General features: G+C 32.9%; 6 protein-coding genes across 7 annotated transcripts; 3 read left to right on the top strand and 3 right to left on the bottom strand.

Moving 5' to 3' along the window:
• Positions 1-29354: 29354 nt before the first annotated feature.
• Positions 29355-54452, bottom strand: LOC130901564 (peptidyl-alpha-hydroxyglycine alpha-amidating lyase 2-like). Of its 2 annotated transcripts, none has more exons than XM_057813035.1 (7): positions 54206-54452; positions 44194-44375; positions 41606-41804; positions 40293-40494; positions 36787-36978; positions 33985-34091; positions 29355-31464 (listed from the first exon to the last, which is right to left on the bottom strand). In XM_057813035.1, the coding sequence occupies exons 1-7, from the start codon at positions 54356-54358 to the stop codon at positions 31351-31353; spliced, it is 1149 nt and encodes a 382-aa protein (XP_057669018.1). In that variant the 5' UTR covers positions 54359-54452; the 3' UTR covers positions 29355-31350. The 2 variants fall into 2 exon arrangements, with proteins under 2 accessions (XP_057669018.1, XP_057669019.1); XM_057813036.1 differs by lacking the exon at positions 54206-54452 and adding an exon at positions 45733-46089.
• A 3398-nt stretch (positions 54453-57850) lies between these two features.
• Positions 57851-61651, bottom strand: LOC130901563 (uncharacterized). The gene is made up of 3 exons (XM_057813034.1): positions 60938-61651; positions 60791-60883; positions 57851-58710 (listed from the first exon to the last, which is right to left on the bottom strand). The coding sequence occupies exons 1-3, from the start codon at positions 60956-60958 to the stop codon at positions 58528-58530; spliced, it is 297 nt and encodes a 98-aa protein (XP_057669017.1). The 5' UTR covers positions 60959-61651; the 3' UTR covers positions 57851-58527.
• A 4440-nt stretch (positions 61652-66091) lies between these two features.
• On the bottom strand, positions 66092-72430 carry LOC130901562 (zinc transporter ZIP3-like). Its single transcript, XM_057813033.1, has 2 exons — positions 70748-72430; positions 66092-67135 (listed from the first exon to the last, which is right to left on the bottom strand). The coding sequence occupies exons 1-2, from the start codon at positions 70985-70987 to the stop codon at positions 66215-66217; spliced, it is 1161 nt and encodes a 386-aa protein (XP_057669016.1). The 5' UTR covers positions 70988-72430; the 3' UTR covers positions 66092-66214.
• A 1643-nt stretch (positions 72431-74073) lies between these two features.
• Positions 74074-87732, top strand: LOC130901560 (cilia- and flagella-associated protein 53-like). Its single transcript, XM_057813032.1, has 10 exons — positions 74074-74323; positions 75470-75666; positions 77826-78058; positions 78472-78648; positions 78759-78921; positions 79117-79297; positions 80601-80771; positions 81450-81634; positions 82874-83086; positions 87485-87732. The coding sequence occupies exons 2-10, from the start codon at positions 75565-75567 to the stop codon at positions 87659-87661; spliced, it is 1602 nt and encodes a 533-aa protein (XP_057669015.1). The 5' UTR covers positions 74074-74323; positions 75470-75564; the 3' UTR covers positions 87662-87732.
• Positions 87733-90392: 2660 nt separating this feature from the next.
• LOC130900568 (uncharacterized) lies at positions 90393-91023 on the top strand. The gene is made up of 3 exons (XM_057811266.1): positions 90393-90519; positions 90701-90875; positions 90931-91023. Exons 1-3 carry the CDS (start codon positions 90443-90445, stop codon positions 91021-91023), a joined length of 345 nt encoding a protein of 114 aa, XP_057667249.1. The 5' UTR covers positions 90393-90442.
• Positions 91024-105860: 14837 nt separating this feature from the next.
• LOC130901127 (uncharacterized) lies at positions 105861-139107 on the top strand. Its single transcript, XM_057812232.1, has 11 exons — positions 105861-106008; positions 109294-109654; positions 113093-113930; positions 114732-115177; positions 118565-120209; positions 123984-125890; positions 127361-127685; positions 130915-131213; positions 132232-132729; positions 135356-135453; positions 136988-139107. The coding sequence occupies exons 1-11, from the start codon at positions 105910-105912 to the stop codon at positions 137954-137956; spliced, it is 7485 nt and encodes a 2494-aa protein (XP_057668215.1). The 5' UTR covers positions 105861-105909; the 3' UTR covers positions 137957-139107.
• Positions 139108-144179: the final 5072 nt, after the last annotated feature.

Genomic DNA, 144179 nt, shown 5'->3' with positions numbered 1-144179 from the left:
TTGATGATGAATATTTGAAAAAGTAACTGCTCAAATTTCTCGCTCTCTCTCTTCCAATATTTACCGTAGCGACATATCAAAAAATTGTAGAAAAACAGGAAAAGCGGTAAGCTTTAAACAAAATGGCGATCTGGAGTTTTTCTGTTAGATGCATTCAGAAATTATCTATCAAGTGTTGAGATAGAAAATTTGAGAATTAAGCCGGTTTCTCTAAATCTAACCTTTTCGTGGTTTATTATAGTTCATGATCTATAATTGTCTTTAATCGTGCTAGCAATTTACTCCTTAGTCTCTTTCCTTCAATCTTCTGGGATTTTCAATGTACTTGTCTTTAATATTCGCCTCTGATCTATTTAAAAAAAATGTTTTAATACAGTCGGAAACGGCGGATATTTCCAGTGATTTGTTAATTAAGTATAAAAAGGACAAAGAAAATTTTTTGGCAAGGTTCTTGCAAACCGTATTCTGCAAAAAAGTAACAATTACAAGTGTTTATTATGCCAATTTAGCCTCAAATTACCTCTGATGATGACATTAAATTATTTACTGATATTTAATTTCAAAATTATCCTGATGGCTACTATGAGATCAAATTATTTACTGACGTGAATGCTAAGCTATCCATATCTCCAGAATAAAAATAATTAAAACATTTTAGTAATTTTCAATATAAAAGTAGTCACAACATAATGTTGCCACATAAGAAACTATAAATAAAATATCTAAAAAGTGAGTCAAAGTTATAATACAGCGTGTGGTTTAGAATACTAGAAAGGAAAAATTCCCATCGCCTTTTTTAATCGTTTTGGATCTATTATAATGTTTTTATTATTTATGTATACTATTTCTATCGGTGTCAATTTATTTAAACACTTACACTAGACTTACAAACAACTAAGGCGCCGCGAACTCACCCAATTCTAGAATTCTTTTATAACTAGAGAAGATCGGCTTCACTGTCTATGTCATGGACGAGCTCTAAACAATAAAAGCAAAGTTTCCTGAAAAAATTTTATTGCAGTTGTGAAAATGCATTAAAACGTCGTCAATAATATAAAAAAACAACAATATATTAATAATTGATTGAAAAATTTGCTGCGCCACTGACATCAATACTGCTAATCGTTTTTTTCATACAAGGATACTTTTTTAGAAACAATGTTTTCGGTTCAAATTTTGTAAAAATAATTCTAGTTGAAATATATTTAAAATAAATAAGAACCTTTTCATAAATTCTGCACAATCCGGGACAAAAAACACGAATCCGGTACAAATATTGAGTCTGGAAGAATCCATGACTGTCCCGGCCAATTCGGAAACTTATAATAACCAAATATCAAGATAAACATGTATTCAAAGATAATGGAATAGAATAGAATAACATTTTTTTAAATGATATTGAAATTAAAAATTTCGTTAATGATCAAAAAGATCTAAAAACTGAACCGGAATAATTTTGGTTAGGTTAGGTAATATCTGTAGTCACTACCATCTCTCATACCCGCAATATTTTAATTCGAAACAGATGCCAACATACCTCAAGTAATTGTGAAAGATGATGAATTCAACATTTTACACATATTGGGGGCTTCCAAGTGTGAAAAGCAAACTTCAAAAGTATGATTTGGTTTGAAAATTTCATGTATGTATTTTCGCCAGAGAGAAATATTTTATGAGCTTAACTGAAAGTAGAAAAAACACTTTATTATAATATTTGGAGCAACCTATATTACTATATTTCTTTATAAAATTTTTCACCACCCAAAAAAGTGATTAGTCTTCAGTTAATATATGAGATGCAATAGAATTGAGAATTAAAAGCTACTCCTCTGCAGAGCTGGGGCTGTGGGGTTGTGCTTGAAGCCCTGGCTGGAAAGGAAGAAAAGCGAACGCCCATTGTCCAGATGAAAACGAAAAGAGAACTTTTTTTTAAATTCTTTGTTAATTTGAATGAGGGCCAAGCTGGTTCAGTTGCGGCATTATTCCCTGTCGTCAGCCATTTGGCTGAAAAAACGGCTCATCAGGTTACAGGGAAACCGCAGAAGACCTGAAATAGAATAAACTCTACCCTTATATTTATACCTAAACCTAACAGGGTAGAATTATATATCATTCCGACGCATTTGGCTGTGTCAGTGCATTTTGAGCCATGAAACAATTTGTGTTATAAAGTGTTTTTTTAAAATAGCAGCCAAACAACGAAAATGTTTACAGGTTGAGGCAAAGATGATAGTTGGAAGGATAATGCATCCTGTTATGGTCGCCAAAAGAATGAAATACCTGGTGGCAGTAATAGAAAAAGTGAAATACAAGAATTTTTGTGCATATAACAATTTCCATGAGCGTTATAATGTTGAACATTTGTTAGAAACTGTAAAAAATTATAAGAAAGCAGGTGGCTTCCATCTACTTTAAACTGTAGTGTGATCCAATAAGACGGATGTTAAAAATGCAGCCGCTGAAAACTGGAGATACTGTATTCAACACGTGACAAAAATTGAGAACGCTCCGACCCAACCATTTACATCAAATCGCTCAAAATGATGGTATCGAAATTAGTACAGATGTGTTGATGGTTGCATTTCGATTCTAACAAGTGTGCAATATTTAAATATATTCAAAGTAGGTTAAAATCGAGACCACAAATTCATTTACAAACACAATTACTCTTTGGCACAATAATAGACAGATTATCTGTTAGAAAATATCACAAAACTTATTATTAATTGACTTGTCTACTTAAAATAAACGATTCAAGGTAATGAATAATTGATTAAGATAACCAAAGAAGTAAAAATGAATATCAATGAGTGCACGTGCTGTTAGTTGCGGGATAATCAGACATGATGTGAATCGAATTAGAAAGATATTTTGAAAGCTTATTATTTGGTTTGACATTAGCGTGACATTTTATAAAAGCAGTAATAGAATAAAATGAAAAAAAAAAGAAATATTGCTACAAATTGGTTTAGATAAATATTAAAATTCGTACTGATCTGAGCGCTTAAAATTGCTCAAATGAGTGTAATGACTAGGGGACTTTACCATTCTTCATTATACAAGTAAAGACATAATTTCCATTTCTTGTAACCCTAAGTCAAATTTACTGCATAAATCTGGACTCAGATGTGTTCGAAATGTATTATTAGTATCCGAAATTACAAAAACGGTGAAAAAACTATTTTTTCCTTTGCCCTGATGTGGTGGAAGCTTATGTCTTCCTCATAGCGGGCTGTGCGATGCTATGAGCTCGTGATTCTCACCTCACTAAACCACCCTCCTCTGTTAACATAGGAGGGAGTCGGAATGAGGTTTTGCCCTTGTATATTTGTTATCCCCTACTGCTTTCTCAACTACTTACTTCCTTCCGCATTTCTTATCCTCTTAACTCTTTCTCTTCATTAAATTTTTTTTTCAAAAGGTTCTGTGTTTTCCCAAATTTCCTACAGTCAATGTTCCTAACCTTTTCCTTATTTTCCTCCTTCCTTCCTTCCATCGGGCGCATTCATATTGCATAGTTCGTGAATGTCATCTGGTATTTTCTTTATTTTTTTTAGTAAACGTACGAAATGAGACATTTATGTCCTATTTTATAAAGGAAACACCTTTCTGCCACAATTAAATCAATTGGCGGGGCTCATACGATTAATTACAGCGCTTGCGCTGATACCGTTCGGTATGCCGACGCCATTTTTGTTGTATCGATATCAGTTCTTATAATTTTTCAATTCCTCCCTCCGTATGGCTGCTGTATAAAGTAGTATGCTATGTACTAATTATTATTTTTATGTTTTTGAATGCATTTTGAGAACTCGAACTATCTTAACCTAATCCGACTCAACCCAACCCAACCTCTTCCAACTTAACCTAACCTAAAATCTAATATTGATCCAACTGAACCTAATCTTAACCTAATTATAACCTAACCTCACCTAATCTATATCTGACCTATCCTAACCTAACCTATTATTGAGTGTTGTTGAGGTTTATTATGAGAGTTTCAATATTACCGTATCCAACAAGATCAGATATAGGATATTTGAATATTGGATATTCGGCACAAAAATTTTCTGGGAAAATTACGTGAGTTTATGACAGAAAAAGAAAGTTTTATGCAATAGGTTTATCGATTTTACCATTAAACCCAGTGTTATGTCAATTTCTGAGTCTATAATGCCATTTTGCAATATAAATAGGTCATCACTAAATTAAATCTCTTTCAGTTGACAGCTGCATACCCTCGACCATCTGCCAAATTGGCATGGAACTTTTTTCACAATAAGGTAATGAGGTCAGTGGCAGAGCAAGATATTTGAAAATCGTAACGCCCTTTTAATTTGAAAGTCGTATTTACAAAGTAAAAATAATTAAAATAGTCAAATTCTTGAGAAAAAAAATAAACAAATGCAGTAGTTTTTTCACTCATCTAAACGTTTGTATATTTGTAACGAAGAAATTATATTCGACATCGAATCTAGAGAATCAGATACTTCCTATAATTCCATTTATATTATTCCATTTATTATACTTCCCAAAATTTCCATTTATACTTTTCAACTTTTCAATGAAGTTGCTTATAAAAATAAAATTGTCCTTCAGCGCGCCTATTTTCGTCTGAATACAATCAGTGCTGTTGTAGATAGGTAGGAGGGGTTAACGACCATAAACTGACGTCTTTATTGTAGGATTGGGACTGGTTTTAGAATCCCTATAGAGTACCCATTAGATTCGTTTGGTCAGTGGCGTAATTATTTAGATTTGCCCATATTAATTTACTTGCTTCGGCAGGATATATACTAAGATTAGCATGTGCGACGATGGCACGCAAAATCGTGAAGAGTTCCACATTTTTACATAGACGACTGTTAAAGATTTCGTAACAAAAATTTCAACAAACTTTTACAATTATTGTCTGCCAAAAGATCAAAACCACAAATCGCGCAGGAGATATCCACGACAGTGGGTGAAAGCATCTGCATGGTTCACTAATCACTTAATTTCGTTGAAAAATTCTTCAAAATTCGTTTAATACCAAAATCATCGTGGATTAAAACTTTCATATATTAATACGAATTATAATCAACGACAGGCAAGTTGCCTTCTCGAAAACTAGAACCCCGATCGATATTTGAAACACTGTTTTTCAGCTGATTTTCAGGGATATTTCAGCCGAAAGAATCTGGGAGTCATAATTATATACCAGGGACAGAGTAATTGTACCTACATGAAACTTGTGGATAATGCCCCGTTGCAAGGAACCACAACGTTGCATCCAGACGTACAAATGACATCTACGGATCGCCAGAACATCCACCAATATTAGTAGAGCCGTTCAAGCTTAAAATAGACAGAAACCTCGCAATTTCAAAGACCTTCATCGATCTTCTTGAAAATTTGTAATCAAGTTCATCTTACATTCAAAAGAATAAATACTCGTACTACCAAAAAGATCAAAACTTAGACGTTTTGTGATTTTCCAGCAGGAGTATTCGGTTTATTAATAATAACTCGGCTTCCCTTTAAGCGTTTTGCATTCATCCGTACATCATTTTAAAGGGAATTTCATAAGCTACAAAACCATGAGAGTTGCAGCCCTTATAAGGCCTTTTTTTCAGAGAATTTTGATGTTAAAGGGTAAAAAAGACTCTCCCTTAGCATTTAAAAGATAGATTTTAGTTACAAAAAAATTCTTTTGTGGATCCAATAGTTTTTGAGATATTTTGAAAAAATAAAGTTTTTTCTTTAAAATCGAAAAAAAATTTAACATTAAACAACTTTTTTCAAAATATACATGTTCCAAACCATTAAAACTTTTCGAACGTGTTGTTAGGGCTTAAACCAAGATAATTTTACATTGGCTACGATTCATTTTAATTTTGCCGCACATGGTGTCAAATTTACCGACATTTTTTTTTCAAATCGAGTTACTTAACTTATTTTCATCATAGCTCGCTTAATTTTCATGCTTGGCGATATTATAAAAGCTCATTTCAAAGGTCTGAAAAAGTACTTTAAAAATGCTTATTACAACTTTTTGAGATCGAACCTCTGCATAAATTTACGAACTGACTCATAAGTTACTGAATATTATTCAAAAAATTTAATTTAAACTGACTTGTTTTTTTATAAGCTTCAGTTTTGATAAGAATAATATTTTTCAAAAATTGCTTAATTTTCGAGTTTTTCGTCAAAAAAATGAGTTAAATAAAAAACTTCATTCTATGTTTTCTTCATAAAATTCAATTCTCTATCGATTACCGGTTTTATTTTGGAATTTTAGATTTCCACTCCCGAGTAAGGGTGGCATTCACCCATGGGGTAGAAGCATACATTGGTACCAAATCAAGTTTGTTATATGCATTATTTTTGAACTACTGTCAAAATTTCATCCATGAAGGTCTTAAAAATTGCGAGGTGATTTGCTTGGTTCACTGTACTACATATAAAATTTGTTAATCTATTGGGTGATATGGAATTTGAGGAATTAAAACAGAAAATAAAGACATTTTTAATAATAATAATGACCAGAAAATAGTGGAACTTTGCTTTGATTTCAAAAGGTAGAGAATATTACTTAAAGCTATAGCTCAGATGATATATTTTTACTAGATTTTAGTATGACCAACCGGAAAACCGTATAATACAATGGATTATAAAATGTAATTACAAAAATTCTAAAGTGTTAACAATAATTCTATATCTGTCACGAGGAACACAAAATTGCTATGATATTGGAAATGTTAAACTGTCAAGAATTAAGTACCCATATCAAGGACATTGATAATTGTTCGAAAAATTTTAAAACAGATTTCGAAAGCTTGGGAATAGTTGCCTATAAGCAATTTTTTACTAATTATAGAAAAATTGTACACCAGAAATAATTTATTTTAAGGTGCAATTAACAAAAGGGTAATTAAAAAAAGTTGAGCGAAGATCCAGAAGTGTTAGTTTCTATAACTGATGAAGATTTATTTCCAATACGCAAGATATTAATATAATTTGATTATGATGTTCTTCGTCAATATTAAAGTAGAGTTTTATTAAGTTGATATCATTGTGACCCGTAATTTTTTAAAAGCTTTTCCTCTTGTACACTACTCTTGGCCAGTTGACTAACCGCGATCGACCTATTGGAGTGATTAGTAATTTTTTTCCTTGGTATTCAAGCCTCCTCCCTTCTTCGCCCCCGCCCCGAACAATCTTTTCACGATCATGAATTAATTATTGAGGAGTAAGGTTCAGACATAATAAAAAAGAATATTTAATTATTATTTCTGTTAATTATTCAATTTCGTTAGAAAATGCATTTATTTTTTCTGAATACGAAACACCTAACCTCACATAACCTAACCTAACGTAACCTAACCTAACGTAACCTAATCTAACGTAACCTAACCTAACCTAACCTAACCTAACCTAACCTAACCTAATCTAACGTAACCTAACCTAACCTAACCTTTTCATGAAGCCATTATTTCTATTATCAAAAAAATTAGAAAAATTAACTATTTCAGGAAAATACCCTTCCTTACCTGAATTATTATTGAAAAATTTCTTTTGATTAAGAACTATTGTCCGCCTCTGAGTAGAACCAGTTTCTATTATACATAATTAATCTGTTTTGTTACGTTAATGCATTTAAAGTTTTTCGTGATCTGAGTGTGCCCGCGATATGGCATAAAATGGCGTATACCATACCCACGTGATTAGAACCTGTAGATTCTTTTTTAGATTTACTTCTAACAAAAAAGTACAAAAAAACGAAATCTGTTTTTTCATAGATCTTGTTAAGTAGGAATGTGTTATCTTTACTAATTATTAATGTTATTTAGTAGTAAATTATATGAAAAAAATTTCATAGAAATTGCCAAGTTGCTGTCTCTATAAGGTAATAGGAAGTTGTCAAAACAATGGCGATTTTAATGAAGTCTGGCTATTAAATAGACTGCGCGCCTAGAGGGCGTTGGGTATCTAAATATCTTGTCTCAAATTTCTCGTTAAATTGAAAAAAACTCCGACCGAGTACTATAAATTGTTGCAAGAGGCCTATGGGGACAATTCTCTATCTCGAGCGCGTGTTTTTGCGTAATGTAAGCGGTTTAGTGCGGGCCAAGAGAGCACTGAAGATGACTAGCGCCTAAATCGTCCTGTAACTGTTTCAATACTGGAAACAGTGACCAAAATCAATCAAATTGTGCGTACAAATCGTCGAATTAACATCCGGATGATTGCCGAGGCTGTAAACGCCGATAAAGAAAAATTTTACACATTACAAAAGTATGTGCGAAGTTGGTGCCGAAAAATCTGACTCCTGACCAAAAGCTTTTGCGTCAACGGGTATGCTCAGATTCCCTTGAGGGTTAGAAAGGTTATAAAAAGATCTGATGTTTATAATTTTTGATGAAATGAAATATATATCGATAAATATTTTATTTAATGTCGGCAGTTATGTATGGAATACAATATCAGATGAATATCCGCCTCTGTTAGCTTCACAAATGCGAGCCCTTTTGAGCACATTTTTCAGTACATTCTCACATATTTCACGCGGTATTTCATTAATTTCATCACGAATATTTTGTTTGAGCTGGTCCAGCGTTTCTGATTTGTTTTCTGATATCCCCCCCCCCTAAAAAAGAGGTCCTGAGTAGTCAAATCAGGCGACCGTTGAGACCAATCAACATCACCATTTTTTGAAATAACTTATTGTGGAATGAGGTTTCGCAGTAATTCCATTGTAATCCTGGCTGTATGCGATGTGGCACCGTCTTGTTGATAACACGTGTTAATCAAGCCCAAAGCATGTAGTCGTGGCGTCAAAAATCGGGGCTGTCATGTAAATGGTCTTCTGGAAGAAGCTGTTATGTCATCTGAATAGAATAGATAGAAACGAATAAAATCTTGTGCAAAATTGTGGCCAGAGATGTTCTTTAAAGACCATGCGCCTGATCACGAATTGAGGTTGATGGATTGTTTCGAAAACCTTCTTGAGCAGCAGTAATATCTTCAGCCGATCTTGCAGTAAGTTGTGGTCCATGCTTAAGCCTATCAACTCTTTTTACAAAATTATTCACTACACGATAAATAGTGCGTCTTTTTGTACGTTGTTTTTCCCAAAAATTTCACTCAATTTTCTCATCGTCACAGTAATCGATGATTGATTTTGATAAAATGTTTTAACGATTAAAATACGTTGTTTTCCCGAATATTTTTCCATAATAAATTTGCCACGTCTTCACGATTGTCACATATTCACCGTCAACACTAATGTTTACCAAAATGTCAACAAAACAAAGTAGTATACCGTCCCGGCGGACACTCGGTAGTTTTTTGTTTGCTGGATATTTTGGTTTTCAGTAACTATCATTAATTTAATTTTCTTTTGCTACAGAAGTCTTTAATCGTTCATGAATTTCTTAATTTACGAGACCGTAAGATTGAACCGCTCCATCGATATCTCCCAGATTGCTTTTGTTAGTTGCCGCCGCCGTTTTTTATTACATCCTTGTTGTGCAGCCTTATTATTAGTAATAAAATGGTAATAGTAGTAATTGAAAGTAATCAATTTTATTTTTTGGTAAAGAACTAGATTTGATTAATTGGCACAACTGAATTCACACAGTTGCGGCAGCAATGAAAACATAAAAAAGACGAATGCCGACCTAATTTTAGATTGTAAGGGGTTTTCCAATAAGGACTTGACAACTTTTTTCAAAATAAAATGAAAATCATTTGAGATATTTCAAAAACTTTATTATCGGGTTGAAGTACACGCGAGCACGTTTGCAGCGGTTGATTCGTCGGACCCAATTTACCATGACCCGACCACACGTTTCGGCCGAAACGGCTGCTATTTAGCGTCCAACGTTGGCTTTGAGCTCTTCCAACGTCGTCGGCTTATTAGCATAAACCAATGAGTTAACGTAGCCCCAAAGAAAAAAATCTAGAGGCGTTAAATCGCACGAACGAGGCGGTCAATCGACTGGTCTTGAGATAACACGCTCATCAAACTTATTCTTCAATAAATCGATTGTAACGTGTGCTGCGTGGCTTGTGGCACCGTCCTGTTGAAACCACGTTCTGTACAAGTCCATATATTCCAATTCAAGCCAAAAATAATCTATAATCATGGCGCGATACCGATCACCATTCACAGTAACGTGGCGGCATGCAAACCGCACCAAACAGTTATCTTTTGTGGATGAAGTGGTTTTTCATTAAGTACATGCGGATTTTCACCCGCCCAATACCGCATGTTTTGTTTAGTGACAAGTCCATTGAGCCAGAAATGAGCTTTGTCACTGAAGATGATTTTGCGATGAAATTGATCATCTTGGCACAATCGGAGAATGAACGTCAACTCAAATGGTCCATCGGCTTCAATTCTTGAGTGAGCCAGATCTTGAATGGGTGTAAAGGCCCCTCCCACCACCAAACCGATTCGCGTATTTTTCTCAAGTTCACGCGCTGTTTTCCGGCGTTCTCTGGCACAGCTGAAGAACAGCGCGAGAAAGGAGCGTGAGAACGTGAGAATGGGCGATAAGGTTTATTGATTCCACACTCGCATGTTTCACAGTAACGAGCGAGTCGCCGATTTGAATGATTGTGCTGTGCGCCGCTAGGCATCAATATGAGCGCAGCTTGGACAAACGAACTTGAAGAATAAACTAAAAACGATGATGCGTGGAATCGTCTAAGTCTAATAATTCTTTTCGTAAATGCACACAACACACACATAACTTGGCGCAGTGAGAACTGTAGTGAGAGTTTTGTGAGAGTGTGTACCCAAAAGAAGTTCTCACTACGTTCTCGCGAGAATATCCTGAAGATTCTCAGCGAGGTTCTCGCAAGAGTGTGGAAGGGCCATAAAGTAAGATCTTTATGCAAAATTCGTCATAAAGTGGCTTTGGCGATGCCCGACTCTTGAGAACGCCGTGGAATTGATTGATTTGGATCATTTGATACGGACTTTCAATGGCAGCGATATTTTCGACACTTCTACCAACCCGTAGTCTCACTGGCAACATCACAAAACGAATATTTCTGTAGTGAATTTTTAAGATTTGCAGACGTTGTTCGTTAGTGTACTTCACCATGATGAAAAGGTTATGTCTAGTGAATAAACGGACAGTGACAGTTCGATATTAAGTGAAAAGGTGCGTTCACAAACTAAATTCAAAATTGTCAAGTCCCCATTGGAAAATCCTCCCGATATCCTGATCATATTATTCCATCATTAGTGAAAGTCTCGTTCAAATTCTTCAAAACGCCAAAAAAACAATACCAAACCAGTAAATTAAAAAAAAATTTGAAAATAATCATTATTTTACAAAGAAAAATAAAAATATGTCATGAACTAATAATTTTAGTATAGGGAGTGTTCCAAAAAAAGTATGTTGGTAGTACTTTTCGATATTCACATAAAATTCGAGGTGATTTGAAAAAAACAAGAAAATATCGTATTAGTACTTTGATCTAGTACTCAAATGCTTTGGTAGCAAAAAATGTTCATGCTTCAATTTATCTTACACTGTACAGGGTATTAAACTTTTCACTATTTTTATGGGAAATTGGTTATAACTTTTAAAACACCCCAAATACACATCACAACCCTACATTATTATAATGGAAAAGTGAAGCTGATTCTAAAAATGCAATAACTCTAGAAGATTGTAAAGATTGTAAAGATTGTAAATAATTATAAAGGAAAAGAGGCACTGAACTTAATAACACTAATATTAGTTACATGATTTATTTGTAATTAAGTAAAAAAAATGTTTGTTATTGAAGAATATTGTCCACGCCAATGAACGTATGTCCAATCTACAAGCGAGAAATTACGATTTAAATCGAATTGTTTAGAATATGAAAAAAACCAAATGATTATGGCAACGAAGCGTTTGCCGTGGTAACAAAAAACTGTACGCTCGAATAAAAATGCCTTTCGAACAAGAGTAGACAGAATTGAAATTACCTGAACTGGATTTTTTATTCTTCTTGGACTTCCTGCTATACTGCTTCTAAGAATATTTTAATAGCTTCCAGTCTTAAGTACGGGGAGTGACTCGTTTCACATACTTAATTTTTCATTTGATACATTTCAATTCATTTTATAATATAGATAGGTGTAGAATCTGAATTGACGTTTTTATATAGGCTGAAACCAAAGATCAAACATATTTATTTGATAAATAGATATAAAATGGTTTTAGAATTGGCAAAATTTGAGATAAATTAAGCATTAGAATTTAATATACGATAAAGTTGCCGAGTAATGCAAAACAACCATTTCCACAGCGGCGCATCATCATCATTTACATATTTATTATTATGAACTCTAACCTCATAATGTTATCGTTACTATAAATCGTCTGTGTTTAGTATTTTTGTCAGTTTTATAAGATTCAACTTCAACTCCATTAAAGTATCGTTTTCAATTATTTAATTATTATTAATGTGACTATAACGAACCATAAATATATTTATCTAACTTTGTAATTATTATTGTTCTTGGAACGGTTATTGGAGGGGTTTGTAGATATTTTCTGCGCAATCTCCGGCTATGCACGGTTCTTGTAACAGTAATCTCTATCAACTAGAAAAGACCGTCACTGTAACGGTTCAAAAACGATACCTAAGTCGGTTGGAACACAAAATAAAATCGTACATATAACGGTAACCGCCATGTTGGAACACGTAATCTCTATTGCGCAAATTCGTCACCGTACCAAGGACAGTTTTTTGATGGGTTGGAACTAACCTACTAGTTTAAGATCCCATCGTTTGATCTGTTTTTTTGATGATATCAATTCCAAAGGAATCTTGAGGATGTATGGAATGGATTATAGCGCAGCAGCTGGGAAGCAGCCAATGAGAATTCGCTTCCAAACGACGCGCCAATTTGAAACATTTGAATTGAATACATGATGTAAAGACTACAAGGTGTGCTATATATAGCGCACCAGCTGGGAAGCAGCCAATGAGAATTCGCTCCAAAAACGACGCGCCTATTTGAGAGCGAATTCTCATTGGCTCTTAAGAGATGCGCAGAACGAGTTGAAAATGAGCCCTTGGGAAGAAAACACCTTGTAGTCTTCACATCATGAGTTGCCTTATAAAAATTAACCGCAATTAGCTGTAATTAATTTTAATGTCATTAATATACTAATATAAGTTGCAGCTATATGTTTTTTCAGTCAATTCAACATCATTTGGAAGAAAATGATGTCACAAATCAAAATAAAAATTGTTGCCAGTTCTCAGCCGGCCGCAGCAATAGGGTTTCCATGTGTAAACAGATATAATATTGTTAATTACTTGCATTTACCGTTTTTTTTTAATTTTTATGCAAAATCAAAGTTTTATATATATTAATCATGAAAATCCATGGTTGCTAGTTGCACAATGACTTCAAACAGAGGTTGTCATGATTTTTGTGAACGAATCTCGCTCCAGGTAAGTGGAAGCGCAAGAGAGAAGATGCACGAATTGTTACGTGCTGTTAACAATAGTATAAAGTTGTTAAAATTAAGTTTTATCATTTTTTCACTTATTATTTATTAAAAATAAATTTTTGGGCATAATGAAATGAAACTACGAAATGCCTAAACAGCACTAAAACTCTATAAATGTCGCAGCTGCCAAGTTTTGTCCTTATTCATCGCACGTAACAATGCTTGCGTCTTCTCTCTTGCGCTTCCACTTACCTGGAGCGATAGTCGTTAACAAAAATCATGGCAACCTCTGTTTGTGACCATTGTGCAACTGACAGCCATGGATTTTCATGTTCAATGTATATAAAACTTTGATTTTGCATAAAAATTAAAAAAGAAAACGGCGAATGTAGTTAATTAACCATAACATACCTGTTCACACCTGGAAACCCTATTGCTGCGGCCGACTGAGAGCTGGAAACCATTTTTATTTTAATTTGAGACATCATTTTATTTCATATGATGTTGAATTGACTGAAAAAACATATAGCTGCAACTCATATTAGTATATTAATGACATTAAAACTAATTACAGGTAATTGCGGCTAATTTTTACAAAGCAACCAGCCTATTTTTAATCCATTCCATACATCCTCAAGATTCCTTTGAAATTAATTTCATTAAAAACAACAGATACTTGCAAGATCAAGCGGGGGGATCTTAGACTATATTATCAATTCCTCGGTTTGCTAAATATAAATTCTTTTTAAAAAGCAAGTTGGTAAATGGATTTATTCAATTCTTGTACAAATAATGCCTGAAATACTGATATTCTTTCCCGAATCACATTATTCCCCGACTCTGATGAAAGTCGAATCATAAAATAGTTGTTCGGCATCGCGTTAGCGCGCTTCTCTCCGACCATATTTTTATTTTGTGTTGTACGACTATCTTCAACTTATAAATAAGACGTTATCTTCAGTCATGTTAGAGAATACAGCGTTGCCAATACGTACACAAAATGTTTCCGTCTTAGAAGCACTAAACGAGCAGAATCTATTAAGATCAATTTTTTATTAGGGTAATAAATATAGATATTCAAAATTAAATATCTTAATGATTTTTTTTGCCAGGTATTTTAGATTGCATTCTTGCATTGAAGCAGCAACTTATAAAAATGGATTTTCTAGATTCAAACCACAAATTTTCACGTTCCATAGTGAATTCAATAAGTAACTTTCCATTTTCTTTACTTTGCTTATGCTTACTCTTCTCTCTTGTTACTTTCTTGTAGCATTCAAATCTCCTACCACCATCTTTATATCGTAATTTGAGGTTTTCATTAGTCCGCATTTCCGGAACTTCCTTGAAATTAATAACACTCTTTATTAGTTCTCTTCTTATTATAAATCCACCTTCAAAAACTTTTATTATTATTTCCGCTGTTATTTCCGTCTATATTTTTTGTGATCCTACCTGTTTGCTTTGTTTCTTGCAATGCTAAACGTGTATTTTGTATTTCTCCATTATTATTATTATTATTTTCTTCATCAAAAGTCGACATTACATTCCAAGTACCGACTTTTATTATAGCACTTAGTATACCACCAATCGTATTGAAGAATTGCCCAATTGAACTAACAACTCTTTTCTCTATTATATAAAAGAGGTCTCCTTCCTATAGATTGGAAAATTGCTCGAGCTCAACCCATACCAAAAAAAAAGGAAAAACAAATAATTACAGTCCGATTGTTTTAGTCCCAGCCATTGCCAAGGTTATGAAGAAAGTCCTTAACTAGCGAATCTTGAGATATCTTGAGTCTACAAACATCATCAGCGACCATCAATATGGCTTCCATAGATCAACCGGTGACTGACTGATCTAAGTCACCACACATGGACTGAAGCAATAGAGAAATATGAAGAATCCAGAGCAATCACACTGGACATATCGAAAGATCGTACGGTTTGTTGTCCTCACTCATCGACTGGTTTATAGTAGCTTTCTCAATCTCTCCATCCAGGTCGCTATAGATGGACACACCTCAGAAAGGTTTGAGGTCAATGTTTGAGGTCCTGTTAGGTGTTGAGACAAGGCAACTTCCTAAAAACTTCGAACCCTCTTTGATACCAAAGAGCTATATACGTCGCAACAGCTTTCAATTTTCTACGAAACCCAGATGCGTCCATTTTTGGGATATTGCTCGCCTGTTTGTTGCTCGGCTCTTAAGTATACTCTGAAGGTGCGCGACTCAATACAGAAGAGAGCAGTTCGACTGCGAAATTCAGAGTTAACCAGAAACAGCTTAGAGCATAGAAGAAAGATCACGAACCTGACTCTGTTTTACCGATACTACCACAGCAAATGCTCTTCTGAGTATAATTCCGCCTAGAGCAGTTTTTGCAAAATCTACTCAACAGGCAGATGCGGCTTATGATCACCGAGTTCACCTGCAGGATGTCCAGAACTTCAATTTACCACGACTCAATTCTTTGGAGATGTGCTAGCCTGAGTAATTAGCTACCAAAGCACGCCTTTCCCCGTCTTTTACATTTTCTTGTACTTTCTTCAATATTCATATTATCATTCCCTTGATTGCTGCTCTTATTAATGCCTGTCAGTTTGTTGAGCTATTCTCTTCTTGCTGTTCTTCTTGTATTCGTTTTTGCTCTTCATTCCATTACCATACGTTGCCGTTAAAAATGCAAAATGCGAAGCAACTGAACTAGCCCACAACATGTTCTTTTTATTCAAGTACCAAATGGTGGATTCAAATCAAATTTTCACCATGATAAGGTAAGAAGATGATTATTATAAGCCGATAGTGTGTATTTTCCATTAAAATCTCAATGCTAGTGGATCGAAGTGACAAAAGATGTAAATAGGAGCCCAATCAATTAATATAATGGAAGTATACGAGGGCCGTTTTTTTTCAACTTCAGATCGCTCCGTGCAGACGCTACGCGGGCAGAAGAAAGCGAGCATGTATTGTAAGTGACTGCGAAGCTCTCGCATTACACACTCCGCCTTTGTAGATATTCAGGCGTCAGTCGGCGTTGTGCTACAGCTACGTAAACATGTCCGCCATTATTGATGCTGCCGTCAAGTGTGAATTGCGAAATGTGATTCGTTTTCTACAGGCCGAAAGGTCATAGTGCAGCAGAAATCCATGACGTGCTTCAACGAGTTGACAGAATGGTTAAAGAAAACCGCATTACCGCTTTGTCTGCGGAATTTCCAGAAGATTCAAGGTCTGTTTTGTACTCTACTTGAATTCATTGGTAGCAACTCCTCTGAAGGGATTCTTGGAAAGCTTGTCCATAGATATGACAAATATCTCAATCTTTTGGTGATAAAATTATTGTTTTATATGGACTTCTAATCTAACCACAATATTTTTATGGAACACGTTCAATATGACAAATATTAGAGAACTAAAATATGATCAGAATACGAACGATATCGAATAAAAGAATTATCAATAATTTTTTTTTGAATAGAAAAATATCTTATTGAAAGTTCATGGTTTGAGAATGTTCTTTGTTCATTCACTCAAATTTAATATTTCTCAAAAAAAATGATGAAACGCTACTAGTGGCAACTTTGGTATGTTGTGAGGTGTTTTGGTTTTTTATTATGCCGGTTTCTCATTTGAATACGAGAGTCTACAGTTCTGGACACGAGTTTTCTCACCCCGATCGCATCTTTAAAACATTCAAAGTCGTGACTATACAAGAGAATACAAAGGAGTGTAGATGGTATAATATATACTTGTGATTTGATTTTTTTACACTGAATTTTATCACTGTTTAGTTGTCACATGTACTTGTAAAACAAGTAATAATTATATTTATACGAGGATGTATTGATATCTAATTAGCCTAGACCTGTTCATTGCATAAACAAAATATTGCGTTACCATAGCAACGAACAATAACTTATAAGAAGTGCCAGTGTAAAGAAGAATAGCTAGAATATTGAGAGGGTGTTTTTATGTTACCTGATATATAATGTGGGCTGAAAAAGGCTGTATAGTATTTTTCAATGCTCTAATATTATCAAAAGAGAATCTGATCCTCATATGGTACGCATCGATATGATGGTAAAAGAAAGAATTGAAATACAACATTCATCCAAAGCTCTGCCACCCAAGAAGAAATTTTAAATTATTCGAAAATTCCTGTTATAAAAAATTCATTAACAAAGAGGAAATGAAAGCAAAAATAAGTATTGATCATTTAAAGTGATTTTCAAACAATAAAAATAACCATTGAAAACGACATATGAAACAATGTTGTCGTACTAATTTAATTTTCACTGAATTAGAAAATCCCATCAAACATAGAACTACCTTATTGATATATCACATAATATATTAATATAAATAAATGTTAAAAATTTCGAGTATATCAACTAAGATTTATTAGAATAGAAAAAGGACAAACAAAAATCAGTGATCTTCTTGTTTCCTTGGAGATTCTGTTAGCCACGTATTGTTCATGAACGAAGTAAGGGTATAAAATGCTGTTCTGATTGCAGAAAACGAAGATGATCTACTATGATTACGATTCAAATTCAACACAACCGGAAAAAGGTTAAAAAATCAAGATATCTGCAGCAAAAATGAAGATATCTGCAGCAAAAATGAAGATAAATGCTGCAAAAAAAAAATGAAGATAAATGCAGCAAAAATGAAGATATCTGCAGTAAAAATGAAGATATCTGCAGTAAAAATGAACATATCTGCAGTAAAAATGAACATATCTGCAGCAAAAATGAAGATATATGCAGCAAAAATGAAGATATCTGCAGTAAAAATGAACATATCTGCAGCAAAAATGAAGATATCTGCAGTAAAAATGGAGATATCTGCAGTAAAAATGAACATATCTGCAGCAAAAATGAAGATATATGCAGCAAAAATGAAGATATCTGCAGCAAAAACGAAGATATCTGCAGTAAAAATGAACATATCTGCAGCAAAAACGAAATGTATGACTACCTCAAAAACACCTATCAGATGCAAAGTGGTTGTAGATGATGAAATTATACAACAAGGGATGAAAATCAAATATTTAGGCATAGAAATATCAAGTTACGGTGATATCGAAGAAACCAAGCGGCAAAAGCAGCACGAACCTCAGCTTACCTGAACAATACAATCTTCCGAAAAAAATATATAGGAATCGAGACCAAATCCCGGATCTACAAGGCTGTCATCCGGCCTATATGAACAAGAGAAGCGAGGACATTAGAAGAACATGTAAGATTGACAACGTAAACGAATGGATATTGGGAAGTAAGAAAGAGCGGAACGAACATATAGATCGAATTAACGACGACAGAATGGTCAAAATAGACAAGTCGCCCTTTGAAGCTTTGAAAGACCCCGCAAGATATGGAGCGATAACCTCTCTAATAACTAAACGGCAGAGGATACGATGAAAAACAATGATTTTGCTTACATTAAAGAAGAAGAAGAAGAAGAAAAATCAGTAACTAATAACCATAACGAGCAACCATTTAAAAACAGTAATTGAAATTATAGACCTCAACTGCATAAATAAGATTTGAATAAATACAACAAAATGAAAATAATTTTCGAAATGGATCCCAGTAGCCTTTAAACATTTTTGTTGCCAAATTGTTAGTTGCCGTATTGAATTACGGTAGCCATGGTACTAGCCACAAGATACTCTCCCTCATGACTCACCCTGAATGGAGATTATCAGTGTGCTTCGTTAATGACGTCTGTCGAAGCATCTAGCCAAAGTACCTCAGACTGATCAGTACTTTGTTGGTTGTAGAAGCGCTCTGCACTTGCACATATAATATAGAAAGATGTTGTATACTGGAAACCACATTTCACACACTGTTATTTAATGTAAGTCCATTTTCTGGGTGAATATTCTCTTGAATTTCTTGTCTAATGTTAATTTCATTTGAAACTGTGATATCTACATGTATGCCAAGGGCTTGGCCCAGAATTTTTTCTTAAATTCTTTTATTTTCTAATGAACTCTCAATATATCCTTCGGCTACATTGTTGGATTCCCATCCTCCGTGTTGCTTTATTTTTAGAATGTCCGCTTTTGGGTCTGCCAGAAGAGACGCTGACTAGCGTCTGAAACAATGTCCTGTGTATCCTTTAACATTAGGTAGACCCAGCTACTGAGCAATTTTTGCTGGTAATTGACAACAAATTCACGAATAACGAGTGTTTTTCTATCTAAAATTGTAGTTTTAAAAAAGGGGCCTTCATCAAATACGTTTCCTTCTCGTAGGAACGTCAGTTCAGGCTTCCTGCAGGCTACCGCAATCTTTTTTTTCATTACGACCTAAGGAACAAATCTATTTAATAATAAATTATAAATATATAGTAAATTAGGTCAGACGTTTGCAAATAAAAATATTGGTAGGCCAGCGCTTATCCACTTCTTGATTTTTTAGTTATTAAACTACCTACTGCAGCATTTGCAGACTATCTTACTTCAAATGGAATGTCTGGTTCACTATAAGAAGACATTTCAAGAAATTATTTCTGACTTGTTGTGACTTCTTTTGTAGAATCGTTGTTTGCTTCTATAGTAAGAATACTTCAAGACCTGCTTCAATGATAACAATACCTCTAACACCATTTGATTCCAAAATAATATTTTCATTGTGATTAAAGATTCTATTAAATATTATAAAAGCGCGAGTTAAGAAACGACAAAGGCTGAGCCACAATAAAATAAATGATTACATTGTATTTTCATAAAATTACGTTATATTAAAACTAAGATTGTTTATTTGCTGCAGCTTAATGAATAAACGTCTTCATTGTAATTTTTCGTTTTTTAAAATGTATTTTTCTGACATAACAGATAAAACGTTGTACATAAAGACGTTACGAATAGAGCGATATTGTTCAACAAGCGTAATATTTTCCAAAACGAGTACCAACGAGTTTTTCAAATTAGGCATAACTAGTTATGTAAATAACTGTGAATCATAACATCCCGAAATTATTTGAATGAATGTCAGTAAGACATCAATCAAATTTGCTAGAAAAGGCATTTGCGATGAAGGCAAGCCTCGCACTATACACTCCGCCATTGTTGTAATTAAGGCGTCAGTCGGCGTTGTGCTACAGCCACGTAAACATGTTCGCCATTATTGATGCTTCGTTTTCTACAGGGTGAAGGTCGCAGTGCTGCGGAAATCCATCGGAGAATGAATCAGGTTGAAGGAAGTCAAGAAAGAAAATTTGTCGATTAAGATTACCTGGTTCAACGAGTTGACAGAATGGTTAAAGATAACCGCAGATTCACCATCACTGCTTTGTCTACGGAATTTCCAGTTTCAAAGTCTCTTTTGTACTTTACTCGAATTCATTTGTGGCAACTTTCTTTTAAGAGGGTATTGAAAAGCTTGTCCACAGATATGACAAATATCTTAATTTATTCGGTGATTATGTCGAAAACTAACCCTAAGTGTACCAATTGCTGATAAAATTATTGTTTTATATAAACTTGTCTTTTATTTACAGTCTATCGGAGGTTTATTAAAATATTTAATTTCCCGTAGAAATTGATTTATTTATTAAAATAGAATATCAGAAATAAAAAATACCTTAAACGCCGAAGCAAAAAGGTATAAAATATTTCATTGAAGCCCCGCTTTGTTCAAACATCCTTGTTTGAATCAATCAATCGCTGAATATCGTTATTCCAACGATTACATCAAATACTTGAAATATTATGTGATCAGCATTCCACCCTTCGTAACTTGACCGAGACTTCAGTTAGTTAATGTATACTGTTCATTATTTTTTTTTGTTTTATACTCAACACAAACTTGTACCGCCCGAAGGCTCTTTCGCCTTAACAACTTAATTTTCTTAACTTGTAACTATACAGATCAGGATCAGATGGGTACCAAATTTTATTCATTACGATTTATACAGAGAGAAAAAGAAAAATTGAAAGTTTGGAATAATACGCTAGTTTCCACTAACCGTGATATTTAGTAAATAAAAAAAAACAACTTTTCTACAAAAATAATAAGAGATTAATAATATTTTTGGAAAATAAAATCGACAAAAGTGACCAGGTTATTACGAGTTTTCATCAATTATTGTTAAATTAATAAAGTTCGTTTTTAGTTTAATATTGAAAGACAGTTATAATTTGCCATGGAATCAGGATTTATTTAACAAAGCAAAATGCAAACATTTGCCCAAAAATTGACGTCGTTATGCTTGAGAAATTTTTGCAATCAACACCTACTTTTGTCCATCGAAAGTCTTCAGTGTTAAAACTTATATATAAGTATTATGTAAGGAACAAAGTTTTATTTAATTAGCAGTTACCAGTCAGAGAGAGTCAAATTTACCCACTGTGGAATGAAAATACTTAACTGATTTTTAGGTTAGTGAATAAAAAGTTTCAATAACTTCAACTTAATTAAGTCATAACATTTTGTATGTTATGTGTGGTATATTATGGTAGAATTTGTACATCATCATTTTTGTTTGATACTTACATCAAAATGATCTTCACAGTAATAATTTGTGGAATTAGTTGATTAAGTAAGAGCTCCTTGCCATTTTTAACCACTTTATTCGTATTTCTTTATTGTTTGGAACGTATATGAGTGTATGAGTCTGGCGTTTTTATAGTTATACTTTCAGACTGGGGCACTATACAGTATTTATAATACGAGGAATTCATTATTTATTAAAAAACACAATTGACTGTTTTAAACAAATACGGTTGTTTCGCGAGGTGTAATGTTATTCAAGACGCCATGACAATCTTGGCCTTTTTCGGGGTCAATTTCAAATTTATTTCTAAAAATTCAAAATACTAACGTAAAACACCAATTTTTCTTAAAATAATATATTTTTGGGGTGAAAAAGATGCTAAAGCTATAGTTTTAAACTAATTTCCAAATTTTGTCAACTAGTCTATTAGATGTGTGTGGTTATCAAGTCACAACCGTCGATAACTTCGTTATTATATTATGGAAATTATTCGAAAAAGTTAGAGCTGCGTGTCAAAGCGAATCATATATATTTCCTCGTTTATTATTTTCCAATCATTTCTTTTTCACATAATTCATATTTTGTGGGTTTAAATTCTCCCCTTGACCAGCGGCCAGCTGCAGCTGCGATCAGTCGCAGAAAATGAGGGGTTTCTTTTTTAATAATCGATTAATGACAGTTTATTAATTTATTTATTGGTGTTTTCTAGATGATAATAAAAAAAAATTGTGTGTGTCAGCTCCGACGCACGACTGAAGTTTACTCCTTAAGTTCGATAGTCTAACCAGACTCAAAAAGAGTTTATTTAACTAAAAAAAAATTGATTGATTGCCAGAATATTTTGGGCTTCCTTCATTATTTTTTTTTAATCTGTAAGCTCGCTGTCTCTCGGCTGGAGGTTAGGTTAGGAGGTTTAGATTTTTTCCTATTCAAAATATATAAAAAAAATTAGAAAATTTATAAATGCATAATTATAAAAAATTTAAGCGACTTTAAGAAAATTGATAAAAAAAGGTTTTTATAAACATTTTTTTTAAATTATTATAATTAATTTTTTATTTAAAATATAATATTATCTTAATAATTAACAAAAATGGTTATAAAAAGATAATTATGTCACTAAATCTTTTACACACAATAATAAATAGTACATGAAAATTATTTAAATAACTTAAAAAATAACTTTTCGAAAGAAAATTATATAAAAACATTATTATAATGAAAAAGTATTGTCGATTTTTCTGATAATATTATCGAATTATTGACTACACTTGTTAATATTTAAAAATTATTTATAAAATAAATCATAATAACGTGGAAGAATTTATAGACATCGACAAAAAAATTAATTTTTGGTTAGGTTAGAAATTTTCTATTTTATGTGGATGCGCTCGATAATTCATATTGGGTTGATTATCTAATTTTATGTGTTGTTTTCAAATATATATTTATATAAACTACATCGATAATTATTAAAATATTTAATAAATACAAATTGCACATGCTCATACATATAATACATGAATTATAACGTACTTTGCAACCACGTGTTTGTTAGATGTTCCGGTAATATCATCTACACCTCTTTCTGCCATAGTTATTTGAAAATACTTTCAGTTCCCTTTAGCGGAACACAATGATAATAAAACTACACAATGACAGCAATATAAGTATGTTGACACTGACAAATTAGAAAGTTGCGCATCATAGAGTGCGCACCAAAAACGTAACGAGGTCATTCATCGATAGATTTTACTCCTCACATTTTTCTCATACCGCGCCCCTAATATATGCAAATCGATTCTTAAGGAGTAAACTCCAAAAATTGACGTTTCGACTTAACTTTGATTCAAAATATTTTGATAAAGACTTGAAAATTAAGTCGATATATCATTTTTTTATCAATCTTTCAAAAATTATTAAAAAAAAAACTAATTTTAAAACAGAAGAGACTTAAAATCAAGAACATTTAGAAGCATTAATATATCAAAAGGTCTAACAAATCAGAAATTGAAGAAATTTATAAGATTTTTTGATAATTGCGAAAATACATAATCACCCAGTGAGTGTATGACCATTGATGAACAACTGCTTGCAACGCAAGGGTGATTTACCAAATTAATTCAGGTTATATGAATCAGAAAAGGCGTTCGTTTTTAGAGAACCTTGAAATATCATAAGTACAAGGCAATGTGTCATCTCGATGATGTACGATATTTTGAACTCAGAACGAGGATCAAAAACTCACTTGGTGAATCTAAAGAAAATGGAAATAATGGACCAAAGAAGCACAAACAAATTGGGGGATGCGGTTTGTGTCCAAGAATTAAATCGTAAATCTAAAAAAAATGTGCGCATTTTGTTGGTAATACGTCATAAGATTATGAAAAGCTGCTTAAAATAAAACATTCACAACTTTTTCATATGAAAACTTTTCTTTTTTGTTTTTTCGTTTTTGACGCATCTATTTCTTGTTATTTGTAAATAACAACACTAAACATATTTTTCGTTGCTTTGTTATAGCTGTTTATTAAAAAATGCATAATAATTTTTTTTCGCACATACATGAAGTTGAATAAATTCACCACAAACGCGCGGGATCAATGCATTAATGACTTAAAGTTTAAAATTAAAACTCATCGGCGTTTCTCAGGTTTTGTAGCATGAATTGCACTGAAGTTTAACGTGCACACACAAGCTCTGCCTTAATACTGAAAACACTAAATGATCTCAAAGGACTTGATCTTCATAAGTCTTCTTTCTAACCAAGTATTGTCAAGAAGATGATGGATTCAATATTTATATGAAGTGTGTATATTTATAACTTTCGGCTAATTTTCTTCTCTGGTATTCACTCATGTAGAATATTTTGATTTTCCTCATTCGAGGCTCCAAAAGAACTAAGAACTAAGATTTTCGTGATGTTCAGGATCAATTTGGAGGTTTAGGGTTTAAAGAAACTATACTAGCACGGTTCGAATGATTGGTAATTTTATTATTTGTAATATCGAGTCGAATTTTGTCGTATTTGGTTGACTTAAAATTTTTGTTTTTCCAAAAGGGATTTAGAGTTAAAAAAAGTCGTTTAGATGTTATGTTTTCATTTTTTTTGTAGCCTTCCAATTTTTTGGACCCACTCGGTGTCGTCTTTGAAAATATTGTATTGTAATCGAATCTTCTTGTTGAAAATTCATCTTGATTTTTTTCTTCTTTAAAATTCCACATTTTGCAGCTTCTTCTCCCCTTCAAACTGATTCATATGGAAGAATCTTTATTGAAATCCCTCTGGGTTGTCTATATTCCACAATTTTGCCATTTTTACTATATATTTCTTGTTAAATGCTACAGAACTTTTCTTTCCTCTGAAATGACACGTAATTCTTTTCGTTTACTATTTCTCGCACTACGAGCTTCTTTAAAAGTTTAGTCTGCAAAAGGATCAAATTTAATATTTAATCCCATTTTTCATATTATAGGCCCATTACTTTAATATTTCTGCTACTTTTTGTAACCGAAATATTTTCGACAGTTCGTAATTTCGTACTTTACAAAACTCCATAAATTGTCTCCATATTGACGCTTTAGTATTTTTGTGGCTTGGGGGATTACTTTTTCTATATTTTTTTGTTATTTTTTGAGTCGAAACTTCACCGAAACGACTTAAGTTGCAATGTTTCAGTATCAATTATCAACAATACTTAAATAACTAATAGATAGATGTAGACGTTTAATAGGAACGGACACTTTATCGGTGATAAAATGACAAAACTGTCATATTTAAATAACACATTTTTTGTAGGAGTTGATTTATCCTTATAAGGAACCGGTTCTGCCGTGGTTCAAATTACCGCTACAATAATTTCGAGATTTATGGGAAAATCGTGGCTTATGAACATTTGATTGGGTAAGAACTAACAATCTGGGTGTTCCGAATTACAGCACACAAACTATTATTTAAATTTCAAACCAATGAATTCCAAATAGTTATTTCATTAAAAAAAAATATTTTCTATATAAAAATATATAAATAGTTATAAAAACCAACAAAATGAAGTGAATGTACGTTAAAGAAAACAAAAAAAGGATTTGGTGTAAGTAATAATATTGATGACATTCAAAAGCACTTTTGGCTATTAAAAAAATAACAAGAATGGTTACGAAATAGGGTTTTATTATAAAAATTATTCTACATTTGAATGCTCCCTTTCAATACACTCCCCTTCTCTCGCCATACAACTTTCCATATGTTTTTCCATTGACCGAAGCAGTGATGGAAGTCTTCTTTGGGGAAGGCCTTTAGGAGCTCTGCCGTTTTTTGATTTACCGCTTCTATCAACTCAAATCGGGTCCCTTTCAAAGCAGATCTTTTCCTAACCTCTCAAGGAAATCTGAACAGACCCGTTGATGCAAGAACTTTTGGTCAGGAGTCACATTTTTTTTGGCACCAGCTTCGCACAGACTTTTGTCATGGGAAATTTCTCGTCTAAAATTTCCCTACCGTTTCTTTATCGTTGTTACATCTTCTGAAATCATCCGGATGCTCATTCGAGGATTTGCACGCACAATTTGGTTGATTTTGGTCACTGTTTCCGGAGTTGAAACAGTCACAGAGCGACCTGGGCGCTGGTCATCTTCAGTGCTCTCTCGGTCCTCACTAAAGCGATTACATCACTCAAAAACAAGCGCACGATATAGAGAATTGTTCCCATAGGCGTGTTGCAACAATTTACGCGCACTCAGTCGGAGTTTTTTTCAATTTAACGAGAAATTTGAGATTGATACGTTGCTCTCTAGGCGCGCAGTCTATTTATTTAATAGCCAGACCTCGTACACTGTTAAATCACGAATTATCTCGGCTTATATTAACGTGACTGTAAAGAATCATAAGTCTACTATTCGTAAAGATTTATTGTGAACTTACCGTCCTCAACGTCTTACTCAAGCGGTTCCATATGTCCTTCACACACTTGAAGTTCCATTAACTTCAAGGAAGGCAATATTGTTGGAGATGTTAAAACAGTATTGAACACAGGGAAAGAATATTGCGAAGAAAGACACTGAAATCGGGAAAGTCCGGGAATTAGTTAAACCGACGTGAACTATAAAAGAAATTGAAAATGTAATTAAGAGAATGAGGAGAAGCAGGAATATCAGTAGAATTAATAAAGTACGGTAGGAGATCAATGGTGAAGGTCTTCCATAAAATGAGAATTAAGGTCTGGAACTTGGAAATTATACCCAAAGAATGGAAGGAAGTGATAGTCCTCATTCATAAAAAAGGAGATGAAATAGAATGTTCAAACTAAAGGTGATAACTACTACTGACTAACTGATAACTACTGACCTAGCCTCAAAGTACTGGAAATATGATACATACTATTTATTGACTTTAGGAAGGCTTATGATAGCCTAACAAGATCAAAAGTATGTGATGGGCTCAGAGAGAATAACATACCAGAAAAGATAATAAGACTTATATAAAAATGTGTTTTTAAGGTCAGACTAGGAAAAGAATACACAGATAACTTCGATATCACCACGGAAATAAGACAAGGAGACGAGTTGTCCGCCCTTCTGTTCAACATCAAATTACTTACCCTTATTTTTGTATTTATGTGACGTGACGACCATAAATATAATCAATTAGCTTTTGTACACAATAGGATTAGTATTTAAGAGAGCATGAACACGCATAGAGTGCTTTATATACTCTTGACATCCAACAGTAGTCAGATTATTGAAACCAATTTATTTATTTATATTTTATGTTAATAAATAGTTTTTCAAAGTTGTGAATTACGTTATTTAACTCGTTCTTATGTTCTTATTGAAATTTCATTTGTTTTAAACTTGTAGGTGTTAAAACATAGTTTCATAAATGTGTTCTCTAATAAATTTTCAAGAACACTGTTATTGAACTCTTTACAATCACAAAGGATGCCTGCTGCCCTTCCAATTCATTCAAGCTCTCTTTAAGTATTTTGATGATGTATCGCAGATGAAAATTTTTAGATATATCAAAGGAGTGAGCCTAAGATAGGATCTGAAAATCAGGATAGTACGAATCACGGAATAGAGACGAGGATCTTGGAGAGACCACGTCGAAAGAATCATGGAAGATCGAAGGATTAAATGGGCAAAGGATGAAAAACAAACTTCAAAGAGATCTCACGGCTGATTTTCCAAGAGTAGGAACGAAAGCTGGACATCTACATCTCAAGATGTAGAATAGTAAAAGAAACAAGAATGAGTCTTTATTGTAACAATGTATTATTAAAGTATTACAAAATGTTTTATTGTTCAATATTGTAATTTTACTTATTGCTAGTATGTCATTTGAATGAGCTATTTGGCAAAGTCAAGACTTATTCATTATTTATTCAGATCTAGAATTAATTTCATTCAATTGAGGTGATAACAGTCAGTTATTTTATAAAATATTCTTCAATTTCCTATTAATTCTGGATCAACAAAATCCTTCACACATCCCAAACATTTTCTATCACCAAATCCTGGTGGATGTATATTTTTTAACGTTGTAGTCCACTGTACGTTGAGGTGTTTTTAATTTGACGGCAATGCTGCGGTTACTTTTGCCTAGAAGACTTGCGATTAGTGCACTAGTTTCAACCAATAGTTCCTTTGTTAAGAGGGACTAAACTATAAACATAAACACTCAAGAAATAATTAACAGTTAAGGAATAATAGACAAATCAGCCGTTTCAGTCAGCAGTTTCAGATTCTTCTACTTCAATTGCATTCGGAGGTCGAGAAGGATCCGTGGTCCTTTTGCAAAAACGAGGTCTTTGAGAAGGCTCCACAGGAAGAAATCACAGTATGTCAGGTCACATGAACGTGAGGGCCATTCAACGAATCCTCGTGTGCCTATCCATGCTCCTAAATTAACATTAAGGTTCGGCGTGGCTTCATCCTGCATAAAATGACAGATGACGGAATGTTCGGTCGTTGTCCATTTGCCCATGTGCATATTTGTGCATTTCCAGACAACTTTGGCTTGTCACGTGATAATAAAAAAATTCAGACCCACGAGACCTTCCGCATAGATACCCTGATCACATACGCTGTTCCCAGGCAGGTTTAATTCTTCTTTAATGAAGATTTCGGGACGTTCTGTTGAACGATTTGGTTGCAGGAATTCGGAAATTGTTGTTGACACTCGATCAGCACGTGTTATCATGACTCAGGTATAACTATCTGAAGCTGCATCGTTTTAATCTTTTTCGTAGCGCTGTCAGACTTATGAGCGTTGCCAAACTTATGTCGATTTTTCAAGAACGTTGCCAAACTTATGTCGATTTGTCTATGAATGGAACGAAAAGTGTTCGTTTTAGGGAAATAGATTGTAAGGAGTTGAAATAATTTTATGCGAAACTGAGTAGTATATATGATTTTATTGTCTACATAAACATTATTTTCTAGTATGGATAGTTAACTATATTGAATTGAATTACATCAGTTAAATTTTCCGGATAATTTTAATTTACCCATATCATATTTCCATAATACCCTATCGTACGGGAGTTACATTATAGTCCAGTAAATAAGGACTGGAAAGTGTATCAACTTGAACAAAATCTTCAGTAATTTTTGTTTTAATCACTGGTACTTTGAAGTATGAAGTTCTTCATGTAACTGTTCCATAAAACGGTTTGCAATAAATAAATATGCAATTTTTGCTTGGTTAATAAATTTGGAAATTCGTTGAATGCACTTATTTTTAGATACAAAGAGTCTTCATAAACATTGAAATATTTATATAAAGAAAAAACTGCAACAGAGACATTTATAATAGTCTATTCTTAACTTTAGATCCCCTCCTAGCAGGCATCAGAAAGGGAACAAAAAAAATTGAATTCCTTATATTGAATTGCACTTATTTTATTTGCGAAATCATATGAAATTAACGAAAATTCTTCAAGCAGCAGAGTGTGTGTATATTATTGATAAAAATATGATTTTATTAATTTCTTAGATTTTTTTACATTACATACATAATTTTGTCATCTTTTTCTCAATAAATGTGCCTAATTCGAAGATGAAAAGTTTTTCTTTATCACATGTCGGACAAACAGATGGCGCTGCCATTGTCAAATTTATATGACGTTTATCATGTACCAACTTTCAAAATACTATATTGGACATTTTATGACATTTCGATTAGTCAAAGAAACTGACAGCCATTTAAGTGAAGCTACTTTACTTATTTGCAGAACAATGGATTCAAAACAATTTAATGTGTTTTATCATTGCTTTTTGATAAAAAAATACTATACAAGCTCAGTAATGGCTTCAAAAGTGTAGGTTTTGGCTTGAGTATTTTGGGATAGGCATGGAATCCATCGTATAGTTCAGATATGGTCCCCAGTGACTACTGGCTATTTTCTGACCTCAAAAAAATGCTCTTAAATTAGTTCAAATGAAGAAGCGGTTGCTGAAACTGAAGCCTGCTGCAAAAGATACATCCATCTACATTCACCGCATCGAGAAGTTAGAGAAGGCTTGGAATGATTGTATTGCTCTTGAAGGTGATTACATTGATGAATAAAATCGATTTTTGGCAATAAACAGTTTTTTTTAGTTAGTAATAGGACTTATTGAGTAATTGTTACATAATTTGATAAAACTAATAAATATTTCTGGCCGACTTGATCGATCAATTTTCATATCTTCTAGGAAATAACCAAAAGGATATATCTCCAGTTCAAAAATGCTGTTAGATCTGGTTAGATCAAATTTATAATTAGTTGTTGTTGTTTCTTCTAAATTAATGAAAATGGAGCTCATGGGGCACTTAGAGGATATAATAATTGGGAAAAAACTACTATATGATAGTTTGACCTCTTTTTTTGAATAAAAGATGAAAATTAAGTTACAAGATACCATATCTGTAGATTTTCTTTCAACGTGAACTTTGCATAATACCTACCAGTCTAAAGTTCGTGTTGTTTTCGATTCTCAGAACTATAGAATCAATTTTCTACCACTTCAAGAAAATTTGTTTAATTAAAATTACCGGTCATGACCAACTGATTACAATAATTACTTCACTAAGAGATTTTGTTGTTGTTGCCGGTCTATTATTTGACTTTCATCAAAAGTTTTGTGAGAAAACAAAGTTATTGATGAAATATCTAAATATTTATAATACATTATTTGGAAAAACGCTTTCTACAAATGAGATTGATATGCACACTTATAAAAAATTTTTTTAAACACATTCTGTGATTATAACGAATAAGCTTCGTCAAAAGACATAATTTATGTCTACGTATCAAATGTCCAATGCTATTTTCATGCACCTAAAGAGAGGAAGCTTTTATACACTATTTCAAATATTATTTCTGGAGTCTAATGGAACGTTCTCATTATTATTTTGGGTGGACTAAATCGAATTTCCAAACTCGATTTGGTCCGATTTCGACTATATAAAGGGCTGATCCATTCGGACATACTGCAATATCATGAGGATTTCCAAATGTTTCCTGAAAACATACATTTAGCTCTTTATATGTTGAATTGAAAAAAAATTTAAAAAAAGTAGATAATTATCTTCCAAACACAGCAATTATTTTCTAAAGTATAACGATTTATACTTTAGAAAATAATTGCTGTGTTTCGCTGGAAATTCGCTGGATAATCCATTGAATTATTAAAATTACATGTACATTTTTTTTCTGGCTAAAGTCGATAGGACGTTGAAAAATGACATCGCTTGGATCTGACATGCTCATTTCATTTTAATTTTATGACGTTAAAAATGACTAAATATTGACGTGAAAAAAACGACATTGCGACCTTTCCAAATCTGAAAATACTGTGGCAATGACCTTATTGGTTTAAAAAACGGATTTGCTATCTTGATGATGTGATAAATCGATAGAAAAATTTCATTAAACATCTGTTTTGAAGTTTTAATGCAGGCGAGCTTTTAATCAGCTTCAAAAATTTCGGCAATCACTTTTAGGCCAGGTATTCAGGCATTTTCCCTCCGAATTCTTTAATGCAGCAGCGATTTATTTGAAATTTTGACAGATGATAAGTGTGTATCCAAAAAAAAAAAAAGATTCATATAGTGCCGAAGTGTGTAATCCCCCTTTTTCGGGGGAGGAAAAATTTTTCACCCAAAATAAAGTTATAGATACATGAATAACTTGAATTGAGCATTTAACCTCAAATAACGGAAAAAGGGTACATTTTTCAACAAAAAGTCATGAAATACTTTTTAAAGAGATTAACAAGTATTTTCAAATGACTACTGATAAAAGTCGACGGAAATTTCAGTGAGATATGATGGAAAATAGTTAAAGCTAAAATAAAAAATTGGACTAAAACGAATGCTACTTTATTGAAAATCAAAATTAAACTTATTCTTTATACCAAATACTTTATTTGGATGTTATTTACGACATCTGAAAGTTTTACTGATTAGAAATGCGTAATTTTGAAAAAAAATGAGCATTAAATAATACTTTTTTTATTTTGAAAAAAATTTTATTTTTCTCGTTTTTTCTCCATAACTATAAGAGATACAAAAACAAATATAATCAAATTAAAGCATTTTTTATGACGATTATTTTGCTCTTTTAATTTTTTTTGTAGCACAAAAATTGACGAAGTTATAACAAAATTAATCTTTCACTATAATGCGAGGTTTACTTATCCACAGCCCTTTATTAATAAAATGTGAAGGGTCTCACGCCCTTTTAACATACATAGCCCTGAAACTTATCTTCAAAAAGGTTTTTGATATGATGCGATAGCTTTAAAATTAATGGAGTTACATAAAAAATAAGAATTTGAATTTTTTTTGTGGATTATAGGATATGAAAAATTTTAAATTTTGACGCACGGATTTTTCTATTGATGCTAAGTTGGCTGAAGGTACATTTGAGAGTACCAAGAGATGATTTGCAATGTTTTAAATCGTTAAAAGGTTTTTTATTATAAGGGTAGTTTTTAAAGATTTTTAAGTGTTGATACTTCAAAATATATAAATTTTCCATTACACAATATGTTAAGATATTTATGCTGCCTAAACGAAAAACATTTGAATTGAAAAACAGTAGGAAAAACTATAATATTGGTATTTTTCGATAAGGGGTAGTTGTCACCCCTTATAAACAATTTGCACACCTTGCAACTATGTAGATCTTGATATGGACGGTAAGTTGAACTTATTTCTAAATTTTCAGAAAAATCGGAGCCGCATTAAAGAATTAGGAGGTTTGAAACCATTTTGAGCTTGATGGCCTCCACTATTTGCAGATAGTTTCTTCATCTGTAATCTGTAATCTGTAATCTTTCTTGTAAAATATTGCATACCCGTTTGATTGTAAAATTTACTTCATCAGCTCTCTCACGTCAATTTAGGTAGATTGTAGAGTTCTTAAGTACAATGTTACTGTTTTTATTATCCATTTATGTAGAAGTTAAAGTAATTGTTAATCCTTCGGTACCCTTCATTGTTTTTCCACGTGAAAAATTGTATTCACTGATATGGCACTATTCCATCAAACTGCCTCCACAAATGTTAAGAATGTTATCAGTTAGGTTTAGTCCCTTTTTGTATCACTCCTAAATGAAACCAATAGAATATTAAGTTATGAATCCAGCAAGTACTTTATGTAACAGAAGCATTGAAACTCCTGAAAGAAGATATCTTGCAAATTCAGGATCAAAAATGAAAGAGAAAGACAAGGTGGAAACACTTTAGAAATAAAGAGTATGAGTAACGGTGGATTTTTTCAAATCTAGGTTACGTTAGGTTTAATTGGAAACTAGTAAAACGTCATTCTATATAGCGTAAGCAAAAAATCAGAAGCTTAAGAGGAATCATTGGAGGTAAAAGATGAATCGATTCAAAAAACTAGAGCCACACATTGAATTTTTAATCCAGCATATGGTTATTGAAGAATTATAGAAATTTATTCATTTTGAATTCGTATTTGCTAATTTTAAATAATGTTTTAGTCAGTTTCTGAGTGAAAAATGTAAGTAGTTACCTCTTTCGGCGCCCAATGATCGATGACGGATTCTGTCTGTGGGTTGATGGTCATACCCTGGACGGTAAGAGCATGCGTTGGTCCGTTCACAGCGTAAACGAACTTGCCTACAAAAAAGTTAGATCATATATTATGTAGTGTTTTTTTTCTATCAGAACACGAAGAGATATACACGTTGTTTATAAATAAACGCTACAAAATTCACGAGGTAATTGCTCCTATAAAATTATGAGCAGATTTCCCTATAACAAAATTTCCTTCGAAGATATCACTTTTACAATGTGATGAGTTTTCTTTTTGCTCAAAGTTTTCAATATTCCTTTCACATTAAAGGGGATGAAACTAACAGTCCTTCACTTTATTTATTAACAAATATTTCTCACCAATTCAGTTCCATAGAAAACAAAAACAATAGATTAGAAAAAAAATCTGTCTATATCTTTTTCCACTCTCCATATGTAGTAAAAATTAAGATGGTATTCCATTTCTTTTTCCCGTATCTATTAAATCTATAAAAACCTTTTAAGGGTAATTAAATGTTTTTAAGAAAAGACGTGAATGTGTCGCAATTACGAAGAGACATGCGTTATCGTCTGCCCGGTTTCGATGTTAGTGCATCACATCAGATTGTTTTAACAACATATGTTCAGAGTTTCTAATCTGAACTGAAGACGGAAGAAGGATGAATAGAGTACAGACTCTATATAAACAGATGAAAAATTATGTAGTTAGGGGAGAGATATCAAATAGGTACGAAAGGAGTAAAGCAAGGATGTATACTAAGTCCATTATTATTATTATTCATAGTGTTAGATGAAGGAATAAAAACAATAAAAAGTCTAATTGAACTCGAGCTTAAAAATATAGAATGATAGTCTACAGATAATGAATATGAAAATAAATGAACACAAAGCTAAGTCAATGATAATAAGCCGAAAGGAGATGAATCAAAAATAGAGCATGTCAACACACAACACAAGATGGAAGTTTGGAACAAGAGATAAACGAGAGATCTGGAGCAGCTGTTAGATTATTCAGTACAATCAAGACACAGTTTCTAGTCAAAAAGGAAAAACCAATAGAATTAAAAACAGAAATGAATAAAACAGTGGCCACACCCACATACGGTGGCGACAAAATACACAGTACAAAAATTAGATTAAAAAAAAAAAAATAAAGATACGACAAAATAGGGAATAAGACTATAAGTGAAACTTGAAATTTAGAATCAATTCAAGCAAGAAAAATTGAGATGGTTTGGCCATGTTATGAGAATAGGAGAAGAACGATTAATAAGGAAGATATATGAAGCACGAAGTTACAAAAAAAAAGAATACCGATGAGGAGCTGGACAGAATAAATCGAGGAATAAGATGACAGAATATTGAACAAATCACAGGATAGGAAAGAATGGAATCTGTCATGGAAAATTCAACTCCAGTATGCCTTACACCTGAAAAGGTAGAAAGGCTTCAGCATTAAGTAAGTAGTCTGGTATATTGAACCGTAGTGACCTATATTTCTTCATAAACATTCAATTTATTTAAATATAATTCCTATATTTATCTCAGTTGTGCTATAAATCGGAAACAGGGTCAGGCAATCAAGTTTTAGTACATAGCAGTTATTTTCGCCTGGAGAGTATTTACCAGACTAAATCCAATCTCATATCTGCACATCTACCATCGCAGTGGGATTGGCTGAAGATATTACTTCTTCATTATTTCTTTTTTTTTTGCTTGTATTCTTTTTTTTCCTTTTGTGATATAAGCTAAAGCTCTGAAGTTCTGTTTGTATTTGTTTCTTCATATCTTTTTACGTTCTGCCAACTAAAGCAGACAAAGGGAGTGTGGTAAACGCCATGTCTTTCATTCTCATTCCACTGAAAATTTGGGGAGTTTTATTGTAAATTTGCATCAATAAAGTACAAAACATAATATCCGAAAAAGAGGTAGGAATGTACGTATTATATTTTATCCCATTATTCCTAAATCTCTTTATTTTAGTTTATTGAACAATAGTGCGAACGTTGTTCATGCCAATTTAATATTTACAAATAACTTTCATAGAAATAAACCAAAGGAAAATCGAAATAAATCTTTATTGTTTCTAGATGACCATGTTATTAACCTGATAATAAAATTATTTTCCTCATTTTAGGTATACCGTTTGTTAAGTATAGTATTTTCAGTCCGCTTCGAGGTTTTAGATCACCGATATTCTCACCTCTAATAGCGTTGAACTAAAATTTGAATCACCAGATCATTGTTCTTGAACAGGTGCTTCAGTGCATCCTCAACAGTGCCGTCTCACTCACTAAAACTCAAACGCAAGGTCACTAGTGCGAATGCGTTGTCCACTCTGATGCTTAAGATTCAATTTTTGGGCCACTTTGGTCTTCAAACGTCAATCATAGAATAACACCCTGTACTACTTGTGATGGTGGTTTTGAATGAGGAAGGTGGGATAATATTAAATTGAAGAGAATAATGGAACTTTTGAAGATATTAATAAACAACTTTTGATAATATATTTTTGTAGAGTTAACTAAATATTCTTTGAGACTATTGAAATTTCGACTTTGGAAAGGATAATAGTTTAAAATTTTGAAAAACTACAAAAAATGCTACAGAGTTTCTTTTATTTAGTCGAACAACCTTTTTTTCCATCTAATCTATACCAATTTTAATTAATTTTTGATAGATAGATACATAAATAGATAGACGGCTATTTAACAACGATTAGTATGATAATTAAATGACATTATAAATAAATTGTAATCATTTAATGAATGCTACCAACCTCTAGCTGCAATTCCAAACACACGTCCCATATCTGGTAAAGTAATTGTAAGGGGTGGTTCTTTTTTCCCTTGTAACGAGTATAATCCTGCTCTAGGACAAACAACTCTCATATTTTCTCTATCGGCTACACAAATCCTGTCCTGAGACTCAATTAACGCTAATCCGTGAGGTACTTGTAACGACAAAACATCTGGAAAATATTGAATTGTCATTATTTATAATAATCACCATCAGTAAGCCCCTTGGAGATAACAATATGCTTACTTATAATGAAACAAGCAGAAAATGAAGACGACTTACAACTATATAACTGTATAAGATGAAAATTTCTACCCTAAAATTTAATATGAGCATCTCAGTCAACAAAACACAATCAAAAGATCCCATTAGATGCAAATTGGCAGTCGATAGTGGAATAGTACGGCAGGTATCAAGATTCAATTACCTGGGAGTAAATATATCTAACATGACAAAAGAGGCACGAACACATGAAAGCATCAAAAGTCAGCGCCTGTCTGAGAGATTTAGTGTGCAGAAACAAAGCGATGAGCTCACAGAGCAAGACCAGAATCTATAAAACGTGTGTGAGACCTATTCTCACATATGCCTCAGAAACCAGAGCCGAGAAATCAACAACAAAAAGAATGATGAGAACCACAGAGATGAAAATACTGCGAACCATCAAGGGAGTCACCCTCAGGGACCGAATACGGAGTGATGACATAAGAGAAGAATTGGACGTACAGGATGTCGTGAAATGGGTCAGGGCACGAAAAAGATTCTTGAGGGAACACGTAGAAAGAATGCCAGAAGACAGATGGGCAAAGTGGGTTAACACACCGAGACCGAACACACGCAGACCTCAGGAAGATCCAGGAAGAGGGCCAAACGTACAGGATTGAACAGGACCTGGTCCTATTGAAAGAGATAGAAGAAGAAGATAATGAAACAACCCGTACCTAATTCAAATTACAGAGGCAAACAGTTAAAACAGAGGTATGCGCACCGTAACTACCATTCTTTGCTATCATTAGAAAGTGACAGTAAACGTCGAAATCCATTAGCAACACGCCACGCCACTCCATACTCAATGCGATAAAACTTTTTTCTACGCTCATGTCTGTAGAAGTAAAAAATCGCACTGTTAACATTCCTTGTAAATGACATTTAACATGCACATAATGAGATCTCATAACATACACGTGCGTTTTGAGAAGAAAATTTAAACTTCTTGGTTTAATTAAATTACAATCAAATTTTTATTTACGTAAGACTTTATTTGGACTATTTACACAAATTTATTCAATTAAAAAACATGAACACTTTTAGCATTATCGAGATATATTTAGGATTGAAAGAGTGATGCCCCTAAATGAAGGCAGCACGTTATGCAATTTCTTAAAAAATGGGACACGTTTTCTTAAGTAGCCTGCTATGAAAATAAATGTCATGTTATTTATACTGTCAATTTCTTGAACAAAATATGTACCCGAACATTTTCTCAACTTTATCCACTAATATATCTGATAGTAATAAATAATAAGGCACAATCGATTTACAATCAATTGTTATTAACAACTATAATGATAAAGTTTAAATAATTGCGATTCTTTTTATTTAATGGAAAAAAATGAATGGGCGTAGAAAAAATATAATACGTTACACGAGTTGTGAGCCCATAACGCACTCACGAAATTTTCCACTTCATGCGTAATGGGTTACTTGCAACTCATTCACACATCTGAGAATTTTGAATCGTGCACACAGATAATTAAATTAAATGGGAAAAAATTTGCCCACATATTCGACACATAGTGTGGAGTGGCGTGGCGTGTTGCTAGTGGGTTTCAGCTTTAATCGGTAAGTCTGTGATGAATAGTTTTCGTAGATGCTAACATATAACAGTTATTTCGATCGCGTGATTGATCTGTGCATCTTCTTGAGTTGAGTTTGATACAGTCTCACTTAAATAATGAAAATTTAGAGAATTGTACGTTAATAGTTCAGTAGAATCTCATTTGAAATGTATACACTTAGTTCAGTAAGTTTTCAATTTTTTCAAACTGTATAAAACATAATCTTTAGGACGTTATTCAATGTTTTGTTTGCTTTTGCAATTATTTCTTCATTTGTTTGGTATTCGAAAAAAATTGAGTGATGATCACACAATTTGTATCTATTAGAAACTTTTTTCTCAGTCTTCCTCTTATCTTCCAGATCGCACTAATTCGAATTCTGTTTGACATTTTAGTTAGAATCACTAGAAAAACGCTAAATTTCTCGATGGAACGTAAATAGAAGAAGGCAGTTGATAAAAAGTTATCAATTCAATCAATATTTACATACGTAGATGTAATAGGTTGATATTTCGAGTACGCCGATCATCGAAGCAATCAGTCGTGTAAATAATGATACTTTGACTACGATTTTTATTGAGTTTTAACGAGTGGAATGTTGATTTGTCATTTAGCTCAAATATTTGAATATATTCTAACCATTCAACTATTTACATAATTAGGAAAATGATATGAATATACTGAGGAGTCATGTAGTTTCAATTTCTGCCTACGTCCACTACCAGTCAAATGATTTGGCAAAATAATACACTTCAAATACATTTTTCTTCCATACCTCGACGTGGATTACAACGTGAAAAAATATCTATCCACCAGGAGCTTTTGCGATAGAAGACGTTCAAGGCAGCCTGGAAAAATCACAACCGTTAGAGACAAAGAATAAGTATTGATCAGTAAACGTGATCAACGGTCACAGGCTCAGAGAAATCAGCTTAGATCAATGATTCTATGGATCTATCTTTGAGTACTTTTATAGTAAAAAGGTGTAAGGATGTAAAAATAAAATTCAGAGGCTATAGTGGGCTAAATTGGACGCATGAACACTGGGAGAGAATTTTATGGAGTGATGAGTCAAAGTTTGCGGTTTTTGGGTCTAAGAGAAGAATATTTGTGCGCAAGTTAAAGAAAGAACGGATACTAGATCAACGTGTAAGCTCAACTGTAAAACATGGAGGAGGCTCAATAATAGTTTGGGGATGTTTTGGATGAAAGATGACTAAAAATTGAAGGGATTTCAAAAAAAGAAAACTATAAAGAATATTAAAGGAGGCTAAAGTTTGATCAGCAGAAAATTGATCTTCCAGCATGATAATGATCCCAAGCCATTCCTCGAAGCAGTACAAAAAGTAAGTATTTGAAAAAATTGGAAAGGAAGAATGTACTGAAAGTAATGATTTGGTCATTATACTGGCCCGACCTCAATCCTATGGACAAATTGGACAGGGAAGTCCAGTATTTCATGTCGAAGAGAGAATACTAACATAAAATCGATCGTATTGTTGTTATTTGCAAACTATAGAGTGGGCAAAAACTTTTAACCGGTAGTGTAGATTTCTGCTGCAGAAAGAACGGCATCGGTATTCATTTCAATCGGAATGTGTCTATATCAACTATATTGCGAAGATAGTTAAATTTCGTAGAAGTTTACCTGGAGCTGTGGGAAATATTCTGAGTAAACTTCCAGCTGCGTTATATTTAAGTATCCTTGTGTTGCAATAACCATCGGCGATGAAAATCTCACCAGTAAAAGCAATAGCTGTTGAAGTTGGTTTGCAAAAGTGATTTTTATCAGATCCTGGTTCGAATCTTTGACCAAAGGTTTGTGACGGCTGAAGCTCACCGGGCTTGAACTGAAAAATAATTTCATATCATACGTAGTAGATCTGCCTCCATTTATAAATCTTATTTCTAATTTTAAGCATGAGATTTCGGTAAGAATTTAGTATTAGTATTAGTACGGTGGATCTTTATATTGATGATGTGGGATAATTGATTTTGTAGTGATGCTACGATATGATTACCAAAACAATGATGAGAATTACACATTCATTCACATAGAACCTTTCACCCTATTGCGATAAGAGCTCAGCGAAACGCGAGAAGTGGCTATGAGTGACTGGATTGTCAGAAGAAAACTTGAAGCAACTAATCTTAAGCCAAAAAGGTCAGCTTCTGGACCCAAATTATCTACAGCCCACAGAGGAGCCCACGTTAATTGGACTGACAAACAATAGTGTTGCATAAAAGAAAACGTGACTTTCGGAGGAAGCTCCTGGGCATTTCAATAGAAGCAAAAATCTAGTTGGTTTTTATTCAAACTGTGGAGCTAGGGGCGTCCAAAAAATGCCCGTCCAAATACTGAAGATTCCGTACGGCAATATTTACAGGATGTCGGCCAGCGTCTAGACTAAACTTAAATCGTATCGAGTATTTACGGGATAAACTTAAGAGAAAAGTTCGTGCTAGAAAGAGTGAAGATTAAGTAGAGAAACTTAAGTATTTAAAGGTTAATTTAAAATAAATTATTATTTTGACGAATTATAGCTTGTACTTGTACTCTCTATTGTTAATTATAAGTCAGAAAGGTCGTTGAACAGCTATCTACTTGGGAACGCGGAGCACGACCTTTGCCTACCTAATCTACGTTCAGAATTAGTTAAGGGTCAATATTTAACAATGAAATAAATGCACAATTACTTGCCAATTGATATCAAAGCGATATCAAATCGATGTAATCTTTTCCCGCATAATTTGAAGGCATATTTGGTGGAAAAAAAATTACTCAATAATAACATAGGTCACTAAATATGAAATTAAAACTAATGGTTTTGAGATACTAAGATCAGAAAAGAAAGGAAGCTACAAATTTTTTGCTAGATAAATTTGACCACGAGCGTGCGAATTCAGTAGATTTTTTTCCTAACAGGTGTTTTAGATTATCGTTGGGTTTCTGAATATTACCTTGAATACTTGATGCAACGCAACGTCTGTTAACCAAAGATTATCGTGTCTATCAATTGTTAATCCATGTGGCATATAAAAGAAATCTGCTCCCCATTTTCCCAATATTTTCCCTGTTTGGGGATCGAGCGTAAGAACTGTATGCTCTTTTATTGGTCCCAGATAAGCCAGCTGGAAGTGATGTGTTTCGTTGAAAGAGCTAAAAAAATTTCAAATATGTATTGAAAATTCAGTTCAGTTAACTTTCGACAGAAAACCAACTTTTCATTTACGACTAATATTCATTGTGAATCTCTATGCAGAATCGTTTTTATATGAGTGTTAAAGCTTAAAACTATAACAGCCGATGTCATTTGAAAAGCTGATCAGGCACTTTTACTAGATTGTTTCATATAAACTGGTCGAATTGTGAGGCTTGCTTAAGTGCTGGGCACTCATCGATCACGTTTGCAGATAGTTCGTGATGATTATGGCATGGAAATAGCATCTTAGGTGGCCGATGTCATTTGAAAAGCTGATCAGGCACTTTTACTACATTGTTTCATATAAACTGGTTGAATTGTGAGGCTTGCTTAAGTGCTGGGCACTCATCGATCACGTTTGCAGATAGTTCGTGATGATTATGGCATGGAAATAGCATCTTAGGTGGCCGATGTCATTTGAAAAGCTGATCAGGCACTTTTACTAGATTGTTTCATATAAACTGGTCGAATTGTGAGGCTTGCTTAAGTGCTGGGCACTCATCGATCACGTTTGCAGATAGTTCGTGATGATTATGGCATGGAAATAGCATCTTAGGTGGCCGATGTCATTTGAAAAGCTGATCAGGCACTTTTACTAGATTGTTTCATATAAACTGGTCGAATTGTGAGGCTTGCTTAAGTGCTGGGCACTCATCGATCACGTTTGCAGATAGTTCGTGATGATTATGGCATGGAAATAGCATCTTAGGTGGCCGATGTCATTTGAAAAGCTGATCAGGTACTTTTACTAGATTGTTTCATATAAACTGGTCGAATTGTGAGGCTTGCTTAAGTGCTGGGCACTCATCGATCACGTTTGCAGATAGTTCGTGATGATTATAGCATGGAAATAGCATCTTAGGTGGCCGATGTCATTTGAAAAGCTGATCAGGCACTTTTACTAGATTGTTTCATATAAACTGGTCGAATTGTGAGGCTTGCTTAAGTGCTGGGCACTCATCGATCACGTTTGCAGATAGTTCGTGATGATTATAGCATGGAAATAGCATCTTAGGTGGCCGATGTCATTTGAAAAGCTAATCAGGCACTTTTACTAGATTGTTTCAAGTAAACTGGTCGAATTGTGAGGCTTGCTTAAGTGCTGGGCACTCATCGATCACGTTTGCAGATAGTTCGTGATGATTATAGCATGGAAATAGCATCTTATGTGGCCGATGTCATTTGAAAAGCTGATCAGGCACTTTTACTAGATTGTTTCATATAAACTGGTCGAATTGTGAGGCTTGCTTAAGTGCTGGGCACTCATCGATCACGTTTGCAGATAGTTCGTGATGATTATGGCATGGAAATAGCATCTTAGGTGGCCGATGTCATTTGAAAAGCTGATCAGGCACTTTTACTAGATTGTTTCATATAAACTGGTCGAATTGTGAGGCTTGCTTAAGTGCTGGGCACTCATCGATCACGTTTGCAGATAGTTCGTGATGATTATGGCATGGAAATAGCATCTTAGGTGGCCGATGTCATTTGAAAAGCTGATCAGGCACTTTTACTAGATTGTTTCATATAAACTGGTCGAATTGTGAGGCTTGCTTAAGTGCTGGGCACTCATCGATCACGTTTGCAGATAGTTCGTGATGATTATAGCATGGAAATAGCATCTTAGGTGGCCGATGTCATTTGAAAAGCTAATCAGGCACTTTTACTAGATTGTTTCAAGTAAACTGGTCGAATTGTGAGGCTTGCTTAAGTGCTGGGCACTCATCGATCACGTTTGCAGATAGTTCGTGATGATTATAGCATGGAAATAGCATCTTAGGTGGCCGATGTCATTTGAAAAGCTGATCAGGCACTTTTACTAGATTGTTTCATATAAACTGGTCGAATTGTGAGGCTTGCTTAAGTGCTGGGCACTCATCGATCCCGTTTGCAGATAGTTCGTGATGCTTATAGCATAGAAATAGCATCTTAGGTGGCCGTGTCTGATTGAAATACAAATCACGAGTCATATTTTATGCATGTTTAAGCGGGGTAGTTGATTGATAAGATATGGCGAAATACCAGGTTGCAACGGCTTATCTTCTTAGAGATCGTGATTACTATACTCTGTTGGCCATCCTAAGAATGGGCTGTGGATCTCTTCATATTACGAAATATGAAAACTAATATATCAGTTGTATAATATATAATAACCTCACAATTCTCAATTAAAATCAGTGAAGTAATTTATATATTAATTAATTAATTAATCTATTAATAGAAATTCGGGTATTTTTAGTGATTTTTTCCATTAAACATGATTCAATATTTGTATGCATTTGCTACCTTGAATTTCTAAGGCTACACTAATTGGGTGAAGTATAACCTCAAAAAAATCATACTTACAATCGATCCCATACTCGGTCCCCTCTATGGAAGATAACAGGTTGCAAGGCCGAATTGACAGATACACCAGAAACTTGCCCTAGTTTTAAAGGCTGCTCCGGCCAATTTTTCACCTCTTTCGGTATATCAGGTTTCTCAGAAATATCGACTGTTGGTTCTTGTTTCTCATTCTGTGGTTCATCCTGGAAATAAATTTAAATAAAATTGTCCATCCTAGGATTTTGTAATTATAAAAAACGGAATGTTTCCATGTGAACCTCTTGTTTTTCAAGCAATTTCGAAAGATCAAAATAACGAGTATTAATTTGCTCACTCTATGCAACAAATTATCCTCATAACAACGAACAAATCAATAAATTTTTTCTAATGTGAAATTAGGTTAATAGCTTGGCGTGGAGTTTGAATAACGAGTTTCTGATCGGACCACTGAGAAGAGACGATGGTTCTAACGGTTAATGGGCAGATTAAGACCAAGGAGTTGAATGCATGCATGCAATTGATAAACATATCATTTTTAGGTTGCTCAAATTGCACTGATTGAAATTATTTTTCAATTTTTGATAATATCCGGTGATTGCTGCGGTGCACTCTGGTGAATATGGAATTGATTCAAATCCCAACTAGGTTATTGCGGCCTGATGTAACTGAATTCTTTTGTGCAACGCCTAACGAAATGTTGTAAATGAATATAATCATTCAAACGCTTCCCTAACTTCATATCGCCGCGGTTGTAGAAGGATTTGTCTTTGCTTCAGTTTCAGCAATTGCTTTTTCATTTCAGTTGAATTCTTCACCAGCTAGCATTTTTTTGAGATTAGCGGATAGCCAGTTGCCACTGGGCGCTAGATCTGGTCTATATGGTGGATGAGGAAACAATTCGAATTGTAATTTGTTCAATTTAATCATCTTTGCCATCGACTTGTGAATCGTTGGACTGTCTTGATGAGACAGTGGTTTTTTTCTAGGTTTTTGTATTCAAATGATCCAACAACTCTATGTAGTATTCGCTATTGATTGTTTCTACCTTTTGGAGATAGTCAATAAACATTATTCCAAAATACTGAAGCCAGAACCTTTCCACCTGTCGTGTGAAACCAGCTTCATGAGTAAACAGTAGTTTTCCAACAAATGTATTATCAATTAGCTGTTTATCTAAAAACTAACGAGCGAAGTCCAGTCTTGCTGGATAATCTTTGATGTACAAATGTTTATTTGTTTATTCATAAGTTTTCCAAGAAATGTTTGATTGTGCTTCTAAACCTCCTGTAAATATATCCTGAATTTTTTGCATCAAGTCCCGGAACATCCGTATGTTTGAGAAAAATTTCATTTAATTTCATTCAAATTCATAACCATGTGAAAGGTAAGTAACTGATTTTCAAAATAAACAAATTATTCGTGAAACCTCTACGGTTTAAAGGAATATTATGATTCTTTGTGATATGAATCCTTCGCAAAAGCCCGATATTGAAGTATAACGTCAAAGTGCTGCTATGAATCAAACATATTTGATAGATCACATGGTATCTTACTACTTACGTTTTTCGTTGATTCAACCACACTAACAATTATTATTATTGAGAAAAAAAATGATAAGGTAACCACTGCCACGACATAATTCGCTTTTATTTTCATCGTAGTACCGGTCGCACCATATTTCAATACACTCTAAAGGTGTACTGTCTACCAGGAGATTGTTGAGGTCAGTTGATTTCGTATAACGGTATATTTCTCGTTAATGCTTGATGTACCTCTAACATTAACGAAACATTCTCAGCACCCAGTCGTATCGGAAGTTTTCACTTAATTTGGAATTTATTAAAACATTAATTAAACTACATTATTTTAGAGTCATCAAAATCATTTACCTGTAGCCACGTGATAGAAATAAGTAGTAACAAACCAAAGGCGTACGGGACACTTTTTCAGTACAGTACTCTCCAAACTAAACAGTATATTTTGATAGATTCAAATTGATGATGTAATTGATCCTAATCGAAAACATCGTAGTTCAAAATTTTTTGAAAATTCTTGATAATTGAATACAATAAAAGAACTTCTATTAGGGAGTAAGTCTGGAAAGTAATGTCCTTTAATCGCATGTTGTTATTTTTAATGGGTTTGGGTTCTTTCAAAAGGTACCTGTTAATGTACACAGGACAAACTTATTTGTTTGTTCACAATTCTTAAAATCCTGTGAAAGAAAATTAATGAACAAAGTTTCGGCATGTGGCGACAAGATTTGAATACAAAAATGAAGCTTAATTTGATACGAAATGAGCATACCTTTTGAATATTTTGATAATACTTGTTTTGATTAACAAAACCTTGCTAATCAATCGTCGGATTGTTGCTCAATACTTAACAATTCTTCAGATTACAAATTGGAGCACGTTTGCCTGTCGCCATTTCATTTCGCTTTTTCGCTGTCAACTGCCAACTTATTTAAATTAAAAATTAACATGAACATGGTTACCAGCTTTGACTCTATATAAAACAAAATAGGATAGGATCAAGGTTGGGATAGGTCGGGTCAGTCAATTTGATCAATTCTCAACACATGTTGTGACTTGTTCGTTTCTTAATTATTGAAATTTAGCCAAATACCAGATGAGCTTCTTGAGTTTAGTAAGAAGAGTAGGAGACAACTCTTTAACACTCTTTACCAACTATTTCTTTGACAATCCAAGGGCATTTTCAGCAGATCAAAAAAATTAGCAGAGTAGGTGTTTCGGTCCCCCATAATCTATGTGGAAAGAAAAAAGCCGGCCGATTAATTGAGGTGAATTGCTTCAACTGCAAGAACCATTTTTCGATCGCTGTTATTTCAAATATCTATTGTGAAGTTTGGTGAGGAAAAATCTGATAGATTAAGAAGTCGTGGTTGCCAGAGACGATTGAGAAAAACCTGAAGACTGTTTAAAACTGGAATGAGGTCAGTTTTAAAAACAATTTTTATTTCGTGCTCTATAAAATATTGTTTATGAGGATTATAGAAATATTTATTGTTTTTAAGTGGACTAATTAATCGAGATTCTAGTAAAAAAATGAAAGGCGTTACCCAGGCGAGACATCCTACCGAATTAAACGTTTGAACGATGAACTAATGGTTTCGTTTGTTATAACGAGATTGGGCGCCTGTATGTTGTTTATGAGCAAGTCATACATACTTGCAACAAGATGGTTGCCTATACAGAAGAATTTATGTTTATGTACGAGAAAATTTATTTTTTCAGGGCACTATTATTCTATTATAATTGGTTCTCCCATCCAAAATGGACAATTACTAAACTGTATTGCAGTTCCAATATTTTTTTTCTTTCCGAGAATATAATCATTGCTTTCCTCCCCTAAAGTGTTAGTTCTTTCCTTTAATACCATTGTAATTTTCAAAGTTTATATTTTCTTTAGCTCAGTACTCAGTTTTTCATCTATTTTATCTTCTTCAATTTCATAACGTGTTCAGTTTGGTTTATCTTATTGGAAAACTAAAAACTCTCTATTCTGTTCAAGCTCTTTTAGTCGTACAATCCTTATTCAAATACAGGGTTTGAAAATTTTGCAATATTCACTCATTTTATAGGAATTATGGACTCGGTCGAGCAGCACCACCCTCTATTTCTTCATATACTAATGCTGAGTGCTGAGTTTGAATAAGGTAGACAGTTATAAATCAAAAAACCTACAGGTGTTGCACCAGCCCAAATGAAGGGGAAACATGCACACAACCAAACTCGAAAAACATTTACAGTTATCTTTTAAAGCATATATTTACAATTGAAAACGGATCGTTCCAATACTGGATGCATTTCTAGTGACAAGTTTCTTTGCAGACAAGTTACTATTTGCTCGATAGCTTGTTCTTATTTATTCACGTTAAGAATATATTTTTCGTTACTTTATTGCTGTAAGCACTTGTTTTAGTAGTTTTTTGGGTGTTTTCAAGGAAGTACTGGTACATCGAGACACTGAACACTTAAGAAAAACATTTTATTACACAAAAACAAACAAAAAACAAAAAAAAAAGCTGTTTACACTGAATAAGTTATTTGAAATTTTGATACAATATGGAAAAAAATGGCAAACCTATAAACGGTGGTTGCTACTCAAGTTTTGAGACAAATGAAATATATTTATAATTGGATACGACTTCATTGTTTTTCAAAATATTTGTGATTTGAAATCATCGACTGCTTATTTAGGTATAGAAAAATAGGAAATGAAAAATACCTAGAAAATTATGCGAGTGGAATCTTAAGGTGTGTTAAATGAAGATAATGCAATATACCAACAGCTTCGAGGTTCTTCTGGCAAAACAGCAAATTTTGGACGACCTTGACGAAATTCATCCTGTAGCGGATTGCGTCCACGATTGAATTAGGAAAACTAGTGAAGCTGAAGACGGTGCTTCATCACTTAAAGTTTAATTCACGCCATATAAAATCATCGCACGAAAATGTTTGCGATTTAATTCCTCTTTTGACCATAATGAATATTTGAACTGTAAGTAACTCAAATAGTCCGCGTATGACAACGTGCTGGGTACGTTCACCATTAAAAAGTCAAACTTTAAACGTCAAACGTCAAACTACATCAGTGTAGCCACTTAAATAGCATCCCTCTTATAACTATAGCAATAGTTGCAAAACAATATTTAAATATATGAACAAAATATTCAATATATACGCAAGTACATTAAAATTTTTTTCTTTTATGAAAAATTGTTGAAAAACTTGTATACAAAATCCAACTTTATAGGAAGGAGACAAAACTTTTTTGGAAACATTGCAGAGCACCTAAAAATGTTTACCATGAGCCGCCACTGTTAAGAACACTCAAATTCCAAAAATAATTGCATACATATTACATTTTTTTAAATATAATTTACATATTATCAAAAGAATTAGTAAACAGTTTATTTATATATATACCCGTGCGATACATGATCATTATTTCAACAAAAATATATTTACGATAATCTCAGTTAAGGGTTAATATCTTCTATCAATCTAAAATTAACCTATTAAACTAGTCAATCTTTAGCTTGCTGCCTGCATAGGTCTATACTAAGGTTTGTTTTTGGTAGCTGCACTGGAACTGTACTGAAGTGGACGAGTAGTTCGAGCAGTGCAGAGAGCAATGGAGCATTTGTTGATTGTTGTTTTTGAGGCTCTAGACCCAGTGCAAGCAGTACAGTGAACTGAGTGAACTAGTTCTCTTGCACTGCTACTAAGAACAGCGACACTAGCGCTGGTTCTACTGCAAAGAACGCTTTAGTGTACTCTAGTGCATCTACCAAGAACAAACCTCTAGTAAGCTCCAGGTGAAAAAAATTGTTAACCAGAATTCAATATTCAGATGCTGATAATCTCGGGAAGTATAATTAGTTTGCAGAAGTATTTAGACCACATTTCTTGAAAAGGTGAAAAATTTGGCATTTGATTAGTTATATTCGAATTAAGGACTATTTGTTTTTATAAAATGAAAGAACTTCACATCCGTAAATATATAAAAGGGAGTTCAAGGGGCTGGTGAACTACTGGACTATATGGAAAAGACAGTTTTCATATACGAAAATTGATCTTTATTTGCATAATTAATTGCGTAATAAATATTTTCATCCGTTACTTCATAATTTTAATATGAGTAATATGAACTGAAATATATAAATATTGTTTTCCAAGCACTTGATAAACAGACGGTGGAATTACGGAACAAATAAAACCAATCTGAAAAACCTCATAATATTATATCTACACAATTCGCATACATTCATATTCACATTAAATACAGTCTGTACAGGATAGTTATTTAAAAATGGAATAGATAATTATTGAAATCTGCATAAAAAATTAATCTTTCAGGTCCACACAATATTATAAATTCAATACTTTCTCCGTGCGTTCAAAGAGTGGGAAATATCCGCCATTATAATAAGAAATAATTTCTTACTATTATTATAACATAAGTCAAATATGAATTGTTACATGTTGACGAAGAAACGCCGACTATTTGCGAGCAACATCTATAGACGGCATCAAAACATTTCATAACAACACGTCCACAACACTGCACAATTATTAATGCTGTCAACTTTCCGAATTGGAATAGCACAGTTTCGTTCAATTATGATCATAATGCAATACGAAAATTTAGACTGTGGAAATATGAAAAATATGAACGAAAAGAGGCAGATGACAGATGACAAATGACAGATAAAAGATGACATTGATGATAATTATTTGATGGTTAAGTTATGTCATGGAAGATTGTATTTTTGGTTTTATAATCAGACAGCTTTAGGTGATGGGATTGTAGGAATATACCCGAAACTTGGAAAAGTCTATCGACTAGATAGGGATAAGACATGGTCGTTTTTGAATTACCAAAATTGCAAATTTAGACAAAATAACCCCTAGATGTCAAAAAATTTGGTACCACGGTAAAAAATATTTGCAATTACTGATTCGGAGTTATGTATTGGCCACTGTTTTCGCAGGTCATTTACTATCTTAGTCAAAGCTGTAGCAAATTTTTCAATTCGAAATCGTTGTTGAAAATCCAACTCTAAATTCTTTATCGATAACTCTGTAGTTAACAAAATGGAAACGGTATAGAAAAATTGAGTCAGCCTCCAGTTCTACCTGAATCGGAATACAAAAATGCTGTGCAAGCTCAGTCTTTTTTCTCATTTGCATAAACGTCGACCTTGATTAATATGTCAATTACGGAAAATTTGTTGAAGCCAAACGATCCACCTGGAATTACCAAAATTGTCCAAATATAACTGTTAATTACAATTTTATGTGAAATATAAGAATTAGTGTAATTAATGTATAATGGATTGAAATTCAAAACCTTGTTTTGAGCACACAAAAACATCGTATACTTTACAACACTATAACACGTGGATGGTTTTCCCTCGATTATTTATTGAAATTAGGTCGAAACGTCAAATATATTTTCTAAAAAAAATTTAATAATATATTAGAGACCGCCTCTGCATATTTTTAGATACCTTGAAAAGAAAACTGCATTTTCCAAGACCATCATTCTCAAGTAGTAAACTTGGACTGCAGATGATTCTCTGCCATTACAAATTAATAGAATTTTGAAAGGTGTAGATGAAAGATTAAAAGATGATTGTTCATAATGGCATACAAAAACTTTACAAAATACAAGAAACTGTTATAGTGGTAGTTTTATAATAATTAGGGCACTATCACCTCAATGAACACCTGAAGACGTTAAACTTAGTAGATAATGCAGCCTGCAGAGTTCGAAACGTTTATCCACAGTTTCTAGAAGTGTGAAACACTAAAGAACTCCAGAGATTTACACCTGGGAGTGTATACAGTAGAAATATAAGAGCCATCCCATAATCTGAACTTTTCAATAAAAGGAAAATTAAGTGGCAATGTATATAAGATAATCTAATATATAATATGTTTATTTTGTATTTTTTTAATGTAATAAAAAACTGTCGTTTGTCTCATTTTTTTTTGTTTTATTTATGAAGCCCTATTCTCCCTATAATTAAAAATGAAAGTATATTCAAGAGCAACGTCCAGTTGGACGAAAGATTTGAATTTGAACGTTTAGTACTGCTAATGGACCAAGATATGGCGCTGAAACGGGAACTCGAGTTGACTATCTATAGTATGTGGTTCATCTACAGGGTGTTTCTATATTGGACAACGCTCTACCACAGAGAGATTTCAAGAAAAGTGACAACTAACCCTGACAGCGCGCCACTGGATAAATATTTCCAAAGTTTGTTCATGTAAAACTGTATTAAGGAGCGTATTCGTCACCAAATTCATATCAAAATGAATCATTTATTGAGATCTCTCTGTGGTAGAGCGTTGTCGGTCGAATATAGAGTCAGAGTAAATAGTAATACATACAAATTTGCCCTCAGATTATCAATTTCTTAAGGAAACATGTACGCGATGTGATTTATTAGGAATTCAAAGTAAAAAAAGTCTTGCAACAGTTGCAACGCACATTTGGTGATGAAAGTCCTTCACCAGCAACTGTATTTCACTAGTAAAGCGAATTTGGAAGAGGATATAGACAAGAACACATTATTATCTTATATTAAAATTAAACGCTCTACAAAAAAGTTCTTTTATAATTTTTCGAAAAACTGACGCTATTCGAAATTAATCAAGTTTAAAATATAATTTAAATTATTTTTCTTTTCGACGAATTTTATCAAAAAATTGTTTGAAACGTTTCAAATTTTTTGTATTTCATTCTTTTTTTGGTTTCATGGATGCTTTTATGTAATTTTAAAATTTTTCAATAAATTAAAATTATTTATTTTTCAACTGAAAATCTTTTTGATTTTTCTCTTTAACTTTGTGTTAAATAAAAGCATTTGGGAAAACAGAAAAAATTTAAAAATGTGACAAAATTTTTTGAAAAACTAGATAGTTTCATAAAAAAATTGGGAAAAATTGAATAACTCAATTTTATACGAGGATGTATTGATATCTTGTTAGCCTAGACCAGTTCCATGCATAAACAAAATATTGCGTTACCATAGCAACAAACAATAACTTAGTAGAAGTGTCAGTGTAAAGTTTGACGTCAAAAAAGTAAACCAGAGTTACGCAATGAATTAAAAGAAAAAAGATGTCCACCGAAATTGTGAAAATCCAAAAATTTGAGTATGGAGCCATCATTAAGTACCTGTATTTAAAAGGGTTAGAGGTAAGCAGATTTACGAAGATATGCTTAATACCCTTGCTTAATGTCCTTTATATCCGACCATGATAAATTGGACTGCAAGCTTCAAAAGAGGTGAATTTTCCATTGAAGATGATGACCGATCGGGAAGGCCAGTTTCTGTGTGAGTCCCCGAAAATATCGATGCAGTTCATGATATAATTTTATCAGACCGTCGAATGGGCTAAAACGGATATCTGAAGCATCGAATATTTCATACGAATGCGTCGTTTATTATATAGTTCACGTCAATTTGGACATGAGAAAAATTGCTGTAAAATGGATCCCCAAATGTTTGAATGTTGACCAAAAGCGCGCAAGGGTAGAAGCATCGCGTTCGATCTGTGCTCGATTTGAAAACGATCTAGACTTCTTAAGCCGAATTGATACTACGAATGAGACTTTAGTACATTTCTACCATCCAGAAACAAAGCAACAATCAATGGAATGGTGACACTCTGGTTCTCCAAGACCTAAGAAGTTTCGTGTCCAAAAATCTGCTGGAAAAGTTCTTGCTTCACTTTTTTGGGAATGTCATGGAGTAATCATGATTGAATTATTGGATAAGGGTAGAACAATTACTGGAGATAACTATTCATCAAAGGTGTTTTGTTTTTGCAGGACAACGCCCTTGCAAACAAATCTCATGTTGCCATGCAAAAACTTCGTGATTTAGGATTTGAATTACTAGAACACCCCCTTATTCTCCAGATTTGGCTCCGTCCAACTATCATCTCTTTCCTCAACTGAAAAGAAGTTTAAAAGGTCGTTAATTTTCTTCCAACGAGGCGGTAATAAAAGCTATGGGGGTCTGGTTTGCAGAGCAAGAAGAAACATTTTATTTTAAAAGGTCTAGAGACGTTGCTGGTTCGCTGTAATGAATGTATCCAATTAAGAGGAGAATATGTTGAATAATAAAATATTTCGACGTTGAAATTTTGTTTGGTTCTATAGCAGGCTAAGAATTTTTCAATACATCCTCGTATAATACAATTATTTGTTCTAGCCGTTCTTATGAACCATTAATGAGTTATAAAATTAACTTGACCCAAAAAAACTTTCCTGTTCATTACATCGGAAATTCAAATTTATCGTGCGGGATATTTTAATATTAATATTCATCATTTTCAACAATATTTTCGATATCTTTAATAAAAAAAATTATAGTCGATTTTTTAAAATTTTCTCTAGTCTCTTAGATATATTAAGACATGTACTAATAGAAAATATATGAATGTTGTAAGATAAAAAAATAAATAAACAACATATGATTGCTCACCTGAACATATCTTTCGTTGAGCCTAAGCAATTGCCTTACTTCATCGTAGAGCTCTTTGGTGGCCCTTTGGTTAACATCATCGAACCCTAAAGCCGAAAGTTGCACCACCAACAATCCAAAAACAGAAAATGCGGCGACGATTGAGTTGACCATGGCCGACTGAGATCGATACAGGACGCGGCGGAACAAACGATGATCGGCGGCGAAAGCGCGTACAAGGTATGGATGAACGTATATAGCTCTGGAGTATGGCAGGTGGAAAGATTCAGGGGTAGGAGGACAGAATAGGGTGCGCTATAGGTTTTAATTATTTCCGTACTTAATATATACTTTGAAACAGAAAAACTTCTTAATATAATTGGATAATTAGACGCTTTTCTTATTAAGTTTATTCCAATGTGGTGTTAAAGAATTCTTCCGCTAAAATGTATTGAATAATAGGAAAATTTGAGATTGAAACGTTTCTAAAACTGAAGTTCTATCATGTAGAAATAATACATTGCAGCTTTTTTTATTAAATAACACCACCATTGACGCCGTTGAATATGTAAAACTCTTAGGGCTTGTTGTGGAAAATTTCTTGAAATGGGAGTTATATATCTTTTGCCCTGAGTTCAGTTTTCAAAAAACTGAGCTTTTTCACTTTCTTAACAGTTTATTAAGCACTCGCATCTCCGATATGCCATTCTCTTATGGAATACGTGTGGCGGGACTCGATTTGATCGAATCTTCAAACTATCTTTGAATCCGATTGCCCAATTCGTATGCGCGCTTTTCCAATTTCGAAAAGATCCGGTTATCCACTTTGGAACGCGGAGCACGACCTTCACCCACCTACTCCACGTTCAGAATTAGTAAAGTGCTCAATATTATACAATGCAAAAAAATGTACAATCACTTGCCAATTGAAATCAAATCGATATAATCTTATCCCGCATTCCGCAATAATTTGAGGGTATATTTAGTGGAAAGTGCTTTCTACTCTGAAAAAGACTTATTACCTATCACTATTACCTATAATTTTGTTATTCATTGAGGTTTTCTTCTGTATAATATATTTATTTTATTTATATCTTTATTTAGTTATTTTTAAGTTTGCTCTTTAGTTTTTACAACCTTTTGTCTACAAATTGTTACAATTTTTTAACAATATAGCATTAACAATTAAATTTATCAGAAATATCTTGAATAACTCTCAAAATATGTAGAATTTATCCACGTTTGTATAGTTAAATCAAAAATGATTTGTAGAGCAATTTTTTTGATTCAGTAAAATGTAATGCTTGATTTAACATCATAAATCATTGACGGAGAGTTTTTAAACTAAAATGTTTGATATTATTTGTGCGAAAATATAATTTTTGGTTTATTTAAATAAAAATCTAAATTTTCATCTCAAATTTTCTATCTATTTCAGTCAACAAAAATAAGTACTGACCCCACTACATCAACACTCACAGTGACATTGTATGACGCGCGTCTTCTGAATAAAAAAACTTTATTTTATTCAGGTGCTTAGAAATTCTATTCAATCATACTAATTTACGATGTTTTCAACAGTTACTTAAAATAAATGAAAACCAAAGTTTTAGTGTTGCATCCAATTAATAAATACTTAAGAACAAGTTCTTATTATAATTACTCAAAATGTTATCAATGTACTTCCTAGCAGTGAAAGATCCTTTTATTAAATTCTTGTCGGACTCGATAAAATGTGTCAGTGGAAATTCAACATACATTGTTTCCCGAAACTGTTTCCCGAAACTGTTTCCTGAAACTGTTTCTCTAAACTATTACGCGAAACTGTTTCCCAAAACTGTTTCCCAAAAGTATTTCGCGAAATTGTTTTCTGAAACTATTTCCCGAAACTGTTTCACGCAAATTTCCTCACTCAGGGAATCTCAATTACTTATTTTGGGAATCCGAACTCATTTTTGTTTTATAGCCTTCTTAACGTCTTAATACACGTTTAAGGAAAAACCAACATACTTACATACACCCAGGTGAGACCTTGTGAATCGAAGAATAGTTCGCTTTTTCTCACTACCTCATGTACTCTATATGACAGATTTACTCCTTTGGATTATTTTCTGATCGTAGACTTTAAGAAACGTCGCAGGGAACAGTTTATGGAGTCGAAAGGAAATTACGTTGAAAAATAAATATATAAATTTGTTTTGTAGAACCAGATACTTATGGGACCATCCTCGTAACATGATAAACGTCATATTATATAACCCAACGACGACTAATATTTTCCAAAATACAGTATAATTATTTAGCCACCCAGTAAACAAATTTATCGAATTATAGTTTGGTTTTTTATCTTTCTCATATTTCAAGGAATAAATTATTCAAAATCCGATTTATGCCTCACAAAATATTGACTATTTCAACTGACCATACTTATTTTTAGAAATTTAGATTATCGTATTTGAATATTCAACCCAATATCAAATAACATGTCACGCATATTTCACTATCAATAAAAATTGAATAGCTAATTGCTTTAATCGTTCCTCAAAAATCGGGGCCAAATTGTTAAAAACCAATTAATGTGGAAGAATTTGATATGAAGCCAGTGACCACCAGATAATTTTGGAGAGTCTTGAGCTAGAACTAGGAGGATCTAGGTGACTTCAAAGGGATTGCCCAGGCAATAAAGTATATCAAGACTTCCTAAATCACTGGATTAATTCAGTCAATGAATCTTAGAATGCTAGCTTAGCAGATGTGTTGTCAAAAACCTCTGAGTAGTATTCGCTATTGATTGTCTCTCCTTTTGGAGATAGTTAATGAACAATATTCCATGTGGATCCCAAAATACTAAAGCCATAACTTTCCCAGCTGACTATTGTACATTTGGACGTTTCAGACGTGATTAACGATCTGCAGTCCACTCAAATGATGATGGTTTGATTCTGTAGTGAAGTTATGGATCCATCTTTCATCCATTGTCACATATTGATGCAAAAAATCTGATTTATTACGTGTGAACATGACCAAACACTGCTCTGAATCATCAACACGTTGTTGTTTTTGATCGACTGTGATTAAACGCGGCACCCACTTTGAAAAAAGCTCGTAGTCAAATATTCATCCTTAATCCTTCTTTTCAGCCTCAGCTATCTGACACAATTTCAATTTATGATTAGATATAATCAATTTGTGGACTTTTTTGATGTTTTCTGAAATAATCAACCCAATTCAACGACAAGAACGTTTAAACTCAGCAAACCATTAACAAATGGTTCTTTCCGATGAAATAGAGTCCGGATAACACTTTTGAAGAAGCAATGATAAATTAACATAAGAAATTGTTTTCAAAATAACAAATAGCTTCACTTAAATGACCGTCATTTTTTTCTGACTAATCGAAATGTCTCGAAATTTCACACATAGTTTTTGTGAAAGTTGGTACTTCATAAACCCCATATGGATTTGACAATGGCAGTAAGTGAGTAAGTAAGTGAGTCATGTAATATATTAGTTGACAAGTAGCTAGATGTCAAGGTGAAATTTTCATTATAATACCTATCAAAACAATACAAAATGATTGGGTAATTCATTTGCTTTCTTTGGTGGTAGATTTGAATGTATTCCATTTAATAGTAATAAGAACATATTGATAAAAATACTAATATCTCGGTTTTTAATAATATTTATTATTTAGTACATTCAAAAAATGATTAACAAATTAATTGATAAACCAGCCTGCAGAAATATCACATGTGTCCATTAACAACATCAAATCTTTTTAAGTGGGATTTCCAGTAAACTTTAAGTGTGATATTGAAGCTCTGTAACTACAACTTCCAGTCGAAAGATAATCAGAATATATGAAATAGTACGTTCCATTTGCAAAAGGACAGAATATCTTTTCCATAATACACAATGTAAAAAAAATAACCTCAAATCGCAACTTTTCCTTTGTTATATCATTGGAAAATTAGGGAAAAACAAAAATTGTGAACTATAAGTTCTAACAATGATTGAAAAGTAAATTCACAAAATCTAAAAACGAAAGTATGCTGCAAACTAGAAAAAATGGTTTATATTGGAAAACACCCAGTGAGTTGTTACCGTTTGTTTAAAATTATTTCTTGACTGCTTTCACTATTATATCACATTGTTACAGAAGCGCTACCTGAATCTTTTCCACCTTTTTATCTAATTAAAGTTTTTTTAAAAATTTCACTGAAACCCATAATTGTAAATATTATGATAGCCCATACAATGGATTGATGGAAATGAATACAAATTGTAAATAAAAACCATAGTTTTCAATAAATCTTGCAATATGTGTGAGATAGGCATTCCATCTAGGTTTGTGTTTCTGCTGCCTCTCTCCATCCAGGCTGTTTCCAAATATATCCAGTTGTTGTCATGGTACAAAAAGCGTTATAATACTTTCCTGGAGCTCTGCAATATGACCATTCCGGACATTTACATCTAAACTGACTTCTGAATTCTTCTTTACAAATTTCGTTCCACCAACAAATCCTCTGTAAGTGGAATAAGTTTTTAAAATCCAACTATATCAAATAATATCAAAAAATAGTGAAGATTCTTCAATTATTATGATTATTATTTATTCGTCTCGTCCTTGGTAATAAAATTGGTTGGAACCCTCGAAAAATTTGACAAAAACTCGAAATCTAGCGGTTATTACTGTATGGAATGATCGAATAAATTCAAAATAACGTCTCAGTATCATCGAGATAGATAAATTATTTACCAAGAAAATACTACATGATATCAAAAGTTTTTTTTCGTGGAAAGAATAGATAAATTCCTGTTTTTTGTTAAGATCCTTCTTACCACTTCTATTAAAAAGAGAGTTCAATAAATATTCTTGTATATTTAGAAGACTAGTTTTCAGAAATTACACATCAAGAAATAATAATTCAGGATAGAGTGTCAATAGAATTAGCATTAAGCGCCGATTAAAGTGATATGCCACTCGACCATACTCATAGTTTAGGATTATAAGGGTACAATTTTATCTCATCTGGTAGATCAACCCAAAAGAGATTAAACAAAAAATGATTGAGGAAAATTTTTAGCTCTGAATGTAGTGTTTATATTTTCAAGAACTATGCATTCAACTTGATAATCTCATAGTTTGTTAACTAATAATCATTCATCTTTTTTGTAAGATGAGTTGAAGTCTGAATATCTTGAGGACCAAGCTGAAGTTTGAATATCTATCTTGAGAAACAAGTTGTGTTTGTATACCATTCGACTTTCATATTATTGTTAACTCTGAATGATATATCATTTTTTTTATTTTTGTACAATATCGACGTTTCCTTACCATGTGAACAAGGGTCTCTTCAAATATCAAATTATTTTAATAAATATGTTATTAGGGACATACTAGATTCTCATAATATTTCACTAAACAAAAAAAATTATATATGTGGATAGAAGTTTCGAATTCTATATAAGTACTACTGGTAAAAAGTTTTTTTTTCACTCCATAATTCATTCATCAATTTTCAAAATTATATACTTTATTTAGTTTCTCTTTCATATTGTCAAGTGAGATACTTAAACGAATTGTTTTAATTTATAAAATGGGTTAAACCCAAAGAATCTATCGGTTAAAACACGTGCATTAATCGCAAATCTTCATGGTATAGGTAAAAATAAACGTACCATTAAAAATACCTCGACGTACCGTGGACTATAACATGAAAAATATGCATCCACCAGGAAATTTGGCGAAAGAAAACGTTCATGGCGTTCTCGAAAAACCACAAAAGCAAAACATCTTCACGATGCTGTTTTTGTTCCATTGTGAGTAAACGCGGCAACCATCTTGTACACAACTTTCTCATAACCAAATTTTGAGTTAAAATGCGATGTACCGCATTTTTTGATATGCCTACTACGTCTGCTAGCTCGCGCATTTTCAATCGACGATCATCCAGTACCGCTTTGTAGATTTTCTTCAATGTTTCTGCAATCGCCTCCTCATTTGGTCTACCACGGCGATGCTGGTCGTACGGCCTCTCCTACCCAATATTTTACTGTTGATAACGAAGGAACAGTCTCACCCAGAATAGAATCTAGTTCAACTTTTATATTGTTTGGGCTAATTTTTTCCATATTTACAAACTGAAATCTGAAAACGTTTTCTATTGATGGCTGCCAAATTAATATTAGACAACGTGGCGTCTTCAAACTTGAAATATTTTCTGTATAGATTGTGTATTTTCTAATAAATTGGTATTCTTCAAGCAACCACCGCCATCTCTAGGCCAGGCTAGGTACTTCTGGGACCATATAATAAACAATCACTTGTCAAAATAAAATGTTACAAGGAAAATCACAGCAGTTTTCAAATCAGTCAATTAATATGCGTGTTATAATGTAGAGAATATCTTGATAAAACGGAATGTGAAGAAAACCATGTTATGATTATGATGGATAAATGAATAGAAAAAAACCAAACAGGCATAGGAGATTATTCTAAGAAATATTATATTTAACGAATTCCAATCTGTCTCACATTAAATTGATTTGTTATATATACATCGTTTTAGCTATGATAAAGATTGAAAATACGAAAATACCCACCTCAGTCAGATACCCTTTGATGGAACTATCAGTACTTCTTCTAATTATCACCCTATTATACACCACGTTACATATACTGATTAAGAAACATATCTAAAAATAATATTGCTAGGAATACAAAATTTCTGTTTTCTGGAAAGAACTCACCTGTAGCAATAGTTTGAACATCTTCTAGGGGAAGCTGTGGAAACTGAAAACGTCTACTATCTCGCTAACGGGGAAATTTAATTCCCTCAGTTCCACAATTCTTGTCATCTAAATTCTAAATGGTTTTCAATTATTAATTAGAGCTGTTTTTGTAGAATGATAGATTGTAGTTTAGGATTATCTCTGGCTTTTTTCAATTTATGTTTAGGAGTTTGCAATTATCTATTATCGTTTACGCCTTCAATTTTCTGATATTTTGACCTATTTGCTTCTTTCTTCTCCTTCATAGCCAAAAGAAATGGATTGCAACCTAAACAACTATTGAATATGCTGCTGGTTTTTCAGGGTATTTCCAACATTAATCCTAATTATACGGAGGATGAATCCTTAATACTAATTAGAAGTTCACTCGCATTAAACATTTAAAGAAAATTTTAGATGATACATCATTATACCATGATCCTTAATTGGAATTGAAGCAATGGACTTCATCAGAGAAACGTGTTGGTAAGGTCATGTCTAGTGTCTATTGGTATTCAGAAGGTGTAAATTTTTAGATTACTTGGGAAAGGAGACAAGCTATAATTGACCAAATTATGCTCATAGGTTTTGATACCAATATTAAGAAAAAAGTTTTGTTTGTTTCATCACGCTAACACACCTGCCTCTTTATCTGATATTGTTGTAGAGAAATTAACTGCGGTACGATATGATTTATTGTCCCATCCACCACATTCCTCTGATCTGGTTCAATCAAATTTCTGTAATGATGATGGTTACTGGAGTGAATGTGTACTGCAGATGATATTAAAAAATAAAATATGTATTTGACGGTTAAGTAAATTTTTCATCTGAAATTCGTTATCAAAACGTAGACCAAAACAATTACTCATAACAATATATTAGTTATCAAAGTGACAAATGACTGATTTTATTGAGAACAATCAATAAAAATCTTCCTTCTTTCAAATATTACATTCAATTTTTCGCTTATTTCCATAGTCCTATAACTTAAAACGGAGACATATCCAGTAGCTTCCGGATAACATGTTAAAGTGCGAATTGGATTTCAAATTAGTATTACTGGAAAGGTCTTCCCGATTCTAATTGCCAAGGTAATATCCCATGGAGGTAGACAGTTACAGAGAATATATGTCCTCCTCTTTTCCACACAACTATCAGTCCGGTTAGCGGCAAATCTATGCTGTTTGTCTTACCTATAAAGGTCCTCCTTGTTGTTTCTCACTTCCAGAGCTCAAGATATTTCATAGTCTGCAAGTAAGAGCAGAGCGATTCTACCGCTAGCAAGTTTATTAACTGCTTTGTAGCATTCAAGAATCAGCTTTGATATAGTGGTCAAGCAATGTATTGTTCTGCCTCTGCAGTCTTTATGTTGATGTTCGAGGCGAGTATATTTACTAGCTAGGTAATTTACTAGCTATAACATTTATTAGGGAAAGGATTTGATATTATACCCATCCATATAATCTATTTTAATCCCCATTCCTTCTGTCTGGAAAGCTAAACCTTGATTTCACTAGTGGAGGATGCTCAGAGGATGTAGATGTTCACACACGGATCACCATCATAGCTATTTTTTGGCAATCCTCTTCTATCAGACCGGAGAAGCCTAAATTAATCTTTGTTTGAGATTGGTCCCGAATTTTCACCTTCACAGACTGTTCGAAGTAGAACAACATATTTTAAATCGAGAATAATTTGTTTTGCACTTATTCCGTTGATATTGAAGTAAATCTAAACTTTTTTCACAAATATATGAGAGCTGCTGAATTTGAAAGCTAAGAAACGTAATTGAAGACTTTACTTAAGAAGCTTAAGCTAGTCTGATGCCATGAGAAGCTATGATGAGTCAGTCATGACAATGTTGGTGGTTTTTCCGCGTTCGAAGAATTCGATAAGTATGAGACCTGACCTACCGAGAGCAAAGTCTTGAATTTTTCGTTGGCATGCAATTCACCTACGGAATGAAATGGCACAAGATCTCGTTACTGGTATCATTCCACTCCAGGAAAGCAGGGTATTCATGATACCGAAAGATATGCTGCAGTACTAGTCCCATACGCAGTACTTAGTTAGCTGAGTTTCTTAGGAAACCACTTCTGACGTACATTTCGGCATACAAACCTGTCGGGTATCAAGACTACCAGCATTCATACTGCGGGAAGTCGATTTGTCTTCACCAGGTATTTCATACGGTTTGGCCTGATCTCGGATGAATAATGGACGGTTTTAAACCGCATTCAGAAATTTGGTATCACCTTACTGTGCTCCAATTGTAGATTTTACAAGGTTAATATTTTAATGTCCTCAGATGAACTGCCGTACTACCAGGCAGTTGTGTGTTCATTCTCAAATGAATAATTAATTATACTGTATGTTCATTTTATGTCAATCGATGTCTATATGAAATAATTATTGATTGGATTATCAGAATAAAGCAAAACTGTGTTTAAAATAATTGTACTTTAATGAATCCCTAATTCCGTCACGATAAAAAAATAAATTTAAGCTGTTGAATAAATTTAATCTATAAATTATCTTAAGAATGATGAAAATATGAATTGACATCACGATTTGTTCAAATCAAACTTATAAAGTTAAGTTACACGTCGGAGTAAAGTGAGACACGATCAAAGTTTTATCGATTTTCTTTCAGAAGATCTACTCTTGCGTCATCTTTTGTTGAACTGTAGAAGGTTCAAGAATATTATTTCGTTGCACCAGAGATATATGGAACAAAAGTATTAATCTTTCCTCTAATAAACAAGGCTTAACGCTAAGTTTTTTACAGTTAAAAAAAATGACAAAATATATATTTCAGACTTGAGTATAATCAAACTCTTTAAGCTTTGTTTTCCACTACTGTCTTTATTATACATTTATTTTTTTGCATTCCTCTTCTTCTGATTCCCTCTCCCTCCATTTGTGCTCTCTTGGCAATTCTGTTTGTATCCATTCTGTACAAACGTCTCAACCACCTGAGTCTTTGGACTCGGGATGAATCTTTAATATTAGAGGTTTTATTTATTTATTTCGATTCAGAATTTTGTTTCCTTCTCCATGCATCTTACTTTCCTCTATCACACTTTTCAGCTCTCTTCTGGGCTAGTACCCAGGCCTCACACCGTACAGTACAGTCGATTTGAACAAACTGTTTCTTTCCTCTCAGAATGTTACTCAAGGACCTCATTGTTCTACAACCTTTTGCTACCCGATTTTCTAGCTCATCATCCGTATTCGTAATCGTAGAAACTTTTTTAAAATGTGCGCTGTGCGCAAGGTGGGTGTCGCGTTTGCTCACAATAGAACCAATACAGCGTCATGAAGATGTTTGGCAATCAAAACAATGGACTGAAAAGGGAGAACCGGTTCCAAAGAAGGCAGAGATGGTTCCATCTGCAGGCAAGATCATGGCGTATGTTTTTTGAGATGCGCGTAGGATAATTTTCATTGACTATCTTGAAAAATGGAGAACTATCAACAGCGAGTATTATTACATCAAGAAAATGCACCAGTCCACATGTCCGTTATTGCAGTGGTCAAAATTAATGAATTAAAGTTTTAGTTAATACCTCGTGCACCTTATTCACCTGATTTAGCCCCTCCGGATTATTTTCTATGCCCCTCTGGAGCCATCCTCGTAATGTATCGTAATATACAGGAATGTTAAAAACGAATAGATTAAATAAAAACACTCACGGGGAACTGTCAGCTCAGGTGTGGAAATTTTAAGATTGGTAATGTTAGTTACGTGAAAGAAAATTCCAAAACTTCCTAAAAATGAAAACCCATTTATTTCAATATAAAAAGGATTGTGGTAAATAATGAATTGTAGTTAATTCGCTTGTGAAATTAATTCTGTTCATTCAAACTTTGAAAAATAATTGTAATTTCGAGTTTAATAAATTTTTCGACATAAAAATAAAATAACTGGCGCAGACAGTAGGATTCGTGCGGTTGCGATTTTTTCCGCATAGTGTAGTTTTAAATTTTTAAAAATAAATTTTCGGACTTGTGTTACCTTAGGTACTGACGTTTAGCGACAAAAGTTTATATTAAGAGATTATACACTTAATAAAAACCGCAGAATTGGTTATAGCATCCCAGAATTTGTAACAGTTCATTAAAAGCTGTGAAGCTTTAGTGAAGCTCTTTATTCCGTGTAAGACCAGCAAATATGAAATTGAAATGTTTGCTGTGACAGATGCGCGAATGTTCTAAATTAAAAATACGTCTTCAGGACAACAAACTATTTGACATGCTGAATATACTGTTTACACCACCACTACACCAACATTAACAATTACACTGTCTGACGCGCGTGTCGATAACCAAGTTATCTTCTTCAGAGACTGAAGGTAAACTGATGTAACGCGCGTCAGACAGTATAATTGTTAGTGTTGGTGCAGTGGTACAGTATATTCAGTATGAATATCGCCAACGGTTCCAGAAATTCCAACTTGAACTATTTGACAGTTCAAAAAGAGTAATAGTCCAAACGTAAGATTGGAAGATCATGTAAATCTTTGAACAGTTAGGGCCGAAATATTACAATAGGTTCACCAGCGTTCCACTAATCAGAAAATTATTGAAGAAAAAATCTCAAAAATCCCCTATAAATTCAAGTATTTTCGTATTCGTACAATCTCGCCCTTTAGAGTCATATGTAACTAAGAAAAAGAATGTTCTGGTACTGTCTAGTACGCATCGGGGAAAAAAATAAGACAGAAACCAGAATGATATCAATGATTTTGTTCTGTTTAATCAGAAAAAACATATAAAGGGGTGAATTAGGTGAAAATTGGCTTTGCATGTATTGGAACCCCACATTATCACTAGATCTGCAAAATGCGTAGCCAGGAAGGTAGAGGATGTTTCCATTACCATAAGAAGAAAAACCGAAAAATAGAATTGGTTAAAACATGAACTAGACTCTAGAGTATCAATGTTCATTTCGATTTAACCAATGTGGAAGTCGCTATGTCCTTTTTTTGTATAATAGGAAGATTTATGTTTAAGTCAGAATCGTTTATAGTAAAATAGGTTTGGAATATCTTAAAAATATATGAAAACTCATTTTCACAAGACATTTTCTAAAATAAACGATTTTGCAAGGTTTGATTTTGCTAGCTCCAGACGGTTGAATATCCAAGAGGGAATGAATTGGAACGTTATCTTCTAGTCTATAAAGAAACAAAGTATCACGTTTATTCTCTCATTTATTTATCTTTATAAGTAAAAAACCGTATTAAAATGCTATCGGTACCATTGAAGAAACGCCATAAGACTAAACCCACTCAATATACATATAGCTCTAGACATTCTATAAATTCTTCTCTCTTTTTCTCTATTCAATACTTCGAAAAAGGTTATATACAAAATTGTACCCGCTGATAGTCCTTCAAGAGCTACAACAGCCGTTGATTTACCTTTAGTATCTAGGTCACTGGTGTAACTAACAAGGATTCCCAAGAATACTCCTAAGGTGCTTGAGAAAGCTAAGCCGAAAGCATGAATACATATAGCTCTGAAATTAACTCTCGCTATAACCATTTCTAAAGTAATACAGAACAAAATAGTAGCTGAATGTATGCAAACGGCAATAAACATATACCAAATGTTGCCGATATTTTTTTGTAATCCTATAGCTAAGCCTTCAAAAATAGCATGAAAAGAAAGAGCAACTATCACTAATACTCCACGTATAACTTGTTGTTTAGATTTAATTTCAACATCGATTCGTTCTTCTCTAAGATTTTTTTTTTCATTTTCTCTGGAATGCCCGTCCATATCGGCATTTTTCTCATTTTCTCGCTCAACGCTAGAATTTAAGCTCAACGAATCAAAAACAATGGACTCATGATTCTCGTCTATACTTAAAACATCTTTCGATTTCCTTATACTGTTATCATCATCTTTTTCTATTGGTGAGCTCTCTTTATCTTCTTCTTCTTCTTCTTTTTCTTCTACAATTACCTTATTATATTCTTCAATAATAAATACTTTCTTTTCGCAATTTGGTGAAGATGGATGGTCAGGAAATCTTGTAACTGCCCAGTGAGAAATTTCTTCTAAAAAGTATACAAAGAAAAATCCCAAACATATCGCTAGTTGAGCTAATGGATAATCATCATTAATATCTCCGAATTGCTTCAAATACTCCACAGAATTGTTAACCTTGAAAAAAAGATATCAGTGAAAGACTGTTGGTCCATTGAAATGTTACAATTTAAGGACCGAATATCACATTTTTCAGAGAACGCAATTTAATTTTTTGGGACATGCGTGGGGGCTCAATAGAAGCCTAACCTCAAGTTTGTCCTCCAGCCGCCATGTTTGAAAAAGAGATTTTTCGTGATATCTCAGAAACTATGGGTCTTATAAAAAAATCGCTGAAACATAATTTGTTGCAAATTGTTTTGCCTACTAATGTATTCATACAACTTTTGCCCTAAATTTGAAATTAAAGAAATTATAAGCAAAAAAGTGCTCTATAACTTTTTTTTATACATTTTACAAGAACATTACCTTAGACCAATCTTGTTGATGATCTTTAGAGGAAAATTTTTCAGAATTTTGCAGATAAGCAGGCTTGAAATGCTCTACAGTATGCCTCCATTGTGAAAGTGTGAAATGTGAAAGTTAATGGAAGAAAATGAATTTGAAGATGAACTTCCAACTACGACTCCAATTTTAACTCCTCTCATTCCTCAAACTTTGACGTCGATTCACATTCTTAGCCGTGGCTTGGACCTTCCAAGAAAAGTAGATTAGAGTAACTAGATAATAATTGATTGAAAATATTATGATTTCAAGGATTACCTTATAAGTAAAATGTCCGTGAATAGGCCTACTGGGGATACCACGTAAAAAAACGCGTCTACAGACTCTATCTCATAGGTGACGGGGAAAGGAGTTGTAAGGGCAGTTGTACGAATTTAACAAAAATTTCTTAAGAATATATTTACAATAAAAAAAAATCAAAAATAAATTGAAACATTTCGTTTTGAACGGATTCTTATGAGCATTGACGAACCAGGTCAACTTTGGAGCGCTGTAACAACGTTTTAAATGAATGAAATAAAAAAAATTACAGAGAAAAATTTTTCTCGAAAGATCATCTACAAGATTGGTTTGAAGTAATTTTTTGGTAAAAACTTTTAATAAAAAAAAATAGAGCGCTTATTTGCTTATAACTTTTTTAATTTTAAATTTGGGGCAAAAATTTATATGAATATATTTGTAGACGAAACAATTTGCAATAAATTGTCTCTAACAATTTTTTGTAAGACGTATATCGCGACAAGGTTGGCGATCCCACGAACTTGAGGTTAAGCTTCTATTGACCCACCACATATGTCCCAAAAAAGCTCATGTAACATTTCAATGGACTATATGACAAACACAATCACTTATTTTATCCATATGAAAATTTCAATCGTTCATATATACACTTCTGTTTATTTAAATAGCATACAATTCTTGGGACATATTTTTGCAAATTTTTACCTGTGTAAAGTTGTCATTTGTTGCCATTTTTACCAATATTAAATCTTCAGAGGAATATCTTCATTATACGGTAATTATTAACCCATTCAGCCCAGTCGACGTATGCTTGAGCTTAAGCTTAAGGTTACTACTACCTAATACTAAAAAATCTCTTTATGCCGTTGTATCTATAACAACTAACTTGAGTTGATATGGACATCTAATCAAAAACTATGTTCTTTGGACATTATAAAAAATGTTTATAGTGATCAGTAATGAAACAAATAAGGTAAAACAATGAAGTCTTCCGATGTTATTGGCAAAAAGAGCTACAAAATGGAAACATTCAAAATAAATCGTATTGGTTCATAATAGAACAGCAAACATTGGCTCAAAATTTGCCGGACTTATTACTTTCAACAAAATATCGCACGACTTGAATGTTTTTTCATCTGTAAAGACAATTCGTTCCCTGAAGCGATGTTTTGTAGAACTTGCACAGCTTTTCAAATCGCAAGCTTTAATTCGTTCTTTCTACATGCCGTAGGACTCGATTCTGGAAAGTTTGTTGCACATGCAGCCGATTCGAAGGAATGATCTCTTAAAAAAATTAATCAATGCAATATCTTGTGAGTCACTTGAAAGTTCCCTTCATCCATGCCCAACCTTTCGGTTCAAGATCCTTCTTCTATCGCTTCTTCACTTTGGATATGGTACTCACATTAAGACCTAGATGAATTGCTAATTTTCTGATAAACTAGCTACCTTCCAATCTGGCAATAAAGGCAGCTTTCTGAATTCTGAATTTTCAGTAAATGGAATTGTACATGGACATTATTAAAATTATATACGAGGGTGATTTGAGGGAGGCGTAATTTTACAAAGGTTGACAACAGTTTCGCTATGTTCATTATATTGTCAGTTTCCGTCATTTTTCCCATGTCATCTGTCAAAATTTCAAGTAAATATGTCAGATATATAACTAATAACATAACACCATATTTCTTAAAAAGTTTGTTTACTTAATAAAAATGAGAATGAATCGTTTCTCTCAGGTTCATGTATTAAAAAAAGTATTGTTGTTTAAAATATCTAACTATCACCTAAGTGATAAACAAAGAACTGTTTTTTTATAAGATTCAAAAAGATTAAAATGACCTCTAGAAATTGTAAATGTGATGCTGATGAATTTTGATATATTATATGTGGTAGATTTATAAGAGTACGAGACATAAAATTTGTTTATAATCATGGTCTATGGTCTTAAAAGTGAAATACGGAAAACGGAAAACAAGTTAATTTCTTAACAATTTCTATTCTAACATCAATACAATGTAAAAGATGCTGCTTGGAGGAGAGGATAGAGCAGACCTTCATGCTTGACATTTTGATATTTAGCATTCATTTCGAAATAATTGCCTTTTTTGATTTTAAGTATGATTGATTTTGAAGAATCTCCTATAATATATAGGTCGAAGTAGAACTGGAAGAAGCCTACAACCACTTGTCCTACTTTATCAATGTGGCATATAAAAACAAAGTGAACCAGTAAAATCAATGGCAATGCATAAAGACGTACATTGGTGGCAGGAAAGCTGGATCGCTTGAGACCTGAGGCAAAGAAACGGTTCAACGCAAAGAATACTGACAATTGGAAAATAACAGTCCTAGCAAACTATGCTCAGGAACTGAGAACATTTAAGAGAAGAGCTTGTAAACAGTTCTGCAAAGGAATACATGAGTTAGCCACAGCACAACGTCTCTTAAAAGTCTTAACCAAGAACTATTCAAACAGTATTGGACTACTTCAGAAGCTAAACGGAGATTATTGCTATAATCATCAAGACAATTTAGAGATCCTTTTAAAGACTTACTTTTCTGACTCAATAATAAGAAAAAACGAAATAAACGAGTCCCTGGGGAATGTACTGAAAGTAGGCCATCAAGAGCTTACATAATTATAACTCACTTGGAAAAGGCAACATTTTTTTAGCCATGCTACCAAAAGGCTGTGAAGTAATGAAGAAACATTCGAAAAGTTTTTGAAGCTAGCCTGATTGTAGGCTACACACCCAAAATATGGAGAGAGTCAAAAGTAGTATTTATATCAAAAATGGGCAGGAGACCAATTACGTTACAATTAGATGCAGAGCTTTGTCCAAAATATCTTGTAGGTGTAGGTACCGCGTGTCTAAAACGCCACAGCAATCTACATGACACAACCATCAATTTGTTCATATTCTTTATACTTAAGTGTCATTATTTAATAAATTGAATTACAACTGTAGAGAAGATACTTACCTCTAACATCATATGCAAAAAACAAGTAGCAAATAAAACACCACCTCCAAAGGACTGACAGAAGGCAATTGCTAGCGTAACTTGCTTGTGTCGTTTGTGATTAATAAATTGCCCTGAAGAGGCGTCTTCTCCCTCCCATTTTCTCAAAAAATTATACAACTTCACTGGTAAAATTGAGAAATTGAATCTTATGAAGAAAAACAGCACTGCCACTAATATTTTTGTAGCTATTAAATTCATAATTCTTTATAATTGTACCTGAGGTGTGTTCATCACTAACCTTCATCAGTATATAACTCGAATACTCAGTACTACAGCCTGTTCATATAAATTGAACATTTGGAAGATAAATAAAAATGTTTACAGTACATCATCGTAAATACAAGGAAATAATTTGATATTGAACGATTTTTTCACAGCGGTAGAGAGTTCTGTAAACTCTTATCAATTATTAAGATGATAAAGGTTATGAGTTATCTTATTATCAAGAAATCATCACTGTACCATTAGTCCAGAAGGACCAGCTACTATATCACTCAGTTCCTTACAGGCCACGGGGGTTTTGGAGTTTTTAAGCGTTCAGGCAAAAGGGAGACCGACAGCTGTATGTGTTGTGGATACGAAAGAGATAATGCAGAACACATCCTCTGTATGAGGAATTAAATTTCAATCAAATAGATAAATAGTAGTAGTAGTAGTAGAAGATAAATCAGTCTAGCCGTTGCATTCGTTTGTATAGAGACTCTTTTTTTTGTTTCGTCGTAAAAAGTATCGACGTAAAAATATGTAGTGCAACGGATTGTTGTCAAATTTTAAAAGAAACTTGGAAAACTGCAACTGAAACTTATAATTTATTGAAACAATGTTAATCGCGTCCACGTGTTTTTGAGTGGTTTAAGTGTTTTCTTCAAAATGACCGAGGAGATGTTGAAGATGATTCACATTCGGGACGCCCTTCCACGTCATAAACGGATGAATATATCGGAAAGTCAGTAATTTTATTCGATCGAACCGTGGGCTAAGTATTCATGCGATTGCTGAATCCATAGAAATTGTGCGGTAAATTTTAGTGTCTGCAGGTCTGATGCCTAAAATCCATTTGAACAATAAGAAGCTTGCAACTACAACATCCCAGTGTGACCACCCAACTCAATCGCTGGATCTTGCATCGTGCGACTTCTACCTTTTTCCTAAGGTCAAATTAGTACTAAAAGGAACAAGATTTGAGTCTTTTGAAGTTGTGAAAGAAAAAGGAAATGACAGAAAAAGACTTCCTGCACTGTTTCGAACAATGGAAGATTCGCACGAAGCGGTCTAGTATATATTGAAGGAGATAATAAATGAATAAACATGTCTTTTCCTAAATCAAGATGTTGAATACGAAAAATAATATTTCCTTGTACAAAGCTATATCGATTTTGATGAAAAATTTATAAATATATAGTTTCAATCCAATTATTTTCTATTTTTTTGGAAAATTTCTGTACGTTTTGATTGAAACTATCAAACTAATTGATAGACTTAAGCTGCACAAATGAGTGAATTGAAATTAATTTGGCGAAAAAGTGCACTATCACATTTATTTATGTATAATACAAACTTGGCTGTAGTGCTTTCTATATTCGTCTTGCAAAAAAATCAACGTCACCGAGTACATTTTCAGTTAAATGTTTTAGAGAAACTGGAAAGAAATGAGAAGTGAAAATAATATTGGAGCTGGAATTTATTATTTAGACCGCGCATGCTACTTCACTTTGTTACGTTATGAGAGCTCTCATGTAAATTAGATCCATTCCCCTTGATTGGAAGTATATAATTTCGCAGCCCCATTAGCAAGTTATTGGATGTAGGGTTGCGATAGTATTGACGTAAATTTCAAGCCATGTTTACTAGTCGAATAGTTTCTTTGCGAAATGCATTAAACACGAAATGTTTTTGACATGATGAAATTGATTTCCAGTCACGTACTCCTAGAATTTGCATATCTTGTAGAATCTGATCTGATTTGGTCTACCTGGCAATCTTTTTACTAGGTCTCCATTCCTTAGTTTTCTTTGTACTTTGTCGTTTTTCTTTTCTTTAAATGTGATCGTACCATTGTATTATTTTTGCTGTAATTGTATCTACTACATCCTCATTTTCCTATATATTCTTAATTTCGTAGTTTATAAGTCCATTTATTATTTCCAACTTTCACTGGTCCATGTATTTTCCTAATCATTCTCCTCTCATATATCCTTCCACCGTTTTATCGGTGTCTTGTAGACTCTTAATTTGATTGCTCGGCTTATTCTTTTGCTTTGCATTATAATTTTTTACTATAAATCTATATCTCGCATGAATTCTCTGTCTTGTCTTATTCTTTGTGTCATTTTTGTTGCTTATCATTTCGTTGCTAAGTACTTGAAGGTGTCGAATACTTTTCAATTTCCATATATTTTGTCTTTTTCTGATTTATTTAATTTATTTATTTGATGTGTCTTCAAAAATTTCTTTGTTGCTATTGGAGTTTAATTTTCAGCATATACTATTGCTTGTTTTGATTTATCAATGATATTTCTATATATATTACAATCCCTAATTATGCCTTCAACTACAATGTTAAGCAATACCGCTGAAAGTCCATCACCTTGCCTTACCCCATTATTTATTTCTAATTCCTTAGATGGTCCGTTTTTTTGTTGTTATAACCCTAGAATTTAACACACTCATTTTCACCAAACTTATCAAGTTTTGGGGTAGTTATGGTTTTTTAATTTTTCCATGTCCGTGGAAAAGTTACTTCACTGTAAACAAATTATCTAATTCAACTCAATTCGAATCCAATTTTTCACACTATCCAAGAAAAATAATCTTCTATACTATAAACAATTTATATTTGACACTATATACAAACAAATATTTATAAATATGTTGCTCTAGTAATCGGTTAAAGTTAAATCAAAAATTGCGTGCGAAAATTATTAAACAATTATTACATAAGTAAAAAATCGTCGCAAGTTATATTTTTGATGTCTGAATATATGTTTTTAAAAATTTCACAAGCGAATTAACTACAATTCATTGACAAGTGTTTACAATAATCCTATTTTATATTAAAATAAATGCTGACACATGTTTACAAAATATGATTTTTCACGTCTTAATTTTTAGACTAATGTAGATTTTTCTTTATGTAGCTCACACTCTTGGCATGAAAGACTATAGCAATTAGTAAATATTAACAAAAAATTGTAATTCTTAAATAGTTCGCTCAATTTAGACATTCGAAGTGACATACATCGTTGAAAATATAATTAGAAAGTTCCCCATATTTCCGTTGCATGGAAAATTTTTCGTTTGAGGTTAAATGTCAAAAAATGTGCTTTTCACCATTTTCAGTCAAACGGTAAATGAAAATAATCCAGTTAAAAAATTGTGGATCACGAAATTATCTATAAAAAATACATCAACACCTTTTTTTCTACGAGCCACCAATTCTGAGATATAACGATTCAAGAAGTTTCCACACCACATATGAAGTAGTGTAATTAGCGCGTGTTTTAACGTGTTTTCCCCAGAAGATCTATTCCACGGGTCAGTTATGATCCTGTTTAGATTGAAACTATTGAAAAATAATGGAAATTAGCAAAGATCAAAGCGCGGTAACTTAAAAACAACAGGTTCATTCGTAGCTCTCAAATTCTTGATTCTCTTCTTGGTCTTCTTCTTGTTTTATCGTCTTCTCGTTCATTTTGTTCTTCTTGTGAGGAGATATCGGTGCTACAGACAGAGGGACGAATGGATAAAACGCCACTAATAGCAAAAATAAATTTTGTATGCTGCAATCGTTGCAATCGTTAATGCCACCCTAGGCACTTTTTATCGCGCCGCCCCTAATGTTGGAACACACAATTTTGATACATTATTTACATTTAAAATTTGAAATAAATATATTTCACTAGAATATAATTATTAATTAAAGCTGATAAATTGTCTGTCTCTCATGTCTTGAAGGAATAGAGCCCGAGAACTATAGATAAGCACAACGAATGATAAATCTGCTTGAGATTCTTGAAGCTTCTTACTAGCAGCATTAAATCGATCAAGAATTACATTCCAAACAAAGACTAGAATTGCTGTTAGTAAATGCTGTAATTTTCACCACAATCCCGTAACTCCAGCTCGTGCAGTCGATTTCTCATCTCTGCTTTCAGCAGACCAACGAGTTTGAGGAAGACTCTTAACTTTGTACGCTGCACCAAGATTTTCCAACGATGGGTGGATATAAATTCTTCGCAAAAATTAATCTGAATTGATTTCACTTTTTTCCCTTCCAATCATACCGGGTCTCGAGTGCCTAGGCGTGAATCCATCACTGGTGACATCTCTTATAGTAACGATGTTTTCTTTAAACTTTTCACTTCTTAGACTTTTTATATGTTTTTCGTGATATTTGTATTCATTTAAATCTGAAAGTATTATTTCTATAGAGAGAAATTTTAAACTCTAGATTTGATGATGATTATTTCTTCAAATGACGAATTTTTTCTTCGGAACGAACAAATATCAATCTATGTCTGTTCTGTTGCTACACTAGTTCGATTTCCCCTCGTCTTTTTCGTCCTGGTTGATTGCTGCAATATATGTAAACAGTGGGGTCGTTATCAACTATACTATTAGAGATTCCCGTGTAATTTCATCGATTAAATACATATGAATAAAGTTGTTTGGTGTTTTAAGGGATCGATCAAGTTTATGTCAAATATATTTCAAGTCAGTTAAGTCATTTGAAGTTTCATCCACATGATACGTTATTAAAAATATAATAAACTACAATGTTCGAATTGCCGGTATACAAGTGTACCAAGAAACTATATAATAAGATGCCGAACGATGTTGCTCTTCCTAATCCGACTATTCCAGGGTCTTACCAACACGTAAGTCATTAACGAAAAATACAGTTTTATCAATTAAATTTCATATTTGAACCAATTTTCTTTTAATTTGTTTATATGATGGAAATTAATAAACAGAGCGTAAAATTCTCTAGATATTATTGTATATTTCGATGCATCGTTCTTTGTAGTTGTTCTAGTATTTTATCTTCTGTTTTCTAGGAGTTCTCGATAGCCCACGAGAATCTGTTTAAGGGTCAGTTCCATATTGCACTTCTTCCAATAATCATTTCAATTTTTCAACATAGTCTGATTTTGAATCTACACATTTTCAGTGCTCTAGCCTTTTACCAAGTTTATACTTTTGGTAACCGTTCACTGCTAGTAAAATGTCGAGTTCTGCGGATCAGATCTAGTGAATTAGATGAATGGGCAACCAATTTGAACTGTAATTCGTTAATATTAGCCTTGGTAATTACCAAAAAGCGATAAAAGGTGTTGTTTTGATGGAATAGCTCTCTGCTTCAAATGCAGTCGCTCTTTCCAATTTCTCCCTTTACTAGATCAAACTATACGCGATACTTTTCTGTTATTGAAGATAGTCAATATACACATTCAATATCCTAAAAACATTCGCTATCATTTTTCCGGCTTATGGAAGCGTGGTCACTTTTTCGCAGCAGGTTTCCTTTTTGCAATTGTCTGTTTTCACTGTTTTTTCATTTCAGGGGTATTTTAGTGGGTCCAGGCTTTATTTAATGTTAACAATTAACGTAACTTATTTTTTTTAAACTGCTTTAAAAGGTCTGGGTAATTTTTATTCAAATGCGCCTTGGGTTCAAAGATAGCAAACAATTTTAAATTGATACCAATGATTAACAATATATTTTCAATGTTTCAAAATATTGTTTTTATATTGAGTATATAAGCAGATATATTTTTCTAAGTACCCGAAACACTTGCTTCGATATAGATATAGAAATGGGAGACATTAGCCTATTTATCTGGTGTTCACAAACTAGATCTGTTTTCTGATCTGTTGCTCTTTATGTAACAGCAATCGTGGTTTTGGTTTCTCCAATAAAATGCCTGCTGCCCCGTAAGTTGAATGATCTAACATGCAACTTTTCTGTTGCTTACAGTCTAAATAGTTGGTTTTCTAAATATGAAGATAATCTTCTACATTTAATGATCCCTATGTACGTAAACAATTTCTAAACTGTTAATTATATAGTTATATATTATAGTTGGAAAGTTGAGTGAGCTGGAAAGTTAGTAAGCTGACACATAGATAGCGCTACTAGTATCGAATCCATGATTTTCAGTTAGTCATAACCTTCAAAAGACTTGTATATAAATTTGACATCTGTCGTACGATTAGTTTGTCAGTCATACCATTTTAAGTTAACCTATATTGTTACTTTGATAAAATTAATTAAAAGGGATTTCGTTTGCTAATAAAGCATTAGTTATGGGCAAAAAATACTATTAAAGCTTAAGATTGGCTTGATAAACATTATTCAAACTCCATCCCAGGAATATTGAGCTTTGAAAATTGTCTTACGTGGCGGAATGAGCACTGATGACGATGCACGCAAGCTGTCACCGACGCAAACATCGAAAAAGTCTACAAAATAATTTCGGATAACTGTAAAGTTGCGCCGATTGCGATACCTTAGACTTTAAACGTATCAAAGGAACGTGTTAGACATATTGTGAAATAATATTAGGGAGCACAGATTGTAAAGTGTGGAAAGATGCAAGAATCGATAAGGTTAAGGCATCTGTATTTTTGGAAGCGCATGGTATAATGTTCATCGGCATTCTTGACAATTCAGCATGTCACAAAGCAATGAAAAAATGGCAAAATTGCATGAATTCTTACGTATTCTCGAGGTTTTTCACCCAGCGACCTTTTCTTGTTCTCAGAACTCAAGAAGATGCTCATTGGACAGAAATTATGACGATGAAAAGCATAACGCCGAAACTGAAGCCTATTATGAGACTAAAGACAAATCGTACTATAAAAGTGGTATCGAAAAATCGTATAACCTCTATTGCCTCTCGGAGGCAACTGTATTGAATAATAGAATCGAATTCTATCAAAAAATATTTGTTTATCCTATCCTACGACCTTGTTAAATTATTAGTGGCAAATTATAAATATAATTTTTCGTAATGAATTTATATGTTTTGTACAGGTTGGAAAATCACCGTGTACCAATAATCTGTTTCGTGCTTACGAAGCTAGACGCAAAAGGGATGTAGAAGAAAAATTAAGGGAAGACGAGGGATCAAAACTGTATCAGAAAGGTTATGTTTCTATGATGTATGATAACCACGTGGAAAAAAAACGGACTCAGAGAAGAATACGAGAAAAAGTAGAACAGAAGATACAAGATTACGAAGAAAGTATCAATAAAAGAAGAGAAAAGTGAGTTAAGGGATGTTTTTCCAGCGAGGAGAACCTATTTGGCGTGAAATTTCATATCGGTTCCTTAACAACTAAATTATAGAGTAGTGAGAAATAGGTTTAAATAGGTCTATGTATATTATTCTTACATTCAACGATATCCATGCTTCCAAATTATTTTTTAATAATTTTACATTATTTATATTTAATTCTTGACCCAGTGTGCATATTTTACATGCTCTTTAAACCCATCATTAACGAATCTCTTCGTCTGCCCAATATATTTCCTGTCACAATGTTACCCTACAATCGTTTAGATTACTCTTCTTTCTCACTTTGATTTTGGAAAAATCTAAAAATCTACATCATCGAATCATCATATCTTGTACCGAGAATAAATGTTCATTCTAGACCCACATTTTTTTCATTTTTAGACTCCAAAAAATGCTTTGTATTGAAGAGAGAGAGTTCTATCGAATGACTGTTGAACAGGCCCAAAGAGGAGACGAAAGAAAAATGGATAATATGAAACGAACAGTTGAACAAATCAGAGCCAAGAGGGAAGAAGAAAGATTGGAACTTGTGAGAAAGAAGAGAATTGAACAATACATGTAAGAATCAATTATCGTGCCTTGAATCGTGAATTCTAATTTCTAATCCCCCTTATATGAAATCTCAAATTTTTATGTATATGTACATATTCTCTTTTTCCAATTTTCAGAACTCGATGTCAAGATCTCAGGCCCGCTTTGTTGAAGAAACATCTCATTGAATCCAAAAACGCTCAACTTCAACAAATGAGAGAAAATGAGGCAAAACGAGAGGCAAATAAGGAACTTGATAGAATGTGGAATGAATTGAACCAAAAAGAGTTACGAGCCAAGGTATGAAAATAGAAAAACTATCACGCGATTTTCCAGAAAAATATCATTATACACAATGGAAATTGTTCACAATTCAATGAGGCACTTAATCTCACAAAATCATAAGTAACATATGAGGGGTGGAGTTTATTTGATATTCGCATTTCTGATCTTCATCGTTCAATGTTGTAATGAAATTCATTATTCGATTCGCAGATTGAAAGGGAGGAAAGGGAATTATTAGCAGCAAAAGCACAGCAGATAAATGTACACGAGATTTTGAAAAAACAAATCAGGGCAAAGGAACTTCTGAAAGCGGAAGAGAAAAAAGTAACTATGGAAGATAAGATTGAAATCGCTAGACATATGGAAAAAACACGATTAGAAAAAATAGAAGGTTAGTAGTTTACAAAAATTCAATTTGCTGTGATGGTGTTTGCGTGAATGTTATAGGAAATAATTTTACAATATTTTTCCTACGATAGTGCAGAAAAGGAATTTGTATTTCTACGGAATACTGAGAGTATAATTTTTGTTCTGAAATGTATAAATATACCAATCACTCAACAGTTCTTTGAGGAATTTTTGAACTCTATCCCAACCTCAGCTGGTATAGCTCTAATGGCATTTCTATATGTTGTATATTTTCCAAGCATCGTCTGCAGAAATCTGCTCTGGCCAAACCATTCGTTCGGAAGCTATCATATTACCAACTGAAACTACTATTTAGTATTGCAGGCGTAGAGCCTCCATCCAGTATTCTCAGTGATATGTGACTCGTAACTTCTTGGTTATGTATCATTAAGTTTAAAGGTAAAGATCCAATAGAACTTCAACTGCCCTATTGGGTACGTATGGATCTCGTTATAATAAGATACATGAGACGACACCAAACTTTGTCTAGTTGCATTTCAATTTTTCCTTTTTTTCAAGAAATAGTAAGGTTAATCTTTTCAAATGCTACGGCTTATGAGATACTTACCAAATTCCCAAATTCTTTGGATCCAAAAGGTATAGTATGGTATTTTCAATTCAATAATTATCAGATTCTTTTTCCCTGAGAATACCCAAACAAAGGCGAGGTACTTAGAGTTTTCAACTGACTGTTCGCTAATTCTTTTTCAAAATATTACTCTACGAAATAGATTAAAAATGTGTATCTGCATAAACAGCTGCTTTCCGAGAATAATTGTCCCTTGCTTTTTCTCTCCAGCTCTGGATGTTTCTCTATTAAGGTCTTCTTTCACCGCTTCCCTTCACCGTTTTTTGGTCTACCCCTTCTCCTTTTGTCCTCTGGTATCTTCCATGCAACTATGTTCAAGAGCTTGTCTTTGTCCATTCGTTCATTGTAATCTTTTTGTTTTTATAAACGCGCTGATTGGTGCCTTAATCAAAAGTGTATAAAATTCATGGTTTGATCTTCTCTCCTATACTAACTCTGTCTGCTTTTCTCCAAAAATTCTTCTCAATATTTTTCTCTCCCAGATTTCCAATTTCTGTTTAGTTTTATTCGTCATTATCCAAGTTTCACAAGCGTATATCATGATGGGTTTCAACATTGTCTTATAAATTCGAACTTTACTAGATCTCGATGTCTCTTTCGATGTTAATATTCTTCTAAGGCTGTTACTTTTGGCAATTCTTTTTCTTGTGAGCATTTAGGAAATCCTAGAATGAAATTGTTTTTATCACTATTGTAGAATTGAAAAATAAACGGAGGGATGCAGATTCGCTGCGTCAAGATCTTCTCGATCAAATACGTACTAACCAAGATATTATCGAGAAACGAAAGCGAGAGGAAGAGGCGATTGATCAGGCATTTGCTCATATGAGCAAAATGGAAATGGAGAGAGAAATGACAGCATTCGAAGGTAACTTGAAATTTTATTTTATTCAATGAAATCCGGTAAATGATCCGATTTCCAGTATATTACTAATCCAGAGAAATACCAATTGGAACGAAGAGTCTTATAAACCACTATAAAAAACTTAATTTTTGTTCAATTTTGAGATTAGTACCAAAGAAAAAGCCTATAGAACATAGTGTTCTTTATCCAGGAGATATACACACCAAAATTTCAGTTTAGAATTATGGTAAATTTGAAATTCGCGCTTGATTTGATTTTTGATTTCTTGCTAATAAGCGTACGACAATCATGCTCGTTTCGAGGTTAGGTTATGTTATAGATAATTAATAGTGGAAAATTAGTATACTACCATGGTGAAGTCATTTATAGGCCTCGCATTTTATTCCTTAATCTTGGTGCTCGGTCAATAATAATAGTCTTCACGGTACAAGTTCTTTTAATAAATATCGGCAACATTACCAGACACGGCGTCGTCTAAAACGTTCAAGTAGAGTGCGTTTGACCTCCAAATATTCTCTAGTAAATTACGTAATGTTTGCCGATTATGTAACCTAACCTAAGCACTTGATATATTCTCGTGAAAAAGTGTATCGCTCATTTTCTGGACACTCTGTATATAATAATCAGACTTTTATTTGGATACATGTAGATTTCGTAATTTATATGTTTTTATCATTGAAGAATCCGTGTCACAAATGAAGAAAGAAACTGCAATGTATAAGGAACATCTGAAGGAACTGAACGCAAGTAGAAAAAAAGAAGAAGAGGAACTGAATGCGCTCCTAGAAGAGCATAGGCAAGCGGTTCAAAAACAACAGGATGAGGCAAAATGCAAGATTATCGAAGCTAAAAGAGCTTTACAGTGTGTAAGTTTAAATTATAGTTCTTCTTGATTAATATTGGAACTATAGACGTTTCCTTTTAAGTTAATTATAATAGTTGTTGTTACTGTGAGAAAAGCTTATAAAGAAGAGAATATTTTAAATACAAAAGGACTATAATTGGTTTTCCTCCAAATATGCACAACCCTACGACTTTTAATGGTAGCAACAATGGTGAAAACAGACTGAACTATTTGGTGTTACTCAACATGGAACATGAAACAGCTGAAATATTTGACATTTGACAACATCATTGACTATTTTGCTAGAATGGAGATTAGAAAGAAAGAGTTTTAATCTCAATTCAATAATTTTGACGGAAAAGCTTCATGTTTGTTAGATAATATAAGGACTTTAGTAATTTGTAATGATATGAGGTTTAAGAATTATTTGATCTTATATTTTATTTTTTGAATGACAGGTTACGAAGCTTCAACAAATGCAATATGATATTTCTAAATAATGTATGGTGTTTTTTATTAATTAGTTCCAAAATTGTTCGAATATTTTGTTAACTAGTAATATCAGAAATAGTCAATTAAAACGAAAAACTAAATAAAACAAAAAATTAATAGTTCAATTTCAATACCAAAATGTTTATAATTTAAAAATAAGTACCAAAATTTACCTACTTATTTCAAACGTAGCTATGTAACAAATAATTTTTATTTTGATGAAACATTTTCAGACTATATTGCATTTTTTAGTCCTGTAAGCCAATTAACCTATTGGTCTAAAGATGTTTCAGAAAAGCTCAGCTCATGCCACGAATTTTTATCAAGTTTCAAACGTACTTTCGGAAAATGTGATATTAGACCAGTTCAAGAACAAAGCTACTTTCAATTCCCGATTTTGTCAATTTTCCCACGGGGGAGAGGCTCGGGATTAAACTCTGCTCCGGGCCACCAAAAATCTCTCGGCGGCTCTGCGTATTTGTCTAAAATTGTGCCCAAACTTATAGCATGTCTTTTAGCTCAATCCCAAATTTGTTTTCACGTTTCTTTACAGTCTTTTTTAAACACAGCTTTGGCTTCTTCTCACTATTAATGCTCATTTAACTGAAATGATTTTCAGTTATTTTTCATACATGAATTGTTACTTAAATAAATTCATTTGAGCTCATTTATTGGGATCTACTAATTTTATATATAAACCTATATACATATCTAGTATTAAATATTTGTCATCAGTATTAAATACGGCGTTCATTATTTTGCTTCGTAGGACGTACAGAAGGGACGCGCAGAGCAATTGGAACATAAGAAGAAGGAAGCGGAATACCAATTGAAATTAAAACAAGCTGAAAATGAGCTACTCCGATTAGCATTCGAAACCAATGCTTGCCTCCAAGCGGAAAGTGACCGTCTCGAGCAAGAAGCTATTAGACAATACAGAGACGATTTGAGAAAGCAGATCGAATACAACAATTTGTTGAGAGTAAGGGATTATGATTATTATTTTAACTATGAGAGAACATTTTTCACTGGAAATGTTATTTTAATCATAAAATTGTTCATAAATTGTTTTATAATCTAATTGGGCTCTCTCTAAGCCATCTGACGCATGCTTACCATGTTTGAAACTCATTTGGGACTCAAGTTCCTAGTTCTTTCAGTTCAGAATACATACCATTTTACTTTGTTAGATCCATAGAGAAGATTTTACAAGAAAAGTTCTAAATTTTCATATTTACTATTTTTTAAATCTGTACAAACTACGTATCATATTGTTTGATAGACAGCAAACTAAATCAAACGAGTACATGAATGTTTTATGATTTTTAATCATAATAATATTCAATATCCTACTTTCCATAATCCAAAACGGCGCATTATATATACAGATGCGTCAAAGACGCAACAAGATGCAGAAGCAAATCAGTTCTTAAACTAGTCTATTAGCCGCAATGTTTTAGAGTTAGATGCAGTTTGGGCAGATGCTCGATATCTTATCGACTAAAATTACAAGAACAAACACACTTCTATCTGCTGTGATAATCGACAAGCTCTTGAGGCTTTGGGATCGTGGGGTATTACCTCTAAGGTGGTAAGAAAACTCGAGCGACTCCAAAATCTGTCAACGAACGGCCATGTGGAACTTCTGTGTATTCTTGGAGATTTTAGTGTCAAAGAAAATGAAAAGACAGACGTGCTAGTGTAAAGTGCTGTCATGAACTCTTTACCGGTGTCCCCAATGAAAAATCTAATGGACCGAAGAACTGGATACAGTTTACTGAACAGGTAGCTGGAAACCAGTGGCATGTGACTCGCAAAATCTCTTCAGAAGATCATCCTTAGTACTGGAGGACAGTTCCACCTAACTCACTCAACACACATCTATAAAGACTGATTATCGGGTTCATTACTGTCACTGGTTAAAGGCAAAGCACCGTTAAGAAGATGGTATCACGCAAGATCCTCAAGTGCTGTCGTTAGCTCTTTACCATTCTTCATAATGAAAAATCTAATGGACAAAAGAACTGGATACAGTTTACTGAACAGGTAGCTGGAAACCAGTGGAATGCGACTCGTCAAAATCTCTTCAGAAGATCATCCTTAGTACTGGAGGACAGTTCCACCTAACTCACTCAACACACATCAATAAAGACTGATTATCGGGTTCATTACTGTCACTGGTTAAAGGCAAAGCACCGTTAAGAAGATGGTATCACGCAAGATCCTCAAGTGCTGTCGTTAGCTCTTTACCATTCTTCATAATGAAAAATCTAATGGACAGAAGAACTGGATACAGTTTACTGAACAGGTAGCTGGAAACCAGTGGAATGCGACTCGCCAAAAAATTTCTTCAGAAGATCACCCTTAGTACTGGAGGACAGTTCCACCTAACTCACTCAGCGCACATCAATAAAAACTGATCATCGGGTTCATTATTGTCAGTGGTTAAAGGCAAAGCATCATTAAGAAGATGATCTTCAATGTTCAAGATGCAAAAGAGAGGAGGAAACACTAATCCACATACTGTTCAAATGCGCTACCATTTGAGGGATGGAGCGCGGGAGTACTCCTGCGGGAGACTTCTTCAGTATTAAGGAGTCAGATACATGTAGACTTCTTAGCTCAGTACACAAATCTCTACTCTAACCCATGAATTCCAGTTTGAAGGGCTAAATTGCTGAGTGCCAGGATGACTCAGAATTCAATTCCTAAGAAAACAATACGTAATTTTTCTCTGCAGTAACTTTGAATTCGGGTCCAACTGGCTTCATCCAAATTAACTATAACTTGATTAACACTAACACTATTGTATTAGTAAGAAAAAAAGTTTCACGGCAATTGAAATTGAAATAAATAATCGAAACGGTGAAAAAATAGAAAACAAAGGTTTTGTAAATATACAGGGATTGTTTGACAAAAATATCGATTGATTGATATGCGTAGATGTGAAAAAAAGTATAGTTTTGCTTATAAGGTGAAATCTGAGATTAAATCAAAATTCAAATTAGTTAACGCCCGAGAATTTTCGTCACTTACCGCAGTACTCGACATTTTTTTATTATATAGAATGATCACTGCATTTAATTTCATGTTCATCTTGGAATTTCTTTTTTATTTCACGAATTCGTGAAGTGAAAGTGATACCTGACATAATTTTTAACTCAATATATGTCATAATCGAATTTCTCATCATGTTACCAAATTAATGAAATATTATGAGAAGCTCCCTAGTAATTTTTTCACTTGACATTGGCGCAGACGACTGAACAATTAGAGTTGCATCAAATTCGAAAGTAGTTCATGGAGTAGATCATCAAAATAATTGTTTCAACTTTACTTTAAACCTACAAGATCAATATTAAGTATTGGTCCATTTTTTTCCTTTTATAGATTGGAATCATAATTAAATTTGATAAAAATAGGTTATGTATTTTTTTATGTGAACGTCCTGATTGAGAAACAGTGGATAGCCACGTTAAAATATTTTTTCATTTGAAAGAATACATATTAAAGTGAACGAAAATCTCAATCTGTTAAACTAATCACGTCAATCCTTACTAATATTATAAATCTAAATGCGTGGATATGTGTTACGGTTTCACGCAAAAACTACTTGACGAATCATCATGAAACTTTGTACATATATTCTGAGAGGTACAGAAGTAACATTGTAAAATTTTTATTAAAAAATATTGTTTACAAAAATAAAAAAAATAGTTAACAAATATCAACATCTTGCTACTTCAGCGCCATCTTATATACAGTAATGAAGTATTCAATTGTCTAAAGTTTCAGCCGATTGGAATTTTTGAGATAAGGTACCATTGTTATTTTCAACTGTCACTGAAAGCTTAAATCTACATTATCTAAAAATTGGTCACGGGCCCGTGCAGCAAAAGTTGCACGAAATCAAGAATCTTCGGTTAATGCAGAGCTGAGAAGACAAGAACAAGCAAGGCAATAAAGTGATTTGAGAGCAGCTGTAACACCTTTTCAGGCCCAATGTCGTTTTGAAAGACATGTTCAGCAGTGGGTAGCTAGAAGAGCGATTGAAACGCCAGAATTGTTCGAGCAGGAATGCAGACCACGCGCCGTCGAAATTTCATGTGTAAGAAGTGGTCCGTATTTAATGATACTGGATTTCACTATGACCCTACAATGCCATATCACCATCATCCTCTAATTGTTATTGGCTCAATGAATAAAAAATGTCAATAATAATAAAATTTCTCGAGTGCTAGATTATGATTAAATAGGACTACTGCATCAAGTGACAGAATTAGTCCCTCAATTACTTCCAGAGTTTTACGTATAATAGAATCCGGCAATGGTGAACTTTTCGTTCTCGATGCACCAGAAGGAACCGGAAAAACGTTTTTTCTCAACTTATTACTAATTTCCGTCGGAAAAGACCAGAAAACAGCAGTTGCCGTAGCTTACAGAAAAAGAAATTCTAACATCTGTTATTGTATTTCAATGAAGCATGTTTTGAAACTTCATTGTATGTAGTAATTTTAAAAAACATATTTTTTATGCTTACAGATAAGTTTCATTCATTAGTTTGCAATTTGGTATTCCGAGTATTAATTTATCTTCAAATCTTAACTTTAATTAACGAGGATCAAACAGGATTTCATATTTTAAATATCAAACAAGAATACACTAAAAGGCATCCGGGTTTGACGTAACAGCTGAAGAGCATACCTGGAATATTTCTTATAAAATGAAATCTATGGTATTGGATTTTGGGAACGGACCTTGAACTTTTCCATTCCATCTAGTTCACTTAGAATGTTACTGACAGGATTCCTTACTTCTTGGCGTGAGGCGGAATTCCATCGTACGTGAACCATTTATCTCTTCTAATTGTAGAGTATTATTATTCGAAAAAAGTTATGGAAAATCATCTGGTGTATGCGATTCTCTACAAACACTCCCATCTAAATTTAAACTTCTGATCATTTTATGTCAAACACAAATTTCCAATATATAATTCGCAAATTATGTTAAAATATAATTTTCTGCTACTGGGCGTGAAGTATTTACTTTAGACACACTAGAATGCGTGAAACTTTGAGCAGTATTGCGTAGAAAACGTATTATTAAGGTCTCCGTAGTGTACAAGGCTCACATGCGGGAGGTTCCCGGTTAAAATCGCGTTGTGATTGCCATTTATTATTTTTTTACTTATATCGTAATAATTATTTTTAGGTAGCAATGTTGTTGTGTCTGTTAATTTGTTTTAATCTCAGCTATGTCGTCAAACGAAAGCCCGTATAATGAAAATCTATTTGAGCTACTAATTTTGATCTTTTCTATACTCGAAATTTTGGTATTAAATTATTAACGATGGATCGATGAAAACTTTTTTTGTTTTTAGGAAAGAGAACGACAAGAGCTGGACCGACAATTACAGAAAGGTAAAGAGGAAGAGGAATATTATCAAAAACTAGTTCAAGAGATCATACTCCAAGAGGCTGACAGACCAGGAAATAAACATCCATTCAGAAGGGTTCTTGAACAATATGATTGTAGATGTCCAATACCTCCATTCTAGCAATGAAATATATACAATTCATTTCTTGTATGGAACCAATAAAAAAATATATATGTCCGTTATTTTTCCAAGTATATTCGAAATTATTTCTTTTTGATATTACACGAAGTGAGTTTCATGATTCCTCTCTAAAGTTCCATCACCTTCGGTCGACCAGAAGGTTCCAGAAGTACCGGGCCTGACCTGAGATGCCGGTAGTTGTTTGGAAAATAGCATATAGCAATAAAATTTAAAGTTTGAGGACCCCACAAAACTTTTACTTGAAAGGCGTTAGACTAACCAGTATTGAAGCTTAACTAGATTCTACTTTGGTTGAGACTGCTCCTTCGTTATCAACCTGCGAAGACCAGCATCGCAGTGGTATACCAAATGAGGAGGCGACTCTAGAAATGTTGAAGAAAATCCACATCTAGATATCAAAATTGATGGTCTTCAATGGCGCGATGTTGGCACAAAAGAAATTAAAATATTTTTTGGATATCTACTAAATATGGGCTTCAATTAAAAACCACAAATTTCAATGTATTGGAGTATGCGCTACTCCATGGTTTCTAGAGAAAGGTCTGAGTTAAAACAGATTTTTATCAGTATTAAAATTCTTAAGATTTGCTGACCCAAATGCTCTTCAAGCAAATGATACATTATGTTGTGTTAGACCATTCTTAGAACGCTTAGAGAGAATTTTCTAATATAACTATCAACCAAAAAATGTTAATATATCATTGATGTTATATAAAGGTCGCTTGCATTTTTGACAATATATAAAGTTGAAAAGTTCCAGATTCGGCGTAAAAATTTTTAGTCTATGCAACTCTGATGGATATATGTACAGCTTTGATATTTAAACTGGTCGAGGTCAGCAGCAGTTTCTTCTTCCTGACGAGGTTGATAATGATAGATTATCGCTTTCAGAAATAATAGTAATTCATCTTGGTAGAAACTTACTGAACTTGGGTTATTCTTTCTATACAGATTATTGGTACAGTAGCACTCGGCTTGCTGAATATTTATTACAAAGAGAAACGCTACTTACTGGTACGATACGGTCGGATAGAGAGGTTTCAAATGTATTAAAAACTTCTCCACTCAATAGACACCAGTCAGCATTTGCAAGAAAAGAGAATTTAATTATTTTAAGAGTGCACGAGCTAGCAGATATAATAGGCATTTTAAATAGTGCGTTACATCGCTTTTAGCTCAAAATTTGGCTATGAGAAAGTTGTGTACAAGATGATTGCCGCGTATGCTCACAATGGAACAAAAACAGCTCCGTGAAAATGTTTCCAACGAGTGCTTGACACTGTTTCACTTGGGTCCATCACTTCACATCCGAAACAAAAAAAAAACAATCCAAACAATGGCCTGAAAAGGGAAGACCAGGTGCAAAGAAGGCAAAGACCGTTCCATCTAAAGGCAAGCTCATGGAGTCTGTTTTTCGAGATGCGCGTGAGATAATTTTCATTTATTATTTCGAAAAAGGAAAAACTATCAACGAGGAGTATTTTGCGAACTTAGTACAACGTTTGAGTGAAGTAATCAAGCAAAAACGACCGCATTTGGTTAAGAAGAAAGTGTTGTTTTATCAAGACAATGCATCAGCTCGCACATCTGTTATTGCAATGATAAAAATTAATGAATTAAAGCTTGAATTGCTCATTCATACAAACTTTTTGCCAGATGTAGTCCCCAGACTCGAAAAATGGCTGGGTGGTCAAAGATTTACCAACAATGGAGAGGTGAGGCTGGTAGTTGATAGCTTAACGATTCTTATTAAAAATATGGTATCGAACTTATTGAACATCGCTGAGATAAGTGTATGGAGCTAAAAGGAGATAACGTTGAAAAATAAATATAATGTTTTTCAATATTTTACTGTTTTCTTTGTTGCGCCAAATACTTCTTAGACCTCGTAATTTGGTTGTTACAAACAATTGTAAGATGAGATAAAGGTTATAATGATCAAAAATACATGTTCTGATGATTTATTGTAATGTCAATTACTTGTACAACTTTATATAATTTTTTTAAGACGACTCCATCTGAAAATTGTTCGTTCTGTATTCATTTACATAACGAAAGTTGCGTTTTGAGTGTTCCATGTAGTAAAAGTGACAGTTCCGTACTGCAAAACACTTTCGGGACGCTCTGGAGTAGACAACCTTAAATGTAACTCTAGCCACTTCAATGTTGACAGTTGACAGTTTTAATTCGATGATTTTCCATAACCTTAAATTATCATTTATTAGAGTAGTGGTCTTTTAAATTCGTCCAATAATAGCTGTGGCAGGTGGATTACGATGGGATGAATTGTGAAAATTAAAATTGAATCATATTCAGGATAAAAATGATTTTTCAATTATAACAGTACCAGAAACCAAAACTGCCAACAACGTATCTTAACTGTAACAAACAAAATTTGTCTTGGTATAAATTCCATCGAATTGTTTCGTAAATACTTAGGATCACAGACCACACCAGACGGGAAAGTAGATCCAAAAAGAAGGCAGTTTTTTTCATCATTGTTCAGTACATTACAAATCGTATTTATCTGTCTTTATCACACTTACTACAAAACGTTTGTAGAGGCGCTTTTGTATTTACAGAAATCTTTCGAAAGTTACATTATTTGCACACAGATGTCACTACCATAATTGACATTAATAAATGGAATGTGAAATGACACATGTAAAACCCCGCCGTTCTGTTTTGTTCATCACGCTACATGCACTTGGATTCTATTTGTGGGTTTGTGTGGTTTCAATAATCATCATTCACCGGAAAATGAGATTTTGTATTGTGTGCGGTAATTCTGAAGACGACGTAAAGCATTTATTTTGCTTTCCCCGTAGCGCAGACAGGTAAACAGAAAATTTATTATCTTGTTGTGCAAGTACCCATACGTTTATGCATGTTAGATGAATGTTTGGTTTTTTATTACTGAGGTTTCCTTACTGCAAAGATTAAAATCGAGCTGTACCAGATGAAACTAAAAAACAGGTTGCTATTTTACAATGTACAATAATTACATGTGTGTTACAGGTCGCAAATATGGCAGGAAGCTATGGGAATGAAATATAGACCACTATGTGGCCATGTTAGAATCTGCAATGAGCATTTCACAAAAGATAGATTTGTGCCGTGTACCTCAGTTTTACGTTTGAAAGCTGATGCAGTGCCCACAATTCTGGAAGTCCAGAAGGACCATGTTATGAAGGTTGTATTCTAATATTAATTAGGTTTGTATTTTACAATGAAAATAATAATTTTAGGGACTGGACCAGATAGCAAATAAAAAAGTAAACATTATATCCCAATATATAATAAAGCCAGAACCACAGGTACAGTACAGTTTTAGAGAATAAACTACCGATTATTTGTGAAAAGAATAACCTACAAGATGTAGCAACAAATTTGCTTAACCATGAAATTGATCTCTCATTTATTACTTGTGAGGAACATTTTTATTTTTTGAAAGATTTTTTACTTAAAACTATATGTAGAATCGGAATCCCATGGTACTGTACAAGACTTGTCCGAAATTTAAGATCTGAAGCCAGCCGGCAAATGTCAGCACGCACAAAAAGAAAAATTTTGCATAAATAATAACAATACCATTAAATGTCTACTTCTTGGACAATTCATACACCTACAGTACCATCAAATTCTGATTCATTGGGTCCACATTTACAAACAACTTTGTCCTCTTGCATAACGTTTTGTTTCAGTTTTCTTGGAATCCCTATGATCTAATGTTACTAGTTCTCATTCAGTCTGTGTTTGTTATGAAAAGATGTGGCATAGCATTATTATTATTGTGAATCTTTGTTGTACTTATGCAAATACAATTTGACAAAGCTCAATTTTTGTCTCAATTATTTTTCTACATGTTTAAAAACATTTTAAATTAAATTTTAATTCAAAATTAAAAATCCCGCTATTCGTCGGAAAAGAGCGCCACCTAGGTACGTTTTATATCGCGATGAGAGAGAAGAACAACAACTGTTTCTCTCGTCTGCCACTTCCAGATTATTGAGTTGCGTGTCTGGTGTGGTCTGTGCTTAGGATTGAGACCTCCACACACAAATTATTCAAATTTCTTTCTCAGCTATCATAAAAGCAAGTGTTCAACCCAAGTTGTGGGAATTTATACCTTTAGTAAGATATCATGTAATATTGCTAAACATCTACATATACAAAATCCAGAAGATTATACAGGCCACCGTTTTAGACGCATCTCAGCATCCCTTTTAGCTGATACTGGCGCAGACCTTCTAATGTTAAAAAAGCATGGTGGGTGGGCTTCTTCGTACCGTAGCAGAAGCTTATATAGATTATTCTACCACAAATATGAATCAATCAACAAATTCTATCGAAGACACAAACACATCTACAGAGATTCCATCAACATCTAGTGGAGAAATACATGTCTGAATTGTCCTGGAGGTACAATCAACATTATTTTTTTCAAATAATTAATATTGACATTACAAATATCATTAAGTACATTATATTGTTCAATAGATAAGATGTTTATAATTTTCTAATATTTATTTTCTTTCCTCAATGTGATTGAAAAAGTTTTGGATCTTACGCGTCGTCTAAAAAATGTTGTGTACGCCGCGGATGAAATACTACTGTCTGTTTTCAGACTCGTCCAACAAAGTAGCACTTTCAGTCCTTGGCATACAAATAACTATTAACGTTACGGACGATACGGCATGTTTTCTGGTTTCAACAGAAGAACTCGTTATAAGCTAGTGATGAACTTTCCGGACATTTTTTACTGATAAAATTATTCTCATTAACAGTTAAGTAAGAATTGCTAAAACGGCATACTATTACGCATTACATTATAAATAATTGTAAAGGATTCACTTTTACTAATTACCTTGAAATCCATCTCAAACCACCTACATTCATTTATTACAGATTGTTAGAAATAAGTTTTTATTTGTATTACAACAGAAGACCTCTATTTTTATGTGAAAGGATGTTAAGTATCATTGGCGCTAGAAAGACTTTTTGGTATAAACATATTTTACTCATTGTGCAATGACTATTCAATGTGAAAATTCCAATTCTGTATATACCAGAATTTTGTTGAAACTTACATCATTATTAATTAAACACTATATACAATGTCAATGCAAATTATAAAATGTGTCTTTACCTACAATGTCGCTCAGAAAAAGGAATAGGAAAAGGATATGGAGAAAAGAATGAAAAAGGTATTTCTACGCTTTCTACAACCGGTAAAAAATAGGGAGTACAACCATAACTTGAGATATGATTGTCTCAAATCTGACATTGTCATCATAAAATTTTTAATAATGAACGTTCTAGGGTAGGTGAGGTTAGTTGGTTGTTAATGGCGTTTGAATTTTTATAGAATTTGTTTTTTCAAAATCACCAAAAATACTTAATTTATTATTGTAAGTAAAATTTTATCATTTTTTATACAATTATACTTATTTCTTAACCATAATTTCAGCCCCAGACCAGGGGTCTCCAAACTTTCCAGCCTTAGGGCCATACTGATTACTCCAGTAAGTTCCAAGAACCAAAACCATATTATCATTGTTGCCGGTGGTAAAAAGTGAAATAGTTCATTGATGAAAAAAAAAGTCCGAAAAAGTACGCAACGTTTAAAAAAGGCTGCAAATTGTACTAAAGTCCGCAAAACGGCAGCATTGCATATTATTAATTTTCCTGTCATTATCTGTAATTTCTAGATTAGTCGTAGAGTACGAGCCATGAGGAGTAACGTGACACGACATCTGGTGGACACAACCGGAAATAGATAGTACATTCTATCGCTAACAGTTGGGCTAATAGCACGTACAGAATAATCTCGTTGGTTCGAGAAAGTTCTGGTGTTTTCCACTCACTTCTAGATGGCAGAAAAGCTAGTGGCGCAACCACAAGTCAGTTCATATGGCACTGTTGTGAAATAAAATAGTGTGTACCTCCTTAAAACGTGTTTGTGCGTGTTTATAACAGTATTTTGATTTGAATTGATGCTTTTGTGTGTGATTTAGTAGTATGGAAAAGAAGCGAAAAATTGATAGTGAATGCAGAAAATTCAAAGATCAGTGGAACATTCAGTATTTCGTAATCGAGTCCAGTAACAAGGCGGTATGTTTGATTTACAATGAAAGCATAGCTGTTCTCAAAGAATATAAAATTAAACGTCAAATGAAACAAAACATTTCCAAAATTATTCAAAATATACAAGAAATTTGCGGACAGAAAAATTCGAAGCTATGAAGCGCGGATTGAAATCGCAGCAATCTTCATTTAAAAAACTCAAAATTAAACCAGAGGCTGCAACTCGTGCCAGCTTTCGTGTGCCTCTTGAAAGCCATTCACCGATGGAGAAATGATCAAAGAATGCATAATTGTAGTAGCCGAAGAAATGTGCCCTGAAAAGATAAATTTATTAAAAACTGTCAGTATGTCAGCAAACACTGTGGCTCGAAGGGTAGAAAACATCGCTGAAAATATATCCTCTCAACTGTTCGACAAAAATGGACATGTTGAGTGGTTTTCTTTGGCCTTGGATGAGTCAACGGATGTGTCAGATACTGCTCAGGTGTTGATTTATATTCGAGGAGTAGATAAAAGCTTTGAAGTGCATGAAGAACTTCTTGATATGTATAGTATTCATGGCACAATTACTGGTACAGATATTTTTAAACGAGTTGAAATGGCCATTAATCAAAATAACCTTCGATGGAAATGTATTACAACTGAAGGAGGCAAAAACATGAGTGGGAAAGATAAAGGAGTGGTCGCTCTTGTGTCGAATGCTGTAGAAAATGACGGTGGTTCGAAACAATTAGTTTTACATTTTATCATTCATCATCAGTCTTTGTGCGGAAAATGTTTGAATATGTCTGAAGCTCTGAAACCAGTCATATCAACTGTTAATTTTATCAAATCTTTTGGGCTGAATCACCGATAATTTATTGAAGAGATTGGAGAAATTGACTTACCTTATCATACTGTCGTACGTTGGCTTAGTTGTGGGAAAGTCCTTCAGCGCTTTTTTGAACTTCGAGCAGTAATCAAAATTTTTTTTGAATGAAAAGCATCGCCCTCTTACTGAATTACAAAACAACGCATGGCTGTGGAAATTAGCATTCGATGTTGATTTGACAAAACATGTGATCGAACTGAATTTGAGATTGCAAAGAGAAAACCAGAATCTTCCTGATTTAAACACTAATATCAAATCATTCCGGAAGAAATTGATACTGTTTCAATCACAACTACGAAACTTTGAGTGCTTTGAAAATAAATTTTGATACTCGTTTCTCGGACTTTGATGCCATTGTGAATCAAATTATGATTTTTCAATCTTCCACTGACACAATTTGATAATTTGCATAAATTTGCTCGTGGGCTGTTTTCTGTTTTTGGTACTACTTATTTGTGTACACAAGTACACAAAAAATGTTTACAGATCTAAATTAACTGATGAGCATCTTAAATCTCTTTTAATAATTGGTACAAGTAAAATTAGTCCACAACTACAAACTATTGTCAGCGGAAAATCTCAATTACATAAATCTCATTAGTATTTCATATGTCATTATGCTTATTATAAGTTATGTTTTCATTTAAAATGTATAAAATGTTAGTTGGATTCATTTCAATGATTTGTTAGTTATGCTGAAGTTAAATTTTCTGCATATTATACATGTTTTTACTCATTACAATTCTGTGTTTCTTTATCCAACTTATCACAAAAACAATAACAATAAGCCTGCAACAATGTTATGAGTAGTTAGCCCATGACCACATCAATGTAGATGTCATATTAATAATTATTCAACATAAAATTAGAATACTTCAGTAAACTAAATTTGCTATAAAAAATATGTTCTCTAAAAGGAGTTTTCAAGTCCGCGGGCTGGATAAAACCTGTCCGCGGGCCGGATGTCGCCCTCGGGCCCCTGGTCTCAGATAGTTATAGTTATAGTTAGTCCACTTTTGCGTTTCGTTGCCACGTTTCCAATAAGAAATCTAATTACTACTTTCCTCTTATACTTACGATTAGATATTTTGAAAAACAAGCAGATACTTCTGATCACAAATATCTAGGTAACTTCGTTATAAAATCAAAAATGCTAGGTACAATAGAAAAATAAAAAATAGATATTTTAGTAGGGATATTTTCAGATATTTTCCTGTTGCAAATGATTTACATCGCAAAATTTACAATATCAAAAATTTTTTGTTCAATTGCTTATGTTCCTCGCTCAGATAATTTTTCTTGAAGTATTGTGTGTCTTAAATCACTGGTCCACAAAAAAATCTTTTCATTCATTGGTAACATATTTAATATTTAGCAAAAAAATAATTTCACGTTTTTTACAAAGTATATATTGACAATATTTATAATTTACATCCAATAAACATGCCTCTTATCTATTAAAAACAAAAACTTAAAAAAATCCCTTGAAATATCAATTAGCTCTACTTTTTCCTTTTATGGGGGATTGCAGTTTCTCTTTTTAAAAACCAACCTAACCATCATGGCCGAATTTCTACCAGAGATAATCAAGCTATTAAAAAGTATTACGTTTTACTAAAAACTTGTCCGCCAGTGTATTTTTTAATGATTTTTAACTTTGAAAAAGTTCGCCTGCTAAAAGCTACAGATACAGATCAGAATAATTTTTAGTAAAATGCTTATGTTTAGCAGGGTGGAAATTAAATTGTTTATCGTGAAATACTTGAGGGGTGAGTAGCATCAGGTAATGAAAACAATTTTGAAGCTTCAATTTTATTAAACAAATCATCGGAGTCTATATCGTTATTATCCTGATTTGTCAGTCGTTCTTCAGAACAGTCCTAAAAAATCTCAACTTTTATATTAAAATTGGTTTTTTTTGGAAACTTTTTTGCATTGTTTTGGATCCTAGGTTTTGAAGCCTTTTAAGGATACCGCCCGTGTGTATTGATTGGAATAAAATTACAAAGTTGAAGAGTACGTTAATCCTAGATAGAGAAAATTATCACTTAGCTCAATGTTGTGTATGATAGATAGAAAAAATAAGACAAATGGTAAGTGTTTTGAGGTTCCAGTAACATATGGTGATCATTTTATTATTGATACTGATACGAGTACGAGAAAGATATCACGGATAAATATCACCATATGGAAATATTATCAATTATAGTCTCTCTAATTACATTTTCTGCTTAAATGAACATTCAACAACTTTATTACCTCAATCATTGTCATAATTCATTGTTATCCTTTAATGCGTGATATTATTACTTATATCACCATAATCTAATTATTTAATGTCGACATGTTATGTCTGCCTCTCGTTATAGGGTGAGACAAGTTGAAGAATCACAATTCAAACATTAATCACAGAAAAATTCCAATATGGAACAAACTTCAAGTCAATACTTTTCGAGTTATTTGCGATTGAAATTGTTGATTTTCAGGCAAAAATTGTGTGTGTCATCTCCGACGCACGACTGGAGTTTACTCCTTAAGTTCGATAGTCTAACCAGACGCAAAAAGAGTTTATTTAACTTAAAAAAGATTGGTTGATTGCCAGAATATTTTGGGCTTCCTTCATTATTTTTTTTAATCTGTAAGCTCGCTGTCTCTCGGCTGGAGGTTAGGTTAGGAGGTTTAGATTTTTTCCTATTCAAAAAATATAAAAAAAATTAGAAAATTTATAAATGCATAATTATAAAAAATTTAACCGACTTTGATAAAAAAAGGTTTTTATAAACATTTTTTTTAAATTATTATAATTAATTTTTTATTTAAAATATAATATTATCTTAATAATTAACAAAAATGGTTATAAAAAGATAATTATGTCACTAAATCTTTTACGTACAATAATAAATAGTACATAAAAATTATTTAAATAAGCTAAAAAATAACTTTTCGAAAGAAAATTATATAAAAACATTATTATAATGAAAAAATATTGTCGATTTTTCTGATAATATTATCGAATTATTGACTACACTTGTTAATATTTAAAAATTATTTATAAAATAAATCATAATAACGTGGAAGAATTTATAGACATCGACAAAAAAATTAATTTTTGGTTAGGTTAGAAATTTTCTATTTTATGTGGATGCGCTCGATAATTCATATTGGGTTGATTATCTAATTTTATGTGTTGTTTTCAAATATATATTTATATGAACTACATCGATAATTATTAAAATATTTAATAAATATAAATTGCACATGCTCATACATATAATACATGAATTATAACGTACCTTGCAACCACGTGTTTGTTAGATGTTCCGGCAATATCATCTACACCTCTTTCTGCTATAGTTATTTGAAAATACTTTCAGTTCACTTTAGCGAAACACAATGATAATAAAACTTCACAATGACAGCAATATAAGTATGTTGACACTTAGATGACAATTAGAAAGTTGCGCATCATAGGGTGCGCACCAAAAACGTAACGAGGTCATTCATCGATAGATTTTACTCCTCACATTTTTCTCATACCGGGCCCCTTATATATGCAAATCGATTCTTAAGGAGTAAACTCCAAAAACAAGTTAAATAACCAAAAAAATGTTTATTTATGATATTTGCAAAAGTTTTCGAAGTTCCCAGCTTATCAAAAAATAATATATGATACAAGGGTTGTTTGAAAATTTAACGGCCTTACAAATTTTCAAATGTTCAATACAAACTTGCATACTTCAGACGTTAATATGAAAAAAAAAAATAATTCATGAATTAAATTGAGCTTCTGATTGAATCTAATGACAACTATCAATATTGCAAAACTATTAACTTATAAACTGAGATTAAATTAGGTTATGTAAATGATTACTTACTTTAGACCATAATCAATATAGACATACCAGTTGACAGTCCATTATTTTTTATTTGATGTCTAATGCAATTCAATATACAAGGATTGTCTAAAAATTTTTCGACCTAAAAGAGAAACCATAATCATTTTTATTTTTAAGCCTAATCTCCTTTCAAGTCTATACACTTTTTTCAGCGATGCTCTTAACTTTTTAACCATTTTTAACAACCAGCCCATACTTCATTAAGCGATGAAGTTAGATATCACTTCCAAGGTTTAAGAGGTTGTTGATTACGAATTCGGTGTTAGAACTACAAAAGAAACGATCCCAATTGTTCATCAGTCCAATTAATGTGTTCTCGGGCAAATCGCAGACGGGCTGCCGGTGATCTGGGGTTAATTTGGAAATGTCCGAAGGCAATTTCTCGCTGACTTTGGTCGCAAGAGAGTGATGAAGCTGCTCAAGAGGTAATCAGCTTTATCACATGTTGGGTCCCATTTTCTAATGGAGATGTGTATCGATTAACGTTTAATGGTGAGTTAGGTAGATAGCCTTTTAAAAGGTACATTTACCATTAACTGGTACTGTTATAAATAAGTATTAAAAGGGGGCTTACCGATCACAACATATTGTTAAACTTTGAGAGCAAGAAACTTTACAATTTGAAACTAATGCTGATAGTTTTGAAATTTTACTAAGAAAAATACGATTTCGTGTTCAGTTTTTGTACCAGCGATATGCTTGTTTTCCACAAGTTAATGGTTTCTTCATACAGTTTAAATTTTTGCATTTAATTGCTGTATAGCTGCAGATGTGCCGAAAAAAAGATATTTTGAGTATTATTAGGAAAAAAATAATTAAATTAACCCAAATGTGATCCCATTGGGCAAATTACATGAATTGATTTGAATCGACATCGAGAGACATCATAAGACATCGATCAACATCAAAAGTCAATAAAAATTATTAATATTTTTCTTGTTTTATTTTGCACAAAGAACGAAACCTCTATCCACATAATAGATCTTTTGAGCTCCAGTGAACCTGACACCCTAAATTACAGTTTACATATTTACATATACAACAGCAAAAAAATGTGCGGCTACATTTAAAACTCGAAGGGGTTGGGGTCTATGTTGAGATTTCAGTTTAAAATTACAATACAATCGAGTATTTTTGCGTTAGAAATTACGTAGATAATAAATTTAGTTTAGGATCTACTGTATTTTAATCTATCATTAGATATAAGTTATATCGCATTGATTTGAAGAGGTGAAAGCAGATATAAGCCAAGGATGGGTGAAAGTCACGATCTATGTGTTTTTTTTATTACAATTATTATTAGCGGTAGTTAGACTGCAACCTTCAATTGTTCGCGTTATGTTAACTATTTATATCACATATGTTCATGTTCTTATCACAATACGATTCCAGAAGTACTTTCATCATTTCCGTCACTATTGTCTTTGTTTTTAATTTAAATTCTAAAACAATGAAATAATTAATATACGATAATGTACGAAACGAATATGCGTGTTGATACAACTGTATGATGAACAGTAAATTGATTTTTCAAAATATTTTGATAATGGCCGAAATTTAGATGAAACTCTATAAAGATTTTCACTAAAATTGAATGACAGAATCCAAAAACAGGGGTCAACAAATTTTGTTTCGCGCATTGGTTTCACTCTCGCGGTCACCTCGTTTTTTGGCTCTTGAAAATCGAAAAATTATCCAATTTGGTATAACTATGTCAAACGATCGGAATCTTACAACAACGAAATACAAAACTACTATTGATGCGGTCTTTATTAGACATTTAAATAGGTTCGAATCAAAACTGTTCGTTTCTGACTTTAGCTATCATAAACCGATCGTATTAGCTTTAGAGATTGGCGATGATGGTTCTGGTAATAATGATGGAAAAAAGTCGTCGAAATTATGGATAGAAGTTCATTTTTCTGAGAGATAAACTGTCAAATAAATAAATATTGTATTCTACCACATAAATGATAGTACTTTTATACTGACAATTAAAGCAATTCGTGCAAAATTATTCCCCAACCATTCGAAAATATTAAAAATACAAACATTAAAAATATTAAAAATAAATCGTTAATATTCAAGTTTACACTTCTGCAGCCACTCCCGGAGTGCAACCCGTCGTTTTTTATAAATTTCTGATATCAGTAACATTCCTTAGACATTGTTCGTTCCATTATTAAATTTTGATTGATACTGGCTTTATTTTGTATATATAAATATTTTTTTTATAATAATAATCAACGAAACATGTCAAAAAAAAATAAAAATCGAATAGTACCAACTTTATATTTAAATTTAAAATTAAATTGAAATTATTTAATTTTAATTACGAATAAAAGCACTTGATTTCAGTTGGACATTTTCTAACCCTTCTACATATATTTTATATTATTTATATTTTATATTAAAAATAAATCGGTAATATTCAAGTTTACACTTCTGCAGCCACTCCCGGAGTGCAACCCGTCGTTTTTTATAAATTTCTGATATCAGTAACATTCCTTATTTAGGAATTTGAGCTAATACGGAACCAATTTAGAGCAAACTATAAATTTATTGGAAAATCTTTTATAAAAAACCATTTTGATCAAGAAAAAAATACATAATAAATAGAGGCTCTATCAATTCATTTTTTAATAATAACTTTTGTAAATTTTTCATTCAGATATCAACAATTTTTTTTAATATTAGATACATTTAGACATTGTTCGTTCCATTATTAAATTTTGATTGATACTGGCTTTATTTTGTATATATAAATATTTTTTTTATAATAATAATCAACGAAACATGTCAAAAAAACAAATAAAAATCGAATAGTTCCAACTTTATATTTAAATTTAAAATTAAATTGAAATTATTTAATTTTAATTACGAATAAGAGCACTTGATTTCAGTTGGACATTTTCTAACCCTTCTACATATATTTTATATTTTTTATATTTTATATTAAAAATAAATCGGTAATATTCAAGTTTACACTTCTGCAGCCACTCCCGGAGTGCAACCCGTCGTTTTTTATAAATTTCTGATATCAGTAACATTCCTTATTTAGGAATTTGAGCTAATACGGAACCAATTTAGAGCAAACTATAAATTTATTGGAAAATCTTTTATAAAAAATCATTTTGATCAAGAAAAAAATACATAATAAATAGAGGCTCTATCAATTCATTTTTTAATAATAACTTTTGTAAATTTTTCATTCAGATATCAACAATTTTTTTTAATATTAGATACATTTAGACATTGTTCGTTCCATTATTAAATTTTGATTGATACTGGCTTTATTTTGTATATATAAATATTTTTTTTATAATAATAATCAACGAAACATGTCAAAAAAAAAAAATAAAAATCGAATAGTTCCAACTTTATATTTAAATTTAAAATTAAATTGAAATTATTTAATTTTAATTACGAATAAGAGCACTTGATTTCAGTTGGACATTTTCTAACCCTTCTACATATATTTTATATTATTTATATTTTATATTAAAAATAAATCGGTAATATTCAAGTTTACACTTCTGCAGCCACTCCCGGAGTGCAACCCGTCGTTTTTTATAAATTTCTGATATCAGTAACATTCCTTATTTACGATTTTGAGCTAATTCGGAACCAATTTAGAGCAAACTATAAATTTATTGGAAAATCTTCTATAAAAAACCATTTTGATCAAGAAAAAAATACATAATAAATAGAGGCTCTATCAATTCATTTTTTAATAATAACTTTTGTAAATTTTTCATTCAGATATCAACAATTTTTTTTAATATTAGATACATTTAGACATTGTTCGTTCCATTATTAAATTTTGATTGATACTGGCTTTATTTTGTATATACAAATATTTTTTTTATAATAATAATCAACGAAACATGTCAAAAAAAAATAAAAATCGAATTGTAGAAACTTTATATTTAAAATTAAAATTAAATTGAAATTATTTAATTTTAACTACGAATAGAAGCACTTGATTTCAGTTGGACATTTTCTAACTCTTCTACATATATTTTAGTTGGTTTAACTTGAGGTTTTCATTGATATTCCATATATTTTCACTCATTTTTCCAAAATTATTGGTATTTACAACCCAACAAGAGATAAAACAAAAAAATTCATCGAAATCGGAAAAGCGAAAGTATCAAATTACCATATTCTGATTCTATAAGCATACCATATGTTTTTGAGGAAACCGGCCATAGAATTTTCCTTGTTACCATTTAAACTCCATCTCAACTTTCTTGCTCTGAGGGGGTCTTTCTACCTAAATTTTATTGTTGATACATCAAATAACAATTTTCGTTCATAATTTTTTATCTTCTCAATGCTATTTTATTAATTAAAGGGTATGAAATTACATTTATTTAGGTTTTTGAATGAAAAAAATCGAACAGCATTAACAAATGACACGTCTGATTAATGCTTGAAACTGTTTTTTTGTAGTTTAAAAATCGTTCTCGGGCACCTAGCCTCCTAAGAAATTTTTTGAGACACCTTCTGATCCTCTTAACCAAAAATTATGTTCAAAATTGTTATCGGAAAGCTTTGATTTGAGAAGTAATATTTACTAGATAGAGCAAAAAAACATAAAAAATCGACAAAATGAAAATTCAGTCAAACAGTCTTTTTGTTAAAGTTGTTCGATTTTTTCATTCAAAAACCAAAATTTCATAGTGCTTAATAAAATAGCATTAATAAGATAAAAAAATATGATCAAAAAAAATTGTTATTCCCAAGATCGGCCCCCCCGGAGCGAGAAGGGTCTGGCCGCGCAGGTAGGCGACTCGAAGTTAACATGGAGTTTAAATGGTAACATGGGAAATTCTGTGGCCGATTTCACAAAAACATACGGTGTACATAAAAAGAAATGTGATTAGAATTTATGATTTGATTTGATAATGTTTGAATTTTGCACCCAATTGGTGGTGTAGAAAGAAAAGTAAAAGGGTGTGTGAGTAGTGTTTTTTTGCATCGCTAGTTGTGTTGGTGTTTGAATATTACAGAGAAATAACGTCTTTATTCACCATCCACATCTGCTCTAATATCACATACAGAAGAAAATCCTGTACCTGCTCTACCATTGTTGGAAAAGCAACTACTCTCTCAAGGTAGCTCGCAATCACAAAATTCATCTGTATCCGTATATTCTGAATTCGTTTCTGAATCTGAATTCAAAATACCACACCTCATCAATCTTCAATATCTCAATGACTTAATAAGAGATTTAAATCTTTCAAAAAGTAAAGCCGAGTTACTAGCATCGCGGTTAAAAAAATGGAATTTAATTAAATCTGATGATCGAATATTCTTGTTTCTTCAGTAAGGAAAATGGGTATTCCATGTCATACATTTGAATGGCGTTTTTTTATTGATAGTTCAACTAAAAGACTGAAATCTGTTCCACTACATAATGAGAACAAATTTCCATCGATTCCATTAGCACATTCCGTACATCTCAAAGAAAATTACGACAGTATCAATTTGCTATAACTAACAATTAAATATATGGAGTACAAGTGGGAAGTTATTGGCGATTTCAAGATGGTGTATTTTTTAACAGGAATGCACGTACTGAACACAAAGTAGGAAATGTTTTTCCATGGTTCTCAGCTACGCAGTTATAAAGAGAAAAAAGCCTGGATCAGTTTAAGGACAGTAGTTGATGGCTTTCTTGGAAACCATAGAGCTGAAAAGTACGAAGAGCTGATCACTGACACGATCAGGAATTTTTCTATTATGGGATGTGGAATGTCCTTAAAAATATGTGTTCTTCTAGATAAATTCAAAGATAATATGGGAGCTTATTCTAAAGAACAAAGGGAACGCTTCTATCAAGACATAGTGGAATTTGAGGGACGTTTCCTAGGCCAGTGTACTGAAAGCATGAGTCTAATGCTTTCAAATGTTTAAAAAGTTTTTTCCAAGGTTCCCAGTTACTCAGTAATAAATGGAAAAAAGACTGGATCATGTTAAAGTCAGTAGTTCATATTTTTCTTGGAAACCATAGAGCTGAAAAGTACGAAGAGCTGATCACTGACACGATCACGAAAGAACAAGGGGAATGCTTTCATCAAGACAAAGTGGAATTTGAGGCCAGTTTTCTGAAAGCATGATGGGAGACAAAACTTCTAACGAATATGACAGAAAAAGTAAAAAAAAATTCTCAACTCCACTTTAAAACTGTTAATTATTGATTTGTTTCAATAAATCATCTCATTGGGAATTTTCTATGTACTTTCATTGATTTTATATTCATAAAAATATAAAGTTTTTTTTGTTCTAATTCTTATTTCTAGACAATAAAGTAATAAAAATAAATAACGTATAACCCGTGCGCAAAAATATTGTAGACCGGTGTAATAGACAACAAATATTTACTAAAAGATCAAGGTCTGTTTATTTATAATCTTAGCCCACCCTTTTTTTAGTAAAATGCTTTTCTCTTGATGCAGGTTTTTTTACGTTATCAAATGGTGACCTTTAGACTGTCATTATTGCAAGCCTACTTTTGTGTGTTTATTAGCCTATTAGTTACCAGAATACGAAATTTCCACTTCCTAAGCTCATTTCACCTAGTGCCGATATAGGGAAAATTTATAAAAAAATAACTACATAACTCTCAACATAAGGTCATTCATCCTTCCTAAATACATTTTGTTGTGACAGTTTCGAGCCCAATTATTTTTTTTTTGGTATCCATAAATATAATTAAGTCCTGGGTCGACGCGGACAGGGTCTGTTTAAAAACTGAGAAAACTTTAGTTCTACAATGGAAGTTTTATGACCGTTAAAACTCAACAATGACTTAATACGATCTTCAAAGTTTCTTGCCCTACACATGTACGGCGCCCTTCAATGGTCTGTACATAAATACACACTTACAAAGTTATCCTCTGATTGTATCGCCATTAAAAGTTTGTCTGAACTCCTCGATTCTAGTAATGCTTTAATAACTTACTACTCATTTTTCGAATCGCATCTTAGTTTTGTCTTTCTGGGGGTCTTGTACCTCAAAATTTTAACTCATCCCACTTTTTTCATTGTTTCGCAAACACAATTCAATTGAGAGACATTCATAGATACCCTACTAGAAGAAAAAAATCATCAGCTACCTTCGGAATTGAAAATTGCAAATACGCAGGTATTTTATAAAACAATTTTCACTATTGAAAATAGTGAAATTTTTTATCCCTGCACAGATATTGGCTTTTTCATCCAATAAATTACATTATGTAGCTGTATCTTCTTCTGATAAGATTAAATACATAGATTGTATCGCGTTACAATTATAACTTATTTTTTCAGTGATTATTGTAAACCAATTTCGATTGGATAGGAAGAACTGCGATAGAAATGTGAACATGTTATTAGTTCGTTGTACTAGACACTTGTTTTTTGTTAAACTATTATGTATATTATTTCTCGTTGCTACCAAAACATCAGAAAATGATTTGATCAAGGTGAGTTCCTCATTAAAATTCGTAATTTTGTAATTGGAACCAGTTTAGTTCAGTTCCTTTGTAAAATTCTCATTACCAATCGCTTCTCAATCCAACAGTCGTTTTTTTGCGTTATCACGGTAGATACATGATGGCATTACTCATTTTGTTCTGGGTATCAAGATACCCCAATGTTAAAACTACTTCATTTATCTGTTTCCTCACTTAATCACCCTGAAATCTAATTATTCTAATTTTGGATTCAATATTTGCAAACTTGGTGAAGTTTGACAACGTCCAATAAAGAATCTTTCTGCTGTAATCGCGAATTGAGTATTGTTTAAAGAAATGTAGATGCTGCTTTTTCCAATTTATATATTCAATAAGCAATGCTCAAATTCGCGAATAAATATAAAACTTTTGGCATAATATAGTTTGTTATATAACTTTTTACGAAGATAAACAATTATAGGAACTTCAAATTAAAATTATCCAGAAACCGCTTAGTTCTATGCAATGGTTTCTAACTAATTTGCTGCTTTCAAAACTGGACGGATGATCCGAAATATCGGAATAATAATTCACTGTACTACTCCAAAATTGGTTGATAAAATCTGTGTCCTTATACTTACCATTTGTAGATTAAAAGTATGTGAGACGGCTGATGAAATAAATATTTTAACTATATGAGGATACAATATTTTACATGAAAAGTTACATATTCAGAAGCTATCTGCGAGATGGGTGCAGCGATTGTTTAATGCTGATCAAATGTTCTCTCGCATGAAAATTCAAACGAATACTGGTCTCCAGGAGGCGATAAATGTTTTTACAGTCAAAAGGTCATGAAAATATTGTTTTGGTATTTCCATTTTGATTATTTAGAAAAATGAAAAACGATAACTGACCCATATTATGTTTATGAAGTACTAACTTTCAAACGACTATGTGTAAAATTTCAGGACATTTCGATTTGTCAGAAAAAAGTGACAGCCATTTAAGTAAAGTTCTTTTTAAAACAATGAATTCAAAACAAGTTCGTGTGTTAATTTATTATTGCTTCTTGATGAAACAAAAAAAAAATACTGTACAGGTTGAGTAATGGTTTTAAAAAATGTTATCCGGACTCTACTTTATTGAAAAATTTGTTATTGGTTTGCTGAATGTAAACGTAGTCGTACAGATATCGATGATGGTGGTTCTGGTCGTCCAATCGAGGTGGTTACTCCAGAAAACATCAAAAAAGCCCACTAATCTAATCGTGAATTGAAATTCCGTGAGCATTTGATCATGAGAAAGTGGGTGCTGCGTTTACTTACAGTCGATCAAACACTACAACGTGTTGATGATTGAGAACAGTGTTCAGGCATGTTTACTCGTAATAAATTAGATTTATTGCGTCAATAATTGACAATTTATGAAACATGAATCCATCATTTAACTTCGGAATCTAAACGATCATCATCGGAATGGACTGCAGCCGGTGAAACACGTCCGAATACACAACAGTCTGCTGAGAAGGTTATGGCTTCAGTATTTTGGGAGGCGCACAGAGTTGTTGGACTGCTTGAATGAAAAATCAAGGAAATATAGCCTCATTTGTCGAAGAAAAAACCACTGTTTCATCAAGACAATCCACCAATTCACAATTCTTCTTCCACAGTATAGTCAAGTTTTTGCCCCTAGTGACTACTGGCTTTTCGCTGATCTCAGAAAAATGCTTGCCAGTAAGAAATTGAAATCAATTGAAGAAGAAAATGCTAAAACTGAAGACTATTTTGAGGTAAAAGACAAATCTTTCTACAAGCACGACATCGAGAAGATAGAGAAGCGTTGGAATGGTTGTATTGCTTTTGAAGGTGATTACAAAGATGAATAGAATCGATTTTTGGCAAATTTCCTCAATAAGTTACACCACTTATTGAGTAATGTTCTAGGAATGGTGATGTGATTGTTTTAATGTAACTAAGTATAAAGTTGAATGGAGATTATGTTGCGAAAATAAAATATCTTTCATCAACAGGATTTTGGAGTACATTTTTGTTTAATTCTAAAATATTTTTTTTCTATTCTCTCGAGTTTAAGAACCTCCAAAAATCAAGAAGTTTTCTCCTTTCCTATCACACTTTCTTTTATGGAAAATCTTGTTTCACCTATAGTTGTTTGTATTTGCGAGACTTTTCGTTTTAATTATTAGTTTTACACTTTTTTTATCCTTCCTCAGTTTTTTCTATACTATGTTAGTACGCCAGTTTGCATTGAAAGTAATATATCATTTGGAAAAAAATCAGTTAAGCAATAGTAACAATGTCTAATTAATTTTCTGCTAGCACCTCCATGTTACTAGTTGAAGTAACATCGTTTCCATACGTATAGTTTTTCTTATTATGCCTATCAGTCTTTCCCAGTGAAGATGTTCATGATTTTATAACTAACTAATCAAAATCATTTCATTTCATTACTGAAAGCTCAACATCTGGATATTTCTTTGATCAGTATATGAATTGAGATTATGATCTGAGATGTTCTTATGGAGCGAGAAGAATAGTTTTAGGAGCTCCAACTTTTACCTTCACTGAACATCAAAAACTCATTTCCAAAATCAATTAACTCTAAAGTATGTTACGGTTTGACGAAAGAGTGGTTTTTGAAAAAAAGTTTTTTATATTGTAAAGAAAAAAGTTTCCTACCAAGCTTTATTTAGATTGCGAGAATCGCGGTGAATCAAATCAGATTATCAAGACGGATGAAGCAATGACTAGTAACTAGCGTACTAGTGGAAAAAATCGTTGGCGTGATGTCCAAATGGAACACTACAAATTAGCAATATGTTCGCCGGTTATAGTTTCCCATTTTCCCATTAATCAATGAAGATTACACCTTTGGAATCGGTAAGAAAGTGGCCACACCTGTTCGTTGAAAATGTTTACTCCATTGGATGTAACCTATTATTATTTAATCGATAAGTATAAGGGCAGGAATTTTATTAATCATTCCTTTAACGTGTGCTCTTAACATTGAATGACAGTACCTACAGGACTTACTGCATCATTTGTGTTTATAGGACCAGTTTTAAAATCAGAGAATCGTTCACAAATCATTCCATGAGATTTCATCCAATTTTTCATCAAATCTTTTCCATAAAGTTCATTAACTGAATTAAAATAAACCTAGGAAGTAATGCATTCTTGCCGTAGAAGTCTGTAATCAAATATTTTTTGAAATATTCAGTGAAAATAACAATTATAAAATTATCTAACATGCCTTGAATTTTCGAAAAACGAATACTTTTATTTTTGTATGAAGGAATGTCCGACAGAAATTCAGGATGGAATTGTATGGCCAAAGACTATGGAAAATGAATGTACTTCTTCGGAACCAATGTGCCTTGACACAAATCGGGAAATAATAAAAAGGTGTTGTTTAGAGAACCAAATATGGGAAGTAAGTCCTGCATGTGAATCGTACCAAGATGACACCAGGAATCCTTGTCCGGATTCGTCAATTAGGAAGAGTAATATTTGTTTATTTGTATTAAATTCGACTTTTCCCCCAAAATGTCCTTACGCAGAGAATCTGGACTTTCAAGAATATATAGATTATGTAGACGATGATCTTTTTCCGATTTGGCTACCAGTAGAAAAAGAAGATTCGATTTATGGGGAAGGTAGGTATATACTTTCAAGCTAATATTAATTGTTAATATTGAAAAGAAAATTTTCTAAGATTTATTGTTATAATGATCGAAAAATCTATATATTTATGTTTCTAAATGTGCTTGATTTCAGGTGTCTTCTGTTTTAAAATTGGTTTACTTAATAATTTTTAAGAGATTGATAAAAAAATGACGCTCCGATTAGTTTTAACATTTAGAAACATGTACATATCAAAAAATCTATGAAATAAAAAACTAAAAAAAATCTATATATATATATATATATATATATATATATATATATATATATATAATATACAATGGAATGAATTCAATTTTAGAGTTATTATGTTAAAAAAGATGAAATAGATCGATTTTTATTCTTTAATTGACAATTTAGTGTATTAAAATATCTTCCTTCAGCACCCCCTCTGAATTATAGGCACGCCCTTTAAAATTTTAAATAAGATAGCCACATATTTGTGTGGTACTTTGCTGGAAAGGGATTTTGGTATTTCGTTCAGTAATATAAAATTTTTTAAATTTGATGCAATCATAACTGAGAAAATCACTTTTCAAATGTAAAATTCTGATAATGTCTCTATCACAGAACTTTACGTAGAATGATTTAGAGTATATTTTTCAATGTACTATACAATTAAATGAAATGATAACCATTCACTTCATGAAAATAATCGAGGCGATTTTGGAATTCTCGTACAACATGACCTCAGGGGTTATTTTGTTATCCTAACTTTTGTCTGGTCTATTGAAACATACTTAAGAAATAATCACAATAATCACAAGATACTAGAATATTGGTCAAAAAGCCAAATAAGCAAATGCTGTCTTTTAGGTATTTAAAGTTACTAAAAGACGTCTTTGAGTATGATTGGCTGTGGAAATAAAACAAAAACACGAAAGAAGATTTGTGAAATTTTTAATAATAAATATTTGGTCAACACGTATCACACTCTACAGTAAGCAAAATTGAAAAAAAGTTTCGTGAAACTGAACATGTAAAAAATATTAGAAAACCAGGTAGAAATGTTCAATTTACTGATGAAAAAAAGTTAGATGTACTTCAAGAGTTTGAGGAAAATCAGCATAAGACAACTCGAGAACTTGCCGCCGACAATGATGTAAGTGAACCATCCTGTTTGAAAGTTTTACATAAAGAAAAATTCCGCCCTTACAAAGTTCAGTAGGTTCAGGAGTTAATTGAAGATGATCTGTGAATTGATGATGGCCAGAAAGAACGCAGATTTGGAGGTCATAAACAAAATAGTTTTTCTGATGAAACCACGTTTCATTCAAACAAACAGAACTGTAGATATTGAAGCAGAGAAAATCCTCACTGGATGTGTGAGGCTCACACTCAATATCCTAAAAAAGTGAACGTTTGGGCTGGTATGATTAACAATAAAATGTTTAGCCCCTATTTTTTTGAGGGCACAGTTAACGGTGATCTACATTTGTTGATTAACTTCTTATTGCCTAAATTACAAAGACTTTTTCCTGATGTTAATCATCCAAATGATATAGATCGATCCATTTACTACTAGCATGACGAAGCTCCACTGCATTTTGCAGGACGTGAAAAAAGGAAACGGATGGAAAACCGAAAAATTTAACTGTCAAACCATCAGTTTTGTTAAAAGTGGTATAACAAAACGCAATTGACAGGTAAACGCGACGAAGATGGAATATTGCGAATTAAAGGACTAAATAAGAGCAAGAAATTGCACGTGAGCTGTGCCGTGTTAGTGGGCTCGACTTGGTGCTTTTCAATCGCGAGATCAAAGCTCGCAGCTCGCGAAACGGTTCGGTTGACAATGTAAAATCGTCGAGCAATTCTCAAGAACAACAACTATATAATTTTCAACGCGCAAGAAAAAGTATGTGAAGAATTGATTTGAATCGAAAAAAGTTTCGATTACAGCACTGATTATTGCGCTCGCATTGGGCGAATGGACCCGAAAAAAGAAATTATCTAGAAAACAAATACAACCGCTTTTAAATGTTCTAATTAGAAACAAACATTATCGAAGAACTAAGATTTAATCCGACATTCATCCATTTATTTGGATGTACCAAGCTTACCAGCGCACAATTTAAGACTGAAGGTTGACTCCGTAGTAATCATACTTCGAAATATAAATCATACTAAAACTGTGGAACGTAAAGCTTTTGGTGGTATGTAATAAATAGATGAACAATGTGATTTATGCGACGGTACTCAAAGGAAAATTCGAACGTGAGGTTCCCATTCTAAGGATCCCGATGATCGATTTAGCGTTCGAGTTTAAACGGTGTACATCGCAATGTGCTTTAATGAATGAAATTCAATTTTAAATTATGTAATAATTTACATTTCAATTGGATGGTTAATGCATACATGTCATAAAAATTAATTATGCAAATGAAACGATTAACAAATTAAGTAATACGTAATATATAAGACTTTTTATTGCTAAGCATGTAAAAAATCAACGTTTCGACCTATTTTGGTCAAAATATGATTTGCCATTATTAGTTCTATTTTATAAATTTCAATGCCCACGAATAATTTAATTGATGGATTATACATACGTATCATATAGTTGACCTCACCTATTCTCTATACATTCAGTAAACTATTTATTGGGTTTCTAATGATTCTTTCAAGCATACCAGTTGTTCTTTAACTCTTAAAGGTTCCTTGGATGGTTCACATAAACACGAAGTTCAAGGAAACTCTTGGAAAAAAAGTAAAAAAGGGAGATGGGATTAGCCACTGCATATTGCACCTGATTGCGATGAGGCGTTTCTCTGAAGTATTGCCCCGAAACAGCCGTCGATGCTCGTGTGGTGTTTGTCGTATGTCAATGAATACCTTGTATTCATTGAAACTGAAATATTTTGCTCAAAGAACCAATGACTAATCGTTACATCTCAGGAAATTCCAGACCACACTGTAAATTCAGCTGAATGTAAAGACCTCATGTAATTTTCAACTTCAAAGACACACAATTAAGGTCTATTAGATCTGAGGAGGTGAATTTATAAACACAGTCTCTTACTTATTGGATTTATTTAGATTCACCGGTTACTTTTCTATGTCGTCACTATGACTTTTTATTATAAACTAACTAACTCTGCTAAGCATGCTTAATTTATATCAGAAACGACATTTCTAGAATACTAGAAAGTAAATAAATAAAAACAAACAAATAAAAAGACCTTCATGAAGATGAATTCTAAAAAAACAAACTTGCCGATATTTTTGAAAAAGGTACCGATAAACATTTTAGAGTTCCATTATAATTGGACAGGATCGGCTTCACGGTCCATGTCGTGGTCTTGTTCGTAACTATATTCTATCATCTAGTGCCTATTAAATATTGATAAATGTTTAAAACTGTGATTTTGGGGTATTAGTTTATATTTATTTTAAATTTTTCGTTTCAGGTTTATATTATTGGAAAGAAAAATCTGAAAATTACATGTCGGTGTTTAATAGCTCGTTCATCTACGATCAAAATTCCACCAATAAGTCTTGTTTACTCTATTATCCAGATTTCTCAGTGCAAACTGCTCGCTGTGACGAAATACATACTGCAATTTGCGCTTACGATTCGATCACCAATCGAAATAAAACTTTCTGTTCTCAAGTATTCGGATCGTCATGTAAGCAAAGCAGCTACTCTCCAAATTCAACATGTTTCTGCAGCATTCATCGAAACGAAGAAATTTTGTACAAAATTGAATTATTGATCCCCTACCAAAATTTGTTGTTCCAAAATCTGGATGAAACGTGTTACATAGGATTGCAAAAGACATACAATGGGTATATATGGGTGAATTCAAATACATCTATAGATTATACTTATTGGTCACGTGACGCGAGTTTTGGTAAAAATTATTTATACGGTGTTATATCTGCTGATGGGTGGTTATTGACATCCGAAGACCAAGAAAATAATTGTACCTTGATTGAAAAAATGCTACCCGAAGCAGAAGATGAAATAATTTTAGCATACAATGAAACAAGTTCTGAGTTTACGGTCACAATTCGAAAATCGTCGTTATGGAAACATAAGAAAGGTTCTGATGATCCATTAATCATTTGTTTCACCGACACCAGTATCCAACATGTGATCAAAAAGCTAAACATTAAAAGAACTGATGATAATCGCGTTGTGAGTTTCACCTTTCCAGCATTAGAGGATGGACCTGGAAATTACTGGTGTAATGGATTTCTCTATCCAACTTTGGAAGTAAAGAGATCGGAAATATATTTTATACGGTAAGAAATACAGAATGAGTTTATGTATTGAGCGGCTCAAAAATCTCGGAATCGGCTTGTGATACGGCCGAAATTATGGCCTTCTTGTGTAAAATTTATTTCAAAACTTCAATGGTAAGTACTAAGCACATTTTTAAAATCGTGTTCAGGATTTGATCTGGGGAACGCCGAGGCATTTGGGGAGATACCGGAGGTACCGTCCAACTATAGATCAGCCGTAGCAAACTACACCAAGGAGCTCAGAAAATCTCAGAGAAGAACTTGAAAACAATTCTGCAAGGGAATATATGTGTTAGGACCCACTCAACGTTTCCAAAACCTATCCAAAAGGAATTCGACTAAATCAAAAGCTCAATATTGCAACGATTAGCAAGAAAGAAGCAATTACTAGGATCAAAAACATAAAAGATACTGGAAACATAATAAAAAAATCTTTTGAATAAACAGAATTAAGTGGGCGGTTGAGAGTTTCAAGGCCTACAAATCACCTAACAAAAAAGGGGTTTATCTTTGCCAGCCAGCTTGATTCTAGGTTACATATTAAAAATATGAAACGAGGAGGAGTTTTTGTACCAAATGAAAGATAAATTTTGACGTTTCGTCTTTTCTTTAAGTATTTATCAAAATACGATATTGACACTGACAATTATCTTATTTTTATTGATCCATAGATCACCTTCATCATTAATATCAAAATGAGGATAAAATCAAATTAGAACTTTGTTACAATAAGAAAAATTAATCATTTTGAGCTGTATTATTACCAAATATTTCTTCGTAAAAAATTATTTTGATTTTCAGACCCTCTTATGAAGAATTCGTAGCACCGATTTCCCATTTATTCTCGGATAAAACGAACCCATTTTCCGAAGAATATCTTCAGTATACTCAAGAACTTATGGAAAAGGAACTAGAAAGAAATTTGCCGGACACCCCGTTATACCCTAGGATATTTGGTATTTCAAATATTAACCTCAATACCAATACAGCGGTTCTTAATTACCATTTCACTACCAACGTTTATGTCTCAGTATATTCAACGCATATGTCGTTACTATCTTTACAACTCGATAACTTTTCCCTTTCAAGTGTATACACATTTTCTAGTTGTATTGGGGGTCGGACAACTAACTCCGATGGTAGTCAAATCACTTGGACCACCACTGAGTACGGTAACACCCTCTATAAACCTAACGAGGGATGGTGTATCGATCAAGATGGATTTGTGGTTACACGAACATGTAAAGGTAAGTATATAATCAGAGATTGACTGCCAGACTAGTTTTTATTATTGTATAAACTTTTTTTGTTTCGTCATTATAAGGGAAAAGAGTCTCGACTGTCAAAAACTAAGAAAAATGTTACAGAGTGATTTGTAACTGGTTGTGGAGAGCCAGTAACAGATTTTTATGACCAAGTGTCTCCCAATGGAAAATATTCGTGATAGTCAGCAGCGACTCCTTGAGTTGGGCGATCATTTCCTTCTATTTGAAAATTGGTCATATTAGAGTTGACATAATATTTTGAGGTTAGGTTAAGTTAGGTTAGGTTAGGAGCTCAGAAAATTATAAACTGGCAGGAAACGACAGGAAATGGAAAGTTATGGCGGAAATAAGCGACAAGGTGTAGAAATGAACTATGGGGATTGATACACCTCAATAAGAAGATTTAGAGCATATTTGCCTCATTAGGGGTGTTTAGGCCTTAATGAATTAAACGTTATATCAGTATTTTTGAGGGGTTCAAATTGTTTTCTTCTCTAATAAAGTCTCATACTGATGGTTCCACCAGCCTGTTGTTAAAAATCAAATTTTAACGTTGAAAACGTAATTAGCATTAAACTATCGAGTTAATAAACATTTTTATTAAACGAGGGAAAAAATCTTTCGACTCGCAGCGAAAAGCTACAATCTAGTTTTTTGGCCGTGTATAATATGCATTTTTTTTCTGTGACGTACTGTTTTGTACAGGGTCCTTTACGACGAGCTGAATCGATATGTATATGGGAAAATACTGCGATTATTGTTCTGAAAATTTGCTTGCATGAGTTTTCCGAAATGGTCGTTTCTGCTAAAATAATTTCAGTTTTCTGAAACTTCCGGAATGCTATAGTTTTTGTTAAATTTTTAGAATCTACGAAAAATTACAATATAACTTTATATAAGGCATGGTATGCCTGGAGTCCACCATTTTTTAATTATTTCACATTTTCGAAATGCAGCCCTCCACTAAGAAATTTATATTTCTAAATTTAAGTGAGTCAGGTCTAATATTTTGATGATTTGGACAAATAACATTTACAGCTATCCAATTCTGTGGAAATCTTGACAAAAATTTATATAGGGTGTTCAGTAAATGGTTCCGATTTTCGCTATCTAAAAACTTTGAAAACTAAATTTTTTCAAATGGCAACCCCCATTTTTCTCTTGGATTCTATGCTTTAAATTAAAGGGACTTCGTTAGTAAATTTATATATCTCAAATTAACGGATTTCTAGAAACTTGAAAAAACTGAAATCTTCATGGTTTTTAATTGTCGGTTGTGTGGAGCGACCAACAAAAAGCTAACATATTAACAACCAATGAAAATATTTTGTGAATTGATTTAAAAATTGTGAACCTAGTATTGCTTAGAATTAATTTTCAATACTATAAAGTAAAAAATGTCTGATTCCAACATTGTGATCGACTGTAATGTAGACATTTGAAAATATTCCAAACTTATTACATTTCTGGAACAAAATGGGAAAGGTTACAAGCCCAAGAAAGCTGCGATTTTTACGAGTACATTAAATTAATGATTTTTTTAATAATGCTCCCGATTAAGTGCATCTAATTGTCAAGGTTGTTGTTATATTTGGGATTTATGAAATCAGCCAGGTAACATCAGATGATATTGAAGATTCGGAAACGTTATTAATCGTCAAACTTAAGGAAACACAGAATGATGTAAACAGGAAACACCGAGACAGTGCCTAATTTTCTTCAACTTAAAAATGCTAAGTTATACAGGTCATTCATTTCGATAATCGTCTGCTACACATATAGTTAAATAAGGTGGAGACTTGATGACATTAAAGAAGCATGGCGGTTGGAAATCATTAACAGTCACTGAAGGCTATGTTGATGAATTAGTAGCATACATGACAGAAATAGCTAGTAAATTGTTTATAACGTTTGGTAGTGCTGAAACAACATCGAATTTCTGACCAAGTACATCAACGGAAGTTGTGATGACAAGAAGAAACAGAGAGAGAAAGAGAAATGCTTTATTGTCAAAAAATTGTTACAATTTGTAGATAAAAGCTTGTAAAAACAAAAAAATAACATAGAAGTACACTACTATGAGTAACAAAAAGTCCATAGCAAAATTAAAACCAGTATGCAGCGGAATTAAAAATTATTTTTAGAATAGAATTTACAGAGTAGAAGACACTTTCCAGTAAATATTTCCTCAAATTATTGAGGAATGCGCGAAAAGATTATATCGATTTTGTTTCAATTGGTAAGTTATTGTGCATTTTTTGATATTGTAAAATATTGAGCCTTCAACTAATTCCGAACGTGGAGTAGGTAGATAAAGGTCCTAAATGGATAGCAATGCAATGATCTTTCTGAAATTGCAGAAGCGTGCTTACGAAATAGGCAAAATCGGATTCAAAGATTAATAAGGAAGAGAATTTTTAATCTTTTGAAGATCCGAGATGCGACTCAATAAGGGCATAATAGACTGTTAAGGAGGTGGATAAGTTGAGTTCTTTGGAAACCGATCTCAGCGCAAAAATATGTTACTCCCATTTCAAAGAACTTTCCACAACAAGCACTAAGAATCTCACAGATTCAACGACATCAATGGTGGTGTTGAGACAGAGAAGATTAGTATCGCATTATGATTTAAGGGTGATTATGTCATTAGATATGGTCCTATTAAGTGTCGCGAGATCAGGGTTGTTTCAAGAGAATCTAGAGTCGTCTGAAAATTGACATATTTTATCACTGATGTTTAGATACAAAGTAATGCCTAGTACTGAGCCTTGGGGCACTCCACATTCTATTGGATTGCAAGATGACATCGTTGTATCAACCCTTACAAGCTGACTTCTGTTAGTGAAGTATGACTTAAACCACGTAAGAGGTATTTCCCTGAAACGGTAGTACTGCAATTTGTTGATTAAATATCATGATTAATACAATCGGAAGCCTTAGAAAAATCACAAAAACTTGATGGCGGCTTAGGCTAGATAGACACTATTTAGGAGGGAGACTATAGCAACATTTTTAGGTTGAGGAAACGCGTCATTCATGCAAAGTATATTCAATAATTGTAATTCTGATATAGAAGAAATGTACTTTATTGTATAATAACATATGCCAAAATTAAATATCTACGTTTGCTCAGATTTTTATACAATATCTGGTCAAAAAGTACTCCCAGAAAAAAGTAATTTCCTAATAATTGACATTCTGTCACCTGTCAACAGAGATACAATGTCAAAAAAATTTCGTCAATATTAGTATGTTAATTTATTTTCATTAACCCAATTTGAATCTTCTCAATATTCCAATGCTGGTGGAAATAAAACTAAAATATTTCTCTCGTATTAATCTTTGAATAATCTAGAAAACTCTTTCCAGGTAATTTCATTGAAGGAGCATCTTGGAGCGACATTTCTGGACAGAACTGTTCTTTGGACTGGTATGACGTCAGTCCAACTTTAATATTAGAACAAATCATAAATGCCGAGCATCCAAATATGTATTTGCCGTTAGTTGTTCTACAAGCTCAAAGAATATATGAAATGCAACCCAATGATGTTGATCTGGTAGCCCTATATTTGAATATCTTAGTTCAACAAAATAATGACATCAACATAACACAGTTATCTCAACTCGTAGATGCTGTAATGAAAATTCCTCAATCGGTCTTAAAAGCGTCACAAGAAAGTTACAAGAGCACCGATAAAATTTTGAACAATTTTCTCGAGATTTTAAGAAAAACTAATTTCATTGGAACCGTCACCCAGGACTATTTATCTATTACATCCTTTTCCATAGACACCTTCTACAGCGATACGATTATTTGGAGGAAAGTTAATGATACATACATTTTGGATTTCTTTAACTCAACTGACAGTAATATCAAAGATGAAGAAGCATTTGAATCGGGTATTATTCTGAATCCAGAAATAATGAAAGATATAAGTAATATTTCCAATAACAATAGTCGAATAATAATCATAGCTTACTTCAAACCTACGCTTTTCAACGAATATTTCGTGAGAGACTATAAATCAATTATATACAGTACACTATTTCTTAATATGAATATATCTTCAAAAAATAACTTGGACTTGAATCTTTCAGTTGTTATTTACAACAACAACTTTAGTTCTAATACGTTCAGTTGTTCTTATTGGAATGACGGATTTTGGATACATAAAACCACAAGCCATTCCGATTCAAAGATACTCTGCAGCTTCGAAAATACTATAAACGTTGGATTAGTTTCTACTACTAATATAACCGCCCTTCTAGAGGAATTACAGAAAGATATATCTTGTTATGATAGCATCTCAAAAACTTTGATGTATTTGAAAAAATATTTGTCACTATTTCAACCTATTGATGTTAGTATCGTAAATCTAATATTAGATAAATGTAAAGACGAAGATTTATTTCATATACACATGAATATAGTGAACCAACTACTGGATCTACCAGTTAATATCATTCAGACTGCCAGAACAGAGTTTAATGCGAATATTTTACAAACTTTCGAACAAATATTAATAGGATATAATCGTGAGTTTCCACTTACAGAATTTAAGAATTTCATGGTTGCAATACAGGATATAGATCAAAAGAATTTAACAGGATTATATATTTCGTGCAACAAAAATAAATGTTCCGTAAAGATGATGCATAACTATTCATATATACCAGAAGAAAGTGAGATCTACCTTGTGTTTGATGAACATCTCCTCGATCAGTTTATATCGAACAAAATCCCAAGAATTATTATCACTTTATTTGCCAACGATGCTTTTTTCCTCACCAAATCCGAGTACGGCGAAAAATCATTTTCAATAATTATAGGTGTAACTATCCCCGGGTTTGATATGGAATTGGAAGGAAATATATCTGTTACATATAAATTGCATTCCGAAGTGGTGGATAAAACCTGTGAATATTGGGACGACTATGAGCAGAAATGGGTTGTATCAAGTCCAGGAATATCAATGAACAATCAAAGTTACATTTGTACATTTTCGAAAACAAGGTAAGTATATTTAATGAAATAATTGTGAAAATAAAGTTGTAACTACGATAAAAAAGTCGATTTTGTACCAATTTTCAAATATTGATATTCCAGCTTCTATATAACCGAAAAACTCATGCCCAGCGATATTTTTTTTTAGGAAGATTTCCACTTACTAAAAATAGATATTAGATTTATATTTATATCAGGCTCGGTCAATAGCTTCCAAATAAACAATTGTTTTGGTTAAATTTTACCTATTGTAATATTTTTCTTTTTTTTTATACTATTTCAATCAGTGGGGTGGATTTATAAACACTGTCTCTTACTTTTTGACGAGTAGGATGGTTTGACAAATTCCTACGAGTTACTTTACTCACGAGTTTCATACAAAAAAATTTCTACGTCCGCAGACGTAGAATAATTCGACAAAACTTTTGTCAATTGGTACTTGAATTGACAACATTTAACGAGTTCAAAGAAATAACACCGTCTGTAGCTGTATTAGTACTTATTGGATTGTTTGTAGGATCGTGAACGTTTACAATGTTGCTTCAAGTCGAACTAGTTGTTCCCGTTAAAATTTCCACTGCGGAATCCATTTTGTTTTTTATTGAGCCGTCTATGTAACCCTCCGCAACTGTGTTGGATTTCCACACACCGTGCTTCTTTAGTTGAATTATATTACTACCGGAATCCGCTAATAGAGATGCCGAAGAGCGTCGAAATGTATGCCCACTGTAGTTTTTTGGATTAGGTAAATTCAGATATGTTGTTAGGGAATTTTTGGAAATGTATTGATACCTACAACTACAACTATTTTGTATTTTGTATTTTGACATTTGTGGGTCGTTGGTTTTTATATTTCTTATAAATATTTACCAAGTTTAATCTATTATCTGATATTTCACCAATAACAGTAAATCGACGTTGAATATGAGTTTTTGTATCAGGTACTGTATTACAGTACAGTATTATTAATATCGTTATATAATTCGTCCATTTGCATAGGTCCTGCGATTCTGAATATTGAAGCAGCCTGAAAGATGTAACAAATAATATCTAGGCTACATTGAAATTTTTTGCTGTCTCACCTTAAGCATGAGATGAAAATCGTCTGGGGCTTGCAACAGAAACTTACTAATTTCTTCATAGGCAAATGTTTTAGATTTTTTGGGTCTGATTGGGCCAACTGATTTATTTTTCAAATTCGCAATGAGTTTTGAGTATTTACTGATGTCTACGTCATTATTTATTATTAGGATGACTTTTAGTTCTGAATACGTCGACCAAAGTGTTGAAGACTTCCACATTTTGCATTTAGTTTCAACTCTTTCTGTGAAGTTTTTTATGCTTTTTTAGTACATCACTCCATAAGAGAATTATATTCCTTTAAATACATTTCCCTGGATTTCTCAGAAAGAAGATTCATAATTTCTTAACTATTAGTCTCCATCACTAATAATAATCCTACACTGCTTTTAATTAGACACAAACGGATTTTCTTGTACGAATATCAAGAAGTTTCAGGCTTTTTGACCAATTTAGAAATCACATTCTTTATAAATTCAAATGATTGAAATCACCACAATCACTTTTCTAATCTATTTCAATTTACTGGTTATTTTTCTATTTCATTTTGTTCACTATGAATTTTAAATATTAACTAACTCTCGCTGTTATCTCGAATATATATCACAAACGATATTTCTAGAATTCTAGAAATTAAGCAAATATATGAACAGACCTTCCTAGAAATTCGTTTTGAAAAAATAACGTAAACAACTCGCCGTTGTTTATAAAAAGCGAATACGCCAAATTTTACAATTCCATTTTAAGCGAACCGGCTTCATGGCTCAATATTTATAAAACATTATTATATATACCATACCTGAAGTTGAGGGTCGACCAGCGGCTTTTATCTTTTGTCGAGTTATATTCCATTGAAATCCATCAAGCTTTTGATTAATTGCTCCGATTTTGTAAAGTTATAGCTATCAATGTTTTAAAAATCGCGGTTTTTGAATAGCTAGAACTTTTTTCTTTGAACTTGGATTTATTTCAAACTTTTAGGATAGTTGCTTCATTTCCCAAGAAGCACTTAAAACTTGAACTGGGGAATCGTATTGATTGTATATGAGTTATCATTTTTTTTAACTTTTTAACAATGTTTGCTGATAATTTATTACATGTCTATAGAATTATTTAAATAATAACAAGTGAGTTGATATGTGTTTTATAGAGATGTAGCTACTGTTAGTTTTAAATTTTAAATAGCGTTTCTCGTTAAAAATCGCTACGATTGTTTTTATAATGTTTGAATTTGTACTGAAGGTCGAGCCAAGAGAGATTCATTGGGTATATTTTGGGTGAGTTGAGGAAATTTTTTATAGAGAGGAAAGTTCATTGGAATTGACCCTGATATCCTGATATAGGAGCTACTCCTTTGCAGGGGTTGTGGTAACAGGTTTCTAATTGCGCTGCGCCAGGAAAAAAGATAAAAACGGACGACCAAACGTGAAGAAGAAGAAAAGACAGCTCAAGTCTAAAAAACAAACTGTTTTATCCAGGTGTAGGTTTTTTTTGTTTCTTTTGCAATTTAGTGTTTTTTTTGTTTATTATTTGATAGGAAGCGGGTATAGGGGGCGGTTGAATACAGCTGCGGCTGCATTATTCCCTATCGTCGGGCATTTGGCTGGTGAACCAGTACACCAGGTTACAGGGAAACCGCAGAAAACCTTCAGTAACAGAACAGCCCGGGCGCGACCTTCAATACAAATTCAAACACCGTAGGGTTTTTGAGCGGGAAGTATCTACTGTAAATGTTATTTAAATAACTACTAAATAGCAGATACATCTCAATACTAAACATATTGGTACTTTATTTGTCGTAACTAATATCTCAACGCGATTTTTTCTGAACATCCAGAATTGTAAAACAATGCTCGATGATGATTTTTTTTTGTTTGAATTGAACCATGAGGATTTTCATCTGCCCATAAATGTAAATTATGGGAATTAATACAACTCTTGTGAAACCAGCTTCATCAGTACTTTTCCAACAAATGTATTGTCATCTCAATTTAAAAACCAAAGAGCGTCGGCTAGTCTTGGTGGATAATCTTCTACTTCCATGGCATGCACTTTTTGGATGTGAATGGGATAAAGAAGTTGCTCCTGATGAATCCCATGAATCATTGATACTTTAAATTTTAGTGACATTTTGCGTATGCTAATTGTGGGATCACTATCTGATGCATTTTGCTCTAAAGCTGGTATTTGTATAGTTCGTTGTTGACCTTCGCCACCTTTTTTTGGTAGAAAACTTCATAAAATATCATTTTAAAGAAAATAATGGAAACTAGTTCATTTGTTTTATTTAGACACACATAGACATAATTCTAGAGTCTGGTTTAATTCTGCCAGGAAAGCGTTCAGTATACAACCTCCTGGCTTCTGACGAGTTACCAGAAGCCAAACCGTACATCAAATGCATATTAAATTGAGGTAAATTATACCATATTGAAAAAATTCATCGAAAAATTCAGTTAATCCCTGTAAACACATTAAAAATTCACAATATTCGAATGTATAATTTAGAAAATATACTAAAATATAAGTTCTGATTTTGCAAGATTTAAAGGCATATAACTCAGAAACGAGGAGTCGTATGAGAAATTTAGTTTTTTCGAAGTCACAGCATTATTTTCACGTCATCTACTCACTCCCGAGTGTTTTGCAAGTCCCGGGAACATCTTGTATAAATAATAATCTCACTGTTATTTTTCTTTTCAGTTACTATGTATTAGCCTTCAATGCGTTGAATGTTACCAACTTATTGGAAACGCTCTTGAACTCAAAGGAGAATAATCTAGACATTTTGGAAGGCATCGAAAATATCACATCTAAACATCTAGCGAAATTAGAAGCAATAGATATTTCGCTAATTGCCATTTACTTCCAGACAATACAAAATGAAGATGAGTTAGGATATGACGAAATTGATATTTCTATACAAATTATCAACAATATTATGCATGCTGCGCGATATATCATACAACAAGCTGAATCAGAATTCTACGCATCAAGCAAAATATTGATGTTTTTAAAAAAGCAAATGACTAAAATAGAAACATCACAAACATTCTGTAGCACCAGAATCATTGTGACAGTATCATATAATACAAATGTTTCCGGAATCGAGATATACGACAATAAAAATTTCTGCAATTATGAGTTAATAGAAAAGAACCATGATTATGGTATAAACACCACAGGAATAGTATTTACTGGGGATTATATGGAACAAATCTCAAATTCGGATCAAAAAATTATCATCATCGCATTCTATAATAACGTATTTTTCTATGACGGAGTTGTTAATAATCTCGAGGAAAATATAATGACGATTGGAGTATTAGTACCGGATAATACAGTTAACAAATTCAACGAAGAAATATCTGTATTTTATTCCAATATAACAAATGATCTCAATACTATAACTTGTGTTAGTTGGGGGTTATATGACCCGAAAAACATAGCAGATGGATTTTGGGAACTACAAAGAAAATTATCAGACGATTACTCTTGTAACTATTTCAAAGAAGGTTGGTATACGTTGTGGACGCAAGATCAACAGATAAATGTTACGTTGATGTTAGAAGATATTAAAGATGGATCAGTTGAGAGAAAATTAGATCAACTCGAAGCAGTTACATCTTTTTATGATAGCTTCTCCTCTCACGACGTATTTTTGATGTTAAATATATTATATAGGTGTACCGATTTAACCACAGATTCAGGTACGCTATCAGTTTTGGGAAGAATAATAATAAATTTTTCCAAAATACCGAAAGATGTTAAAAAAAACTCTCAGAAACAATACAAAACCAACGCAATCATGTTAAATTTCATATCTAAATTGGCTACTTTAATAGATACTAACATCAATTATAATATCAAAAATTACTTCCAAATATCAGTTTGTAACCTCACTGAGAGCAGTAGCATTATTATAATGGATGAAAATATCGATTGCTATTCTTTAGAAGAAAATAACTATAATTATAGTTTACGTCTAGATTACTATCCGTATATACTAGTGAATCCTGAGGTTCTCACAGTAACAATTTTTAAAAACAACGAACTGTTTCAAAATGATGAAAATTACGATACTTCGGATATAATACATCTTTCATTGAAATCATATTATAATCAGTTAAGTACTTTCACCGTGGAATTCAATCAGGTTCAAATACAGAAAATAGATTATTCGTGTGCTTGTGGATCAGGTTATGGAACCTCCTCAGATCATAACTGGATGTATTTCAAAACAATAAGGAATGATTTTTTAACAATTTGTGAAGTTCCAAATCTAGTGACATGTTCATACGTTTCATTGGTGAATCTTAGCGTTACTGATATACTGTCAGACATATATTATAGGAGTGGAACTAGTAACAAGCTTTTATTATTGGTGAACGTTCTCACGTATTATCAGGATCAACTACAACTTTCCCATATAGAGAAAGTTTATGATATATTGAATATTTGCGAAATCGGAGACGATAAAGATTTACAAAACTTGGCAGCTATTGTTGATGTTATAATGGATTTGGATAGAAACATTTTGGCTTCGGCGCGTGATAATTTTACAGAAGAATTACATAACTGCATCGAAAAATTGATCAAACAATTTAAAGGTGAGTATTTTCTTTAAAAAATGTATTCCAAAAAATTAGTAATTGGCTCTTTTTGGTTAAAAATTGTCCTCTAAATATCTTTGGACTGCTTTACTACACTTGTGGGCAAAAAATCGACTCAAATAGCACGCACGCATCAAAAGTCTCTAACAATAAATCTGTAGCTACCATTCTTTTTCTGATCTCAGCATATAAGACCATTGAACTTGTTTTATAATTAGTGGTCACATTGTTATTGAAATTAACCTATCAATCGCTTTTTCATGTATCGAATCAAAGTTTCTTCATTCGATCTTCTTCGATGCTATCCAATTCTTCATTGAACGCCTTTTTGAGGTCCGATTTCGTGGCTATTACAGGATTTCAAACCCAAACTTTTCTCTTAATTTCATTCCATAAATGCTCGATTCAAATCCGGACTACACGGTGGCCAAGCCATAGCGGCAATTTCGTCATTCTGTGAATATTGCCGTTCGGAACCTGCACTATATGAACGAATATTATCCTGTATTAGAATGAAGTTTTCGCAGTTGAAACTGGCGCAGAAACGACGTGTTCTATTGAAATTTCCTCTATGTATCGGTTCGTCTTTAATTCGCTTAACCGTCAGTTTCAATAAAATACAACTCGGTTTTCACTTCCATTGAAATGCCCGCCCATACCATCCAGGAACGTCCCTCAAAAGCCACATTTTCTTTCATGCAAAACTGCACTAAAATAAGTATATTAATCGTTCGATGGGCAGAAGTTAAATCTTCTTCTGAACGTCCAGCTTCTCCTCGTATTTTTCCAAGCTCTTGTTGGTGTTGAAAATCAGTGAAGGCTCGATTTCTTTTCCGGAACCACATCTTCACTAAAAGTTATCAGTAACTATGCTGAGATTTGGAAACAGCTGGCTGATTTATGATCAGCGCACTGGTCATTTTTCGCTTACTCTGGCCTTGTCGCTTTATCACTTATACTTGTTGTGTAGAATTCTTGTTTTTTGTCAACGAAGATGTGTATTGGTTGGTGTTTGATGGCTAACTGATAATGGTGGGTCACGTAGATGGCCTTTTAAAAGGGTATTAGTCTTAATTAGCACCATTGCTTAAATACGGGGGCAGACATCTCAGTATTTAGAAAATAGACTAAAACATCATCAATACGATAAAAAATAAAACGAACCACGAAATATCAGAAAACTATGAATTCAATTATAAAAATTAGAAAAATCTTTGGAACTGTATCAAATAGATGGTTCACAAATTTCTATTTTGATTTTATTTTTAATTTGTTAATCAATATGTGGGTTGATTGATTATATTGATTAATATAAATACCTGAAATGTTTACCTTTCTTTAAAAAAACTGATTTTAAATAAACAATCCTAAAATCAAGTCGATTTAGAAACGTATTAAGAGATCTAAGAAATAAGAAGTCAATGAAATTCAACAATAATTTGATCAACGTATTTTTTTTACCTATAGGTGAAACTAGAATATTGCAATATACAAACTTCGCCGTACTTATTGGATCAGATATTACTGGTATATTGTTCGAAGAATCCAACTCTTCAATGTATTCCATTAAAAGAGTTCTTACTGATGAGTTTGATACGTTATATACCTCGGACATAACGTTGATCATATCAAGTTTCATGGTAGATGAATTAGATACTGAATATACAAAAGTGTACCTGACAGTTTATTTTAATGATGCTTTATTCATCGGAAGGTTGAATATGGCATTCAAAAAATATGGAATAATAATTGGATTAGAGTTTGTAGATCAAACCATAGGAGACTATATGAAGTAAGTATTGAACAATCGAAGTAGATTCACAAAATTTGGTTATGATAACAAAATAACTATATATGGTATTTAATGCTGTGCCAGGGGGTTGAGATGATTCCAACTAATTTTGATTTAAGATGAAAATAGATATAGTGATCTTGTCTTGTATTGAGATAGGAAAATAGCTCAATAAGAAAAACATACTAGCGGCTAGCTAAAGATTTGGAGATTGAGGATTATTATTATTATACTAATTCCCGAATACCGTTTTGCGGTCTACAGCAACACCCGACTAGAATTTTTGGTGAGGACCCGATAAGGACCTCAGGTAGCTCCGCAACTAAGTCAGGTTTAGGTGAGGATAACCTGACAAGCAGCTGACAAGGATGTAGCGAAGATCAGTTATGAGGTTCTGATCAGGTTTACATTATATGGTTCTGATCAGGATTGCCTCATAAGATCCTTATCAGGATTACGTTACATAGTTCTGGTCAGGATTAGTTAACATGGTCTTTATCAGGATGACCTTGGACTGCTCCTCACCTAACATATTCCTGATTAGATTTTTCTTCTGGCTTGAATGGGAGTAAATGGGTAATAGGTTCAATAAATTATTCATAAAAATCAATTATAGGAACTTATAGCCATAATGAATTTTGTTTGAAAAATTCGTATTACAAAAAAAATCATACAACACTGTCTTCTTTTTCCAAAATTTCAAATTTTAGATAATTCTCAAAATCATAAAACAGTAATTTTGTTAATGCATTAGTTATTTCAACAAAATAGGGCCATCGTGATCCGAGCCTTCGCCAGGCTGGCCCTAATAAGGTTAACCTTGTATTAACCAGATGTTATGATGTTTCATGAAACGAGGAGGAAATTCTAATCATTCTACAATGAAACCACCTCTCCACATTGACCAAAATTTGTTAGTTTCACTTGTCACAACTCATTTTCAATCGATCACCTCCATTGTTATATGTTAACCATTTTTCAGTAAGTTTTAGTCTCTATAAATTGACCACTGATGTCTTGAATTTGCTACTTCATCTGATTTGCAGAAATTTCTTTATCAACATTCTGAGCAAAACTCGCCCTCCTTGTGGTACTTCATTGTTAACATCCAATATAAGAGCTGTTAAATATCTACTTAGACTAAACAGCAGGATTCACTTCTGGGACTTATTTGAGAGATTAAAAAATTTGACTCTCTAATTCATGAGGACGATTCTCTAGTTTTAGAAAGATCTTTGCACTGCTATCTACTTAGGAACGCGCAGCATGACCATCATTTACCTATTTCACGTTCAGAATTAGTTAAAGGCTCGATACTTTACAATTCAAAAAATGCACAATCATTTAATCAATATTTTCTCACGATGATTTGAAGGCATCACCATTCAATGAATAGCCTAGCACGAAATGAATTGTTCAAATTGTGACAAAAAGTACATTGATCAGTCGAAGAGGTGACTCATCAAACGAATAACCTCCCATAAGAGTGATAGCAGATTATATCCTGATGGATTTTCATTAGCGACACATATCTATTATGAAGGACATAATTATGACTTATGAATCTGCGAAAGTTTTAACAACTAAAAAAAACTAAAAAAAACGTCTATTTTTATAAAAAAATATTGCCCAAAATTATCAATGCATCAATAAGAAAAGTGATACAAATAACCTTAGTCGAGAATTGTCAAAACTCCAACGGGGTTCAACCCGTAAACTTTGTTCTTTTGTTCATAATCCTGTCAATATTTTGAGTCTCTTTTCAATGATAATTAGATTGTACTAAGGCGTGAAAATCGTAACCAATTATAACAAACCAAAGTGTAGTAACTTATATATTTTTCCGAGCTTTTGCATACTTATGTATTTACCATCAGGAAATTAATTAGTTGAGATTTTTAGTGTCTTAAATGTTGTTATTTCATATATACTTCACTTAACAATAAATTTTTTACGGCTTCGGTTTTTTGTGATTTTGCTAAAGCCTTCGATTGTGTTTATCATAAAATTCCGATTAACAAATTAGAGTATTATAGCATCCAAGGTGTTACTTTAAAATGGTTTGTATCTTACCCTAAATGTCGGAATAATTTGGTAAGAGCTAATGGTAAAGTTTCAAGTAAATTGCCAATTGGCAGTAGTGTATTCATTAATGATGTCACAGAATTAATAGTAACTCACTTTATCTGCTGATGACACCGGTGCAACCTGGAGTGGTCCAAATATACAAGCTCTACATTCGACCATTGGCAATGATCTTATAACTATTTAGTCCCGGTCTGACGCAAACGGTCTCATAAAAAATGAGAAAACTTTAATTTTATCCTATAAAGGGGCTTTAAAACTCAACGATGATTTAATACGATCCTCAAATTCGATAAAATTTCTTGGTCTATATACAGGAAACCTGACAAAAAATTAACCTCCGTTTGCTTTGCCATTAAATCTGTGTCTGAACAGCTCAATTCTAGTACTACTTTAACAACTTACTACTCGTTAATCGAATCGCAACTTCGATTTATGGTTTTTCTTTCTGTGGGTCTTGTAGTTTGTACTACTTTCATTCTATCTTCAAATTACAAAAAAGAGCTATTCGTTATATTTATGGTTTGAGTAGTAGAACGCATCGCGAATCCTACTTTAAAAAACACAAAATTGTAACTCTTCCCGCTCTCTTCATTTTAGAATCTGTTTGTTTGGTTCGCAAACACTTCCACAACTCAATTGAGAGACCCATGCATACCTAACCCACTAGAAGAAAGAAGTTGGACATTTATTTAACTATACCTACTTCTGATCTGGTGAAAAATTCCATTATCTTCAGTGCGAAAAAATTATTCAATCAGCTACTTTCTGAAATAAAAATGGCAAGAACTTTTGATAAATTTCGAGGTTTGACAAAAGCATTTCTGCTTGAAAGATTTTATTATTCTATGGCTAGATTTTACAATTTACCATAGAATTTTCTAGTGACAATAAAGCTTATTTTTCTTTCTAATCGATAAATTTGATATTCATCTCAAGCGTCAAATTTAAAAAATTTATTTCTGAATCTTATGAATTTGATAATATTTCTAAAAGAATAAACAAAATTCAAGTATTCAATTGAGCAAATTTTAATATCGTTATAATTTTACACTATGACCATAATTTCAGTCCCCGATTATGGATACATAAGTATTCGAAAGCTTGAAAAAAATGATAATCACTTTTTGATTTTCCCATTTAGGATATATTTCGACAACTACCACAATAACACAAATGTCTGTGCGTACTGGAACCATCAAATAATTGATACAAACATTCAAACTTGGTATTGGGATACAGTCAATCAAAGTCTTTGTGAAAACAGAAAGGGCATAAAATATTTCGCTGTATTAGAGAGCTATAATGTTACCGGCAAATTGGAAGATATTTTTCAGTCCAATAGTTCAACCGAAGATCAACTACAAGAAGTTATAGACATCGTTAGCGAGAATTCGGGAGATCTCAAACCAATTGATATTCATCTTATAGCAAATATACTAGGTGAGATAAAATTTTTGGATACTTTTGGTCTTCGAAACTTCTTTATTTAAACAACAACTGCGCATTAGAATTCCGTTTCATTTTTCTTAAACGATCAAGCTATAATTCAACATAAACATCTTCTTCCACAAAATTGATGTAGGTCTCCATTGAGGTCAACACATTCTACCATCGATGTTCTAGCATCAACTTGTAGAAACCACTTATGACTTCAATATCTGAAGAAATTCGCTTACCACAAAACAGCCAGTTATCTCTGCAGGTTATGTCTAAAAGATATAGTGTAATTAAAAACTATTGTGGCTGTTGCATCTTCTCCCGCCCTTTTTTCTTCAACACCTCATATTATATTATACCAAAAGTACGGTTAGTATTATGGAATATACCTTTTTGACTTGTTTCGGCGGTTGCAGACCTCTTTTTATTGTGCATTTTGGTAGTGATAGATTCATGTTATTACTATTATTAATCCTGCAAGAAATTTCTCTTTTTCTTCTATATAATGCGTTAAAAGACGACTGAAGTCGTGTGCATCTGTTAACATTAGTAATGGCTCTGGATGTTCGTCTCCATATGATTATCCACCATATTTATAATCCCCATGACACAATCTTTCCACTATGCCATAATATATCGTATATTTCCTTTATGTATTTACCAAAATTATGTTGCGTTGATAATGAATAATAGATTTGATTTATAAAAAATGTTGGAAGCAATGGAATCAGTCCTTTTGAAGTATACACTAATTATATTGTCACTTCTAAAAAAAATACCTGGGAAATTTTTGTACAGAATAGTTTTTTTATCCATTATTTGAACCGATTCAATTAATATATATCTTAAGCCAACAATTTATTACCGATTTTCAATATCATAAAATATCTTTTCCAATTTTGGAAAGCTTCCGTTTCAAATATAAAATTTTATTGATAGTAAACAAAGATTTTGTTTGAAAATCAATTTTTGGTCTTAAAAACATCGAGAAAACATAACTTTATTATAAATTTATTTATAGGAAAAATGCTACTAAGTACGAACATCACTAAAGAACATATTGAGCTCACTTCTTGCATCATAAGTTATCTGTTTACTGTAAACAAGCAAATTTTGGCTGAAGCGCAAGCAATTTATTCTGCAACAGACAGTATATTATTCACAGTGGATGAAGTACTACGACGATGTGAGGATGTCTTCGTTGAACCCATTATTTATAATAATTTCACAATAATAAAAACAGAATTCAAAACAAGTAACGTAACAGGTGTGATACTAGATGAATGTGCAAATACAACTTGCAAAATAAGCTTCCTGATGAATCAAACTCAGATGAGTGTAATTTCAACGGAGAGCATGGAAATATCCATAATATTCAGTGATAAACTAATGCAGCAGATTGTTTCAAATGGGAATCCTGTTAAATTGATTTTAACTGTACATTTCCACAATAATTTTTTCACCAGTGTATCAAACAAAGATATCCAGACAAGTAAAATCTTGGGGATTATATTAGATGGTGAGTAACTGATCTATAACTTAATTCGTGCGGTTTTTTTTACTCAAATAAATCGAACTTTGTTCCTGGAAAAGTGTTTTTACGGGGAGTTCTTCTTCGTTACTTTAATGTAGAAGAAAAATGCTGCCGAAAGACATCGTATTTTCGTGGAAGTTTATGGTGAACATGCTCTAGCTGAGCGAACGTGTCCAAAGTGATTTGCACTATTTAAAAGTGGTGATTTGGGCTTGTAAGAAGATGAACGTCCTGGGTAGCCAAACCGTTTCCGAAATGCTGCTGGAACGCTATAGACGGAAGTCATTTTTGTATCGGAGTGTTACTGGTGATGAAAAATGGATACATTACGACAACCACAAGCGCAAAAAATCATATGTAAAATCCGGCTAACTAGCCAATTTAACGGCAAAGGTGAAACCATTAATGGAGAACGCTACCCAACACAATTAATCCGTTTTAAGGGAGCAATAGCCGAAAAACGCCCGGAATATGCGACCAGATACGAGGCAATCCATCATGACAACGCTCGATACCACGTTGCTATACTGGTTAAGAATTATTTGGAAAAGAGTGGATGGGAAGTTTTAGCTCACTCGCTTTATAGTCCAGACCTTGCCCCTTCTGACTACCATTTGTTCCGGTCGATGCAGAACGCCTTCAATGGAATACGGTTCACATCAGAGCAAGATATCAAAAATTGGCTTGATTCATTCTTGGCTGCCAAGTCGGCGCAGTTCTTTTGGGATGGGATCCACAAATTGCCGGAAAGGTGGAAAAAGATCAAAGCTTCAGATGGGCAATATTTTGAATAATTCTATTGTACATGTTTTTCTTTAATAAACGTTAAAATTTTGAAAAAAAAAACCGCACGAATTAAGTTATAGACCACAATTTTTATAATACGAATTAAAACAAATATTTGGATATGGCTTCATCATTTTGCAAAACATTCTTATTAAGATCAATACACTTTTGCATTCGATCGAACCAATTTTCGAAACATTTTTTCTATTCCTACAAACCATGTAGGTTTGAACGCATCAAATGCTTCTTCAGGTGTAGAAAAATGTTGACCTCGCAATTTATTTTTCATCTGGGGTAATAAGAAGAAATCATCGGGTGTCAAATATGGAGTGTGTCGTGGATAACCCATCAATTCGATGTTTTGACTGTTCCAAACGTTTATGTTTGAACTGATGTATAAAAGCTCGCATTGTCGTAGGGAACATGATTCGTCTTATGCGATGGGTATTTTTTCGAATAATTCTAGTAAGCAAATGTTTGTATACATCCAGAATTGACCGTTCTATGTTGATCTAAGGGACTGGTGGCCAGTTATTCCGAAAAATGCTTCGAAGTGCTTTGTGCGCGAACAACTTTTGTTGGATTTGGTTCGTTTTGATACGATTGTTGTTAAGTATTTGAAGCACCGGGATTGAAGTTTCTCAGCATTTCTTTGCACCAATCGATACGAGCATTATCAAATTAAACGATATCGAACGCGAAAAAATCTCTTTGACAGCCAAATGTTGATGCAATATTTAATATATACGAGTGAAAAAAAATGCCGAAGTATGCCTCAATCTCCCCGTATAACACATGACGAGCTTGCAATATTAGTTCACGCAGAGTATCTTGTTTTCTGACAGAATAAACAATTTATCCTTCAACGACCATTATTGAATTCAAAAAACCAGTAAACACGGTGACTAGAGATGGTGTTTCATCGTCAACAGTCGAAGCGAGTTGATAGGCACGTGTTTCAATTATCTGTAAACAACTTAAACTTCATGATAGCCATGTCACACTTGATATATTCACATCAGTGTTACCACATCTCAAAACTTAGTAGCAGGCCTCTTGAAGTGAGAAATTTTCTCACTTCAAATTTAGCAAAAATCGCTCAGTAATTCTTAAAGAGATCAAAAACCCAGATAGAAACTTAACAACTACAATAACTTCTTCGTCGCTGCTCCAATGAGTAATTGCGACGGTTGATTGGTGCTCTTTCCATTTACCAAGACGTACCAGGACCAAGGTCAAACCAATGTCTTTGAATGGAAATTTGAATCGAAATTTATTTGAAATAATAATAATTATTATTTTAAAAGTCGTAGATAAAATAAGAAGAGGAGTTGAAGTTAGTAGGGTGCATTCTATTTCAATTCCACTTTAATTTAGACTCTAAAGAAAACTTCGATGAAGTTTTAGAGAACGCTGAAGAAGGTATCTTGATTAATGTCTTTCTTGTGCTCTCATACGACGAAAAGCTCACAGAAAATCTGCTTAAACATTTGGAAGTGTTTAATATGAGTGATCACTACAAAGGAACGTAGATTAGAATGCTTTAGTCACTTTCTGTGAAAAAGTTGTTCATGCAGGGCAAAATTATGAACAGGAGGAGAGTAGTTTGGTGCACAACATCGTGGTTCACAAATCTCAATCAATGTTTCAGTCCGCTACGACTCCGCGAAGGAGGCGTGTAGCATTAGCCTCCTAGGTATAAAAAAACTAGACTTGCAATCATTTCTTATATAATATGTCAAATTGTAGCTAACTATCATATAGTGTATTATACTTTAGCTGGTACTTTTAACCATTATTTTGTCATTTTGTATTTTTTTTTCAGGACTGGAGGATCCAGTTTTACAAGGGCCAATTTTAATTACCTATAAGGCCAATCATTTAATTAATGATAATGGTAGTTGTTCTTTCTGGAATTATCAGGTGAGGCTGAATGAAGATTAGTTTTTCTGATCAACTTTAGCTTGAATATACATTATCGGTCAAAAGTTTTTGCGCACCCTATAGTTTGCGTGGTACACATATAAAAACAATACGATCGATTCACACTTTAGATAGAGAAGATATATAGTTGAAAATTTATGAAAGTACAAGAAATTTTTAATTCATCTGTATAACCCCCTTTTGCTTTTATTATTTCGGTGTACAGTTTTGGCGTTCTTTCAAAGCAATTTAGTTTGTTTGGTTCCATTCGTTTTTCAGGATATACCAAAGATGTGAAATGAAAGTAGGACACTGCTTTCTGAATTTTCCTGTCCAATTTTTCCAATAACTCTATCCTCAATTGTGTTCGGGCGACTGTGACGGCCAAATAAATAATTTCAGTAATTCTTCCTTCCTAATTCTTCAAAATATTCTTTGCAAAGCTTCGAGGGATCCTAGGGATCGTAGCTACATTTTTTTACCTAATGCGGGGTGGGTAACTTATAATAAGGAAGCCTTTTTTTGGAGGTTTGTCTAAAAAGTTTCCGACCTCAACTAAAGATGTGATGACATATCAATGTAAGTAGTGCGCTCCATGACTTCTTAGCGTTTCATAAAAAGGAAAGTCACCAATGAAATAACCCTAAAACGATGATGCATCTTTAGGTTCATTATCTGTTTAATTTCATCGTCGCTTTCAAATCTTTCACCTCTTAATTCGGCCTTCAACTTTGAGAACAAAAAGTAATCGGACGGAACCAGATCAGGATTATATTGTGAGTGCTCATTTTTTGTGAAGCCACTTTCGTGTACAGTAACCTTGAAAAGCGAAGCATTGTGGACTGGATCATTGTCATGAAGTAAGCTCACATCTTGGTTGATTTTTTGGATAATTTTTCAACGCAATTATCTCAGTAATTTAGAGTAATATACCGCGTTTATGGTTTGTATTCGATTCCTTAAAATCAATCAAAAGGATACCCTAGCAGTTCCAAAATATTTTAGCCATTACTTTAATGCTGTTTTTCGTGACATTTACTTTTTTCAACACGGGCTTTCCTTCCTGAAGCCTCGGAATTCACTTCTTGGTCGTCGGGACGCGATAGCGTTATCACATTATCACGCAACATTGCTGGATAATGTATAAATAGAACAAATCGAACCATTTGAAAGAAAAAACGTATCAAGACGACGAACTTTTTCAAATTTCGGTGATTGCCATGACGAATTGTGTTGACCACCACTGTATTCTCCAGATCTGGCTTCCAGCGGCATGTTTCCTTGTGTCGATTCAACTGTGTTCATATTGGCTTTTTGTGACCTTTGAGGTTAATAACCACCACACAAAGCTAAGAACATCACTGAAAAAGCGTATAGACTCAAAAGGAGACTGGAGACTCGTCAAAAACCCTCGTATTGGAAGTTTTAAATAAGCATTAATATTTAGTTTCGTAATATAATCGGAAATCATTTAATAAAAGTTCCAATGCAAAATTGACATGTTGTTTATCCTAATGATTTCTTATTTTCACAGGTACAAACTTACAACGGATATTGGCAACATGACAGCACCCCTACTAACTTTGGCAATAAATATCTGACGTGCGAATACGATCATTTAACACATTTTGTACTTTTACTTGCAGGCTCTAGTGGCGCGGTTGATTATATGAACAATAGTCATATATTGGATATACTCACAAACATAAACAGCATTTTGTCTTTACTAGGCCTTTTCGGTATATTATTGACCGCTGTATTATTCGACAGATGGAGAAACAATACAGGAAATCAAATTTTGATTAATTTCACAGTGGCTGTATCCATAAAAAACGTTATGCTCTACATCAGTGAAGGGGTTTATAGTGAAAATAATTCTAGCATGGGATGTACTATAACTGGTGGTATTTTACATTATTCTATACTTTCGGAGTTTTGTTGGATGTTGATTATAGCAATATTACAATTTAAAAGATTCGTAGAAGTTCTTGGAGGACCTCTCAAATACGTTTTGCTCAAAGCTTGTATTTGTGGTTGGGTATTTCCATCCCTCCCGGTATTTCTTATTATTATCATTGATGTTAATAACTACAACGCTAGTAAAGTAGGTTTGTGCTATCCATCAGGTTTTGGTTTATATTTAGGGGTTTGGCTCCCTCTGTTAGTGATAATAAGTATAAATTCCATAATTTTTGTCTTTATACTTTACAATGTTTTCCATAAAAAAACCGAATACAGAGAGCAAGTGAATCATGAAATTATATTTCAATGGCGACTCGCTATACTCCTATTCTCTATGTTGGGTCTAACTTGGGTTTTCGGATTTCTAGCTCTATTATCTTCGGTTACAATATTTGCAGTAATTTTTTGTTTTTTGGCTACCTTACAAGGGTTCATAATGTTTTTGTTTTTTATTGTCTTCAACAAAAATACGAGATACATGTATATACAGGGTTTTAGTTGGTGGATGTATTCTAAGGGTTATAAAGACAGATTGCATTAAACCAAATAATGCAAATAGCGGTTGACCAGTCATCATGTATACGAAGATGGTCTCAGAAGTACCTGGCCCGACCTAAAGATGACGGTAGTTGCTTGAAAAATACCATAGAAATTACACAATCTATGCAGTATGTGTTTAGAGTTTTAAGACGCCACGTTTTTTGGTATTTGTTTGTATTTGAACGTTTTCAGTGAATTTGTGAACATAGAAAACATTGGTCACCGTTATGTGACACATACTTTTATTTGAAAGGCCTTAACCCAACTAATATAGAAGCTGGACAAGATTTTACTGTAAGTGCAGAGTTTAAACGAGGCCCTATGACCTGCGAAGACCATCACCCCAGTAGTCGACAAAATGAGGTGACGACTCAAGAAATGTCGAAGAAAATCCACAAAGCGGTACTGGACGATCGTCGACTGCAAATTTGGACATGAGAAAACTGTGCGCAAGATGGGAGCCGCGTTTTCTCACAATGGAACAAAAACAGCGTCGAAAATGTTTCCAACGAGTGTTTGGCCATATTTTAGATAAGTAAAGCCGAATTGTTGCACCGTTTCTAACCATGGATGGAACATGGGTCATTCACTTCACACCCGAAACAAAAGAACAATCAAAACAATGGACTGATAAGGGAATACCGGCTCCAAAAAAGGCAAAGACCGTTCCATATGTAGGCGAGGACGTGGCGTCGGTTTTTTGGGATGCGCGTGGAATAATTTCCACTAACTATTTTAAAAAGGGAAAAACTATCAACGGCGAGTACCATGCAAACTTATTGCAACGTTTGAGCGAAGAAATCAAGCAAAAACGGCCGCATCTGGCTAAGAAGCTGGCTATTGCTATAGCCAAAATTAATGGATTAAAATTTGAATTGCTAACTGTATTCACCAGATTTAGCCACCTTGGATTATTTTCTGTTCCCAAACTTAAAAAAATGGCTCGGTGGTGGAAAATTGTTTGGAGCTGAACGCTAGTATTTTATTTTTTGGGACAGGTACTTGTGCGACCACCCTCGTAATCGGAATGGACCGAAAATCTGAAATGAAATAAAATTTTCGGGACTGGCCTATTTTATCCCATGAAACTCACAACCTAATAGTAGTTCTTCTTTCTAAATATCGACACGTTATGAATAAAAAAATTGAAAATATCATCCAGTTCTTTTATTTTTATTTAAAACTATAAGAAAATGAATCATATATACGGGCTAAAGCGCGTAGAAAATTTAATTTTTTTCGTTCCCGTTGTGTCAATCTGACTACTGTACCCAAAGATCACCCTCTCGACAGATTCCCCACCAAACAAAATGAAAGCAGCCGAAATAAAAAAATAACATTTTATATTAGTTTTTTCATTATCATTTATCATACCAATCTTATATTTAAACGCGTAATCAATGCTTAAGCAATTATTTTGCAAATATTGAAATATTTTTAAATACTAAATTGTGTTACTAACATGGTACTAATACAAAAAAAAATCGATTTTCATTCGTTTCACCATTTAAAACGATGCAGTTGAATGTTCGTTTGATAATATTTTTTATATATTTCTTATCATTTCATGAGATTTTGGAGTTTTACGAAGATTTCAGTAACTTCAGTATCGCATCATCAACTTCCAAGATGAATACTTTTGATAAAAATTAAGCAAACTGAGATTTTGGAAAGTATATCAATCAACTCATTCCATTGGGTTGTTTAGAATTGAGTTAGGCAACTTGTTAATTAAAATAAATTAATAAATTATACATACTACCTAGGAATATTATTTCATCGACCACCAACTTTCAGATTCCAACAGAATAAACGTTTTGATAATTCAGTTACTAACTTATCGAGACAACCAATATTCGTAGTTAATTATAAAAGAATATGATAGATTTAATCGGTTCCTATAATTATTATCATTATAAATATTACTTGCAATTCAACTCAGTTCATCTTTACAATCATTTTCGCTTCGGAAGACTTTCACCTTGCAATTATTACACAATTCCTATGAACATTCAGGTGGTGAGCAGAATTCTTAACACCTCGGGCGTACATGTACGTAACTAGATACTTTTTTGAGGGATTAATTTATCTATTTATATATATAAATGAATTGATATTCGTTAGTTTCGCTAAAACTCGAAAACGGCTGGACCGATTTGGCTAATTTTGGTCTTGAATTATTTGTACAAGTCCAGAGAAAGTTTAAAAGGTGAATAAATATGAAAATGCACGGAATTAAATGAAAACAATAATTTTGTTTTTCCTTGATGTTACAAATTAAATTTTTGAACGCAACCATAATATTTGGCAGTTGACTTTTTGTGACAGTGAAATAATAGTCCCTGACCGGATTCATCACAGATTTCTATGACATCACAGACTCAAAAGAGGAGCTTATTCAGCGTGTTTTCCTAGATATAGCGCAACAGTTCAATAACAATAATTGGCTGGGACAACGAGCAATATTGACGGCGGCGAAAATTAAAGATGTCGAGGATCTCAATGCGACCATTCAGAATTATCTTCTGCGATGGATGGTTTCCTTCAAATCAGTCGACACCATTATGAACAAGGATGACGTAGTTAACTATCCCACGGAGTTTTCAAATTCACTGGAATCACCTGAATTACCACCTCACAATTTGCAGTTAAAAGTAGGATCAGTTGTGATAATGCTGCTTAACATTAATCAACCTCGACTTGCACTAAGAGACTGGCTGTGAAAAAGGTGATGAATAACGTCATTGAGGAAACATCATAAACGGAAAATACAAAAGAGAGGATGATTGCAACGTATTTACTATTCGATTTAAAACATTTAAAATTTCTGGTACGTTCGGTCTTTAGTTTGCGGAATCAACTTGGAGTTTCGCGCTTGGATAATTATACGTCGCGTGTTTGTGCGTCATAAAACCTTCATCTTTGTTTATTTACGCAACAAAATAAAAAATATAGTTTATCAGAAAGCTTTGAATTGATTAACAGTCTTTTTCACAGCTGTGTATGTCTGTCAATATCAAATTGAAACCTAATAAATAGCCGGTATTTCAGGGACAACATTGTTTTGTGAATAAGTAACATCATGTGTAATTAATCGAAAATAATAATAAAACTTCATTCATACCGAGCATACCGAGTTTATTTTATACAAAAGTAGGTCACAATAAACGATTATCGACAAAATAAAAAATAATATTATGTTAAAATATTGTTAAAATAAGAAATTAACCCTAAAAACCATGATTTTTCATATGGAATTCAGTATCAACAATAATAAATTTCTGTGAAATGGATATACAGCCATTATTCCACTGATTTATATCAGGTGAGAAGTAGATGGATGGATTTTGTTTAGTGCCGTTTTTCTGTTGCACCCTATATATCGCCAAGATTCTTGGATGAGATTTTTGAAGTAAGTCTTGAGATTATTATAAAGCTAAACTAGGATTTCTGAAGGGTTATTGGAGGCGATCTGCAGATAAGACTTACAACTTTTTGAAGTAATAGTATTATAAAGACGTAGATAACTGTTTCTCTACTTATTTAAAACAGTTTCATTCGGTAAAATTACTCGTAAAATAAATTAGAAAAAATTTTCTACTACGCATAATTTTAATTTTCAAATCAAATATCGAAAATACAAACAAGATATATGCGTTGAACTACTTTGAAGATATAATCAGGGTCGTTCACGGGAACCGGATGTTTTTGAAGTGGATTGTACATGGGCGCTCATGGTGGGAGAAGCACGTGACTGGTATCTAACGTTTCCTTTGTTCATTGCGTTTACATTTCATTTACAACCTTCGAACAAATAGATAAATATTGAAGAAAAAACCGCCGGGTCCCCAACGAACTGCTAGCACTCCGGAGAACATCCAACGAGTAAGCCTTTGGCTGAAGCCCACGCCGCTCTATTCAAAGGCATTAAGTAGCAATTCAAATGAGCAAAAGTACGGTAAAACGAATTGTGCATACAGATCTTACAAGATAGTCATACATTTGTCGACAAATCGTTGGGCAACTGGTGGTTTTTTCTTCAATATTTATCCACTTGTTCGAAGGTTGTTTACCCATTGCGATAATGTGTTACGAGAAGCAAAACATGCATTACGATGGATATTGAAGTGACTTAAACTGCGTTGGTCTAGCATCCATGACTCCATCCCAATATGACTGAAATTTAAATACTATAAACAAAGGAAACGTTAGATACAGAAACATCCGGTTCCTGTGAATGATCCTGTATATATACATAAAATTGGAACGGTAAATTTCATAGATCCTGCAAACCGCAACAATGATACAACTATGCTAACACTTATCATGAAAAGTGTGTGTCACCGAACCTCTGACCTCAATTTTAGAAACCACAATCCTCACTCGTCGCATCGTTGAAATAAATTAAACTATTTAATTTCGTTTATAGCATAATGAAAACTTTGGATTGGAAATTATGGATATTAGAAAGGCATTTACCAATAGAGACGTAGAATAATCCAATAACGGTTTTTGAGTTGTGGTAATTGAGACTAACATTGGAGAAAATAGATCAATGATGATTCGAACATCTAGAAATGCAAGAAATTATTGAGAAGATTAACTAATAATAGTTGAAAAGTGTATAAAACGTTCACCATGCTGCTTGGTGTAGCATAATTTCAGAAAACTTCTGCGGGACATGTCGCTGGATGTTGCAAGGGTGGTTTGATGGAAAAATTACCGTTCAATAAAAAAGTTATTTTATTGCTACAAACCAAGTCCAGCAAGTTTCCAACTTTGTCAAATTATTCAAAAAAGTAGCTCAAAATAAGTATTTGTCTCTGCCATACCTCTTCATTTGACCGAAATTACTTCCCTCAAATTACTTTTCTCCAAACAAATTTCTTGAGTTTAAGTTAAGAAGATAATCGAAAAGAGTCTCATCAATTGAATTTGGAATTGAACAGTAACGCAATTCTACCGATTTTTCTGCAACAGTAATGTAGACGCATTGTCGTGATATGAAAAAAACTCTTTTTTTCAAAAATGCGATCTGGAATCTTATCATTTCCCCTTCCTCAATTTTTATATAGGGCGCGCAAATTATTCCTTCACATACTTTTTCGAGGTTGAAAATTTAGATAGGTTAGCTAAGGTTAGGTTAGGTTAGATTAGGTTATGTTTAGGTTAGGTTAGCTAAGGTTAGGTTAGGTTAGATTAGGTTATGTTTAGGTTAGGTTAGGTTAGGTTAGGTTAGGTTAGGTTAGGTTAGGTTAGGTTAGGTTAGGTTAGGTTAGGTTAGTTAGGTTAGGTTAGGATAGGTTAGGTTAGGTTAGGTTAGGTTAGGTTAGATTAGGTTAGGTTAGGTTAGGCTCGTACGCTATTTAAAAGACATTATCCATATTCAAACAGAATTGAAGCATTTATTTAAGAAATGTCACGAATGTATCCAATAGAAATTGATAATTATTTGTACGTGTAAATAAATGATTATTATTAGAAATTGATTTTTGTCATTACATTTACATTACCGATTTCTTTAAAGTTTTGGATTTGGGATCGGAGAGGACTAACTACCTACTACCTAAATTTAATATAATTTGTATTTGTATTATCGATTTTATATTTAAACATATAGCGGGTTTTACTGTAGTTCGATAACCTTTATTTTTCTTTATTTTAGGAAATACCAAAATATATTCTCCAGCAAGGTAAAAAATGTGTTTAGTTTTAAAATAGAAAACTATACTTCCAAAATTGTATTGAAGTTGTTATTATGAAAGTATAATATCTTAAAAGAAGAAGATGTTTGCATTCAATATTTCCAGAAGACATTTTTTTGTATCCCCTAATACTCTAAACATACCTTATTGGCAGAAATAACAATTTTTACTGTTCGCCATGGATAACGTTCACGAACTTTCTATTACTTCAAAGTTTCCTTTGCAGGGCAGAGTTGATCAACAAACGAAGACTTTTTTATCTAATTTTCTTATGTATTATGTTAAAAATAAAAATTATTTTAGAAAAAACTTCTTGTTTCATTGTTATTTTTCATATAAACCCAATACAACATCGAGAAGAGACAAATTATGACTTTTATTGAACAGGAATTAGAAATTTTATGTTGTGAAAGATATTGAGATAAGTGACTACGAACTTTCGCTTTTTTAAATTCAAATGAAGTATATCGAATTAGAATGTGGACCGTCCAAATCTTTTTAGATATATAAATATTTTAT

Source organism: Diorhabda carinulata, chromosome X (genome assembly GCF_026250575.1).
Source record: "Diorhabda carinulata isolate Delta chromosome X, icDioCari1.1, whole genome shotgun sequence".
NCBI lineage: Eukaryota > Metazoa > Arthropoda > Insecta > Coleoptera > Chrysomelidae > Diorhabda > Diorhabda carinulata.
Note: the sequence above shows the minus strand (reverse complement) of the source record. Positions and strands in the feature narration are given on the sequence as shown.

Coding starts and splice junctions, on each gene's coding strand:
- LOC130901563 (XM_057813034.1), bottom strand. CDS start 60,958: ATGTTCAAACTATTGCTACAG. Junction 60,884..60,937: donor TGTTCAAACTATTGCTACAG/GTGAGTTCTTTC, acceptor TATTATTTTTAG/ATATGTTTCTTAATCAGTAT. Junction 58,711..60,790: donor TCAAAGGGTATCTGACTGAG/GTGGGTATTTTC, acceptor TTCCACTTACAG/AGGATTTGTTGGTGGAACGA.
- LOC130901560 (XM_057813032.1), top strand. CDS start 75,565: ATGTTCGAATTGCCGGTATACAAGTGTACCAAGAAACTATATAATAAG. Junction 78,649..78,758: donor AAGAGAATTGAACAATACAT/GTAAGAATCAAT, acceptor TCCAATTTTCAG/AACTCGATGTCAAGATCTCA. Junction 79,298..80,600: donor ACGATTAGAAAAAATAGAAG/GTTAGTAGTTTA, acceptor TCACTATTGTAG/AATTGAAAAATAAACGGAGG.
- LOC130901127 (XM_057812232.1), top strand. CDS start 105,910: ATGTTATTAGTTCGTTGTACTAGACACTTGTTTTTTGTTAAACTATTA. Junction 106,009..109,293: donor CAGAAAATGATTTGATCAAG/GTGAGTTCCTCA, acceptor TTTTGTATGAAG/GAATGTCCGACAGAAATTCA. Junction 131,214..132,231: donor TCTTATAGCAAATATACTAG/GTGAGATAAAAT, acceptor ATTTATTTATAG/GAAAAATGCTACTAAGTACG.
- LOC130900568 (XM_057811266.1), top strand. CDS start 90,443: ATGAGATTTTGTATTGTGTGCGGTAATTCTGAAGACGACGTAAAGCAT. Junction 90,520..90,700: donor TTTCCCCGTAGCGCAGACAG/GTAAACAGAAAA, acceptor TGTGTGTTACAG/GTCGCAAATATGGCAGGAAG. Junction 90,876..90,930: donor AGAAGGACCATGTTATGAAG/GTTGTATTCTAA, acceptor TAATAATTTTAG/GGACTGGACCAGATAGCAAA.
- LOC130901562 (XM_057813033.1), bottom strand. CDS start 70,987: ATGAATTTAATAGCTACAAAAATATTAGTGGCAGTGCTGTTTTTCTTC. Junction 67,136..70,747: donor TTTTGCATATGATGTTAGAG/GTAAGTATCTTC, acceptor CTTTTTTTCAAG/GTTAACAATTCTGTGGAGTA.
- LOC130901564 (XM_057813035.1), bottom strand. CDS start 54,358: ATGGTCAACTCAATCGTCGCCGCATTTTCTGTTTTTGGATTGTTGGTG. Junction 36,979..40,292: donor AATATTTCCCACAGCTCCAG/GTAAACTTCTAC, acceptor AATATTTTCCAG/ATGTTTTGTCGTTACAAGTA. Junction 31,465..33,984: donor ATCATTGGGCGCCGAAAGAG/GTAACTACTTAC, acceptor GTATGTTTTCAG/GAAACATTTGGAAATCCTCA.